Here is a 121,896-nt window from a genome sequence, read left to right as displayed (position 1 = left end):
ACCTCTCCTGCAGACCTCTTCACAATAAAAGCCCCAGACCACATGGAGTTATAAATAGCACAGCACCATGGTGGCTGGTGGAATAGAGGAGAACTTAGACGGATCATTCCCAGCAGGGTCCGACTCTGGAGATGTTCCGATACCAGCTTCACAAATCCCTCCTATACAGCTGGAGGTACAACCTGATACCACCTGTTTAAAGTAATTTAGATTCATCCGATAATACTGCCATTTTCTTTTCCCCGTCTTCTTCACCGCTCCAGAACGGCAGTTGTGCTGCGCTGCCACTGGCAAGTCTTGTTTTTAAGAGCGGCGGAGATGAAGGGATTTCTGGTAGTGTCGCTAAAATGTCAGCAATTTGGCAAAATGTCAGTCCCACAAGTGAAACGGCATCTGCACCGTCAGCAAGACCTCAGATCCCAGGGATTGGCACGACACTATCTCATAAAACAAAATCTAATAAAGATCTTTTATTTTTATAAACTGGGGCCGCACTCTCACATCTGTTTAAAGGAAGTGATTGTGGTGTTTTTCTACATTTATGTTCGTTTTCGACTGATAATAGAAGTTCTATGGTTTTCATTCCCTGTGTATTTGTTTTTGTTTGTTAGCATACAACTTTTAAAATACATTATATGAGTTGTTATTTATATCAAATGCACTGGTATCTGATCGCTACTCGGTATTATGGTATCGGAACATCTCCACTCAACAGCACTTAGATACAGAACAGCAGAGAGAGGGAAACGCTGGTCAGCAGATCTCACGTGTTCAGAGTTCTCACGTTTGACATACAGGACATTCAGGAGAAAGACGAGGCTGCCGTGATGGCTCGGTGCGTTCGGCTGCGTTCCGTTGCATTGTGGGTACATTTTGTTCTGGGATCAACATCTACAGCATCTTTCAATCTGCAGTTAAACCCGTGAGTTTAACCTAAAATCCAGCAGGAACACGTTGAAAGACTCAAACTCTGAAAATAACAGTGAGGTTTCCTTGAAGAACACAACTTATTTAATTACTGGCCACCGTGAAATCCGTTTTTGTGGCAACCCATCGCTGCTATGGCCCGTCCCCCCCCACCAATGAGAGACCGCTCCAACATACAAACCATAAATTGATATTATCATGACATAGCAAAAATAATAAACCTCTTCAGATGAAAGAAAGCTGGGACGATTCGCACGGCGAACCCAGTCACACACACGCGAGCCCGACCAGTTCGTGATGTTCCCAGTCCGGCCCTCTGGTGTTTTTCCTATGACTGGCCGGCGAGTTCACACAGTATTTACAGCAGCACTGAATAAAAAGGTCCGACCTGCCAGGCCAGGTTTGCTGGTAATCCACAGTCCAATGTTCACTTTTAAACGTTCTCTCTAAAAGACACGGAGCAGGACAAGTTGTGAATCAAAGCACCATGGAAACTGTAGCATGGTTCAAGGTTATAAACAATACCCCCCTCCCCCCATTTCCCACCCAAAATCATTCTATTTTTATACATGTGCGTTGCATTTTATTACGTGCAAACTACTTATCTTGATATGATTAAGCAGACAACGAGGAAAAGGACGATGCAGAACAGGAAGCGAATTACAAAGCATTAAAACAACTGGTGAAAATGGCAAAAAGCATAAGTAAGGTCCCAGTCTGTCAGAAATTGTGTGTGTGTGTGTGGCAGAGACGCAGAGTGTAATGTATGCCAAGTCGCATTCTCTCAAGTGCTCTCCATTTTTTTTACTTTTGACTCTAAACATGCAAGGGTTCACTCGACATTTAAGAATGAAGTTTGAATCCAGTTTGAGGTCACTGCATGCCAGGAAAATGGTTAAAAATAACCCCTAATGCTAGAAATGTGCATGTGTTTGTATGGTTTGAATGTAAAATAAACTCATGAAAAGAAAGTAGATGGTCTGACTGAAATAAAACTGAGCCCACAGAGAAAATGTGAATGGGGTCTGCAAAGAGGGTAATTCGCTTTCTGTTTTTGGTCACAGTTAAAGTACAGATCCTTTAGTTTGTGAAGCATTCAGCATGAAGATCCCAGCCCCCTTTCAGATGAAGATTAAACATGTTACTGCTGATAAATGCAGTTTGAAAGTTTCAAAAATTGTGATTCCAAAGCGACACATCCAGCTGTGGCGGTTCTGGGAGAAAGGCCTTCTCAATGTTGTGAGTCCTTCTTCCTCTGACGCTCTTCAAACCCTCTCTGGCACGCACAAAAAAATATATACTCTCCAGCCGTCCACCAGCATGCCAGCCTCTCCCTTGTCAAATTCTGGGATTACACTATAATACATCCAAGGCAAGGAGCAGAAGAGGATACGTGGGCTGGTGAGGCGACCTCCAAAACGCTGGACAGGCACAGGTCTTTCCATTTATGCCTCTTTGGGGACGGAGAAGGTTTCCGGATGGGAAGAGCCGCTCACATGACAGTGTGTGTGCTCTCAAGGTCAAATCCGTGGTTTGTTGCTCTTTATACGGCTGAAACTTTTTTTTTTGTCTTGTCTTTGCTCGTGATCAAAGCTGCAGATGTCGTCTGTGGGAGATGGTGGTAATAGGTGTAGCCGTTAGTTGATGGGAGAACCGGTGTTTGGCTCCGCTTTTGCCAGGGAGGGCTTAATGGAGTGCTGTTAAGGAAAAATACATAAAAAAGACCTTATTTAAACTTTTAGATTTTACCACAACTATTCATCTTCCTTCAAAACTATTTCCACAATTCCATAGCAATACTGCCAGAAGCAACAAGGTCATTTAGCAGTAATTAGGGAGGAAATAGACTCTGTTCAACTGGTATATTTCCACTTCAAATTATTACAGTTCGTTTACAGAGATCCTTTTGATTGGTGCATGAATAATTAAGTATATCTAAATTAGTATAAATTGAGCTTTTTCTTCAGGGAATTTCTAATTTTGCCTTATTACTACCGAATGGCATCATTTTAGGAGAATATTTAGTGATTACAGTCAATTATAGTGAAATATTACCATGGATTTCTCTCTATAGCTGATTTCAGCGGAACTTATAGGTCCTGTCCTGCCTGTAACATGTTCTCTGAAGTCTCCAGACATTTCCTATGAACTCGTCTGACCCTGAACCTACTGAGTTCATCATACTTGAAATACTTTGATCAGACTCAGGACATTTTCTGGAATTCACGTCTGAAAACAGCTTAGGTTTGCTGGGGGTCACTCTACTTTTCGAACTATAACGCTGCTGCACCAGGGAAGCCTCTTAGGAGAAGTGACATCATTATGATACGGGTAATTAACATTGGCTGCCTTTAATTGCTGAGTTTCAAGAGTCAGAGGAGAAGAGAAGAGAAGGAAAGAGAAATGAGACAAGAGACCAACCGACCTGTCCTCCTTCCTGCTGAAGTCCTGTTCAGACCCGGTCTATTGATATTCAGACGGACGATGGCTCCATGGTCGACTCCCTGCTCCGCTCCTCCCCTCTGCTTTGGCCACCGACCCTTGACCCCGACTGGACCACGGCTCCCCTCCTCTGGAGGAGGCTCCTGCTGTCTTGGCCACCCGGTCGTAAGAGCTCCCCAGGTGTTGCGGGTCGCCGCTGGGAGGGTTTCGTCTCCAGGAGGCCGGGCTGTGGCTGGAGTTCGGAGTGGGATCTACGCTATCAGCAGCCTGGAAGGGTTAGAAGAGAAAGAAAGTAGATGAAACCCTTGTTGTTAGCATTGGTTTGGTCAGAAACGCAAACAGAGCTCTTTCAATCCCATATCCTGGATCTATGTATGGGAGCTCCGGGGCATTTTGTTTGGATGGTTTGAGGCCGTGTTTGGACTTTTCTCTATTATGTGGGCATTAAGTACATGCTGTTTATGTTAACTGGTGTGTGACAAGGAAAGTCTGCCATGTGGTCTCCTGCCAGGGGAAAAAATCCCCGACCGAAAGCCCCAAACATGCCCCAAACTGAGAGATTTATAATTTGGTGGGCTGACTAGAAAACAAACCCCATGTTACTAGTCTGTGGTGACTACAACAGCACGTCCTCCTCTCACAACCTCAGTAACCCCGCGCTGAGAAAGTGAGAGTTAGATGACGCTGCAGTTCCTACAGCACCCTGCTCCTGTAATTTCAGCTTTAAAAAATAAAAAAAAGCACCATAATTAGTGACATTTGGTGGGTTGGAGTTGGCTTCGAATGCAGTTTTTACGAATGCATTTTCGCTAATTGGCTTTAATGGAGCCCTGCTGGACTGCCTTCCTCAGTCTCCTGGGGTAACAGACAGGAAATCAGTCACCGGCGAACACTGCCAAAGGGGCGTGTTCAGTGTGGTCACTTCCTGCTCACGTCACTGGGGGAGGAAATGGCAGAGTGGCATATTCTCCTTCTATGGTAAGCTGCTGCAAGAGCATGGGCTTTCAGAGGGAATGCCATATAACGCATTGGCAGTGCTCCTCTTACCCTCAAGAGGAGGCCTGTGCAGTCTATCAAACACATTGTAACAGACCTGATATAAGAAAAGTGAATAAAAATACTTAAGGAAATAAAAACTTGGAGGAAAAATACAACCACACAGCCTTTCACAGATTTGTGGCTCCACGAAAATGAAGAAATTTGCCGTGCGAAGAGAGAGAACTTTTCTTTGGAAGTGTTGAAAGTATTAGGACAAGATAAATGTCAGCTGTCAGAATGTAATACATGAGGAAAGGATGTGAAGTAACCTCATGTGTCACTGCAGAGGAAATCTGCCGGAAACATCGAGAGCCACAGTCATCACAGACGTGCTCCTGTTCACATGTTCAGCTTGACCAAAAAAAACACATTAATATGCCAGCGTCAGTAAATCATTTCTGGCAGCACAGAATGACCTGACAACATAAGAGAAAGGTAGAACTAAGAGAAGCAGCACTGTCAGGTACAGAACTTTTACATCATAAAAAAACAGAAGTCATGTTAAATTAATCTTTGGAATTAGACTGAGATAAGAAGATAAAAGATTATCACCTCTTGTACACTGAATATAAAGTATGAATATGAATCATGCAATTAGCTAAGCATTCACACTGGAAAGGAGGGAAAAAACATGCCTGCCTCTAAGGGAAGATACTGAATCTGAAACTAACAACTATGAAAGTTTGTTATAATTTTTTTATTTTATTTTTCATTTTTTTTAAAGTATACAATGTGCTTTCACAATTTATTCAATAATTTGTGGTTTTGCTCAAAGCTAACAAGAAATTAAACGTGCACATTACTGAATCGGAAATTGTACACGAATTTTGCACATTGGTAATTGGCCCCTCACTTGGTGTAAATTGTGGCCCCTTAACGGCCCCCAATTCAGAAAAGTCCTCGATCCGCCTCTGCCTCCATCTTATCTCCAAAGATAAAAAAAACTGCCGACCAGTACCGCTGGGTGTGTAATATTTACTGTACACACATTCAGTGTATCTGGTTTCGATCTTGTCATCTTTCTCTCAGAAAGAGAGCGAATAAGCTTCTTTTCCAAAATTGTCAAACCCTTCATGAAGGATGTTTTACTCTTTATGTGTAGATACTTAAATCCTTCATTCATTCAGCCCAAGCATTTAGGAGCTTTAAGACAAAAAAAACAACACAAAAGCTCTCATTTTAAGAATGACCAGCAAAAGTTTCCAATAATTCGCCTGGAAAACCAAAACAGAAACTGTGAGAGGACTCCATTTTACGATGCCGAACGAAGGCCAGCCAATTTGAGAAATAACACAAGTAGCATGTCAGGACAAATTATATCCCTGCTCTAAATCTGTCTGCCCTTGGTCTCACGCCCTACTTTCAGGATTCGTGTTGTCTTGCCAACCCCAGCTCTTAAATCTGCTCTCCAGCAAGACAGTGCCCTCGACGCTCCAGGTGAAACGTTTCAGAAAAGGTCAAATATGTGTGTGTGTGTGTGTCTATTGGTTATTATTTATAAAAGCCTTCTATTTATTGCCTTTCATATCGCACTGTTATTCCAGAGGTTTTCTTTTTTTCATGTCTGGGTCACATCAGGCGAATGGTGAACAGTAGAGTAACTCTGATCCCACACTTTACCTAACTGGTCTTTGATTCAACAAAGGATGTTTTGGTATCTTGCTCATCAGCCATATCGGCCCCGCTGTCGCCAGCCAAACATAAGTTCACAGCTCATTCATGTACGGGCTGAGGTTTCCTCCAGCTACAGCAGGGAGGAAGCACTACAATGCTGTTCTGTTCTGCACTCTGAGGTGTGGAGTGACCACTGCAGAAAGCAAGAAATCCCCGTTTTAACACCTCATTTCTGAATTTGGCCTCCAGTGTGTTTCTCTGCTACCAGTTCTATCAGAGTCTATGTATCTGTACCACAGACAATATAAAGATGGACGTGAAGCCAAATCATCTTGATTGTCTCATAGTTTCATTTGCCCTTGATCGCTCCAAACCACAATCGCTACAGCACAGACTAGCTCCAAAGGACTTCAAAACGAAAGATGGCGGCAACTGTACTTGGGGTTCCGTGGAATAACGGGAAGAAGTGAAGTATATGTACTCATTCACCTTCAAGTGCTGCTCAAATGCAAAAAGTTATTGGGGGAAAAAGTCACAAGGATCTATCAAAAGTGATCAACAGTCATTAGGATTCATCCTCTGGGGAACATGAACATCTAAACAAAATTGAATGGCAATCTAACTAATGCGTCTAACATGTCCAAAAATAAAGTCAAGGTTAAACAGCACCTATGGGTTCAGGCCATGATGACAAGAGCATGACCTTTAAATAGATACAAAAAAATCTCAGTCTCATAAAGTGTTGAATAAATGACATCCTGATAATTTAGACACTGGGTTAAAAAAGACGGATCAATCAATAAGCTAGTTTGCCCAGGCTGCTCCGGGGGACTTAAAGGAATTGGGAGTGTTGTCTCCTCCTTAAATACAATTGATCGATAGTGTGTCTTTCTGCTCGACAGTAAGCTGACTGCAGTCTTCTCTTCTTTCAGTGCCCTGGAGCGTTTGATGTGAAAGGTCAGGACAGCTCTTCGAACATTATTCCAAAAGTCTAACACAATAATTACATATCCTCAAAGCAGCCATTTAAATTCAAACAAACGTTGATATATTGTGATTCGGCCAAAGATAGGAGTACAGATACCTAGTGAAACAATGATCAGTGGGATGTTTGTTAATGATGATTGGCTCCGTTCCTCTCCCCATCATATTAAACGTTTCCATCTGTAAAACTTGTAATAATATAACTCTTTTCTCGCAACCTCTGACACTGCAATCACAAAGTAATCCCAACCTCCCACTGTCCAAACTGCAGCTGTATCCAAACCTCTTGAGGATGGACGCCGTTCAGACCACTGAAATGTTCTGACAGTCCAAACCAAAAAGATGATCGGCTCTGCTCCAAGGAATGCTTCAGAGCCCAATTACGATCTGAGGTATGTTTTTTTTTTTTTTTTTTGCCCTGTAGCAATTTTCGCTCATGATTTCTATCCGAGTAAAGCGGTTACTTCTTGCATCCAGCATCAGGATGAACAAGGTTTTACGGTACCACAGAGTCGACCAAGTGGGTTTAGGAAATCCCCATAATAAAGTACAAAAAAAGCGTGACTGACAAAAAACACTGAAGGAGCGACAAGAAACACAGAGTTCATCCGGCCACGGCTGATTTACCACATCAGCTTCAGGGCAGGGGTTGGTTTGATAGACTAGTTCCAGGGTAAGCAGGGATATAAGGGATGAGTCATGTGGAACAGGGTCAGGAAGAAGATATGATCACGTTTGATCGAGCCCATTGAGGCTACTGCGTGGGATGCAGTCATTTCAGCTGCATTCATTTCATACAGTGGCTCAGCTGACTGGAGATGGGAGAACTAAAGACATGGAGAAAGAAGGAGTGCGAAGGACAGATGTTTGTTTCAGCCTTGGCAAGCTGTCACAGTATGAAAGAGGAAAGTAGATCTGTCTAAAGGTCGACATATTTTTTATCTTAGTGTCATTTGTTATCTTTACCAAGATCTTAGTTAAACTAGAAGGGGACTAGGAGAGGACACAACTCTGCTAAGCCTGACTGGCCACTTGATCATACGTGTATTGACATCGGATACATTTGGATCGGATTAGCTTCCTACACATGCCTGATTTTTTTCATTAAGAGCTCTAATCTAGCTAAAAGACAAAAGGCCAATGAAAACAAAATATCCTTGGCTGAGGTTAAATCTAAAATAATAACATGTTTTCAACAAAAATTCTTAAATATTGACTGTAAGATGTCAGTTAATTCAAAACACCAGCAGCTGCAGGGATATCTGCATGAATCAAAGACTAAAACAGTGATTTAAAGCAGTGATATAAATTTGACCTGGAATTTGATGTCAGACTTTTGTACTTTGGGATAATTTTTAAGAACAAAAACAATGTTGAGGATTAATAGTCAGTATTGAGTTGGATAACAGTAAAGTCCTTGATGTTGACTCTCTAAAGGAATTCCTCCTCAGTAGCTTTACTGCCCTTGTGAGACCAAATATGATGGATGAGACCACAGTCACTTTGCATGCATGTGTGTGATGTGTATGTGTGTCTGTCTCCTGGGCAACATGCAGTTTATTTATAGGGGGATTTTACCCAAAGGCCTCCAGTCCCCTCTAGTTAGTCAAAGTGACAGACTGGCATGTTATTGTAGCCATGGAGTCGTCTTTGCCCATCTTACAATACATCATACGTCATTAGTAGCTTTCACCACATCTTTCTGAGGACCTGTGTAAACCTTCACACTCCATTAATTAAGTCCTACATATGTGCACACTCTCACATGTGAACACGCAACAGAAACAAAAAGAAAAAACAAACAGAAAACAAATATCTCCGGGGGAAATTGCGGAGCCACACACTTAGAAGACCCCGACAAAGATGTCCAGAGAGTTTGTGATGATAAGAGCTGACGCCAGTGTCCATGTGCTGTAAACAAAGTCATATGACTTTGGCCGCAGAATAAATACATTACTTCCTGCCTCTGCAAGACCCCTCACCTCAATCCTGCGGAGGATTTGTTGTTGTTGTGAACCCGTTTGAGCAGAGAAGCCCCCCCCCCACCACGCTGTGTTGCGCATGTATGAAAAGAAAACTGCAGAGAAAGTTCCTCCACAGGTCATGTCTAAAAACGGCTATAAACAATGATATGGGTTTGCCTGTAAGGCTCATAACTACAATAAGCCAATATTATCAATATTATCGGTCAGACTCTAGTTATAACGCAGCTTCACAATCAGAGTGTTGTATCAGGTTGTGTTTACGGTGTTGCCATGTTAGATGTGAAAAGAAAATGTCTGAGTTTAACTATTTGCAGATAAAAACATCAATTCAAAGCTCTTGGAAAGTGGTGGATTAACACGTGTGTGCAAAAGAGAGTCGTTTGTGGAACAGTAAACAAAACACATATACTAGTAAGTATTAAGTCCTCAGTAATGTTTGTGTTGAACAGAAATGCAGCCTGGCAGCGGCACAGACTATAATGTGGTTGCGCATTTTAAATACAAGAAAGCTATTTTCTTCTCCGTGAGGTTTTCCTAACCTTCTTTTCCCCCTGTTGAGGTCTTTTTCATTTCCATCCACCCTCTTCTGTTTTTTGTCCCACCCTTTTCTCTTTGTCCTTAGTGGGGCAGCAGGAGTGGGGCCTACAGAAGTGCTGTGCTAAGCTTGAAGTCGCAGAGCCTGGCGTCAGGGAAAAATACGAGCTGAGCTTGCATGCAAAGTGGACACACCAGGAGCTGAGGCCTGCGGCTGCACTTTCTGACCTTTTATCTTCAAGACAAAACTACTTGCAGACGGTTACACATCATAACCACCACCTGTACGGAAATCCTTATCTGGCAGAGACTTTTTTTTAAAAGCCACATATACAGTAATAGCTTGGGAGCATGTTTACCTTTGGCAAGACAGGTTTGAGAAGTTTACAATGAATGAGAAGGGCAAGACAATACTATCAGTGAATTGCACTTGCGTTCTAAATAAACAAAAGCCTAAAAAAGTTTCAGTCCTGCACAAGGAAACATTTGTCATAATAAAGACGTCAAACAGACAAACGTCTTTCTTTTCTAGTAGCTTCTGTTGGTGTTTTCTTAATGGGACCAGCTTTCCTTCCGATAGTCAAAACACAGAGCAATAAAAAAAAATGTTTTGACAGCTGTTTTCTGCTTTGCACAATTGTTTAGAATGTAATGTAAAGTTCGTAGACTGAGCGGGTGCTGTCACCTTTACTTCTAGTGAGAGCAGAAAAGAGCACAAACTCTCAGTTGGTTGTCTCACCGGTGGTTGTTGGGTGTATGATCGCCCCCAGGACTGAGAGGTGACCGGCGCGTGGGGCACAGTCTTCCCCATGCCGCCGGTTTCCAGAGCGGGAGACGGAGAACGCTTCCCTCTGCGCATGAGTTGTTCCTCTGATTCTTTAGTGCTTGGAACCACACTCTTGATTCTCCGCATGTAGACCTGTGATAAGGGGAAACATGAAGAGCAACATTGTGCATCAATGAAATAGAACATTCCTTTTCTTTTCGAATTTAATGTTGTCTCATAAATGTAATCTGTCTTTCACCTCTGCAGGAGTCGGCCTGGCTCCCTTCTGCGCCGCAGCATTCCCAACAGCACTGTGTAATGCTTCTTCCGTATCCAGTGTGGTAGTTGCCCGGTAAGCTCTCCATGTTGTTACAGCTTCAGCCTCGTCTTCAGATCCACCATCTGGCATCGTCCTCGTCGCCCCTCGACCCACCTCATCCACTGAGGCAGGGCTTCTGGTCCTCCAGGTGCTTCTCACAGTCACATTCTTCATATCTGGTCCACTCTCTTCTTGGCTCGGCCTCCAGTCAGCGGATGTGGGATCCGGTGACTGGAGGTTGAAGTTGCTGCGTTGGCAGCACAGATGACTGGTCTCCACTCTGGAGATGCTGTGGAGCTTGGACTTTGATGAGGAATCACTGTGCTCGTCCGACCCGTAGTCCGGGTCTTGGCACGGCCGCAGAGCGATCTCACTCTTGGGGATGGAGAACTCATATGGGACGGAAATGCTGCCACGGTGCTCACTGGCGGGACCTGGCAATTGTTAAAATATATTTAATATTTTCTCAGCAAAACATTTTACAGACAAAACAGTACTGTAATATCCTTCATAATACCACATTTTAGCCATGCCAGTGATGGGATTCTATATATGACTAAGTGAGTCAGTATTTTGTGCTCAATGATCCTGGAGTTAACAATTAATAACAACATAATAAGCAGTACTGAGCATATAAGCAAGCTGACATTAGTATTTTGTTCAATTACACCCTTGCCGAGCTGTGAGTTTTATATATTTGCAAGTTACAGTTTTTTAAAAATTTGCAATCTATTTGAATATAAATCACCATTTGGCACTTAAATGATCCCATATCATATAACATATAATTATACTTCTCCAGTTCAAAAAACTTCACGTTATGTGAACTGAAGTGCTGAATTATGGGATACTCAAAATACCAGGTCAGTATATCTGACATCAGGCTTCATACAGGTTGTACAGTATGTGTGTCAGGAAGTCTGGTGTTCGCTGAACCAACACTAGTTAATGAATCGTCAAAACATACCTATGAGGATGTTACTGGTGGAGGTGTGTCGCTCTTTGACAGGCATGGGTTCACTGCACACGCTGCTGCTGCGGCTGCTGGTTCTGGAAGAGCTTGGGTCATTGGGGTAGATGGTTATACTGCTGGTCATTTTACTAGACGTGGTCACAACTGGTTTGGTAGAGATCTTGGGTTTGCCGTTGGTAGACAAAGATTCCGAAATCATAATTTCCTTTCTATCGCTCTCAACAATAGCGGGCTTGATGACAGCTCTTGTCCTCAGCCCCTCACGTGGGCTGCACACTCGCTGGATCTCAATCCCTGACGGAGTATGCGTTGGCCCCTGGTGGCCCCCCTCTGCAAACTGTGCCCTGCTGTGGAGCTCCTCATCAAATGAACTCCTGGAGGAAGAGCCCTCTGAATTTGAGTCATGGACATGGGTGTATCTAGGAAATCTGGAGGTTGGAGTCCTACTGCTTAGGGTTGAAGCAGCTGTCTCAGTCACAGGCTCTGGTTCATATGGTCTTGAGCCCGTAGATTCTGTTTCCGAGGCAGAGGAATGACCCTCTGACCCATGGTCACTGGTCGGCAGAGGAGTGACTTGAGATCTGTAGGCTGTGAATGATCCGTTGGCTTTGGACAGCGTGGACGCAACAGAGGCAGATTCCTGAACCTGGTCGATTGATTCCTGGTCTGAGGCAGACGCTGTGTCCTTCTCTAGTGCAGAGAGACTGTTGATGTTACCGGAGCTTTCAGGCACTACGTCAGAGTTGTTTGATTCACTATCACTACCAACATACAACTTTGAAGGTTTTCCTACTCTGCTCTTTTTTGTCTCCCCATCAGTCTGCTTGTGAGTTGTCCTCAGTGGCTTCTGGGCATTAGCAGCTGGAGGGTAGCGACTAAGAACAGACATCTTTTTAATATCACTAGCAGGTGTGTTTACGGAGCTGAACGCGGATCCTCGCGACTTCTCCTCGGTTCCTCGTCCCGTGTCTCGTATCCCGTTATCGAATGACATTGCAGTAGTTAAGGGTTTGGGTGTCCTCCTGCTCTTGGAAGAAGGACTAAGGGCTCTCCTCCCAGACTTAGGAGAGCTTTCCTCAGAGTGGCTCAGCTCTTTGCTCCTCAGCTTAGTCTCTCTTTTATGCTGAGGAGAGAGCTCCCTGTTCCTGTGTTTAGGGGAGCTTGGTTCTGAGACAGCTGCAGCACTCCTATATTTAGGCTTCTCTTGTCTGAAACCACCCTTCACCATAATCTCTTCGGTCTCAGCTTTGCCATTCTCCAGGACGTTCGGGGGGCAGATGTTACTGCTTCCATTGCCATGTTTATCTATGTTACTGATTCCATTTCCTCCAATCCCAGCTTTCCCACACAGCTGTGTCCTGAGCTGTTCCACCTGCTCACTTAATTGGTGAGCCCGGTTTCGTTCCATCTGGAACTTCTCATGAAGGTCTCCATTTTTGGACTCTGAGCTTTTCAAATCATCCTCCACTATCTCCAGCTGTTTAAGGCGATTCTTCAGCCTCTCGACTTCCTGCGCCAACTCTTTCACCTTGTTGTCCTCTTCCTGCGACCCTTCAGTGCCGCTGTTCTTCTCATTTTCAGATTTGTTCATAAGACTGATGTTGTCAACTGGCAGCTTACAGTAGTCAAGGTTCTTCCTGTGACCACCCAGTTTACTTGAGAGCAGCCCTGTGGATGACAGCTCATCCTCAATTCGTGACCGCATGAAATCTGGCCGGCCAGTATCTGGAGACATGCTAAGGCGATTTTTCTGGTGCGCCAGTTTTTCTGTCAGCTTTAGAATGCTCTTCTCGTCCTCTCTCTGTTTCTCTAGTAGCCTCTTACGCTCATTCACAAAGGTCTGGGTGAATCCCTTGAGTTTTTCAAGCTCCACAGCTAAAGCCATCTCTGCTCTGTCAAGCTTTGTCTCAGACCCCTCCATCTCCTTTAAACGGGCTTTGAGAGTCTCCAACTCAGAAGAGAGCTTCTTGGTCAAGTTCTTCTCCTCGTTTAGACTGAGGCAGAGCTGGCTGCAGTCAGACTTGCTTTTCCCAAAGGCTTCTTCCAGTTTCTCCAGTTCGGCCATTCGCCGTTGTAGACGTTCAGTATCGGCCTTTAGCTCCTGTGTAAGACTTTCCTCCTCTTCCAGTTTCTCCCTGACAGTGCGACAGAGGTCCTCAGCTTTGCGTACCTCCTCATCTTTACCCTGGATCCTTAAGAGACGTTTCCTCAGGGCCTCCACATCAGAAAGCAGGGAGGAGTTGCTGCCCTCCGCCTGGATGATCTTGTCCTGTGCAGAGAGAAAGAGTCCAGTCAGTCATTAATCTATTCTTGCATTGCATTTCTGTTCTACCTCACTTAACTCAACGAACCACTACTGACCTGCAGGTCAAGAAGCTCATCTTCAGACTTCTGCAGATTGTTGGTGGCTTCTTCAAGTTCATCCAGTCTGCGGCCAAGACTCTGTAGCTTGTGCCGCAAGTGGCGATGTGTCATGTCTTTACAATCAGACATGGCGAGACAGTTGTATGTTTAATCAGTTAGATATATTTTGTTACTCAGACAATTTGATGACACCGTTTTGGATGGTCCACATTTGTGTGGTAGTGATAGCAAGTCCTTCAGGCTCTTGAAGAAAAGCTCTTTTCTCTTGATGGTCTGCCTTGTTTTCTTCCAGTGGCTGTCGCTTTAAAACTCTGAAGATCCCACAGGGTGGTGTTTAGAAGGTGAATCTGTCATCTGTAGGAGGGACAGAGGAAGCAACAGTTAGTCATCTCTAATTTGTCAATGACAGTCATTTGCATTCTCAAAATGTGGTTTCTTAAGTGAAGAATGGAGAGAGGTAGAGAAGACAGGGATTAGCAGACAGCACCGTGTAGCAGATAAGCGCAGTCAGCACCCTGTATGGTTCTACAGTTCCATCTTATTGCTATGACACATAGCATGAGACAAAATGAGGCCAAACACCAACGCATGGAGCATAAAAACTCACTTTAACACATACACAAACAAATCTTCTATGGCTCATTACAAAAAGGAAACACGGAATTGTTTTTCTCAAATACCATGAACTGCACCACTCTTCACCTTGTCGTCCTTTGAAGAACATGTGTGAGTGTGGGGGTTTACAAATGACTGCAGAGACACACACACACACGCTTTGTCATCTCGCCAATGTTAAATCCAGCATCGATTCCTTTATGCCTGCCCACTTCTGCTGAAAGCAGCAAATCTCAATAGCACCGGCCTCTTTCATGTATCCAATCTGCACACATACACGGCCGTCACCGTGGTAACCACATCACTATTAATGGTCCCTCAGGATGGATGAGATGATAAATGCTGAAAACGGTTTCACTTTGCAGGTCTATCAGCCCCTTTAGGCATACATAAATTAGCTTCAATACAAACTCAGTCCCATCTTTGCCACATATAAGAATATTGAGGCTTGCTAGTCAGTACAATTAGGCCTCAGAGGTTGGATCATATTTAGGTTTCTACAGCCAGCTCCCATCAGTGAACCCTGGATGTATGTAATGAGAACATAGATTATTAGCACACAGCAGTCTGCCTGTCAGCATGGCCTCCATAAATCAATGCAGATGCTTTTGTCTCATGTATAAGTCAGGAAGCAGGCGCTCATGGTCCTCCGCTCCCCCCCACCAAGTCATTCTTGGGAGCACTGATCAAGAGGGAAAATAATTGACCCATGGGGTTAGAACATAATCAACATCTGCACACATCATCACTTATCGACCGCCATGACGGCCAGCCAACACTATATGTCTCCTCTTTCTATTCCCATACAGCACCATGTTCAAAAGACTGCCTTCCTAAATGCTACAGACCAAGACACATAAAGACTACTGTAGTTTTCTCTCACATTAAATAACTTTAAACACTGTAAAAACATCAATCCCAGACGTAAATTTACCAACTCTTTTTATCTACATGAACTATGTGTGTACATGGTATATAACAAGGTATAACTGGCCATTATGGTTTACTCCGACGTAGCTTCATATATTTTCTACCGTTTCATTTGGTGCAGAAAGCCCAAACCACTCTTCCCATAATTTATTAAAGGTCTTGTTGAACATAAACCAAGGCAATAAGCTTTGATAGTCAATGTGGCGACGATAACTTTATGAAGAAGTACAATCTCAGCTCAAAGCGTTTAGCTGCAGGATTTTAATTATTCTTCACTTTCATGAGGTCTGGTGGTTTGGTGCAGTGCGAGACTGGAAATAAAGAACGTGGATTGAAGAGGGAGCCGGAGAAAAGACAAATGGGGAAGAATGTTGGAGAGAAGACGGCTAGCATAGCTGTCCACTTGCATGCCAGAACACCTTAGTCAATAAAGGGAATTTGTGCTGCATTTGCTCTGCCCAGCTGTGGCTTGTTAAGTGAGCTGTAGACCAATTCTTCTCTGTTGTCTTGAGGTGGTCGCTGTGATCCAAACCAGTGCTGATGGATGATCCTTTTCAAGAGGCGTAAAAATACCTCGAAATATTCTCATATAGTCCTTTAAAACCAAAAAATACTCGTTTGCAACAAATAAAATTCAATAGATACGGCTCAGACTGAACTCTGGATATGCTCCTGAAATTATTCTAATGTATGTGAGAATGCAAATTTTGGAATCAGTCCAGACAACTCTGACATTTCTTTTCCTGCCTGGTGAAAACTCTAGATAATGTCAAAGTGAGCCCATGTCAGAATACAGCAGGATATCCTCCAGGACACCAATCTGAACTGATGTCCTACTGTCCTGTCCCACATAATAATGAAATATCCTTTGAGTTAGATTTTTATAAATTTGGCTTTATATGCTTATTCATTGGGTTTTAATCCTCTACATATGATGATTTTTGAAGTTGGCCAACTCTCCTCCTGTTTAAGCACTGTGTTTCGTTAGCTCCGGCTACTCCTGTCTTGGCAGGCTGCCTACCCCTCCTCTCATTCTCCTTGTATTTCTTTGCCAGCTCTCTACCCCCTTTCCCTCCCTCATCTCTCCCTTCCATCTCTGTCTCCGACACGCACACCAGCAGGGCAAAGTGGCCGCTTTAACGGGGTGGCAGTGCGTGCAAAGCGACTCTGGCAAGGGCCTGCTTCTGCCCGACCAATCAACATACCTGATTCACTTATCACTGGGGCCTCATTAGCTACAGTCAGGACAGCACCAGAAGGAATTTGAACTATGGTGGGTGAGAAGGAAAAGATGACAGACAAAACCGGTAAAGGAAAAGGGGAGAGGTAAGAAATCCCAGTTGAAGAAATGAATGCTGTGAGTATTAGGTCGGCAAATTAATTCCATTTAGAATCCTGACCCACGTGAATAAGTGCTCATCAACCCTAATATTCCTGTTCTCCATCCTCATGTGGATATTCACAAATAAGTTTGACTGTAGCATGAAAAAAGCCGAATTTGTTTGACCAAGAATAAATTTGAAAACATGAAGAAGAGAGGGAGAGGGGGGGGGTATAAGGTACGAGGTGGGCTGTGGAGCTATTCTGAACTTGGGTCGTTACAAACACATGAGTTTCTTCCCCCTGTTCTGTGCTTTGTTTGACAATTGTGGAAAACCTGAAGGGGGGTCAGGGGCTGTGAGGCAGCGAAACTGGCCCCTTTTATGCCGACACATTCCTAATGACAGAATAACCAGGGCACTGCCAGTCCCTCGCTGTGCCTTGAATACTCTTAACCAGGCCACTGACGGAGACTCCTGGACCTTCTCTCTGCCCAAACTCATTCCAAACCAGGACACTGTCTGGGTTCGATGGGGAGGACACAGAGAAGATGTAAGAATGTTTCTAAGAGTTTGCTTTAGTTTGCTTTTAGCATTAGATGGATTCTTAGCTTTCAACACTTTCTCCTGTTTGTCTTTTGCATGAATCTTGTGATTTACCTGACCCACATCTGACTGCAGGTTGTCATCTGTATCTAAACTCTTATAACCTTATAAATTAAACACTGACAACAGCATCACCAAGCCGTGATTGGCTGCTCAACACTGAGCGACTCTGATGCGCTCCACTTCCTGAAACCTGCGTGGACAGGAAGTTTCCAGCTTGACCTTTCACTCCTTGAATTATTAAGTCTGCTGCTGCTACGAGACACAGGGCACCGAGGCACCGAGCTCACCGGTAGTCAATGGTTACACTTTAAAATTAATTAACATCAAATGTGTTGCTCACTGTATGCACAACTGAATCACATTAGAAACGCAAAAAGAAGGGGACCTGAAGAGAATGGCTGTGCTGTAACAACATTGAGGAAATTCTAGTTTCAAGGCCATTTCACTCATTTATTTTGTATTGTGAAAATATGTGAATGGGGGGCACTTACATAATAAATCTTTTCTTAATCACAACAAAGCAAAAATTTACTTGTGGGTTCCCTTCTGGTCTTATTTCTACAGTACACAAGGAGAGATTCAACCAGGTTGTGCTACGGAGCTGCGGTTTAGTTGAAACCTGTGGATACAAACTTTAACCGATTTGTGAATGAATGCTCATTTCCAATAATTTCTTATATTAGATTGTCTTGCTTTACAGTTGGTGTTGCTGATTTATATATTTTGTGTGTACGTTGTGTGAAATAAACAGACAGAGGACAACACAATGGTACCAATAAAAAGAGAGTTGGTCAAAGCTCAAGAGGAGGGGAAGCAGAGAGGGAGGAGGGACGAGCTTTAATGACCAATACCAACGGACTTGTAAGTGAAACTCTGTTGAAGAGGTTCATCCATTCTGCTTGTGTTCTCACACACACACACACACATGCATGCACGCACACACACACCAAGGTTACAATCATATACCATATCATTAGGGCTTTAGCCACTCTCTTCCTGCTGCCTGCTGCCTTTAGTACATTTTGTTCCCTCCATGAAAGAGAGAATGAAGGCAGGAAAGAAAATCCCCCCTTTTTTCTTTGCACTTCACGTTTCGGGTGTAAGTTGGAAGTTCTGGGTCCGAAGCTCTTCTGCCTCATGAACTGTAGTTAATAAAGGGCAGGAGTCCAATCAAAATGCCTCAACCACATCTTCATGTTGGGTTACTGCTAGTTTGAGTATGTGAATGTGTAACAAGTACTCTCTCTCTCTGTGAGTGTGTGTGTGTGTATGGATGACTGCAGAGGATGGATGCTGGCGCAGCAGTGGAAGCCACAAGATGGTGGAGACCTGATGCTTGGCCTAACTTTTTTCCCCCCTTTTTCCAAGAAAAAGAAAACCGGCATCCCATAATGTTCGGTTTGTCGTTTCCTGTGCTGTTATGTTACTTTTTTCCCAGTTTCTTTCACCCTTTTCCTTTTGCGCCACTTCTGGAAAACGGGTAAAGAAACGAAGGGCAGTGCTGCATTTCAGCAGAAGAGTGGATAAGGAACTATGGTTTAGTAACTATTTCATTAATGGGATGGGGATACCTACTAAACTGTGTTCTTCCAGTCATTTGTAAACAGTCAGAACTCATTATACTTTTAAGATGAAACAAGTGGCTCCTCGTGGTTTTCAGCTTTTACAGGAGGACAAACACACAAACTAAAAGAGAGAGAGAAAAGGTGAAAAAAAGACAACAGAGCAAGATGTTGATCGTTACGTACAAACAAGACTATATGTGAAGGCATGTTCACCTGTTTAATTAATATATTAATACTGTGAAATGTCAGGTTTAACTATCTGCGACACACAGACAACAAAACTTAATTTGCCAATTTAAATGACTGATGAAACCTGACACTTTGCAGACGAGCCAATGAGGTCAAGGTTACGATTGGGGAGGTGAATGATTCTCCTCATGATGAACGTTTATGTGAATATCATGGTAAGTTTCATGATGAAAATCTGGGCTGTTAAAATAACAAACCCTCCGTCTCCCGCCTGAGCCCAGTAACTCACAGCCTAGTCTAGGTCTCTCCTCACCACCCTGTCGCTCTACATCAAGAGCCCTGTTGCCGGGGCTTAAAGCACTCTGCTTGTACAAGAGGGCACGATAAGAAGCGAGAGGGAAATATGGGGGAGGGTGGGGTGAGAAATGCCAGAGACAGGAGGAAGGAAGGGTGAGACGGGCACGGCAGGATGAGAGAGAGAGAGAAGCAGAGAGAGAGAGAAGCAGAGAGAGAGAGAGAGAGAGAGAGAGAGAGAGAGAGAGAGAGAGAGAGAGAGAAAATCCAGAGGAGTTACAGTATCTGACCTGAACGTGGCTCGACGGATACACAAAATGTTTCGGCTTCTCCGTTTATGACCCGATTGCAGATGTGACTTTGAAGCCTGACTCGAAGCCAAATCCAAGCTTTGCAGCTCCGCTCCTGATCTTAGAGGCTGAATGGTAAATTAGAGCATGTTCTCCATCAGGGAACAGCACCACACAAACGCGCAGGGCGGTCACTGCTACTGCGATCGAGACCCGGAAGCACGGGAAAGATATTAGATGCTCTATTTAAAAACAGCAGCACCCGAAAATACCGGCCATCGGGCCAAGAGGAGATCTGGAGCGGGTTAGGTCCAGTCAGTTCAATGAAAACACAACATGTAAAATAACGCAGGCACGGAGGGATTCGGTATCTTCTTTGACGAAAATGAGCCAAGTGGATGCTCACCAGAGCAGAGAGAGGGTTGCAGGGCTCTCTACGTTCCCTCGTTCCAGCGGATATCTCCCCAGCACCTCTCTGTTTCAGCGCTCACCCGAAATGACACAAAAACCAGCTGAATCAATTATAGTGTGTTTGTAGTTATTGGCATGGCAGGTGATGGTGCAGATTAGAGGCCGTCCGGGGTCTCGTCCATGTCTAGTAACTTACACCAGTAATCATCTAAATTACAGAGAATTTAATCAGGTCAGGTAGGGCTAGACTGAAAAACTTGGACGGCGTGATGAATTGACCAATTTTGGCCAACTGCAGATATCCTGTATCATATCAGCATATGTCAGTTCATAAAAGAAACCGCAGTGTTTACACAGTGAAGATACCGAATGTTTGGAAGAAAGTGAGACACAGCAGCATCTGCATTACTCGGTTTTTGCTCCACAGAAAAATGGAATGAAAAAGGATTTTTGACTGTTATTTAGAGAATCCTCGTCAAAAACACGATCTTGTATAATTAGAATTACCGCACTGCCGTCGTATGTCTCCGCCAACCAGTGCCGTTTATGTATTTCTGACACCTTGACCTTTGGCTACCAAAATCGAATCAGTTCATCCACGAGTCCAAGTGAATATTTGGAAGTGAAATTCCATTTAGTCATTCTTGAGATATTGTCTTTACGAGGATGGGACAGGCAGATGGAAAACCGAAAACATAATGCCTCTGACCACTAGCTGTTCCCGGCGTGGATGCATTCAAAACTGTACAGGCGGTGAGAGGGCACAAACATCCACCAAGGCCCAACAGTGTCAATATAAAACCATATAAAATTCACTCAATCCTGATTTGGATCTGCACCAAACTGTGAACACTCACAAATACAGTATCAGTGCCCTAAACAAGATTCATAAATTAGTGTCTGAGAAATCTGTGCCAAAATAAACATCCTATCTGAAAATCTTAAAGAAAGTGTAAATAAGTTCCTTGATCTGGATCTTAGAAAATCACTGCTTTATCGATATATTGGAATTAGAAATTTCTAGCTGCTGAATATCGGCCGCCAAAAACACAAGTTTAGGCAATCCTCTTGTTGTCGATGTAAACACACAAATTTATGTCCAGTGTGACTTGCCCTGCTGCACTGCTGCCCTCTGTGTCCAGGGGTCAGAGGTCACTGACACTGTAAACATGTAAAACACTCCACCAGAGACACAGGAGCAAACAGGATGGAGGCCCTGATTAGGAGAACAGATTGTGTTGTTTTGTACTTGAGCTAAACCGAAACCGAGCTGAACTGAAATAGAATTCTGGGTTTTTGAATGTCATGGATACTTTAAATAATAAGTTACATATAGTTACTTAGGGAGTAAAATAGGACCGCAACATGCTCAGTAAGTAATGAATACAAGTCATGTGACCTTTAAAGCTTCGCACAAGCAGAGACAGAGAATAAAAACATGTTTCACATATTCTACACTTTTCTACACAAACATAAAACAAACTAAGAATAATACAATTATTTCAAGGCAATGAAATTTGAGTTTAAGAGTTTCACATTTGACGGGTTGGCAGACTCTATGGGTTTGTGAATGGGCGGATGTTCATGTGTCTGTTTGTCATTTGCTGTCTAACTGAAACCGCAGGAAGTCACCAGCTGTGAAGTGAGAGACAGGACGACTCCAGCAGGAGACATAACTGTCCCACCACGCTGACATGACATTAACATGAGCCATGATTAGGAAGTGTGACTATACATAACGTCCTCAAGAGCCCAGATGGTAATCTACGCCTTATTTATAACATTGATCAGATGATGAAGGGCAGCGCAATTACACACAGAAAAACATCAATAACAAGCTGATGACTAAATCGATAAATATTAATTTATATTAGACATATAAGTATTACTGTAGTATTATGTCTGTTTGTAAATAATAGCAAACTGTGGAACAGATATTTCAAAGACAGTTTTGGAAGTGATCTAGACACATGTCAAATATAAAACTCAGTCAATATCGTGGTTGAAAACGTATCTTTAAAAGTATGTTGTATAGAAATATAGGCTGATATCATTGATATTGAGATAAAATATGTAAAGTCGGTTCAAGATAAACTGATTTAGCCAATATGAAACTTTTGGGAGTATAAAAATGTAACATGAACATGAATCATTTAAATTTTTGATATTATTATCGTACGCAATGCCTTCAAAATTTGAAATAACCATGAGTAACTAATTAATTATAATAATTATCACTAGTTATTATCAGAAAGTCATTTTATAAATAGTTTTGTGCATCCTGTGATGTTAAAATTCAAACATTTGTGAAGATGAAATAGTCAAGAGGCTTTTTCCTCCTCGACTTCCTACTGACTCAGAAACGGACGGTGAGCAGACGTGTACAGACGCAAACACAAATCCCTGCTCCTGGCTACATGTCCGCTCGATAACCTCTGACTCACACTGACCCTGATCTGAACCCATGAAGAAAACAAACACATAATCTTCCACAGCTTGAGAGAGTGTGTGTTTGTGTGTGTGTGTGTGTGTGTGTGTGTGTGAGACAGAATCGGTCGGACATACTTAGTTTGATAATCGGATTGAGAATTTTAGATTTTTTTGTTGAGTTTTTAGATTATTCATCGATGAATGGAGAAAATAATCAGCTGGAAAAATTATTATCTAATGATACTTGATATGATAGTAAAACGGTCACAGGGGGCATATTATTTTGTCTTCATTACTTTCACTTTTAATACTATAGTACATTATTTACTTTAATCACTTTCAGTGTAGTATTAGTACTTTTACTTAAGTAAAGGATGTGAATACTTCCTCTACAACTGTCATGCTTTAGCTTTAGTTATAGGCTTTTTATAATTCTAATGTAAAAAACAGAGAAACCAGAGACATTAATCACACCGAGACGATCTCACACCATTGCCAAGCTTAACACCCGTTTAACACCATCTAATGGTGAAATAACGGGATCACCATGAAGAAATGTGTCGGGCGCTCAATCTGTCAACACTGAATCCAGAAAATACAAAGGGAAAAGCATCAAATCAAACACACTATCTCCAAGTTAAACAATTACAACTAAATCAGACTGAGGGGAAACTCTTTGCGTTTGTCAGGACCAACACCGACTCCCTCTTTAAAGCTGCACAGCTGTTCAGACACTCTCAGGTGTCAGCGGACGTCAGCTTAAAACCTGCTATGACTCAGTGAGAGAACACGGGTGTGTGAAGTGGTGCGGTGATGAAGTGCTCCAGAGGGACTGTGTGTACGTGTGTGTGTGTGTGTGTGTGTGTGTGTGTGTGTGTGTGTGTGTGTGTGTGTGTGTGTGTGTGAGCATTTAACGGTGATAAGAGAACATGAAAACATCAGAACACGATGACACTTATTAAACTAAACACTGAGTGACTGACAGTCTGAGTGTCTGTGTGAGTAAGTATGAGTCACACTGTGAGAGAACGAGACAAGAGAGACACGGAGAGATCTGAACACTGATAAACACAGAGAGTGACGGATGGATCGTTTAGCCTTTTACTCATTAATTACCTGAAACCAATGAGGTCACGTTTTCCATTCTGTTCTGTTTACCTTCGCCAAAGAAGTTGTGCTTTCATCTGCGTTTGTTTTCCGGTTTCTTAGTCAGCATGATTAAGCAAAAACTAATAAGCATGGCGCATGACCCCCAAGAAGAAACTATTACATTCTGAAGCGGATCCGGATAAACAGGTGGATCCAGAATTGTTTTTTTAACACGTTTGAATGGGCGTTGGCCTTGTTGTTTGTGTGCTTTCTCAGAGTGCCTTTCTAGTTTGCCTCGTTGTTAGTTTCAGTGTTAGTGAAATGTCTCGCACAAACATCTAAGATATAGAACAAATTATAAAGTTTTAGTGTCATCAGTTTCCAGGTATTAAAAAAAACGTTATAGAGTATTTGAGAAGATTTTCAATATTTTCTTAGGGACTAAAAATATGTCATTTAACCAGAGATTTTATAGTTACCATGGACTTATATACAGATTCTACAAGTCAATATGCAGTATCTGTAGACGAGGGACATGATTTTGACCAATCGCGTTTGAGGAGGCTTTGGTTGCCAGAACACATGGACCAAAATGCATCGGCTATCGGCTTTTCAATTGATCTGCATTCATGTGCAGATAGTCTTTAATGGAAATTAGCCAAAATGTCGTAGCTTAAACACAAACCAAAAGCATCACTGTTTGTGTTTTGTGTGTTATATGAAAACTAAACTATTCAGACTGAAAACAGTGTATGATAACGATGCCAGATTTTTGCTGTCTACACCAAATGCCCCATAATGTTGGCCTTTGCCCCCAAGGGGGAATTTGTAGTCGTCATACGAAGCTGATAGGCTCCAAAATTGCATTAGACATAAATATTTTAAACGTATTATTTTATTTTCTAACAAACTGTCTTTGTGTACTTTCTCTCAGTGGGTCTGTCCTTGCATGACACAGTCAATCCAAACATTAGACCATGTGTAAACACAGTGTAAAAACAAACATTAACAACCTGAAGGGAACAGAAGGACAGACAGTATCTGCAGCATCCGCAGAGTTATCACACGCCGAGTGAGTCGGAGAAATTCCAGTACGCACCAGGAGCCACAGAGCGCACAGAAGCATTAACAGGCTTATCAGAGTGGTGGGGGTGAGATTTATGATGAAAACTGGACCTCACATCCGTTATTCACATATTCACCCCACGCAGAGTGGGATGAGGAATGTTAAAGAGCTTGTTGCAATCAATGATGCTATAATAGTTATTGTTTGTGTGAAACTGAAGTGGAAGGTCGGTGATTATGTGTTGAGCCATTTCCTCCATCGAAGGTCACAACATCAGCACCACGTCACTATTCATCCAGCATCATCACCCGGACGCATTGTTAGATCCCCAGCAACCAAGGGAGGAGATGACACTCAACAACAACTGCCCACAAGTACTGTCATTCAGAGGAACATCAATGGCTCTTAACATACAGCCCTTCAACCTTCTGCCTGGCTCATTCACTAACAAACACCACACACACACACAGACACACACAGACACACACAGAGATAGAGAGAGAGAGAGAGAGACTTTGGCTGGCAGTGCTTCATCTGCCTGAGCCTTGGCATTAACTGCCTGCTGCGGCTGAATGGAGACCTCAGAAGCTCTCTGATGAAAAAGAAAGAGGAGGAGAGAGAGAGAGAGAGGGCAAGAGAGCGACGGGGCAGCAGCCGCCGAAAAGTGTAGACGAAGCAAAACATGTATAGCAAAATGTGCGTAATAATGTGAGGTAAGCAAAAGAAGATGGAGAGAAACACCGACACGGAGGGGGGGAGAGAGACCAAGAGAGAGAGAGTGGAGAGATGAGGGGAGTGACTCCACAGAATGCAGAGCAGGTAGTTGCCTGAGTGGATTACTGCAGCAGGAATGCAGCACTGGCTGCAGGATGGAGGGAGGGAAGAGGAGGTAAAATGATGACGTTGTATATTGGAGAAGAGATGCGGGCATCCTGAATCACATGGTTAGAGCAGATTATCTCGTTCAGTAAACAATGGGAATGTTAAGGAGAGAAACTGCTTTTTACATTTCACACCAAGCTTTTCAAAACTACGTTCTTCTTGTTTTTTCCAACATGTCTAAACGACAACAAGAAGTGTCACTCTGTCTGATGCATGCATGCTAAATATGAAGCTTCAGCCTCAAACAGCTAAAGGAAAATAAAATCTTTTCATTCTTGTGTCTGCATTATATAAAGTCACAAGCTCCTGATGATGAGAAACCTAAATATAGGATACATGTGCCTTTAGTGGCAGGTCACATAAGAAGCTTCGTTTTCTTGTTTCACTGTCGGGTTTCATGGTCATGGTAAGTTCCGGACTTTTAGCATCCGGAATAATAAATGCACCCAATGCACATCACATGCACAGAACACATGTAACACCCACAGAACACGCCTTGGCCACATATTGAACTTTGACAAGTGTGTGAGAAACGTAAACAGCCGGGGAGACACTGCAAGACAGGGATACATGTACTGTCTCTGCTGACTAACCTGGCTTAGAGCACGCGCACACGCACACACACGTTGAACGTAATATTTATATACATTAACCTATATGCTGCAGAGTACACACAATACAGTATATATACGTTTGTGTGCCACTCCTGTGTGACTACAGGCTACAGGGAAGGAAGTGCGGCGCCGGCGTTTGTGCCCAACAGGAAACAGACTCACAAAGAGCAGAGGAGGGGCGGAAGAGGCAAGGAGGAGGAGGAGGGGGGAGTAAGGGAGGGAAAGGTGGCTAAAGGAGGAGGATGAGGAGGAGGAGAAGAAGAGAAGTGGAGGAGGAAGGGCTGGAGTTGCAATTCAGAACATTATCGATGCTGTCTTCACTTAGAAGACTGCACCGAATCACCTTGCATCAAGCGAACAAAAAGGGAGTCGTGTTGATGCCACAGTTGTGATGCGTGTGATGATTAATCCATCGAGCATAACCACATTTGAAAAGTTGTGACAACACAGGAAGTTGGGCCTTCGTGTAGCTCTTATTGCTTTTAAATAAAAATTTGGTCTAACAAAAGCATTATCCTGTTAAAACTAGACACTAGAGCCCTAATTTTGCATTTTTGTATTTCTTTGTAGACTTCCAGTGACACTTTAGTTATGATCAGGAACAGATTATAGCACAAATAAATCCAAATTATCCAAAGAACATGAAGAAGTAACTTACATTTCACATGTAGCCGTATGTCTGCGGGCACATTAAGCTCCACTCTGGGAAGTCTCCATCCTGTGGTTAAAAACACACAAGCAGGGCATGAGGTTAATAAAAGTGGACTCACTGGTCGTCATAATATCAGGACACACACACTAATGCCATCTCTCTCCATTATTATGTTTGGCAGTTGGCGAGGCCCGGAGCCTGCGGCCGGGCCGACAATGCAGTCACTGTAGGGGAGATCGTTCGCAGTTAAGCTAACGGGCTAAGAATGAGCTAACTGCTCAGATATGGGACGCATTTGGAGGCTTTGCAGCAGACTCATGCATGAGCAGACAAGCAGTGTGTTTGGCCACGACAACAGAAGGCCCCATTCAGTTCTCAGGGGAGGCACTGGTACACACACAAACACACACGCACCATTATCATAATCATCATCATCCGAGGAGCTCTCATCTGCTCCACACACACACACAGTCACGCACACACACATCAGCCCAGACTTGGAGCATTCCACTGCAGTAGCATTCCATATGTTTGGTTAAGCACAGAGAATCCAGTTTTAAGACTTGAGTCTGGATTGAATTTAAAGGATGAGAGAGGGAAGTGGAGGGAGGGGGAGAACTGAAGAAGAGGAGGAGGGGAGGGGGCTTAGAGAAAGAGAGCGGGAACATTCCTGAGGACTAAAAGCAGCAACAGGACGTGCAGACCTGTGCATTGGAATAAAACAATTAAAATCTGTGTGATGTGCTTGAAAGCTCCGGAAAACAAGAGAGAACGGGGAACTTGAGGTGAAATTCCTTCTGAAAGTTTACAATAAAACTGACACAAAAGCAAATGAGCTTGTTGAGAACCAACAATGTCATCAGATATTATTTTAACAGAGCTGAACAAATGTAATGTATCAGTTGCAAATAACGGATCTTCTTGAATGCTCTTTCGCTATGTTCCCATTGTATTATGTTGCACTATTTTTCATCATCGTCTGGCATCAATATCAGGGAACTTACTGATTAGTATGTAAGTATATAAAGCAATTTGTTGTTCAAACTATAAATTATCAGAAAGTAGTGGAAAACGCAAGCAACATAAAATTTCCGAGCATGGATAGAAAATGTAATCTAAAAAATGTCTTTGATTGGATAATCAAAAGTGATTATTTGACTTTTCACTTTAGCTCTGAAAGAATATAGCAGATTCAAACCAGAGAGAAATGACTAAATTCTATACTGTGGATGCAAGTGATGTGCTTCCCGACACTTTGAGGGTGAAAGCACTTCCTGATTGACAGGGAGCCTCCGTCTTTCAGTCGCTCCTGCCACTCTCAGCTCGGCTCTGTGTCGTCCTCTCAGTTTGTTCCCACACATTCTTTCCTTCACAGGAAGGAGACGACCCTGCAGCCCTGCTCTCAGCTGCATCATGTTAGATTCATGAAGCCAGTGGCGTCACATCCCCACAAAGGGTTTTGCTGAATCATCCGACGCTCTCACACAAAACAACGATATTTCTACACTGCACGAAACCAAATGGTAGATCTGCTGAGTTTAAAAAAAACAGATTTCCTACCCAGAAGTCTTTTGTCTTTCTGTCTCTCTGTTCTCTGATTTTCTCAATATCCGCTCATCCAATTGACGTCAAGCTTGGCGGGTGTGCTGCTGAGGACCCTGGGAAGTCGAGTGGGACTGTGAAGTGTTTTGAAGTCTGAGACGCCAACTATAACCCCTGACTTATTCTAAACTGCACCTGCTGTGATGTGACTTTGATGATGTTTTAATTAAAGCTAGTGTCTAATGTTAATACCCAATGAAAATCGGCCTGGGAAAATGAAATACATTTACAGATTCACAATAGCTACATTGACGCACTGTGGTGGCCCTGTTATCGCACCCTGTCATCACCAGGTACCTCACAGGGACTGCTATATAAAGTGAATGGGGGAACCACTCATCCATTTCACGGTCCTCACTGCACTTCCCAAGACCTTAGGCAATAGCAACCAGCAAGTTGAATGGTGATTGGATGAGCGGGGAGTCATGACAAACAAGAACCTTTTCAGCATCGATTTAAAAGAACCAAGATTTTCAGCAGTCCTGATGTTCTCTCTGAGCTTGTTCCACAAATACGGAGCATCGAAACTGAACGCTGCCTCTCCATGAGCGGACCTGTGCCAGACGACCTGGGGGATCTGGACAGTTCATAACGTAGCAGTAGGTCAGAAATATATTTTGCTCCTCAACTATTCAGTCCTTTATAAACCAACAGCAGGAGTTGGAAGTCAATTCTTCCACAGACAGAGAGCCAGTGCAATGATCTCAGACCTGGATGCGATCAGACAGACGACAGACAAACGACAGACAGATGGATTTCTGTACTTATTAGCAGGAAGTGTAACTTAACAAATGACAGGATATGTCAAATATTCGTGAGACCAAAAAACATGTTTGTCTGTGTTTGTGTGTGTGTGTCTGTGTTTTGGGGGTGGGGGGGGGGTCGAAGCTATTAATTCAGACAGTTAGCCAACCCTTAACCAAGCAAAACTGAAAACAGCTGTCTTCCGACTCATCCCTCGCTCCCGCTCGCTTTTCCCTCACGCACACAGCATGTCAGGTTGGGAGAGATTTATTATGTTGCTCAGTAGAATTTACTGAAACCGTGTGAGGTGGCATTTCCTCCGGGGTCTGTCTCTGTTTCTGTACAACTAGTCATCACATCGGAAGTTCTTTTTCTCTGGAGCTAGTGCCATTAATTGTACACTGAACATCTGTGTTAATGCTACTTAGAATCGGCAAAACGTGGTAGGCTCTATATTTGAGATGGATGGACTGTTTATCAAGATATGATCAATGTCTGCAGAAATCACATAAAGCAAACAAACTGATGCTCGAAGCGATTGGGACCTAAGATCAAACCTCACGTGTGAATCGCATTTATTAACTACATCTGGCTTAAATTTAGGAAAACAGAATTAGTTGAATAGTACTTGAATGAAAAGTTCACGTGATCACAATAGGATTCCATTGAAAGAAATGTATTTACACTATTCATTCAGAAAGCCAACCCCAGCTTTCAGTCGGTTCTTAGTTGAAATCTGAATAGGTGCAAGATCTCTAGTAAAAACTAAATAAAGTGGCCATTATGTTAGATTTCATTATCAATCAATTGTTGTTGCTTTGTCAGAATAAAGACCTTAAAGAGATATTCTGTGGTTATTCAGTTTCATTAATCAGTAATGTTTTTTCCTTATCAAAACCAACACACTAGTTTGTTCTGCATTTCACTAAACCTCCGCATTCCTGTACAATCTGTACCTCGATATAACAACAGTTTCTTGTTAGTATCAAGCACTTCTTGTACGAACCATGATACACACGCGTCCAGTCAGGTTATTCCTATTTGAAAACCAAACAATAATCTTTATGTGACACAACAAACTGATGTGTCAAACAGAGAGGAAATGCTTGCTTTTAATTCGACATTTAATCGTGCAGCGTTTATCTTTGAGCAGTTTATCACACATAATGAAAACTGTTGATATGGTATCAGTGCATGCCTTTGTGTACTTGCCTGGGCTAACACTCTCCAAACACATAGAGAAGGTGAGGCCTCACCACACACACACACACACACACACACACACACACACACACACACACACACACACACACACACACACACACACACACACACACACACACACACACACACACACACACACACACACACACACACACACACACACACACACACACACATTCAGAGTCCAATTTGGCACAGAGTCTTGCGAGAGATGGTTGTTAATTTGTCCATTAGCTGGCATGATTGGCAAAGTTTCACAGCCAAAGAAGGGATGGGTTCAAATGTAGCGTGGAGAAAAGATGTGCCAAAAGAAAAAGGACACGGAGGAACCAGGGTGGGTAAAACAAGAGAGGAAACGAGAAAGAACGAAAGAAAGGGGGAAGAGAGTTCGTGTTCAATTTCCTCCACTGGAGAACTTCTCAAGGCCTGAAACTCCATCCTGGGTTCCACTGGCCAGGCGGGCCTCGTTTGCATGGGAGCCCATTTCCTGTGAGTGATTAGCAGAAGGGAGAGTATGTGAGTGAGTGTGTGTGTGTCTGTGTGTGCGCGCACACTAAGGGCTGAAGTTCAGAGAGGTCTGGGGTTGTTTTGTCTGCTTGGGGAGGAAAGGAATGCCCAAATCAAACAGAGTGAACAGGATGCCTAGCGAGGGGGGGGTAGACAGAGAGAGAGAGAGAGAGAGAGAGAGAGAGAGAGAGAGAGAGAGAGAGAGAGAGAGAGAGAGAGAGAGAGAGAGAGAGAGAGAGAGAGAGAGAGAGAACAAGGAAAAGAGACAGAAGCAGAGAGAACAAGCAGAAAGACAGAGGAGAACAACAGCGACAGGAAGCAGAGATCCAAAAAGTAGCAGACAGAAGGAGCTGACAAAAAAAAAGGCGGAGCGAGAACACCAGAGAGGAGCTGAGCAAGTGGCTGATTTTTCATTTGCTGTGAACAGCATTCCTCCTGCTGCGATTTGCATTCCAGCAGAGCGGCAAGGTGGAGTAAGAATGTATCATGGAAAACCATCGACCTCTTAAACACCACAGTGAACCTGCGGAACCTGTCCTAATATCTAATGACTTACAGCCCCGCAGCCGTCCCTGTTCCACAGAAAACATCTGAGGCTTTCACACGCTCCTGCTGACTATGCAGAGAGACGAGTGCGGACTATTATTCCTTTATACAATAAAAGCAAAACGATAACTGGCAATGTCACTATAAGGCTGCTTAGCTATATAGAAACCTCAACTGGGCAAAATGTGAAGAGTCTTTAAACGTCAAATCCAATCAACCAGAAAAAGTCCAGAGCGGATTTTTGGAACCGTGAAATCTGCTCTGGACTGAGATCATTCACATTTATTTCAAAGTATATATATCTTTCTGAACATTAAGTGTGTGGCAAGCCTCGTGGCAATTGCCTTGGGCCTCTCATTTATTTGTCTTTTACTTTTATTTATGTACACATATGTACGTTTATATTAACTTTGAATGTATCCAATCCCAAAGTGCATATTTTGTTTAGTAGATGATATAACTGTGTATGCACTGGGAGTGTGATATTCAGACATTGCTGCACCTGGAAAGGATTAAAAACGGGGTTGACATTAATAATTTTGTACTGAATACGAGGAAAACAAATGCTACCACTTCCCTGGTTACAGCTCAGTGCAGATGAGCACAGACTGTTACGTGTGCAGCTTGTTGCCTGTCTGGGACATCACATATAAGCTGGGTAGGATTGTTAGTTGCTGGTAATTATGTGTTTACCCACAAAGATGTTATGACCTTGTTGCTAATTGAAAGCCAAATTAATTTTATTTCACGAAATTTAATTATTTATTTATACAAGCTGTAAAGTCTCAAGTGTGATGGTGTCCCAGGTAAAGGTTGGTGTTTAAACCGGAAAAGGTCCCGAGGAGAAAATAGAACTGAGATATATTTCTCTTATATGTCTCTTTTCATTAAGTGAATGAAGAATTCAGTTCAAAAGCACAGCTGCTTGTGGAGAAAACCTTCAAACAGCTTTAAGACCTTCACGTCGGTAAATCAAAACTAAAGAAAATACAGTTAAGGTGTTAAATAAAAAACTAATAAAACAAATAATCTATATTTCTGATCAAACGTATCCTGAAATGGGTGTGGATGTCTTGTGGGGATTCACACTCAATGTACATTGGTATCTATAAAATGTGGTTGCAGTTAACGACATAAAAGACGAAAAAACTTTATTCTGGGTGTTCTCATTTCCCTGCAGTTTCAAAGTTCAGCTCCCAAACACACGTCCTTGTGCTGCGTGTGTGAGCCGGACTCTGCCCATGCGGGAGTGAGCCATTCCTTAACTGGCAGAGCAGAATTGATAGGCCGCTATTGTTTCCTTTTAAGGTCAATTGTGCCTCGAATGCCTGGCATGGCTGGGAGTGCAGAAACAGCTGGCTGGCAGGAGAGATAAAACACAAATTTAACTGCATTCCTCAGTGCGAGTCCACACCTAGAGAGAGAAAGTAGCAGGGAGGCAGACTGAGCGAGTGAGAGAGCGGGCGTGGGTCTTTAAATACAAGTGGGGAGAGAGAGACCAAGTGGGTGGGCGAGAGTTGATCTCCGCCACGGGCATGGAGCTCTGCTGTACCCTTGTTTGACCAGACAGTCAAAACAGTCATAACACATCATCACATGTGGTAGAGCTGTTTGTCAAGGACACAAGACGAGGGTATATACACACACATACAGTATATATACATACACCCCCGCCCACAATGAGACCTCAACTTTTCACAGGGTGACAACCCATACTGTGTAATTCATCCCACGGCCGCGGGTTCAAGTCTGCTTTCTCAGCCAATAGGTTTTCGCCTGGGCAGCTCACTCACTGTGTGTTACTCTGAGTGAAGGCATCAGCTAAATGTACAAAATGAAATGTTTTAAGTATTGTGCTCCATAGGGAAGAAGAAGGGAGGAGGGCATGGGGGGGGGGCGATGGCCAGACTGGCTTAGCTTCACAAATAAACCCAGACAGGGGGAGAGAGAGAGAGGGAGCCGGCTGAGGGTTGGATCATAAAATATGCCTGGTATTCCACAATGTTCCACAGTGCACAAATGAGCCACTCAGGGACTTAGGAGTGTTATGGGATTCTTGCGAGGCCCTTATGTTCTGAAATGTGTCCGCGTGTACTCACATGTACACACACGTACACAAACACACACACACAACCAAAGTGTGGTTGAGACAGACATTCAGGTAGAAGGGACAGTGATGAGATCACCACTGACTTTCAGGTACAATATGCAAGTTTCTAAATCAAAACAATAACGAAAGACTTTGTTTGTCGTCTTTAAAGAAAAATTGTTACATATTATATCTTTACTATATTCTTTACTATAAACACTTTAGTAACTAAAAGGTGTCTTTTGAATTGTAACCATGAAGTGGCGCAGATAGAGGAAGATTAAAGAAGGAAGGAAGAAGGGATGACTGTAGGGAAGCTGATGACTTGCTCATTGTCTCAGTCGCTGAGTCTCCACTCTAAGCAAACAGGGGAGTATGTGTGTAAGCAGAGCAATTAATTGTTCCAAGTCATTTATCAAGCAAAGGCCCAAACATTCTTTGGTTTTATGTGGAAATTTGTCTTCTTTTCTCTCTTTGATAACACCGTCTATTAAATATATTTGGTTTTGGACCATTTTTCAGACAAGGAAAGCAATTTAATGTAGAGTTGTAATGATCCGTCAGAAAATACATCTTTGAAGTTGGAGTCCAGAATAAACTTAAAATAAAAATGAATTGCTAACCGTGGTCTTACCGAAATCAAAATAATTACATCAGAATGAATAATAATGAAAAGAATGAATAATACCAGCTCTGATTCAAAGAAATCACATCAGACTGTGGACATGTCCAGGCATTTCTCAGTATTTTTAGACAACTCACTAATCAATTCAATTAAACATTACTGGGCCACTGGGAAAACTAAACAATTTCTGGCAACAACAGATGGGGACTCCAGTTGCACGTCTTCCCAACTCCTCTGCACTTCCCTGGTTTCCTGTCTGTCTTTAAATACCATGAGATGTCCAATAAAAGCGAGAAAAGCAAAAAAAGATTAGTTGCAGCTCTGCTCGGTTGATTTTTTTCTTCTTCTTCATTTGCTACTACTACATAAAACCTTGGACATAAAAGGGTTTCATGTCTCTTAAAAGTAGAATCTGTGCTCCAGCCAGAATGGTTTTATTGCCTTGCCCTGGCTCGCATCGTGCCGCTTCACTTCCCCTGGTCGAGACAGTTAGCACGAGAAGGAGCTCCAGAAAAGCAACGTTGGCATGGAGGGGAAAACCAGCCGACCCAGCCCTCAGCTGCCCTTTATAAAATGCAGCAGTGCAGAGATTTCCTCCACAATAAAAACCAAAGCAGAGAGAAGAGGGGGGAAAAAGTGGAGAGGAGGGGAAAGAGGCTGAAAATAGCCGAACAGTCGGGGGTCCGCATGCATCAGCACCACAATGATGAAAGCTCCTAAAAAGCAGACTTGCTAACACATGGATGGTCGGACAAATAGGAGGGATGTCTGTGGGCCGTGCACGCCAAAGTCGAGACAAGATGATTAAACTTTATTGCGTTACCAAAACTATTAGAATTTTTTCGGAAAAAAGGAACAAAACAGGAGAGTTGAGGAGAAGCAGAGCACAGAAGACAAAATACAGAGGATGATAGAAACAGTAGAGGAGGGGGGGAGCACTCGCGAGGTTGCCGTGGCGTCCGAACATTCCTCTCCATGAGAACATGTATATTTTCTGATCACAAGAAAAATAATCTGCAGGAGGAATTTTATTTTGAGAGCCGCCCCTGTAGATCCCAGGCTCAGAGCGGGACAGACCGGCGTGTGTGGGTGAGTTCTTCAGTCTGTGCGGAGCTTCTCATACAGTAGTGGTGGAAGTAGAAGAGCTACTCTCCTCCCTGTGCCAGGCACTTCATATGCCAAGGGGGAGCACGTGAGGATCCAAATCCGGAGTGTTCGAGAAGTCACACATGATCAAATGGACAAACATCCGCACCCACACACATAGAGTGCAACCACTTCTACACTGTGAAATAACGAATTTGGCTTCTGAACACCACTTGTTGTAAATGTTTGGTGAGTCTATCTTTTTTTAATCTTTCTCACCTTCTCAGTTTGTTCCTTCATTTTTTAAACTCAGCTTTCTTTCCTCACCTTGTTGAACCGAGAGAAAAAAGGAAATAACAAAGGAGGAGCTCGGTAATAAAGATGAAAGCGAGAGCTGCCCTGAGCCTACAAAGCCCGAATTACTTAAAGTCAGATTATGTGAAAAGATACTGATTTACCTCCCTCTTTGTATTCTCGCCCTTCTTCTTCTTCTCTCAATGAACACAACAGATACATCTCAGCTTGTGATCATTATAAAAGTCATGTTTTACAGGTGGCCTGCTGCTTCTCGTTCCCCCGCTCTCCCTCGGAGCATTTTACACTCCACCGTTTTCCACTCGGCTCTCTCTCTCTCACCCACTCACGACTTCAGAGCAGAGTCTTGCTGTTTGAGGAATCTGATATACAAATAGAGCCGCTATGGAAAAAGTTAAAGGGGACAGGGCAACATATGAATATTTCAAACAGGATTGTGAAGCATTCGGAAAATGGTAGGGGATGCGAAATGGAACAAAATGTTGAAGTACTACACTTCTAATAACACTAAACATGTTAAATATGCTTAATATGTAGCTAGAGCGGCACTGTCGCTTCACAACAAGAAGGTTCCTGGTTGGAATCTCAGCTTTGGGCCTTTCTGTGTGGAGTTTGCATGTTCTCCTTGTATCTGTGTGGGTTTTCTCCAGGTACTCCGGCTTCCTCCCACACTTCAAAGACTGTTTTTTGATGAATAGGAGACTATAATTTGACTGTATGTGTGAATGTTAATGTAAATGGTTCTTTCTCTCTGTATGTTGGCCGTGCAACACGCTACCTCAACCTGTCGAGGGTTTACCTGGGCTCTCAACGCCACCAGTGAAAGGATGAGTGGTATAAATAACAGATGAAGATCGAGCTCAAAGTTGTCACATACACGGGTGACAACATAACCGTGTTGGCAGACATCATGCAAGACAACAGGATTCAAAACAGGGAACAATGCCTGTGTCAGTTAGCTGTAAACAAATACATTGATTTCCACAGCACAATTGTAACATCAGGTCCCGCCTCCTGCTTGCTCTACCCAGGTGCCACCACTTGCTTGAATGTTACAGAAATTTCCTCTTTGTTGTGAATGCATCAGATCAACACTATTTCCAGCGAGTTCATGTCTGAAAACAGCATATAACACGTTCAGGGACAATGATTTAAATCTGGGCCTGTTAAATTGGCGACTGTACACTCTGCATCAAATGGGTGTTCGACACTGACACGACTGACCTCACGCTGAACCCCACCTCTGCTGAGCCCTGGACCGGTGCTGCCACACCGCACTTCTGCCAACAACAGACACATCAGTCAGTAGCCATCCGACTGCAAAGAGCTGTGACTAAAACATCATGAATTCCCGGGGAGAGAGCTGTAACTATAATGCCACAGACGAGGGCTTGAAAGAGACATATTACAGCTCTCAGCACATAAACACCCATCAAATTGCAGTGATGGTACCCAAAACACACAAACCCTGCTGCTGGGTGAAAGACTTTGGTTCAACGTTTAGCCTTTTAAGGATATTACTGAGGTTATAGACTTGGTGTGGAGGAGTTTGACATCTGTAGGTGGCATGAGGTGGTATTTTTTATATCTTTTTACCACCTGTTTTAGCGTCATCTTAGCTTTGGCTTGGTATGAGAAGTCTGCGCCATCTTCCACCACTGGCATCATGAGACTGATCGGAAGTAGAGCGGGATGTTCACCTTTCCTCCCCTCCCTTGATCACTGTCTGTCTGGCTGCTCAGCCACATCTCCAGGAGGAGGAGTGCATTTTGAACCAGACTGCAATGGCTCCTGAAATATGCCAAATATGCCCCTGACCCCCCTCCTCTCCAGAGGACGTAGGCCTGCTTGCTAACCCACCATCCTTCCTTTCTCCCCCCCACCCCCAGCCCACAGCATTCCTGCACTGTACACAGCACTGAACATACACATCTACTCATAATCGCAGATGACCCACTCGCATAGAAAATGTTAAGGTCATTAATAACACAAGTTTCCACCCAGATGACCCAGACATGCCTTTTAAGGGTAAGCGGTTCAGATTTCCCTTTTCAGAAACTTCCAAAAATACTCCTGGAGGAAGAGGAGGAGGAGGAGTGACGGGAACAAAAAAAGAGGAGGGGGACACCTCTTTAGCATGGCAAAAAGAGAGGGAGAGCGTGAGTGAGACAAGATAACAATCAGAGGGAGAGAGAGGGGGAAATATCGGGCGTTTGAGGAGGAGAACACCTACGAAAATAATAGTGTGGGTGAGGAATTTACAAGAAATGTTTTAACTTTAGCTCTCCCTTGTTAAAACGCCTTAGTTCCTTTCTCCTCTCCCTCCCACTCCCTCCCTCTCGCTGACTAGCTGTGCCTCCTACACGCGTTTGAAGTTATGTTTCCTTTGCACTTCTTTCCTCTCCTCTTCCAGGGTCGACGAGGCAGCCATTTTTTCAGGAGCATGAACAGTGCAGGAAACAAAACAGGCACACAAGGGAACTTCTGTAAAACAACTTGTTGGAACCTCACAGAAAATTCCACACAAGAGCCAGTTGGGAAAAACAGGGAAAACCAAAAAGTGGAAACTCTGAATCTGAAAGCATGCAAAACACAAACACAGTGGAAGAGTGACCTACATTATAAGTCAGCGTGGTCCAAACTCCCGCCATGTGGGGTGGCTGTCCTGGCCTGGCTGCAGCTTAAACATTACAGGACTTACTGCAGCTATCAGGATCAAACAGAGATGAACTCAAACTGGGCAGGAGGGTTTTGCTAAAAAAAAAAACTGGCACTCAGCACGGAGGGCAGGGAGTGTGAGAGAAAGAGACAACTTTAAGTAAAGATAGAAGTCCTGATTCCCAGGAGAGAACCTCAAAACACATAAAAGGCTGTCGTGATGAAGGTTTTTTTTTACGGTATTTGCACCTATTGCTTCAACTTAAGGATAATGTTATTGTTTGGAAGAGCAAGATTAAAAGACTCACATGAGATTTCAATGGATGACTCAGCCTGAAGACTAATCTTAAACTGCCTTCATGCATACACAAGTAAAAAACACTCCACGGCTGTCAAACAGGAAGACTAGCCTATATCTCCTGATGGAAAAGAGGTGCCAGGGACAATGTCAACTTGGAAAGACAAAGAAATTCTAGAGCTTTTGGTGATAAGGGCCGACGCCAGTGTCAAGGGGCTGTAAACAAAAACATGTGATTTCTGCAGGAGAATCTATACGTCATGCCCTGCCTCCTGTAAGCTCGCCCCAGATGCCATCGCTTGTCTGAACAAATCTAACTCGGACAATTTTCTTCTATGTGCTCAATATGTGAAAGTCCTCTATCAAAAGTACAGAAAATAATAAAGGAAATTCTGACATCTGCAGACTTGACGTCTTAAGCTCTTAGGTCTCTGTCTGTTCCCAAGTGATAAGGAAGTGGTGGACCGTTGGGACGCCTAAATGAAGACCAGATGACGACTTTTCTTTTCCTCTTCGGTTACATGCCACATGTGAAAGCCTTCACATGTTCAGCAGCAGGGTAGCTGCCTGGTTGTGGGGACTGCAGGGGAGCGATGGGTGTTCATAAATAAAAGATTCCTGAATTATGGCACTGGGAGGCGCTTTGGAAGTCTGGTACGAGTCAGCACAACAACCTGCGGATGATTCCTGGGGATCATTGAAGACACCTGTTTGTCAAAGACGATGACCATGATCAAGATGCTGCTCACGTCCCAGTGTTCTTTTAACCACAGCTGAATACATGATGCAAACATATCAGATAGCATAATAACAATGGTCCAGTGTTCAAAGGGTGAGGGGGGTCTAAAAGCCTCTGAAGCTTGTCCTCTTTGTTCATAGGCTGTGGATTTCAGGGGGATTTACAATCATAACAGCGACAGTACAATTATATCTCACCATTGAGCTGTGAGGATTTATTCATAATTACAAATGAAAGACAAAGTTCCTCTGCTGGTGGTTAGCTGCCTTATCACACCAATGACAATACAAGGAAATGGAGACGTGTCAGATTGCAGCAGGGAGCAGACGTCTGAGTAGAGTTTCTGTAAATGATTCTCAAACGTGATGGTTTATTGTTGTCAGGCGCTCGGTGGCAGAGCTGTGAAACGTACAGTAGAAATTATTAACCACGGATTTTACTTCTGTCTACGGGTTTGTGCGAAAGTTAATCATTCTGCAACAGCTTGATTTCCAAGGAAAATTCCATTTGATAACCATCTGTTTGCTTGATAATCACGAGTAATTCAATAATATCTATTACAGATCAGTAAATAGCAGACCTGTCAGTTTAGTTACTAAAAGTTAGATTTATACAATCTTTCTAAGATCCTAATCATTTTAAAACCAGTTACAAAGTACGAGCTAAAGCCAGAGAGGCTGTGAGGTGCACAAGAAATGTGGATGTTGTTGAAATGAAAGAAAATGAATTTGATTTAGCTAATTTGAGTTTTGGACAGAGAGGACATGTGCTGAATCAAACATGTGGAAAATAAGAAGTTTAAACACTTAGGCATACTACGAGAGCCAGCGACAAACAGACCATGAAGGGAATCCACTCACTCATTGACATTTTAATGTTTTTTAACAGCTATAACCTTATACAATACTACAACCATAAATATATGTCAAATATTGGTTTCGACACTGGCCACCAGATATCCACATCGGCCAATATCCAACACAGTACTTCACTTGTACCAATATCTTGCATATTGAAAAGAGTTAAACGATGACAATTGGAGGAAGTCATCATCTCAAGATTTTTCCTAATTTTTAAAAGTTAAATACCATGGGTATCTCCTGCAGGCTACTGGACACAACACAGTCACCTGCACTGGCAGCCTTTCCTTCGACTTCACCGTTGGTTCACAGAGAGTCACCTGCGGCCGCGGCAGGGCCGGAGCGGTGAGGCATCAGCGAGTGACCATGCCACCACGCCACCGCGGGACAGAGGGTCCACCAGAGCGGCTGGTAATGAGGAGGCCGTTTGGCACGCTTTGCCGGACTAATGAGGGGGATTCATTCACACTCACACACACACACGCAGGAGAGGTTGTATGAACAGAGTCCTTTCTTGCTGTGACATGGAATTCTTACAGAGCGAGAGCACATATCTGTCACTCTGCGTGTCAGTGTATGTGTTAATGAGAGCCCTAATGGGGCATGTGAACACTTGGAGCTGCGATGTGCTCCTGGCTACTAGTCGCTGAGTGACTGATACACTCAACCTCCAGTATCTGGTGACACATCTACACGGCTTGGGGGCAGCGGCGCCGAGATATGCGTGAAAACACACACATCACAAACCTGCGAGTACACACAAAGTTCAAGTAGTTTGAACTCCAGCTGAAATCACAGCGCTCTGCCCCGTCACTGGCCCAACGCTGATAAAGAAAGCTGGTAGGGGGGGGTTGACGGGATGAGGGCTGAGAAGAGAAGAGTGGAGGGACGACTGGGAATAAGGAGGAATATTGTCACTGATTCTCATGTGTAAATTGATTACAACACGCAGCAACTCTTCAAATCTGCCACGCTTGTTTTGCCCGATAAAGACAAGTTACCAAATGTTTAACAGAGTATAGATTAAATGTTGTTGGTCAATTTTCTGCTGATTGACTAATCACTTCTGCAAGTCAAAAACTGTGAAGATACACACTTGTACACAGCACACAAGCAGTGGACATTGTTGGGGCTGCGACTAAAATGCTTCGGAATGATTGATGACATTCTCGACTAATCAAATCACTCCTTCTTTAAAAGTACGGTCAAAAGCCCCAAACCCCAAAATGTTCCATTTACAACCAAAACCAAGAGAAGCCGATATTTTCTCAAAACGAGAAGCTGGAAATAGTAGTTTTGGAATTTGTGTTGAAAAAAACGGCACACACACACACTAAAGCATGTACAAGCGGAGTCCCACACAATCAACATTATGGCATTAACCCGTCTCCCTGCGAGCCTGCTTACACGCAGACGGCAACTCCAGCTGGCCTGAGTATTGTCAACAGCATTTGTCCCAGATACTGAGCCCATTATTACATTATATCGAAACACACACGTACACACAAAAACACACACTCGCAAAAGGACACACGCTCACAGAATGTGTGTGGGCTTTAATACGAGCCTCTTGGAGACCGTGATTCAGCGCTGCTATTTCAAGGAGGCCTCGGTTTCGTAACACCTGCAACATCACTCTTGCGTCCTGTGTGTGCATCCTCCGCCAAATCTGGTCCCAAGCAAGAGGGTTACCGAGGCTGAAACTGAGAGTCTACCACTAAGAATAACCAAAAGCAACACCATCCGGTCTAATTCTATCTGAGCTATCCGTTACAGCTCATTAGGATGTATAGGTCAGACTGTACAAGACACACGTGTGTTCATGTGGCTGCTGACTTTTCTGTACTAGTTTTTTCCTTTGGGAATGAAGTTGCTACATTGATGTTTTTAAATAGTTTTTTTTTGCTATGGTTACTTAAGCTGAAACAATTGGTTGATCAGATGATTTATAGAAAATAGCTCTGTAACTAATCTGTTTGCTGGATAGAGCTTCTCCAATGTGGAGATTTAATGGTTTTCCTTGGTCATACAAGATAGTAAATTGAATATATGTGGGCTCCGGACGTTTGCTCCTGTTTAACCAGCATTTTGCATCACCTTAGTCTCTGGGAAACTTCAATGGTGAGCTTATATTGTCTAACTATCATTTCACTGTGTTTCATTTTCTTATGGCTTTTCATAATAGTACAGGTTGATGGCTGGATTCTAAATATACCTTTAGGTCCAGCTGAGCAATAAAACGATCCATTATCTTTTGTGTGCACTCATGACAGATGACGTCAATAGTAACGTGTTGTAATTCCACACTGATGTGATAGAGCTGCACAAACAGGAGGGGCTGTGTGCATTAAACCATGATGTGTGAAGCGGCTGTACCACCACCGACCGGCCCGGTTGGACATTCCCGGCGGTTTGAATCTCCCAAGAAGAAAACCTCAATATTTTAATTTAATCCCCAGAGCCGTCATTTAGCCACTCCGTAATCCCCAGGTCCAGCGCTAAATCTGATAATTACCCTTATTGGACACCCATAATGATTAGTTTTGGGTTTCACCCAAAGCAGTACAGGCTGTTTCGTAAGGCGGTCGTGGCGGAGTGGAAAACCAACCATGCGAGGAATAGCCATGGTCATAAAGGAGGAAGAATAGCGTGTGATTATTACATTGCATGGCAGGCGACACCTCTTCAAGAGGACACAGTGAAACCTTGTCTCTGTGTAACTTTCGATTGTCGCCATCAGCATTGTTTAAAGATCATAAAACAGGTGGCACTCCCACTGTGTCAGCATACTAAGCAATCATGTTCAGGTACAGGGACGAAGGTCAAAGGGAGAATCTGCTGGAATCAGTGTCATAAGAGACAGTAACCAAACCAAACTCGGAACATAATCAAGACTGTAAATCCACTGATCAAGCAGTAATCAGGGAAAAAGTAGACAACTCACTCTTCGCTTTGCTGTGACTCTCGTTTGATTTTTCCCTTTGCAGCTCGCCCAACATTCCCTCCACATGCGGTGTAATAAGTAATCACCCCCCTACCCCCCCAAAAATACCAAAGGAAACCATTTTCACACGTCTACCTCCAGGACAAGCTGCCATGCGAGTTCCAGGAGCAAAGTGGATTCACAGCAGCACATGCTGGTCGGCTCAGCTGGTATAATCTACAGCTGGCTCGGAGGGTGAGCCTTACTGGAAAGTCATCAGCAGCTTTTTTTTGGTCTCCTTCATGTCTGAAACAGGTCAAGGCAGGTCCCCCCTCCATCTCCTTCCCTCCCCATGCTGCTCTTTACGAGCCCCACCTGGCAGATAAGTATTCCACCACTGCAGCTACCTTTTCTGCTGTTGACACATGTGCACACACTCTCCTCTGTTACTGTTCTGATGAGGCAGCACAGTGCGCACACTGTTCAGACCTTGGGCTCTACCACCTTGTTTTAATACATGTATGTGTGGAGCCTATGCCGAGCAACACATGCCATCACACGAGAAGGAAAACAGACACATACTCAAACAGAACAAGCGTGTTTATAGATTTAATAAGTCATCCAGTTAGGGCTGTGATGAACTGATGTTATAGTTAGTACCTCAGATCTCAAAAAGGTTATGTTTTAGCCCCTGTCCATTGTTTCTTTATTGTTTGTTTTCAGCAGGATTGCACAAAAACTACGGAATGGATTACCACGATGCGATGGGATGTGGGAAGAAAGAACCCAATAACATTTTGGTGCAGATCCGCACAAAGAGGCGGATCTAAGAATTGTTTTTCACTTGCTTTAACGTTGCGTAAATGGGCATGTTTTGACACGTTCACCTATTTCCCATTCATTGATCTTGATTGAAAAAATCTGGCACATTTAGGGGACTGATATCTGTGAGTGTGAGTGTTCGGCCTCGGCGGAGGAATGCGCTCTACTGAGTGACATTCTAGTTGTTTATGATTTCGATTTCATAACTTTCTGGGGTTGTAAAGTTCATCTACAAATTGCTTGTTTTGTCTGAGGAAAAGTCCAAAACCCAAAAATGTTGATATCCCAGAAAAAAGCTCAGAATCTCGACATTTGGAAAAGCTAGAAACTGAGTATTTGCCATTTCCCTTGATAGATTACTCAAACTATTAAAAGTCTTTTCTTTTCATATTCGGCCCATTGGCAACTCATTTTCAGTGCAGGTTTTTCACACTAACGTTCAGCACTACATCCAAGGCTGATTCAGCTCTTTTGCGATTGCACTATAGTTGTCCACCGTCCCAAAAACCTTGTCCAGTGAACACAGGAACATGTGCACAACTCATTTTGTCATCACGGGTCCACAATGTCGTCTGGCCGCTGTCAAACTGCCTTGAACTCATTCAACAGATGAAAGACCTAAGTACAGGTTGTGTTCAATATGCCTTCCTACTGTAAACTCACTGTACTGTGAAATTCATCCAGTTATTTCTGTAGATTCTCCACAGGTTGATGCACAAGTGAATTAAATAGAGTGACGTTAGTGCTCAATTATGATTTCATGGTGCTTAAATTGGGACTTTTTCCACGTCTCCTCCCTTCTTACTATGGCCTTTGCGAATGCCACCTTACGTGAACTGCACTATACACGTTTTCCACATACCATACAGCTTTTCCTTTCTTTAAACACACTATAAAGTGTAGGAGACATATATTAAAATATGTTCATGTGAATCGGTCAGTCCTCTTTTCCTGCTTTTTGTCCTCAGGGGAAAACACCGGCCTTGTAGTCTGGTACAAAGTCTAGAAATGCAGTAGCTTATCTGGCTGATAGTGAGTGTCAACAACATAAACTGAAACCTCACAAGAAAATACCCTAAAACTCCTGATGACTTAATACATGTAGGGGGGGGGGGGCAAAGTACAGGCAAGGTCCAACCAGCTCATAGGAAGATAACGTCCTGAACAAAACTTCAAAGTCTGCGACAGGTACAGGAAGTCTGCACTTTTTTGTCTGTTTTTGTCTCAACGATGTGTGTGATCTATAGCTTTCTATTCTGTTGTAGGGCAGGGCTATGAAACAATATCAATACATATTGTAGTATAATTTAACAATGAATAACAATAAAAAAGGTTTAATATACAGCGATACATTGCTAATTCAATAGGTACAGTGAGGAGGTTTAACATGAAATGTGTCTAATGTGTTCTCTGCCCATAAAGAAGAGTTTAAAACCACATCCTTCACTCAGGGTTAATAAACCGTGACATGTTTCTCACGGTTATGATCGTTATCAACTTTTGGCCAAATCGACCAGCCCCTAATATTCATATGTTCAAATAGCTCGAAAAGAGATTTTCATACACTTCAAATTGAATTCCCTCCCCAGAGATTTACACTATCATCTGAGCTTCTGAATCTTAAAAAAATGAATCACTACTTTGTAGGGATCAGCAATTAAACCATATCAATATCTATCCAGATAGAATTCAATCAATTGTCTTTCAACTTTAAGAGAAACAATTATGTGATATGGATCTAGATCATTATCGATATCGATGCTATATGAATAGTTTTGTCTCGATATACATTTTGGACAGTCCCATTCTGTGTAGCCTATGGGGGGGAGCGTGACGTTACAATGTGCGTAGACACAAGGTGAACGCAACAATGTAACACCGACACATGCGTGGAACCGTGACGCAAGTGTCTCCAATCAGACGCATTTTGAAAAGCACCTGGGGGTTTCGCCGCAGTCCTGGATGCTTCACTTGGGCAGAGGAGGAGGAAGAGGAGCAGGAGGAGGAAGAAGAGTAGAGGAGGAGGTTGAGGAGGAAGAAGAGCAGGAGAAGGAGGAAGAGGAGGAAGAAAAGCAGGAGAAGGAGGAAGAGGAAGAGGAGGAGGAGGAGGAGGAGGAGGAGGAGGAGGAGGAGGAGGAGGAGGAGGAGGAGGAAGAGCAGCAGGAGGAAGAGCAGCAGCAGGAGGAGGAGGAGGAGGAGGGTTGAAAAACTTGCCGCAGTTCAGACTTCTGCAGTCCCGACTCAGGAAGCCGCCGCACGGAGCCTGAAACTCGACCCCCAGTGTTCCCACTAACACCAGTAAAACACCAGTAAAACACCCGAAGTACAAGAAGCGAACTTTACCTTCGCGGCTCCAGCGCCCGGTCCCAGTAAAACACCCGCTCCGGTAAAATCCACACAACTTCCCAGGGTGCGAGCTCATGCGGCCGGCGGGACTCGCTGCTGCTGCTGCCTCTTCCCGGACGAGTTCACCCGGACAGACTCAGCCTCGGCCCGGACACTTGGCTCTGGCTTCCCGGTCACACCGGCTCCCGAGTGCCGCTTTCGTCTGATAGTTCCTCGGTCGCTGGCCCGCTGCTGGAGATCAAACCATCACATTCCACCACCGCGTCCGTAACAATGAAAAAAGGTGGGTTTTCCTTCTGTGCTGCCGGAGGACCCACCCCTCGGGATGACTCTGCCCGGTCTGACCGCAAAGAGAACGCCCTTCCCGGCTCCGAGGTCCCGCCTCTCTCCCCCACATCACCCGGGCAAAGGGTGGCCGGCGAGGAGGAAGGAAAACCAGGCTGAGGCTGCGAGGGGAGACCGAGTGATTCTGATCCACTCACAGTTAATGTCCCCCTTCTCTCTCTCTCTCTCTCTCTCTCTCTCTCTCTCTCTCTCTCTCTCTCTCTCTCTCTCTCTCTCTCTCTCTCTCTCTCTCTCTCTCTCTCTCACGCACATATACAATCATAAATGAAAACAACAATAAGAAGAAGATACCCCCTAATGGAATAAAGGAAATATAATATTATGATATTAATAAAACCATAACAATCTATACATTTCCAACAAGTACAAACTTACTGTAAAGTTTAATGTTGTGCACCACAATTATTCCCATGTCAAGAATAAGAGTTTATGACATAAACTACAAAAAGTAGAAATCATACAGTCACATGAACTCAATGGATAAAGCCAATTAACTTTACAGTTTAAATACATATCATGACACTGTAACAGTTTTTTGGCTGCCATAAGAATGGTGATTATTCTGCATATGACAATAAATGTGCAGATGTCAAAAATAGAGCTCCACAACTGTTGTGATGCCGATGATACATGCAACTGAGACCCTGGACCCAGATTACTGTCCCAAAAGCCCCTCGGGTTTGGTAAGTGTGTTTATCTAAACATTAGGCCTATACCAAAGCCATTAAGCTCTAATGCAATAAGTTTCTGTTCTCGTGCCAATGAGTCGAAAACAAGTTTATTTGAAGCCGGTTTATGGCTTGAAATACTTTGATCAGCTTTATGGTGGAAAAAAACATCTCTTTACAATTATTTCTTATTTGTAATCTAATTGCTCCTGTTTCTGATGTTTTATTTTGTAATCATTGTTTTTGTTTATCTCTTATGTTTCTCTCCATTGGTTTTGGATAAAGTATAATCACCTGTTGAGAAGTGCATGCGTCCAAAGAGTTTAATCCTGTCAAGTTTGTTCAATATACTATCATAGTTTTCCTCTGGACCTTTTAGATCCCAAGAACCTTGAATGTGTTTATAGAGATTGATTTTAGGCTGGTTGTTGTGGCACCAGTAACACCACAACCACCACTACTACTACTTTGTGTACTTTTCTGTGAGAATGGATAATGTTGTTGGGTTGTTCAACAGTTTAAACAGTTTTCTTGCCCTGAGTCCAAACCTAGAGCAGCTCAGATGGTTCGACCCTCACAAAGGACACATGGATCAGTCCGTCTCCCTGTAGCTGCACATGGACACACACACACTCCCTGGGTTCAACTGGTGCCACTGAGTGTGCTATCTTCAAGTGCACTGCAGTGATACAGCATAATAAGTGCAACTCACGTGTACTGTGCACTCTGTTATTACAGCGTGATTATGGCGGGGCAGTAAATTCTTCATCGTGCGTTTGTTATGTTTTACTTACGTACGCGTGGATAATAAAATACCTCCTAATTGTTGTGAATGTCAGGGACAGCCAGGCAAACCAGGTGAAGTCACAAGCACACACACAAGCAGACACACACTGGACCTACTTAGACACATTCTTGTGAAACACTCCTTAATTTGGGGGCAGAGGAGGTCATAAACACTGCTGTCATTTGAGCACTTTGCTCTATTATCAAAAACAAAATCTGTGCTGCCTTGGTTTCCATTCAAATGTAACATCCACGGGACACTGTGTCTGTCTCAGGAATTTACAGGACGTTCACGAACGTTCACGTCTATCTGGGACCTTGGCGGTGCCGGTGAGACGATTGCGAAATTAAAACCGTCCTTTGTCGAGATTCCCACGGTCAAATCCTTTGTTTCCGCCTCGTCGAACATGCCTTCAGTGATTATGCAACAACCATACTGCTCTAATCATGCCAGTTGACACAATGGGCAAGGTGAGGTAAATATGATGTCACAGGGATGATCTCTCCAGGTGGGGGAAAGGCCAAAAATACCAAATGTTATCAAAGTAAAAATTAAATCCTTTCAGAAGCTGCTGCATTAGCGGGCATGCCCGTGCAAACACCTGAGCTCCACAACAGGAAATCCAAGCAGGTGAATGTGAATATGTGACTGCCTAAATATCTCTAGTCCGATTAACCCTTCATCCATTGCATTTTTTAAAACCAGGTTGAACACTTTTTTATTCACAAGTACCCTTTACTAAGCTATTTCAACGTCATACATGGTTGTATTTTATTCTATTTTTAATGTATTATTTTTCACAGTTCTATGGATTTTATTTGTGAAATGTTTCTCTTTCAACATTTCAGATTCATCCTTTTTATTTATTTTACCTCTTTAAATCTTTTTTACCTGTTTTATGCTACACTTTTAAATATTTTATTTTGTAATGTTTTGAATCTAACACAGTTTGTGAAACATGCTTTTTTTTTTTTTTAAAGTTGCCTTGCCTTGTGTGTCCCTATATTTCTCATGCTAACGGTTCTTCAAAGACAAAGGCCCAGCGTGAGAGAGAATGTTGCCATAAAAAATGGGGTTTTCTCTTATTTTCCAGAGATACTGTGTTGATCTATGAAGAAGAAAAGTCCTAAACATCCGTCAGGGCTCTGGACGCAGTGAGATGAAATATAAGTAAAGAGGAGCGTGGAAAGAGCCTCTTTTTTATGTTCATCGGTCATGTTTCATCCGTCCCGAGAGGTTTGGCTCATGCCCAGACAGGCTCCTGTCGTTTGGGGAATTTGCCTTAATACGTCAAACGATGTAAATGCAAATGCATATGCGATCTAATGCATGCATAAGGACAAACTCTGAGGGAACCTAATCTCCTACATTAGATTTTCTGTGGGACACACTGGACAAGCTGATTCAGGAAGAGCCGTGTTATAGCCAACATCCTTCCTAATCACAAACATCCTTCACCAGCCTGAAACGTCAGCTTGTTTGTCCCAATAAGACTTTTAGCAAATAAACAGCACAAATTGCGATACATTTTTCAAACAGATAAAAAGTCTTAAGCCCACATGATTTTTTTTGTTTGCTGTTTGCTTTTCACATTGGGTATTTTATCTTATCCAGAGAGAGTTTGCGGAGGCTGAAACGGCAGACTAATCTCTAATAATCCTGTGCAGATCACCAAAATCACAAGCAGCCAATAGTACAGAGTGCAGGGATCGGGTCAATGGTCACCTGACAATATTATTTGGACAATCCAAAATGAGAACGTAGGAATAAAACGAGAACAAAGTAGGAGGATTTGACGCCACAATATGGCTCATACTGGAGCTTTCCTACTTTATGTCCTTTTTACAGCGATTATAAGGATTAATGTGCTTAATTCACTGTGCTCTCAGGGCGGGTTATGACCAGTATTTAAACAGATGTAACCCTGATGGATTAAAATGTGGGGCAGCTTGTCATTGTGTAGCCTTCCATGTCGTGTTTGCACGCTATGTGAGGGGAGAGCTGCTCTTTACAATCAACCTTACTTGTACATTCATGTCATATTAGTTCGATTGCATTAAATCTTGACACTCTTTCTTTCCCATAGCTGAGGTCTGATGTTTGAGGCTTTTATGTCCCTAATAGACAGAACGTCCCACGGGAGGACGAGAGCTTCAAATCCTTTGATAAGGTTGGAAAAAAGTCCCCGTCTTCCCGTCAGGTCTTATATCATCTTGAAGTACAGATGCCTCAGCCTGTCTCGCTCTGCCTCACGTGGCCTCTCTCTCTCTCTCTCTCTCTCTCTCTCTCTCTCTCTCTCTCTCTCTCTCTCTCTCTCTCTCTCTCTCTCTCTCTACTCACTGCAGGGGGACATTCCTCAAACCTCAGCCTCTGGCATGTAGCGACTTTGCCTGAGAGACCTGCACTCCCCACTTCCGAACCCACTGGCAGGCAAGATGTGCAGTCAAACACACTACACTCATTTATCAATTCTCCACCGTGGCGTCCTTGCCTTTCCCCTGAAGCGGCCTTGAACACCTACCTGTCTGCATCTAACTGGGACTTTTTTCATGTCTAACTGCCAGAGGCAACGAGCCATGCATCAAGATCAAGATGAAGGAGGGACTGTGAAAAGGTGTTAATGGGACGAGAAAAGGTCCACACAGGCTTCTCCCTCCCTTCCTGCCTCCCTGAGGAATGCATGACTCTGACTTCTGACTGTAGCATAGCTATCCCATAAAAAAAAAAAGAAAATCTGTTGAGGTCCTGGCAGCTTCCCCTCTCTTGTGTCTCTGCACACCTGGACTGAAAACCATATTCAAGAGAAGGAATCAAGTGGCATGCAGAGAGGAGCCAGGTGCAAGTGTAAAGCCCACAGACATATTTGTGAAGCATGAAACTACAGCCACCATGGCAAGTCTGCATTTGAATCCAAGAGTTATTTAACATTACACTGTAAAACACTGAAAGCTGCTCTGGTTCTACTTTGTAAAAAATACTTTCCCCAACTGAAACTGCTCAAAGTCATGTTATGAGTTGTGAAAATGCCAAAACAGCTGAAATCGAAACAAAAGCTCAATATACTTAGATTCACTGTTTTCGTTCACCTTCTGATCTGTGGCTTGTTTTTGGATGTGAAACAGTGAAGAAGTCAAATAAAAGTGGAAAGAATCAGCTATTTCCTCAAGGAGTCGATGAAGACCAAAACCTGGTCACTGTTGATGATGATGATGTTACTCCAATATCCAATGCTAAATTAGATATCCACTGTAATCAAGTCACCAAATAAGAACAATTGAAGAGCTATTTATTCCTTTGTCTCAATATTATGACTCAATGCATCATTAATTAATGAGTTAATTTAAAAGTGAAGGGGCTTTGGGACTGAAACAGACACTAATCTTCACCCTGGTTAAGCCCTGTTTCACTTGGAGACAGCTGTGACTTAGCTTAAAGCCTGGTACTACTCTCTACATTATAAAAACAAAGCCACGGCCAGCAGCTGTTTAGCTTAGCTTAACTTAGCTTAGCACAAATACGGAAAACTAGGGTAAACAACCAGACTGCAAGATTTTGTTATAGCCTATTTTATAGGGGCAGTAAAGCAGTTCCACGTTGAATCTTGCCTTTGCGCTAATTCATCATAACTGACTGTTAGCTTTTAATTCATATTTAGCATCCTCATGTGAGATTGGTGACGATATCCTCATTCGTGGCAGAAAAAGCAAACATTTCCTAAAAACGTCAAACTTTTCCATTTATCAAAAGAAAGAGTCTCTGGAGAAAAAATTCCAACTACAATTTTTAACTTGAAATATCTATTTGAACTCATGTATGGTGATGATAAGAGATGAGCTGTCTCAGTTGAATTGATGTTGTACAGTGTACAGCCTACGATACATTGAATATCTCATACCGAGCTTTTGAACCAAACCACATCCCTCATATGCTGCTCTCCATTTCATGACCAAAACAAATCTCAGCGTCTTGCTGTGGAATCTTTTGAATCCACACCCAAACCACGAGCAATAAGATGTATATGTGAGGCGTTCCTCTTTTTTTCAAACACTGTAGCCGTGTATACCAAGCAATGGCACAGCGTGTCTGGCAGTCATGCAGGGCACAACCACCAGAGAGCTCTTGCTGTCTTGTTCCGCTGCCAAACCATAATAACAGCCATAAGGTCGGGGAGGCTGGTTAACCTTAATCTAGGAATTATACTGTGGCACCAGGGAGAGGAGGACGTGTTGCGTTGTGCTTCTATATTGGAGCTGGAATCTAATTTTTACTTTGCAGGGGGGGAAGGGGTTGTTAAAACTACACACTCAGAGGAGAGGTTTGTGTAGCTGTGCTGTGTGTTGAATGCAGTCCCTCCACCACTGTGCACTGTGATAGAGAGAGGAGAAGTCTTCCCCTCTTTTTCACGAGCCTCTTCCTCCCCCACGTGGTTAAAATGCATAAGTACACATTTGCCTCGGCTGCTGATGAGCCGGAATCATGGGCCATAATAAGAAGAAGTTTAACCTCTTGTTACCATAACGTGCAATCAAGATAATGTTGATGATAGTGTGGTTTTATTGGCTGTAGGCCCCACACAAGAGATCTGTAGTGGGTAGGCAAATACAACATGAAACAGATGATTTAAAAACAGACTTTAATTTTTTTTTTTTCATCATAAATGTTTATTCATTTTTAAACCTGGCACTTTCTAAGTCTGGCGCCGAATCCCATCAAGAACTTATCAACCCTCAGGTCCCTGGACTCCCACTCCTATCTGTGAACGGATCTTTGAGGGCTTCTACCAAAATATATCAACTACTAAGGCTGACTTGTTAGAAACCTCAACCTCTGGAGCAGTTGACTCATTGAGATCAGATGGACAACAGCCTCAGTGTTTCTTCAATCCTTTCTTCATTTTCTTTTTATCGCAAAGCTTCTCTGTTTTGTAAACTGATTATCTTTCTCTTTTAGTAACATCTGCTGCTGTAATTATCATTTTTCTTTCTGTTAAACCTAACAGTTCTCTATTATCTTTGAGGATTACTAAAGCTCTTTCTTATACTATGTTATGTTATGTTATCTCATTTCATCTCATCTTATCGCTCCAGTAACCTCTGTTTAGAAAATAACTAAGGCTATCACAGCTATATAATCCCTGGAATTTGTGTAGTAAAAATTTGCATACTATATAGGTTACAGTAATGAGCTAGTATTACTTTGTACAAGAAGTACAAATTATAAACAAATTGCACACAAAATAAGGAATACGGGAAGTTAAAGAAGTTCGAATCTGGAGGATGGGAAATTATAATATCAGATAAATACTGTATATTGGAATGTATACATACTTGTGAAAAATTGACCATGTCAGTGAAGTAACAGATTCAACAGACTCAGGAGAGCACAGGCCTGTGTATGTATGGGTGGTAAAGAACATCATGTCTGGATGAACTGCACCACATTATTGGAGAAGTCGCTCAGAGAAAAACACCCAGAAAACACCCAGATTGCTCCATGATGAACATCTCTCTCTCATTTTGACGGACTGGAATCTGTGTTGCAACACAGAGGGTTTCCCCGTGAAGACTGATAGAAGCCCCCCCCCCCTCTTTCGTCTCCAGGCTGAAACACTCACACTCCTACTTATAGGGGGACACACCCAGTAATGACACAATAACTTCACTTACTCCTCAGAGCTCTGGAGGCGTTCACAGTGTTCACCGCCTGAGAGATATTAGAGGAGAAGAAACAGTCTGGTAAGTCCACTGCTTATTATTTACTCTTTTATTCTCTTTCTGTTAAGACATGACAACATATAAAATGTGTCTGTGGTTAGTGTAGTAAAAGAAGGAGTGAATAATGGCAGATATCAATTGTTGCCTTATAGTTACATGTTATCTCCTGTATATTTTTTCCTTCAATATAATAGCAAAATTAATTACCTTTTATCCTGTTGTACAAATGTAACAATTTTAAGATATGATACAAATCAAAGAACATTCTTATCAATAGCTCACCATTACCACAACTAGTAAATCATTGATCGAAAATCAGTAAAGTTATAGTTTATTATATCTTATAAAGGCGTGTCTCATTCGGGAATGGCACCGAAACAGTAACAAAGGTGAAGTGTCACTCTGTAGAATTTTATCAAGTGGTATGTTTACAGTCACCGGTGTCTTATAAACAAAGAATTTGAAAAAAATATATCAATATCCATTTGTTCTGACATCATACATCATGAAACCTTTAGTGGTTATTTGAAGGCAATCACAGCACCTTAGGTCAGGATGAGGAAAAGTACGGAAGAGGATTAGGGCCACTGTGGAAAAAATAAGTGAGTTCTGAGTTTAAAGTCAGAATTCTGACTTTTTTCTCAGAATTCTGACTTTAATCTCAGAATTCTGACTTTAAAGTCAGAATTCTGACTTTAATCTCAGAATTCTGACTTTAAAGTCAGAATCACTGACTTCAGACACAGTATATTTATGCATTTTTAACCCAAACATAATGTTTTCCTAAATCTTACCCAAACCACCTTGAATGTTTCAAACTACATGATATAACTCAGGATAGGTACAATATGTGTTAAAAGGGAGACCATAGTCATAATATGACTTTTTTTATTTTAATATTTTCTTTGTGCCAGAAGAAAGATGATCAAAATAACCAAACAAATGAATCAAACTCTAGATTTATTTAAGAGTGTGTTGGTTGGTAGTTGGTGGTGCTGGTTTTGCTTTGTTGTTCATTGTCAGTTTTTTGTTTTCATGGAGGCTTTCTGCGGAATTGTTTATCCAGATCCTTTAAAGGGAAGCACTAGTCATCCAGTGAGTCATCCGGTAAGCCAAAGTTCTGCCTCATTAGAAATGCAGTTATTGTCAGTGACACAAAAATCCTTAGAAAGGATATTGTCATCTAAAGCCCAATGTGGGAGCATGAATGCATAATTACGCATTTGCCTCAACTAATGATGAACCAGACTCATAGGCCATGAACCTCAGAAAGGAATAGTTCTGCAGAACTCTGACTGTTTTCTGCAGTAAAAGTAAACAAATGTGATGTTGAATGTTATGTTGATTCTAAAGATAGGGAGAGGAGATTTTCTGCAGAAGTCTTAGTGTCAACATGTGAAAACAGTGAGATTTCTGCGAAAAGGAAGATGCGGTTTAAGGATAAAGATGAATCGTTCCGTTTTGGATTTCCTCATCACATCCAGGTGTCAACATATAGAAAAGGATTCAGATAACATGGTTATTTATGTGCGACGCAGACTTTTGTTTGATCGCATGGTGAAATATTCACAACTACATTTTCCAAATCACTCAAAATGTTGAAATAGACTATTTTAAGACAAAACCACAGCGGAATATTAAAATGTATCTGCTCCGCGTGTGGTTTGGAAACGGAAGCGAAATACAACTGATCTCTAAAACAAATTGGACTGTAGATTTAGAAGAATTCTTCAGGGAATTCATTCACAGTGCGTTAAAGTCCAAAGATCAAGTCAAATTGAACTTCATGTTGTAATTCTGACAAGAGTCTCACTGTGACTCTGATTGCGATAACATCTTCTCATATGTTGAGTAAAGTTGGGTAAGATTTCCGATTCTATGGTTTTGAAATTGTTCATATGAAAGTCACATGACGTCGATAATAACTGCTTCTCTTTCAGCATCCGCCTCCGGACTCTGCACCTCAGCTTTTAAATCTTTATGATGCCGGTGGTGAATCGTAAATTGCACACAGGTTCTTTTTCTTAGTATTTGTCTTTGACTTTGTGGTGCGTTTACTTCCTGGATGAGAGGCTGTGGATCTAAATGAAGGGTAAAAAAGTGTTGGAAGATATTTCGAATTAACATTGTGCCCACTTTTGAAACTGGTGGTAGGATTTCTTTATGCTTCCACTAGTATATTTATATCTCATTTTTATCTCATTTGCTTTGACACTGTTATTGAAAATTCCACTGACCAGTGTCTAAGGTAGTGGAAATCCCCTGACTAGATGTCTCACTGCTGTGATACTGTCTACCTGACAGGATGGAACCCTTATTTGGTGATGTTTTTCTTCCAACTGGTACCGCGGACGGACGGACACAGCAGATACGACAGAGGATGATCTCACCTCTTTCATGTCTTCTTTTTTTCATATTATGTGTTATGTAACGCCTCAATGTATAAGTTCCGGCTTTTGTGAACTTGCGGCCAGTTGTTCCGTTTTGAGCACCCGTGCTTGTTGTATAAACTCTGCAGAGCTTATTATTATAAACACTCAAAAGCAACTCCAGTCTGAGAATTTCATTATTTCAAATCTCAAGATGAATTTCCATCACAACACGTCTATATTAGATGGTCGTTTTTCTTGTTCTTTTTTAAAATATTTTTTATGTGTTTACGTTGTAATTTTGTTGTGTACAAATACTCTACATCCAGATCTAAGTTGCACATAACTTGATATGTTCTGTCACTCACAGAAGGAAAATGGTGGCATCTACCCCTGAAGGAGCTGCCGTGACAGGAACCTCTGGTCTGGGCACTACAGCCAGGGATGTCTCAACCTTCCTGGACTCTAAGTTTCGTTACCGCCTCTTCCCCGTCGTCTATGGCATCATCTTCATCCTCGGCCTCTTCGCCAACATCTATGTGCTGTTTGTTGTGCGCCGCCTCCGCGTAGCCAAGTCCATGGGTGAAATCCGCATCTACATGACCAACTTGACCATTGCCGACCTTCTTTTCGTGGCCACCCTTCCCTTCTGGATTGGCTACTACAGTCGCGATGGTGACTGGTTGTACACAGACTACATGTGCCGGCTGGCGGGGTCGTTGTTCTTCATCAACACCTACTGCTCCATCTTCTTCCTCGGAGCCATCAGTGTCAACAGGTACTGGGCGGTCACCCGGCCTCTGGACGCAGCCTCCTCCGACCACAGGCGCCGTGGCATCATCGTGTGCATCGTCATCTGGGCATTGACCATAGGGGCGGCGATTCCTCAATTGAAGGATCCAGGAACCTACACTGACGAGAACAACTTCACTCGCTGCTTTGAGGGATATCAAAATGAGACTGATAAACAGAAGAAAAATGTGGCTGCCACTCATTTTGCGATAATTGGAATGTTCTGTGTCGTCTTTTTTCTTGTTGTGCTCTGCAATTGCCTTATCGCTCGTGCGTTACTGTATCAAAATCCTTCCCAGCCTGAATTAAGATCTGCATCAACTATGTCCAGAAAGTCCAAAAGGCCCAGGGGGGTGAAACGCAGGGCTCTCCAGATGTTGCTGGCAGTGGTGGGAGTGTTCTCTCTGTGTTTCCTGCCCCACCATATCATCCAAGGCCCCTGGACACTGGCGGTGTTGCAGATCAACCAGGGCTGGGGCCACGTGAACTGGGACCAGGGCACTCTCCAGGCGCTCAACGACGCCCATCAGATCACCTTGGTCCTCATGGGCCTCAACTGCATCCTGGATCCTGTCGTCTATTTTTTCGCCACAAGGAAGTTCAGAAGGTTCATCGTGTCTCACGTTAAAAGAATCGGAAGGGGAGAAGGGTGCTCGCACACGGCCACCTCTCAGATCTCTATGGACAGCAAAAATCCAAGCCAGAGACTTCATGGTGAGATCCAACAACCTGGCATGGATTGATTCAGACATTTGTAATAGTTGTATAAAAATGTAGATGTTTATTAAACGGGCACATGAGCCTGTCAGGAGGGTTTGTGCTTGGCATGTCAAAGTGTCCTTGGTGTGTTGTGCTGGGATGCATCGTGGGTGCAAGACCACGCCTCTCTTGTTGCGACTCGTTAAAAATTACACACCACACAGGAGTCTGTGAATATTCACATATGCTGTGAGAATTTATGTCTGAGTTGCACCAGTCATCCTGCTCTTCCTGTGTGAAGTGGAAGCTGAAAAGCAGAAGTTTTGCAAGCAGAAGTGATAAAACACAACTCATGTACCAAATGCACTTCATCAGTTTGTTAAATTAACTGAAGAGACACCAGACACAAAGTCAGCTATTTAAAACATATGGTGCCTTAGCTCCTATCTAGATTACACACACACAACATCTTAGTAAAATAAAGAAGTAATCAAAGAAATCTCATTTGACCGTTTTGTGACACTTGGTAGGATCAGTTGTAATCTGGATAGTAAAATGTGGATCACGTCTGTTTTCACAAATCCCTTCTCACATGACGCCTTTCCAGCATAGCAGGTTCGTGATGATGAAGGTGATCGCTACGTGTGGATAAGCACGCCTGGAAAAGTCCTATCTGGCATTGTGAAACCAGGGAACAGAGGTTATAACGCTTGAGTTGTGCTTCCCCTCTGCCATCCAATATTGTGAAATCCCATCTATGTTTCGTGGTGAAAGAAAAGAGCCCATGACTGACTGTGGGAAAGAAAGCTGTACATATCTGCTGTAACGCCAAAAAGGATTTTCTGATGCATTTGAGCAGCTGTGGTTGTCTTGTGCTCTATTCAAAAGGTGTGTGCAGTGTCCCGGAACATCTTCCAAAAGTACGATTTGTTTGTACTACCATAATCCTGTAATAACATTGTTATGTGTGGATTTCATTTGCTGTGACTGTGATGATTAATTTAAATTAAAAAGTAATAGAATGCATGTTTTCATCTGTGCGCATAAAAAAAGGAAAATAGAACTTGTGAGTTAAGACAATGACAACTGAACCAATTTACATGTTTTATTAGCATGTAGTAAAGGAAAGGTGTCTTAATGTGTGATAGGGATATGTTCACACAGCTAGAGCTCAGATGGATGAGTTTCCACCATGTTCCAATTGTGTTTATTAACTTTAAAGTACACACTGACGTCATATGGCAAGCCGTATCTATCAGGTCAAACAGAATGATGAGAGCTACATGCTGACAATAACTGGAAAAAACCCTTTGTGTCGTTCTTCCTCTTTTTATTGCACTTCTCACCTTCCCCTGACTGCTCATGACAAACTTGAGTACATACTGTCCCCTGTCATATTGACGGGGTCCAGATTACTGTAGTCTTGGTTGGTGTTTGTGTAATTCATGTACACATTTCCGTCGCCTTGAGTCGATGGGAGACCTCCCCTGGTGTGAAAAGAAAATGCAGTCAGTCTGTTAATAGTGGACCAAATTACAAACAATGATACAAACGTGAGTGTGTACTGACTTTTGTGCCTTTACGGGTGCAGGACAACCTTGAAGAAAACAAAGAATTTTTAATGAATCATTGAAGATATCTGCTTCAACAGTAAAACTGTGTTCTTTACCTTTAGCTGCCGTGTTCGAGGGGGGCTGTGTGCCACATAATCTTTCCCAGCCCAGCCAACACAGAACAGACAGACTGACGCTCAAGGCAAGGAGAGAAAGAACGAAGCCGGGCATCCCGAAATTCCCAGTCACGATCTCTTGTTGGGAAAACAGAATGGCAGGTTCAACTCGGACCACAGGCTGACAGTTCACAAACCCAGTGACTGCTACAGAACGCTGGCCGATTGTTTATTCAAATGTATTAATATTAATCATATTGTGTGTCCAAATCGCAGCAAAGTCAGCCCTGCACTTCCCCAGAGAGAGAACACCGAGCAATCGTACCAATCACTGTTTAGAGCACATTAAGTAATGGTTGTTGTTGCCTTCTTAACATCTCATAAGAAATGTCACAATGTGTCATTAATGTTCTGACAAATAAAACTAACAGTCATTAGCACTGAGAAAAAAACCTATACAACAACTTCCCAATGCTATGTAGGCAACAAATCAAAAGGGCCCACCAACCTGTTGGCTGCATGGGGATGATATAGACTCTGATGATATTGCTCGTACTCTCAGAATACCCGTTCTCAGCCCTGCAGCGGTACAGCCCGCTTTGGTTTGGCTCTGTGAGGCTCAGGTTCCTACTGTGGTCCACCTCTCGCCAGGTCTCACCCTCCAGATGCTGCCAGGACCAGCGGATGTAGGGCGGTATGGTGTTAGCATGGCAGTACAGTTCGACTGTTGGACCTGTTACAACTTGGTAGTCCGGTTTGACCCGCAGATACACAGGAGGTGCTGTTCCTGGGAAGGAGGAGATAAAAGATACAGAATGGAAGGTGGTGGAGGAAGAAAGGAAGCGAGAAACAGATTTTTAGCCACATCAGCTGTGTAGTTCTAGTTCTTTTGGTTTGTGGATCCACCAATCTGGTCCAAACTGAAATATCCCAGCAACTATGAGATGGATAACTGAGAAATAAGTTTTTTCAGGGATTGGCCTGAGGAAGAATCCTAAATACTCTGGTAATCCTTGATTACTTTGATTATGGTGCCGGGAGAACAGGTCTAAGGTTCCAGATACCCAATGATATATTTCTTCAGAATGGATTGGTGTAAAGTGTTTGTACAGACATTCGTGTGCCAATGTCTCTCAATGTTAAAGAAAGTGAAAAAACAATTCCTGGATCCCCTCCCCTGATCCGGGTCCAGCCCAAAATTGAATGGCTTCTTTCTTGACACATACTGCGACCTTCCAACAAGTTGTGTGGAAACCTGTCGAGTAGTTTTTGCGGAATCCTGCTAACTAACAGACAGACAACTAAACAAACACAGAGGTATTACCTTTCGCTGTAGTAGTAATGAACGGGGTGGTACTTTCAGGCAAGTTTGTTATCTGGGATTTTACTGCAACGACAACAAGAAGCACAAATAAAATGAATTTGAAACCAGTTATTTGGATTAGAAAGATAGACAGTGTCTCCTTACCTGTGCTCACAGAGGAGAAGAACAGCAGAAAAGTAGCAAGCAGCATGTTGAGTAGAGAAGACGTCAACCACTGACAAGAGCAAGAATAAACTAGTGGCTATAATCACTGCACAGGTGAGAATGAAGGAAGTATCGGGGAGGGGGAAAAAGAGAAGTTTCAAGTTCCCTTTTCCAAATATGAAACGTAACTTCAGCATAGAAATTTGTTAATAATAATCCACTATTTAAAAGGCAAGCAGCCAAATCCTGCGTGTCCACCTTCTGTGTGTTGTTGTTGAAATCTTGTCATGATATTAAAACAACAGGCGAGGTATGAAAAGGAAAAAACTATCAATCACTATACAGAGTTCAACAAAATTAAAGGATAATGAGAGTACCACACAAACAAATGCGCACAACCTGCAGCTTCAGGGGCGGGGCCATGTCATCACTGACATGTACGCTACAGTGAGGGCTCTTAAAACCAAGCTGCGCCTGTGGGAGACGCAGATGCTGCAGGAAAACTTGTCTTTCTCTTGCTACTACAGGACATTTGATTTTTCTTTGAAGTAAATTATTTTTGGCTGTTGTTTGCCTGTAGAAAATTTTTTCACTGGAAATACTGCAAATAGAGCCAGAAAGCAATAATGAAACTGATTTTATTACTTTTATATTTATTTATGTATTATGTATTATATGTATTTCATTTATTTCATAATAAATGTTGTTTTGTCGCCAATACTCTATAGGCCTTGTTAGTTCCAGGTTCAATATGTGCACTAAGGTTCTTTGAATAAGTTTTCAATAAACATTGAACCCTTCTGGCCCTCGACTTGAAGCCATTTTTAAATTTCGGCCCACTGTGTATTTGAGTTTGACACCCCTGCTCTAGATGGTGCCAGGACCAGGACCAGGACGAGGACCAGGACCAGGACCAGGACCATTCGATGGTGGGCTTTATGAGGTAAGCATGGCAGGACAGTTCGACTGTTCGATCTGTTACAACTTGGTAGTCCGGTTTGGCCAGCATGTACACAGGAGGTATTGTTCCTGGGAAGGAGGAGGTAAAAGATACAGAATGGAAGGTGGTGGAGGAAGAAAGGAGACGAGAAACAGATTTTTAGCCACATCAGCAGTGTAGTTCTAGTTCTTTAGGTTTGTGGATCCACCAATAGGGTTCAAACTGAAATATCCCAGCAGCTATGAGATGGATTACTGAGAAATAAGGTATAGATTTTCAGGGATTGGCCTGAGGAAGAATCCTCATTACTTTGGTGATCCTCGATTACTTTGATTATGGAGCCAGGAGAAACAGGTCTAAGGTTCCAGATACCCAATGATATATTTCTACTGAATGGATTGGTGTAAAGTGTTTGTACAGATATTCGTGTGCCAATGTCTCTCAATGTTAAAGAAAGTGAAGAAACAATTCCTGGATCCCCCCCCTGATCCGGATCCAGCCCATAATTGAATGGCTTCTTTCTTGACACATACTGCAACCTTCCAACAAGTTGTGTGGAAATCTTTCGAGCAGCTTTTGTGTAATCCTGGTAACTAACAGACAGACAACTAAACAAACACAGAGGTATTACCTTTCGCTGTAGTAGTAATGAACGGGGTGGTACTTTCAGGCAAGGTTGTTATCTGGGATTTTACTGCAACGACAAGAAGAAGCACATACCATGAAACAGGGAATTTGAAACCAGTATTCTGGATTAGAAAGATAGACAGTGTCTCCTTACCTGTGCTCACAGACGAGAAGAACAGCAGAAAAGTACCAAGCAGCATGTTGAGTAGAGAAGACGTCAACCACTGACAAGAGCAAGAATAAACCAGTGGCTATAATCACTGCACAGGTGAGAATGAAGGAAGTATCGGGGAGGGGAAAAAAAGAGAAGTTTCAAGTTCCCTTAATATGAAACGTAACTGCAGCATAGAAATTATTAATAACAATCCACTATTTAAAAAGCAAGCAGCCGAATCCTGTGTGTCCACCTCCTGTGTGTTGTTGTTGAAATCTTTGGCATGATATTAAAACAACAGGCGAGGTATGAAAAGGAAAGTAACACGGAAACAAATGCGCACGTTAGCATCAGGATATTTACAGTTGTACCTAAATCTAAACCACGAGAGCCTTCAATTTGTAAAAGTCTAAATGCTGCAGCAAAAACCAGAGTCCACAGAACTTTGAAAGTGTTTGAAACGTTTCATATCTCTGGCAGTGTTTACCTTCCGGCTCGGGCTGTGACGACTGGCTGCCAGAGCAGGTGGGAGGAAGCAAGTGGATTTCACATGGTTCAGTTAAAAGAATAAATGAAAAGTCAATATGCGCAAATAAAAAAAGGAGGAAACAGCACGCAGGGCGGACTTACCAATATCATTATTTTTATTATCTACATTAAAAACAACTAGATTATATATGTTTTTATTGGGATTGAGTTAGAGGTAATAGAGAAATGGTGAAGTATAAAGCAACAGAATGGAAAACAAACTTCTTATAAAAGTTACTTGAATCCTCCAGACACGACTCCTTTCATTAAACTCCCAACTGTGTGTCAGGAGCAGCTCTATTACCTGTTTGTCTGTAATAGTCTGTGATACATCCTGCATCAAAGCATCAACTCATCATGAGTCGTACGTTAGTTATGTGTTACTTAACCCTCTGATTTTGACTCTTATTTAAAAATTTCACAGCATGTACCCGACTAGGATCCACTAATAGCAGAATTAATCTGTTTTGATACTAGTCGTCTACACAGTGGCAATCAGGATATGGAGCTGTGGGGCTACACACGCTCAACCAGTAGTGAGTCAGTCTCTGCTGTCTCATAGCTATCTGCTTATGAATGCAGGTAAATGAAAAACCTGATGGCTGTATAACAGACTGGTTGCCTGCCTGCGACAAAGTCCTGCTCAGACGTGATCGGCCAAACTAGAAACAGAAAAGACCCCAAAACCTGAGAAGCAATGATTGTACAGCAGCATCGGGATGTGTGCCTCGATGGTTTCGAGTAATTGTGATATTTATCATTCGGAGGGCGACCTCGTGTTAATGTGGTCTGACCTTTCGGTGCAGCATTTCTTTTGCTCGTGTCATCTACACCCCTATTTGCCAGAAGTCTTTTGCTGCAGATGAGAGAAATGGTAAGAGTGAGATTCTCCACAGGCCCTGCAGCCATCTGTGACTCCTTCTTAATGAAGTTGTGTTCTCCAGAGGGGACAGAGGAACCTCTCTCTCTGTCCCTGAGAAGAAAAGATAAATGATGATACTGTATAATCATCTATGTCTGTCCCCACGTGTGCGTATGAGTGTGTGCGTACATGTGTGTTGCCCCCCCCCCCCCCAAGTCATTATTCTTCATTATCCTTCTATTATTCATTACTCCTTCATTATTCTGTGCGTACCGCTGGCTAAAGTCAGTCGTCGCTTCTCACCACAGACGCCACTGTGGCCCCCCTGCTAGTCATCAGACAGTGCAATAATGGGATGAAGTTTATGTGATGTGTGTGTGTGTGAAGTTAATCTTTGTCTTTACCTTCTTGGATAAGTGCGAAAAACATATTTCACACAGCAGTCAATTGACCCCCCTCTGTGAAGAGTAACTTTTGAGATCTCTAGGGGGCAGCATCGACCCAACAGTCGAGGAAGAGGATTTGTGGCCAGAAGAAGGAGACCTGGATTCCTCTGGACTGAGCAGCTCTGAGTCAGTATTTGACAGTTTCCTTATGATAAATAATGTCTAATCTTTACTTCCTCATACATGTGTTTTCTTACAAGCCCACTGAATAGGGCTCTACATAGAAGGCCCTGTATCGTAAAGTAGAGGTGAGTGAATGAGTGAGTGATTTAAGACACATCAGAAACTTAATGGATGATTGAACACAGGTGAAACACATGAGGACAGATACTGACGATCACCAGAGAGGTATCACAGGAAGTAAAGGGACCAATTACGAGACAGAAGTGGAACAGGGAGTGAGGTGAGTGTCAAAATAAAACAGGAACCAATACCAAGTACATGAGGGATCCAATGATGGGGAGGGCCAGCCCAGTCCTAACCCAGTCCTTCAGTATCTGAAGGAGAGGTATCGCTGGGTCATTACTTCCTGCAGCAGGGAGACTGTACAACCACATGCACCTTTAATGGACTCTTGCACTTTAACTCAGGTATCACTTTTGAACTGTGCAATATTGATTTCTGTATGAGAAATCCAAGGCTATATGCAATCCATTTCATACATGTTCACACTGAGCATATTCTCTTTACACTGTATATATTAGCTTTTACTCCATTTATATTTTGTCATTTTTTTTAAATAGCTCCTTACTTTATAAGTATTTCGTTATTATTATTTACTTATGTTTATTCCTGACTGCCCTCTTACTGCTGTAAAGTTTCACATTTCCCCAATAATAAAATGATTCATATTATAACATAATCTTTGTATAAGATAAAATAAACATGACAAAATCCATAAAGATAAATCTAAAACAAAATCAAAAAGACTCCTTCAAGTTTGAGTTCTTATACCTGTTCAGAATCTGGACAGTGTGTCCCCTAGGTCCTACTTCATCATGTAAAATACATGGTAAAACTGGATTTCCCATTTTCTTGAGCACTGACAGGCCTGAGTCGGTGTTTCCTCTCATTGGAGGCTTTAACTGAACAAACAACCAACCACTGGGTGGTGCTCAGTACCCATAGTTTCCAGCTCTTGCTACATGTTCATGCACCAAAGCCTCAGAATGCACAGTCGCTCTTTTGTGATCCCCAACCATCAGTCTGCAATTGAAGCTCCTTGATATGCAGTGACAACAGGTCATGTTCCTATAACTGCACCGTTAATGAGAAAACCATCAGGCAGGTTTTGCAGCAGATTGATTAAAAATAAATTGTTGATTATCAGAAATTCTTACCTCGCAGAAATATTTAGATATGTGCAGCTCAGCCAGCATTTCTGATTTTTAATCAAGACAAAGTGATGCTAATCCAGTTTTAGTCAGCTTGTTTGGTTAAGTGTAATAAAATCTCTACATTTTTGATGATTATGACTATTTTCTGCTTTACAGGTTAATTTCGTGATTAAAACACATCACGATTTGTCTCCAGCTAAAACCAGACACTTGCTTTCAGCGTCAGTGAGACAGACTGTGGCTCTGGGGCGTCTTTTTTTTTGTTTTGTCACACTTGAATTGCTGTTCCTTTCCTTCAGTGCTTTTCGTTTGTTTGTCTGCTTTGAACATTAGTCCTATGGGGGGTTACGCTCACTTCATTATGAGGAAAACACATTATTATGTCGCTTAGCGGAGAAAGCATCAGATTCAGTGAGAGATTTCCTCTCTGTTTTTGATGACCCAAATGAAATATGAAGTGTGTGTGTGTGTGTGTGTGTGTGTGTGAAATATGAAGCGTGTGTGTGTGTGTGTGTTTGTGTGTGTGTGCGGAAAGAAGACGAAGTGCACTCATCCCTGCATCACTTTTTGATGGATACGTTTCCTCCCTCCTCTTGTCACGCGTTGGTTGTCACGGTGATGACGAGTGGCTTCCTTCTGGTTTTCTGGCGGGCAGGATGTGACAGTTGTACGGGCAGCTGCCAGCAAGCCTCTCACTGCTCTTCCTCCTATAGACTCTATTACTGTCTCAGTTTAAATGACAAACTCCTCAGTTATTGCACCTTTTTACCAGTTCTCTCCTGAGACGCCGTCTTAAACCATGAATATTATTTCTTCTCCCTCCTCTCAGGTGACCTGCCTGGGCCCTAGGTGCTTCAGAAATAATAACGGCACTGAGAAACGGCAACAGCAGTGACAAGAGCTATAACAACGTCGCCCGACACAGCAACAGAGGACAGACAGCACTCCACTCCAGATGGGCGCTTCCTGTGCCAGGCAGGAAATGGCACTGAGCTCCCTCGCCATCATATTTCATTTTAGCAGGGAAGGGAGATGATCATCGCTTCATCTTCTGCACATCCATTCCTCCCAACGGGTGAGCTGTAAATTCATTTCAGTCGTTTTGTTCTCCTTGTCTGCATGGATCCCCTCTGGGGCTGTTGTCAACAGCGCTGAGAAATACCGGGCGTTTAATTCCCAATATTTAGCCCCAGAGCCTTTCCTCTCTACTTCGCTCTGGCACGACCCGTCTGACCGTGGACAGATGTGCATAAACATGTGTGCTCATGTGCAGAGGAACACTAATTTAAATGCACAATGACATAACCACAAAGCCCTGCAAGCAAAATAAACCATTTGAAATTATACTCATTAAATAGCCAGTGATTTTACAAATGAAGATGAATTCTGCAGCTGTAGAGAAGTTTTTATTTTTAAACCAAAATGTCAGTGTATTTATGCTGAGTGCTTCCCAGCCTGTGACAACGCTTGTTTAGTTTCTTCTGGCTCTGGAGGAGCTTTTAAAGTCCTAGAAAATAACAAATAATTATCTTGAGGAAAGCTTGAAATGTCTACGTGAAATCTGAGTCATAGTCTAGAGGCATGGGGGGGCTGGGGCCAATTCCAGCGGCCAGGTCATCATCAGCGTATCGCAGGACCAGCATATAGAGACCTAGCCCCCTTACTTTCACAAAAATGTGAATAAGCTGCATTATGATTTAGCTGTTTGCAATTTTGACTAGACTTGACTTGAATAATAGGAACGAAATGTTATGATACTAAGTTCTGAGTTTTAAAGTAGGAAATTGCTGGAGTTGTTTATATCATTTTCATCCCATTGGATCATTACATCCTTCAGATTTAGATGCAGACAACAAATGGCTTCAGGGTAAAAACAGAGACGGATTATAGGAAACAAAGGTTCCTGGCCTGAGTTGAACCCCGGGTGTTGAAATCATGGTATGTGTCTAAATCACTTTGGCATTTAAGGGAAAACTGGTAATATACATTCACAAAAACAGAGCTAGCAGTTCAGCTCTGATTAGTTTATATAAAATCACATCACAATCAATCTGTTAATCATCATGTTCACCATGTTCATCCTTCCACCTAGTTTCGTGGATATCCTTCCAGTAGTGTTTGTGTAATCTTTTTCACAATCACACAAAACCACAACAAATGGACAGGGGTTGTAACACAACCTACATACAACTGTGTACCTTACAAATATAAAATGTCTCTGTGTGTGTGTGTGTGCGTGTGTGTGTGTGTGTGTGTTGTGTGTGTTGTGCCGTGCAGAGGATGTGCTCAGTTCTGCTGGATCGGCCCTGTGTTGAACAGATGTCGCAGACACTGATACAGTCCCTGCGCTGAGCAGGAACAAATTACAGGCCGATACACACACAAGCATGTTGTAACACACACACACAAACGCCACAAATTTAACCTTCAGATTACAGATGGCCCCTATCAGAGACTACCGGCTGGATTTGCAAGATGTAAATACTGAAGGGGTAATCCAGCACAGGGCCGAGGGGGGGGGGGGGGGACGACATGAGGCAGGACGGGTACCAAAAGGCAGATGTCTATGTTTATGTGTGTGTGTGTAAGTGAGTGCTTGTGTGTGTCACTGACATCAGGATTACGTCTGTTTTTGCATCTCTGATGTTTTGTTCCCAACACAAAATGCAGGTGGATAAAAGCTCTCGAGAAACAGCCAAGCTTCATCTCCACCTCTTTCTTTACACTCTTGAAATTGCTTGCGAACTTCCATTATTAGTTAATGGAGACCTGCCCTCAGCCTGACCTTGAGGAGCACGGCGAGAGAAAGTGAGCGTCACTGCTTCGAGTTTCAACCTGGATTTCCCTTTGGTTGTGTTTGCTGATGTTGTGCAATAGGAGTAGACTTGACGTTGGCTAATTATTAATAATCATGAAATATGATTATTAAAATAATAAAATATTATTTATTAAAAATAATTAAAAAATTGATAAGGCCATAACTTATCGTAGAGGGGCACCACCCTGGTTACAGGGACCAACGAAATCAAGCTATAAATATCAGTCTCATATGATATGGGTTAAATTAATAATCTTAATAGTTAATACTAATGATTATTTAATAAACAGTGAAGGCTTCTAAGTTCAAGCACAGGCAATCATAATCCAGCTGTATTCACACACTTATGCACAAATAATCACAGACTACAGATACTTTAATTACAAAAGCATTTATTAAAAAGGGGAAATAAAGTTATGATGTTCTTCAATGATTCATCATTTTAACAAGCTCCAATATTTCAAAGATAAACACAGCAGCAGCACTTATCACAATTCAGAAAATACATGTAAAACCGGCGGTCTACCTATGTATGTCTGTCTCTATGTGTGTGTGTGTCTGTGTCAAAGTGTCTCTCTGTGTGTATGTGTCTATGTGTGTGTGTGTGAAATAAAGTTAGTGTTATTTAATGATTCATCATCTTAACAAACTCCCATATTTCAAAGATCACAACAGCAGCAGCATTTATCACAATTTAGAGAACACATGTATTCATCTATGTGTATCTGTGTGTGTGTGTATCTGTCTGTGTCTATCAAAGTGTGTGTGTGTGTGTGTGTGTGTGTGTGTGGGTGTGTGTGTGTGAGAGAGCGAGAGAGAGAGAGAGAGAAAAAAGAAGGGGGCGTGGCGATGACGCAGTAACGTCGTGACGTCACATCTAAGATGGAGGCAGACAATGACTCAAGGAGTCATTAGCTTAAAACTCTCAAAATGGCCGCTTTGGAAGTTAGATCCAGAATAGGAGGAGAGAGAGAGAGAAGGCGTGGCAATAATAGACTCTCAAGATGGTGGTTTAACTTAACGTTATCCAAAATGGAGAATACGTTAATGACCATGTGGCCTGAACTCACAATGGTGGTCGCCAGATGAATTACACCAAGGAAATTTCAGACAAAGAGAATTCTTATCTCTGCTTGGCTTTGGGGGCCGAATGGTTTCCAGATGTGTTCAGCCTCTCTAAGTATAGATTTAACTATGTGACATGAACTGTATTAGAAATACAGATCGGAACGTGTGTAACAGGTTCAGGAGAAGAGAGAGAGAGAGTGAAGAGAGAGAGAAAACATGCAAGGAGAGTTCAAAAAAGCTCTTAAAACTACCGCCAGGAACAAGTTACATTTACCTTATCACTCAGCACCCAAACGGCGTTGTGTGCTGAAGTTTGACCGGTAAAATCTCTGTAAAATTGCTTAGACGGGAACAGTGCAGCCGGAGACGTTTCGTCACAGCGCTTAAAAACTGTGGCACAAGGCCGTAACCGGAAACCGGAAGTGGCGGCTCGGAGTAGACGGCTTAAACAATGAGACACGGAGGTCCCGCAAACAAATACACTCAAATATTAAACAATACGCTACGTATTAAATTAACATCTGCCCAGACAGTTTAAGCCTCTCTTACTGTGACCGTGGTTTCATGGGGTGCGTGCGCGTTCCGCGCGGATATCCCGGAAGTCCAGTGAACAATGTCTTGGCCTCTCAGGCGGGCTCCCGTGAGCACCGCAGCTGGGCCGGACCGGAGCGGATCAGTCATGCTCCGTGACGGGATGAAGCTTGGTCTTCTTCTGCAGATGTGCGGCTGCGTGGAGCCGGTTGAAGATCGTGTGGAAAAAGAATAAAAAGTCCGTGTCTCACTCGTCCCGAGTGAGATTCCTGTTTTGTCTTTTCAAGTTAAAACAGCAAAAAGTATTTTCAAAATAAAACTTTGACTGAGATAAAAGAATTGAATTAAACAAACGTCTAATCGCCTCCTTAGTTACTGAGTCGTGTGTTTAGGCCCCTGGAGGGTCTGGATACGACCTGAGCATCTGAGGACAAAGAGAGTGTTAGTCGTCTCCTTTAGCGACTGGAACCTTGGGTCAGACCGGGAGAGGCCTAGCTGGAACGTCAGTGCTGGAGTGAAAAAGAGAAAGGTTTCTGGGAGCACAACGGTTTTGTAGTACCTGGGAGGTACAAGCCCCCTGGAGGCCTCAGTCCCAACACTGAGTAATATCAGACAGACAGGGAGGAAGAGAGGAAGAAACAAACTGTGAAAGACAGACAAAGAGACAGAGCGAGGACTCGTTTAATTCTGTGACTCACAGAGGTCACGAGCCAATCGAGCTGCCAAGCCGCGATATGATGTTCCATCCCGGGGAACATTTCCCACTTCCTCCTCTTCCTCTCCTCTCCTTCCTCTTCCTACCACGCGCCTTTTGTCCTTGCAAATTCATCTCTTTGCACGTCATTAGCAAGCTGGCGCCTAATGAATTTCTTATCTCTCCGAATTCAGTGGCTGTCGCGATAACATTTATTGTTTTCAGTTTTTACTATTCCCCGCACTGGAGGCAGGGGTGAGCGTGCGGCACAGAGGGGAAAAACTGAAAGAGTGAGACGGGCTGATATTTGAGATATTTCAACACACAGACAGAAGGAGAGAGAGAAAAAAACAGAGGTGTCAGCAGTGGTGTGAATATGACTGTATATTTAAGTTTAAAATGTGAACATAAATGAGGGTATTAGAACGCGAGTGCTGTAGAGGCGGATGGCAGCACACTGGGAGGGAAACGGTACATGGAGAGGCGTCGAGAAGAACAGGTGGCGGGAATGACAGAATGAGGAGACGAGGAAATAGTAAAAAAAGGGAAGAGAAACAAACGAGTGGATGAACCTTTTAGGAAAGAAAAAAAGAACCATATATAACTACAAAGATAGGTGCCACTGATTGTAAACTGCCAGGGGATGGAGGAGGAGAAGCTTAGAGATGATTAAACAAGAGGAGAGAAAAAGGTTCGGAGTCGAAGGACAGAGCAGTGGCAGATGGGAGTGTTCCGGTCTGTTACTAATGTTCCTCGGAAGAATTAGAGTCCAGGAAGAGCGTGTACACACACACACACACACACACACACACACACACACACACACACACACACACACACACACACACACACACACACACACACACACACACACACACACACACACACACACACACATACACATACACACACACACACACAACCTCGGCCAATTCAGTATAGGTGTCAGCGTGGACCCCTGTAAACATCAGCAACCCCCTGCTGGCTCTTCCTTAGCAGTACTTAGTGACTTACTGACCCATGCAACCCCTCACACAAACCGGCACCAGCCCCTGTGGTAGCGCATGGTTGGTCCAAAGTGTCACCTCGCTAAATAGTGGAACACACACACACACACACACACACACACACACACATTGACGCTGTAAGTGTTAAGCACACTCTTCTGACACCTTCCCTGATAACAGAATGCATGTGCGGTGTGATGTGAGGGGGCGAGGGAGGGATTGAGGTAGGAAACGAGGAAAAGGGAGGTCGGGTAGGGAGCTAATGGCAGTTGTGTAACAACAAGGCCTCAGTCGAGCACTTCAGTTGTGTTTAATGTACAAAGAGAAAAGTAGCACGATTGTGGCCTGTATTTCTGTAGAATAACACAATGATGAACGGATTTAAGACCTACATTTTACTTGGTGAATAGTTAAGAGCTGTAAATCCTTTTAAAGGTATATTACCTAAGAATTGTTCATTTAAATATCTTATAATGTTACCCTTACATTATCCAACAATGTTTTCAACAAACCCAGATAAATCCCTAATTTTATTCACACTGTGGTAATGAGAAATCTAAATAGTTCAGTGTGACTACTTTTAAATGAAACAATTATTTATTTTAGCGGATGCTCAGGAGAAAGAGGAGGGTCAGGAGGAGGAGGAAGAGGAAGATGATCCTCCCATTCCCATGAAGAGGGAGAGGAAGGCAGGTAACAAATGGCTTCACTCCACAGTGCAAAAAAATAAAAGTGGCATAGACAAAGAACAAGTTTAGTTCCTTTTCAGTAACTAAACCTGCTGTTTACTAATCTATTGGAATTTCTACTATTATTCAGATTTACATGCCACATGAAATACAAAATACTGAGGTGAAATAATCTGAACAGTGGAAAAAATATAAAAGGCTCTTCTAGAAAAAAATATAAATTACTTAAGAAATCATCACATCAGTTGAGGCATATGATTGTTAGTTGTAGCTTTAATAAATCAAGTCAAATATCTGCCCTCATCAAAATGAACAGGATTTTATTTATTCTTCTCCTTTCTCCAGGCGGTCAAGGTTTCGCTCACCGAGGATCTCCTGGTCAGCACCATGAACCTGAAGCTGGGGTCTGCACTCTGTGCCCACATCAACTCTCTGAACGATGCATGTTTCATGTCTGTGAACTCTTTTACTCTGGACTCTTTATTACTCTGGAATGTGGAATGTGTTCCCTTGTTTTTTCAGTTTTTCTCTTTTGTGTTTTTGGAGAACTGTGACCTTTTTGAATTTTGTTTTGTGAAGAACTCTGCCTCATTAAAAAGACACTTTTTGTTGAAACTTTTTTGTCTCTGCATCTTGGGTCCTCCTGCTTCAAGTAAACCTGACAGCATGAGCCTTTAACATTCCTACTCGCCAACAGTGAGTTTGTGTTTCTTGGGACCAGGACGAAGAACAATGTTTTTCCAGGCTCGTCCTCTGATTCCACCTGTTAAAAGATGGAGCAGATCACAAAATGATCTGAAATCCTGGACGCACAGACTTTCCTGAGACCACTGCCAAGGATTTCCCTCTTGACACCTTCAGCGGTTACCAGCTGTTTGTCAGATTGATGTCCACTCAAACAAGCTGAGCAGTTTGATTCTATTACCTCTGTTCATTCCATCATAATGATTGTAGCTCAACTTATCACTTATGGTTCCAACAAATATATGTATCATTTGTAAACAAGAGAACAACTTAAAATAGACATTGTTACACAAAAGATGCTGTGAAATCTTCACGATTTACAGAACAGATGCTTGCCTCATGTCGTGATTTTTACATTTATCAGCAAACGGTTAAACTAAATATGAAAACTAACTGATGGCAAGGTTATTAATTATTATTATTATTGTATTGTATAGTCAAATACTTATATTTATACCTCTACTATATATCATATCTTATTATATCATACTCTTTGTATATTCTTTGTATATATAAGTCTATATACACATATTTATACATGTGTACATGTTATTATTATTATTATTATATTTACTATTATTATATATACTGTTGCTGCCATTATTACTATATACTGCTATTATATTGGTATAATTACTATCATATATAAATATATATTATGTTATTTTATATACTATATATACTGTACTATTTTTATATACTGTTTAACAATAACATTACCATCATATCATCAGTACTATTACCATCATCTTGCCACTGCACCTTATCTACCTATTTATCTTGTGTTTCTGTTTTTATTCTTTCTAGCTCAATATTTTTTATTTTATTCTATTGTATTGTATTTTATTGTATTCAAATATACCGGCTGCTATGACGACTTAATTTCCCTTCAGGGATGAATAAGGTAATCTATCTATCTATCTATCTATCTATCTATCTATCTATCTATCTATCTATCTATCTATCTATCTATCTATCTATCTATCTATCTATCTATCTATCTATCTATCTATCTATCTATCTATCTATCTATCTATCTATCTATCTATCTATCTATCTATCTATCTATCTATCTATCTATCTATTTATATAGATTAGACCAATTGTAAAAAAGTTAAGAAACATAGTTTGTCTTCTGTTGCTGTGCTGTGTTGCTATGAATAGTAACAAACTAAATGAATCACACTGATTTTTTTCACTCCAACAATGTGTTAATTGATCAATGAATCCTGTATCTATATTCAGAAGGACAGAGGTAGATGTTACTGTACTAGTTATATTTATTTGCAAAATGTAACATATTTACAACATTTACATCATTAAATTATTTCAAATATGTACAAAGCGGGAACAGGGGAGGGGTTTGTTTTGAGGAGTAGGAAAAGGGTGAGGGAGGCGGGGGCAAGGAGGGAAAGAGTGGGTGTCAGCTCTGCCACAGCTTGTCTCAGGCTCCTGTTGCAGGCTCCTGGTGCCGACATGTGTCCATAATCTTAGCCTTGGCCCGACACTCAGTGAGCTCATCCATGCAGTCAATGTAGGCCTTGAAGCGAGCACGCTGTTTATTGATTTCCTTCGTTATGACACCATCTTTGTCAATCAACTGATGTCCCAGTTGCTCCACCTGCTCCTTCAGAGCCTGGATCTCCTTTTCCTTGTCCTTCTCCTTCTCCTTCTCCTTCTCCACCTCCACCTTGATGCTACAGCTTGTCTCAGGCTGAGATGGCTCCTGGTGCAGACTTGCTTCCATACTCTTAGTCTTGGCCTGACAGTCAGTGAGCTCAGCCATGCAGTCAAAGTAGGCCCTGAAGCGAGCACGCTGTTTATTGATCTTCTTCTTTATGACACCATCTTTGTCAATGAACTGATGTTCCAGTTGCTCCACCTGCTCCTTCAGAGCCTGGATCTCCTTCTCCTTCTCCTTCTCCTTCTCTTTCTCTCTCTCTTTCTCTTTCTCTTTCTCTTTCTCCTTCTCCTTCTCCTTCTCATTGTCCTTGTCCTTTTCCTTGTCCTTCTCCTTCTCCTTCTCCTTCTCCTTCTCCTTCTCCTTCTCCTTCTCCTTCTCCTTCTCCTTCTCCTTCTCCTTCTCCTTCTCCTTCTCCTTCTCCTTCTCCTTCTCCACCTCCACCTCCACCTCGATGCTACAGCTTGTCTCAGGCTGAGATGGCTCCTGGTGCAGAAGTGCCTCCATACTCTTAGCCTTGGCCTGACACTCAGTGAGCTCGACCATGCAGTCAATGTAGGCCCTGAAGCGAGCACGCTGTTCATTGATTTCCTTCGTTATGACACCATCTTTGTCAATCAACTGATGTTCCAGTTGCTCCACCTTCTTCTTCAGAGCCTGGATCACCTTCTCTTTCTCTTTCTCCTTCTCTTTCTCCTTGTCCACCTCACTGCTACAGCTTGTCTCAGGCTGAGGTGCCTCCTGGTGCCAACTTGCGTCCATAATCTTAGCCTTGGCCTGACACTCATTGAGCTCGACCATGCAGTCAATGTAGGCCGTGAAGCGAGCACGCTGTTTATTGATTTCCTTCGTTATGACACCATCTTTGTCAATCAACTGATGTTCCAGTTGCTCCACCTGCTCCTTCAGAGCCTGGATCTCCTTCTCCTTCTCCTTCTCCTTCTCCTTCTCCTTCTCCTTCTCCTTCTCCTTCTCCTTCTCCTTCTCCTTCTCCTTCTCCTTCTCCTTCTCCTTCTCCACCTTCACCTTCACCTCCACCTCGATGCTACAGCTTGTCTCAGGCTGAGATGGCTCCTGGTGCAGACGTGCTTTCAAACTCTTAGCCTTGGCCTGACACTCAGTGACCACGGCCATGCAATCAATGTAAGCCTTGAAGCAACCATGCCGTTTCTTGATCTTCTTCTTTATGACACCATCTTTGTCAATCAACTGATGTTCCAGTTGCTCCACCTGCTCCTTCAGAGCCTGGATCTCCTTCTCCTTCTCCTTCTCCTTCTCCACCTCCACCTCACTGCTACAGCTTGTCTCAGGCTGAGGTGGCTCCTGGTGCAGACGTGCCTCCGGACTCTTGGACTTGGCCTGACACTCAGTGAGCTCAGCCATGCAATCAAGATAGGCCCTGAAGCGACCACGCCGTTTCTTTATCTCCTTCTTTATAACATCATCTTTGTCTTTAAGCTGGTTTTCCAGCTGGTCCACCTGCTCCTTCAGAGACAAAGTTCCATTTTTAAGAGCCATATTCTCCGTGTTGGCTCGCAGGAGTTCGGCTCTGAGGCTCATCACAATATCTGGTTGCTGCATGGTTTACAACAGAGCAGATCTATTTGTTGATGAAGCTGTTGGAACAGTTGATGCTCTATTTTCAGAAGAAGTTTCTGTTCTTGTTTGAAGGTTCCGTTCTCGTTTGGATCTTGAAGTCAAATGACTTATGTCTGCAGGTGACAAGATAAAATAGTGTGTAAGATTCAGGTGAAATTGATCTATCAAACATACAATATAAAACAATTGACACAGATAAAGAGACACAGAGAGACACAGAGAGACACAGGCAGAGAGAAGGAGAGAGAGGGAGAGAGACAGACTGGCTGGTTTAAGCGAGAGAGAGAGACACACAGAGAGACCCAGAGACTGAGACATAAATATATATATATATATATAGAGAGAGAGAGAGAGAGAGAGAGAGAGAGAGAGACAGAGAGAGAGAGAGAGAGAGAGAGAGAGAGAGAGAGAGAGAGAGAGAGAGAGAGAGAGAGAGAGAGAGAGAGAGAGAGTGCATCTGGTTGCCACGGAAACTCAACTGACAGCACCTGTTCTCTCCCCACTGGGAAGAGACCAATCTAAACTCTGAGTGCAGCACTGAAACAACTGTAATTCAAAAACTATTAGTCCTATCTGTGAAATAAAGACACCGTGAGAATTCCAAGACTTTGCCGGACACACATATATATTTGAGATTTGTGAGAGTAAAGAAATGGGACCGTGGGAGCGAGTTATGCAAGTTGATGCTCTTTCCAGAAATGTTTTCTCTGAAATGACATTAGATCCAATGGAGTGGGATTGGCTTTTCCTTAAAGGAGCTACACACCTCATGTAATGATCTCCTAGCATTAGCTAAAGCTCCCATCAGCTTGTCCTTAAACACATTCAAACTCCACATTAACCAAAAAAAAATCACTAGTAATAAAAAAGTATTCTTTGAAATAAATGCCTTGGAAAGCTTCCCCACATCAATCACCATTGAAACCAGATGCTTTGATTTGAATTTGAATCTGAATTTGATTGGCAGTGATGGCAGTGGTGTTTTTTTACTTTGTCTTAAATACTAAAGTTAAACACCAGGGTTAATCTTCCCAATGTTTAAAATAATCACATCGTTTGGTAGAATAAGATGTGAAATGTGAAAATATCCTGGTGCTACAGGTGTTTTTTCCACAATGCCTCGCTCTGCCTGGCCTAGGCCACCTAACGCTACTCAGCATCACGTTATCACGTATCACTCATTAAGATAAGCAGCAGGAAACACAAAACAAGCCAGCAACAATGTTCCCACATTTGTCATAAAAGCAACAGAAAACAGCACATTATCAACATGTAACAGCAGCAGGTAACAGCAACTTCATATTATCCAGTGGTTTCATTTCAAACTTAAATTATGAGCCTGACTTGTATTGGTTAGCATGCTGGGTAAATACAGAGAGAGAGTGAAACATGACTTACCTAAGTCAAGGTCAGAGGGCAATAGCACCTGTCTTAAACTCTAACAGTATTTAAGGCAATCAACAGCCAATCAGAGGTCTCCAATCAAAACTGCCCAATCAGAGAGAGAGAGAGAGAGAGAGTGCATCTGGTTGCCACGGAAACTCAACTGACAGCACCTGTTCTCTCCCCACTGGGAAGAGACCAATCTAAACTCTGAGTGCAGCACTCAAACAACTGTAATTCAAAAACTATTAGTCCTATCTGTGAAATAAAGACACCGTGACAATTCCAAGACTTTGCCGGACACACATATATATTTGAGATTTGTGAGAGTAAAGAAATGGGACCGTGGGAGCGAGTTATGCAAGTTGATGCTCTTTCCAGAAATGTTTTCTCTGAAATGACATTAGATCCAATGGAGAGGGATTGGCTTTTCCTTAAAGGAGCTACACACCTCATGTAATGATCTCCTAGCATTAGCCAAAGCTCCCATCAGCTTGTCCTTAAACACATTCAAACTCCACATTAACCAAAAAAAAGCATTCTTTGAAATAAATGCCTGGGAAAACTTCCCTCATCAATCACCATTGAAACCAGATGCTTTGATTTGAATTTGATTGGCAGTGATGGCAGTTGTTGTTTTTTTTACTTAGTCTTAAATACTAAAGTTAACCACCGGGGTTAATCTTTCCAATGTTTAAAAAAACCACATCGTTTGGTAGAATAATATGTGAAATGTGAAAATATCCTGGTGCTACAGGTGTTTTTTCCACAATGCCTCGCTCTGCCTGGCCTAGGCCACCTAACGCTACTCAGCATCACGTTATCACGTATCACTCATTAAGATAAGCAGAAGGAAACACAAAACAAGCCAGCAACAATATTCCCCCATTTGTCATAAAAGCAACAGAAAACAGCACATTATCAACATGACACAGCAGCAGGTAACAGCAGAAACTTCATATTATCCAGTGGTTTCATTTCAAACTTAAATTATGAGCCTGACTTGTATCTGTTAGCATGCTGGGTAAATACAGACAGAGAGTGAAACATGACTTACCTCAGTCAAGGTCAGAGGGCAATAGCAACTGTCTTAAACTCTAACAGTATTTAAGGCAATCAACAGCCAATCAGAGGTCTCCAATCAAAACTGCCCAATCAGAGAGAGAGAGAGAGAGAGAGAGTGCATCTGGTTGCCACGGAAACTCAACTGAATGCACCTGTTCTCTCCCCACTGGGAAGAGACCAATCTAAACTCTGAGTGCAGCACTCAAACAACTGTAATTCAAAAACTATTAGTCCTATCTGGGAAATAAAGACACCGTGAGAATTCCAAGACTTTGCCAGACACACATATATATTTGAGATTTGTGAGAGTAAAAAAATGGGACCGTGGGAACGAGTTATGCAAGTTGATGCTCTTTCCAGAAATGTTTTCTCTGAAATGACATTAGATCCAATGGAGAGGGATTGGCTTTTCCTTAAAGGAACTACACACCTCATGTACTGATCTCCTAGCATTAGCCAAAGCTCCCATCAGCTTGTCCTTAAACACATTCAAACTCCACATTAACCAAAAAAAAAGCATTCTTTTAAATAAATGCCTGGGAAAACTTCTTCCCTCATCAATCACCATTGAAACCAAATGCTTTGATTTGAATTTGATTGGCAGTGATGGCAGTTGTTGTTTTTTTTACTTAGTCTTAAATACTAAAGTTAAACACCGGGGTTAATCTTTCCAATGTTTAAAAAAATCACATCGTTTGGTAGAATAAGATGTGAAATGTGAAAATATCCTGGTGCTACAGGTGTTTTTTCCACAATGCCTTGCTCTGCCTGGCCTAGGCGATAAATAATAATGTTATGAATAATAACTAAATATTATATAATGTTATTTAATGCTATTTAATTATCTTATTAAAACTCTTAAAAGCTCACTAACTGAATGCACCTGTTCTCTCCCCACTGGGAAGAGACCAATCTAAACACTCACACACACACACACACAAACACACACACATTGACGCTGTAAGTGTTAAGCACACTCTTCTGACACCTTCCCTGATAACAGAATGCATGTGCGGTGTGATGTGAGGAGGCGAGGGAGGGATTGAGGTAGGAAATGAGGAAAAGGGAGGTCGGGTAGGGAGCTTATGGCAGCTGTGTAACAACAAGGCCTCAGTCGAGCACGTCACTTGTATTTAATGTACAAAGAGAAAAGTAGCACGATTGTGGCGTGTATATTTCTGTAGAATAACACAATGATGAACGGATTTTAGACCTAAATTTTAGTTGATGAAGAGTTAAGAGCTGTAAATCCTTTTAAAGGTATATTACCTAAGAATTGTTCATTTAAATGTCTCATAATGTTACACTAACATTATCCAACAATGTTTTCAACAACCCCAGATAAATCCCTCATTTTATTCACACAGTGGTAATGAGAAATCTAAATAGTTCAGTGTGACTACTTTTAAATGAAACAATTATTTATTTTAGCGGATGCTCAGGAGAAAGAGGAGGGTCAGGAGGAGGAGGAAGAGGAAGATGATCCTCCCATTCCCATGAAGAGGGAGAGGAAGGCAGGTAACAAATGGCTTCACTCCACAGTGCAAAAAAAATAAAAGTAGCATAGACAAAGAACAAGTTTAGTTCCTTTTCAGTAACTAAACCTGCTGTTTACTAATCTATTGGAATTTCTACTATTATTCAGATTTACATGCCACATGAAATACAAAATACTGAGGTGAAATAATCTGAACAGTGGAAAAAATATAAAAGGCTCATCTAGAAAAAAATATAAATTACTTAAGAAATCATCACATCAGTTGAGGCATATGATTGTTAGTTGTAGCTTTAATAAATCAAGTCAAATATCGGCCCTCATCAAAATGAACAGGATTTTATTTATTCTTCTCCTTTCTCCAGGCGGTCAAGGTTTCGCTCACCGAGGATCTCCTGGTCAGCACCATGAACCTGAAGCTGGGGTCTGCACTCTGTGCCCACATCAACTCTCTGAACGATGCATGTTTCATGTCTGTGAACTCTTTTACTCTGGACTCTTTATTACTCTGGAATGTGGAATGTGTTCCCTTGTTTTTTCAGTTTTTCTCTTTTGTGTTTTTGGAGAACTGTGACCTTTTTGGATTTTGTTTTGTGAAGAACTCTGCCTCATTAAAAAGACACTTTTTGTTGAAACTTTTTTGTCTCTGCATCTTGGGTCCTCCTGCTTCAAGTAAACCTGACAGCATGAGCCTTTAACATTCCTACTCGCCAACAGTGAGTTTGTGTTTCTTGGGACCAGGACGAAGAACAATGTTTTTCCAGGCTCGTCCTCTGATTCCACCTGTTAAAAGATGGAGCAGATCACAAAATGATCTGAAATCCTGGACGCACAGATTTTCCTGAGACCACTGCCAAGGATTTCCCTCTTGACACCTTCAGCGGTTACCAGCTGTTTGTCAGATTGATGTCCACTCAAACAAGCTGAGCAGTTTGATTCTATTACCTTTGTTCATTCCATCATAATGATTGTAGCTCAACTTATCACTTATGGTTCCAACAAATATATGTATCATTTGTAAACAAGAGAATGACTTAAAATATACATTGTTACACAAAAGATGCTGTACAATCTTCAAGATTTACAGAACAGATGCTTGCCTCATGTCGTGATTTTTACATTTATCAGCAAACGGTTAAACTAAATATGAAAACTAACTGATGGCAAGGTTATTAATTATTATTATTATTGTATTGTGTAGTCAAATACTTATATTTATACCTCTACTATATATCATATCTTATTATATCATACTCTTTGTATATTCTTTGTATATATAAGTCTATATACACATATTTATACATGTGTACATGTTATTATTATTATTATTATATTTACTATTATTATATATACTGTTGCTGCCATTATTACTATATACTGCTATTATATTGGTATAATTACTATCATATATAAATATATATTATGTTATTTTATATACTATATATACTGTACTATTTTTATATACTGTTTAACAATAACATTACCATCATATCATCAGTACTATTACCATCATCTTGCCACTGCACCTTATCTACCTATTTATCTTGTGTTTCTGTTTTTATTCTTTCTAGCTCAATATTTTTTATTTTATTCTATTGTATTGTATTTTATTGTATTCAAATATACCGGCTGCTATGACGACTTAATTTCCCTTCAGGGATGAATAAGGTAATCTATCTATCTATCTATCTATCTATCTATCTATCTATCTATCTATCTATCTATCTATCTATCTATCTATCTATCTATCTATCTATCTATCTATCTATCTATCTATCTATCTATCTATCTATCTATCTATCTATCTATCTATCTATCTATCTATCTATCTATCTATCTATCTATCTATCTATCTATCTATCTATCTATCTATCTATCTATCTATCTATCTATCTATCTATCTATCTATCTATCTATCTATCTATCTATCTATCTATCTATCTATCTATCTATCTATCTATCTATCTATCTATCTATCTATCTATCTATCTATCTATCTATCTATCTATCTATCTATCTATCTATCTATCTATCTATCTATCTATCTATCTATCTATCTATCTATCTATCTATCTATCTATCTATCTATCTATCTATCTATCTATCTATCTATCTATCTATCTATCTATCTATCTATCTATCTATCTATCTATCTATCTATCTATCTATCTATCTATCTATCTATTTATATAGATTAGACCAATTGTAAAAAAGTTAAGAAACATAGTTTGTCTTCTGTTGCTGTGCTGTGTTGCTATGAATAGTAACAAACTAAATGAATCACACTGATTTTTTTCACTCCAACACTGTGTTAATTGATCAATGAATCCTGTATCTATATTCAGAAGGACAGAGGTAGATGTTACTGTACTAGTTATATTTATTTGCAAAATGTAACATATTTACAACATTTACATCATTAAATTATTTCAAATATGTACAAAGGGGGAACAGGGGAGGGGTTTGTTTTGAGGAGTAGGAAAAGGGTGAGGGAGGCGGGGGCAAGGAGGGAAAGAGTGGGTGTCAGCTCTGCCACAGCTTGTCTCAGGCTCCTGTTGCAGGCTCCTGGTGCCGACATGTGTCCATAATCTTAGCCTTGGCCCGACACTCAGTGAGCTCATCCATGCAGTCAATGTAGGCCTTGAAGCGAGCACGCTGTTTATTGATTTCCTTCGTTATGACACCATCTTTGTCAATCAACTGATGTCCCAGTTGCTCCACCTGCTCCTTCAGAGCCTGGATCTCCTTCTCCTTCTCCTTGTCCTTCTCCTTCTCCACCTCCACCTTGATGCTACAGCTTGTCTCAGGCTGAGATGGCTCCTGGTGCAGACTTGCTTCCATACTCTTAGCCTTGGCCTGACACTCAGTGAGCTCAGCCATGCAGTCAAAGTAGGCCATGAAGCGAGCACGCTGTTTATTGATTTCCTTCTTTATGACACCATCTTTGTCAATGAACTGATGTTCCAGTTGCTCCACATGCTCCTTCAGAGCCTGGATCTCCTTCTCCTTCTCTTTCTCTCTCTCTTTCTCTGTCTCTTTCTCTTTCTCTTTCTCTTTCTCTGTCTCTTTCTCTTTCTCCTTCTCCTTCTCCTTCTTCTTCTCCTTCTCCACCTCCACCTCCACCTCGATGCTACAGCTTGTCTCAGGCTGAGATGGCTCCTGGTGCAGAAGTGCCTCCATACTCTTAGCCTTGGCCTGACACTCAGTGAGCTCGACCATGCAGTCAATGTAGGCCCTGAAGCGAGCACGCTGTTCATTGATTTCCTTCGTTATGACACCATCTTTGTCAATCAACTGATGTTCCAGTTGCTCCACCTTCTTCTTCAGAGCCTGGATCACCTTCTCTTTCTCTTTCTCCTTCTCCTTCTCCTTGTCCACCTCACTGCTACAGCTTGTCTCAGGCTGAGGTGGCTCCTGGTGCCAACTTGCGTCCATAAACTTAGCCTTGGCCTGACACTCATTGAGCTCGACCATGCAGTCAATGTAGGCCCTGAAGCGAGCACGCTGTTCATTGATTTCCTTCGTTATGACACCATCTTTGTCAATCAACTGATGTTCCAGTTGCTCCACCTGCTCCTTCAGAGCCTGGATCTCCTTGTCCTTCTTCTTCTCCTTCTCCTTCTCCTTCTCCTTCTGATCCTCTTTGTCCTTCTCCTTCTCCTTCTCCTTCTCCACCTTCACCTTCACCTTCACCTTCACCTCCACCTCGATGCTACAGCTTGTCTCAGGCTGAGATGGCTCCTGGTGCAGACGTGCTTTCAAACTCTTAGCCTTGGCCTGACACTCAGTGACCACGGCCATGCAATCAATGTAAGCCTTGAAGCAACCATGCCGTTTCTTGATCTTCTTCTTTATGACACCATCTTTGTCAATCAACTGATGTTCCAGTTGCTCCACCTGCTCCTTCAGAGCCTGGATCTCCTTCTCCTTCTCCTTCTCCACCTCCACCTCCACCTCACTGCTACAGCTTGTCTCAGGCTGAGGTGGCTCCTGGTGCAGACGTGCCTCCGGACTCTTGGACTTGGCCTGACACTCAGTGAGCTCAGCCATGCAATCAAGATAGGCCCTGAAGCGACCACGCCGTTTCTTTATCTCCTTCTTTATAACATCATCTTTGTCTTTAAGCTGGTTTTCCAGCTGGTCCACCTGCTCCTTCAGAGACAAAGTTCCATTTTTAAGAGCCATATTCTCCGTGTTGGCTCGCAGGAGTTCGGCTCTGAGGCTCATCACGATATCTGGTTGCTGCATGGTTTACAACAGAGTAGATCTATTTGTTGATGAAGCTGTTGGAACAGTTGATGCTCTATTTTCAGAAGAAGTTTCTGTTCTTGTTTGAAGGTTCCGTTCTCGTTTGGATCTTGAAGTCAAAGGACTTATGTCTGCAGGTGACAAGATAAAATAGTGTGTAAGATTCAGGTGAAATTGATCTATCAAACATACAATATAAAACAATTGACACAGATAAAGAGACACAGAGAGACACAGAGAGACACAGGCAGAGAGAAGGAGAGAGAGGGAGAGAGACAGACTGGCTGGTTTAAGCGAGAGAGAGAGACACACAGAGAGACCCAGAGACTGAGACATAAATATATATATATTATATATTATATATATATATAGAGAGAGTGAGAGAGGCAGAGAGAGAGAGAGAGAGAGAGAGAGAGAGAGAGAGAGAGAGAGAGAGAGTGCATCTGGTTGCCACGGAAACTCAACTGACAGCACCTGTTCTCTCCACACTGGGAAGAGACCAATCTAAACTCTGAGTGCAGCACTCAAACAACTGTAATTCAAAAACTATTAGTCCTATCTGTGAAATAAAGACACCGTGAGAATTCCAAGACTTTGCCGGACACAAATATATATTTGAGATTTGTGAGAGTAAAGAAATGGGACCGTGGGAGCGAGTTATGCAAGTTGATGCTCTTTCCAGAAATGTTTTCTCTGAAATGACATTAGATCCAATGGAGAGGGATTGGCTTTTCCTGAAAGGAGCTACACACCTCATGTAATGATCTCCTAGCATTAGCCAAAGCTCCCATCAGCTTGTCCTTAAACACATTCAAACTCCACATTAACCAAAAAAAAGCATTCTTTGAAATAAATGCCTGGGAAAACTTCCCTCATCAATCACCATTGAAACCAGATGCTTTGATTTGAATTTGATTGGCAGTGATGGCAGTTGTTGTTTTTTTTACTTAGTCTTAAATACTAAAGTTAAACACCAGGGTTAATCTTTCCAATGTTTAAAAAAACCACACTGTTGGTAGAATAATATGTGAAATGTGAAAATATCCTGGTGCTACAGGTGTTTTTTCCACAATGCCTCGCTCTGCCTGGCCTAGGCCACCTAAAGCTACTTAACATCACGTTATCATGTATCACTAATTAAGATAAGCAGCAGGAAACACAAAACAAGCCAGCAACAATATTCCCCCATTTGTCATAAAAGCAACAGAAAACAGCACATTATCAACATGACACAGCAGCAGGTAACAGCAACTTCATATTATCCAGTGGTTTCATTTCAAACTTAAATTATGAGCCTGACTTGTATTGGTTAGCATGCTGGGTAAATACAGACAGAGAGTGAAACATGACTTACCTCAGTCAAGGTCAGAGGGCAATAGCAACTGTCTTAAACTCTAACAGTATTTAAGTCAATCAACAGCCAATCAGAGGTCTCCAATCAAAACTGCCCAATCAGAGAGAGAGAGAGAGAGAGTGCATCTGGTTGCCACGGAAACTCAACTGAATGCACCTGTTCTCTCCCCACTGGGAAGAGACCAATCTAAACTCTGAGTGCAGCACTCAAACAACTGTAATTCAAAAACTATTAGTCCTATCTGTGAAATAAAGACACCGTGAGAATTCCAAGACTTTGCCGGATACACTTATATATTTGAGATTTGTGAGAGTAAAGAAATGGGACCGTGGGAGCGAGTTATGCAAGTTGATGCTCTTTCCAGAAATGTTTTCTCTGAAATGACATTAGATCCAATGGAGAGGGATTGGCTTTTCCTTAAAGGAACTACACACCTCATGTTATGATCTCCTAGCATTAGCCAAAGCTCCCATCAGCTTGTCCTTAAACACATTCAAACTCCACATTAACCAAAAAAAAGCATTCTTTGAAATAAATGCCTGGGAAAACTTCCCTCATCAATCACCATTGAAACCAGATGCTTTGATTTGAATTTGATTGGCAGTGATGGCAGTTGTTGTTTTTTTTACTTAGTCTTAAATACTAAAGTTAAACACAGGGGTTAATCTTTCCAATGTTTAAAAAAACCACATCGTTTGGTAGAATAAGATGTGAAATGTGAAAATATCCTGGTGCTACAGGTGTTTTTTCCACAATGCCTCTCTCTGCCTGGCCTAGGCGACCTAAAGCTACTCAGCATCACGTTTTCATGTATCACTCATTAAGATAAGCAGCAGGAAACACAAAACAAGCCAGCAACAATATTCCCCCATTTGTCATAAAAGCAACAGAAAACAGCACATTATCAACATGACACAGCAGCAGGTAACAGCAGAAACTTCATATTATCCAGTGGTTTCATTTAAAACTTAAATTATGAGCCTGACTTGTATTGGTTAGCATGCTGGGTAAATACAGAGACAGAGTGAGACATGACTTACCTCAGTCAAGGTCAGAGGGCAATAGCAACTGTTTTAAACCTTAACAGTATTTAAGGCAATCAACAGCCAATCAGAGGTCTCCTATCAAAATCATCCAATCAGATTCATCCTGTTCATCACAACATCAAAGGAGCTATTGAGAGAGTGTCCCTGTCAATCAAAATAATCTTCTATTTCAAATCTTAGCATCTGGTTGCTATGGTGATAGAACCACCTACTGATGAGGAAGTTTTGCGATCATTTATTTCAGTAAATAAAAACAGGACATTTCATTTTAGTGGACTTTTAATTGCGTAGTACTTGCAGTTTCTGATCTTTAAAAAAGAGAGGTGCCCTACATCCCTCACGACACCCTGACAGCAGTGTGATGTTACTCTCCAGCTTATTGTATCTAACAGACAACACTGCAGAGGTCATTGGACACAATATCAGCGCCTTATTTAGAGTGTAAAACGCATTAACCTGCTCTGTGCTCTGACCCGTTTCAAGGGAAGAAAGAAAGAAAACATAATTCCGAGATCGATAAGTTGAAGGACAAGCGGCAATGAGTGTGAAGGGATGTGGAAGATACACACACACACACACACACACAAACACACACACACACATTCACACACACACACACACAAACACACACACACCATGGGCCGTATATGAAGACAGATGACATGGCGGCTCCCCAACAGTAAAGCCAAAGCATCTCTATCACCTGACAGATGGGACACGGACCGAACTAACAAGTCCACATCAAATAAACTTTTCTCATAGATGGTTTCTGCCATTTGAGGTTGTTCTTATCACACTGATGTACTGTGTGTTCAAGTGTAGTATAATTAGTTATTCGATGCTATAAAACGTGTCTGAATTGCAATTGGTTGATCGTTAATATTGTCCTCCGTATGTCAATATCCCGGTGCCCCCCCGATCACTTTGAGACCAATTGCGCAAGATGAGGACATTCATATCTCAGATATGTTGGCTTCATTTCTGGATCGTGGGAAGAAGTCTACGACACACATAAAAATCTCTTCCAAATAAAATTTATTTTTATGAGGAAAGTATTCATTTGTAATTCATTGGTAATTGTACACGAACGACTCAATAATCCCAGCAACACAGGCTTTGCTAGCCAGCTTGTATGAAAACTTTTATGACCTATCGCCGATGTCCTGCACCAGCAACTCCGACAGCCATTGTACACGGAGCAGCGCAACTATACAAGGACCCAGAAGCTTCATTACACTCCCAGTCTCAGTCCACCCAGCCAGAAAGCAGCCACCATGTCGCTCAGCGCGGCTGTGCCTGCCAACTGTCCACATGTCCTGGGCATGGCTGGAGTGGGCACCGGCTACAGAGAGACACTTAACCGCCTCAGCAGGAACATCAGGAGCACAATTCTGCTGGCTGTCCCCGCGCATATGGCGCTGTTTTTCATTTTTAGGTGTATGCAGCGCAAATGAGAAGAGAGAGAGAGAGAGAGAGAGACAACGAGATGTGTCGAGGCGAGGAATGGATGAGGAGAAAGCGAGGGAAAGACAGAAGCAAGATGGAGGGTTTGGTGGAAAGAGAGCGATGGCCAAAGTGAGAAAGACTGAGAGACAGAGATGGAAAGCCGGAGTGGCAAGAAATGAGTAATTGAGGGAGATAGAGAGAAAAGGGTTGAGAGGGTGTGAAATGCGAGAAGAGAGTTTAATTTGTTTTCTGGCAGTGTCGTGCCGTCACAGAAATGTGTTTACCAGCCCCTACTTTGCCATTAGTGACACTCGGGCGCTCCTGTAGAAGAAACCAAATAGGTTCATATCTGCCTCATGTATCCTCCAAATGTCCCCATAGCTCTCCGTCTGTTGGACTGTGTCCGTCCGTATGTCTCCTTTCCTCTCGTCATCCATCCCCCTCTCTGTCTCCCTCTGTCTTCCATCTCTCTCTTTTGCGTCTGTTTGAGTTTTTTTCTGTTCCTGTCTGTTCCCTCCTTGTATTCGGCCTTTCTCCAGGTTTGAACCGCTGCCTGTGTCGTGATGGGAGGCTGACCCAGAAGTGCCACAGTGCAATGGAGGGCGGAGGAGTTGAGAACATGCAGATGAGAGACAGCAGGACGCATGCAGATGCTGTGTCCCATTTGAGGGACTGCCTCCTCTGACAGATGTTGCCTACCAGGGTGTAGCCTCACAGAACGAGACGACCTGTGGAAGATTCATCACAGCATCATGAGTGTCCTCTCACAGACTTGTCCGTGGCAGCTTGCAAAAATTATGTTACCAAAGAAATGAACAGGAATTACCATCCGGATAAGAGAGTGACGTTACCATATAGAGCCATTGCTAAAATTAAAATAAAAACTCAACATTCCTATATTTTACTCTTTTCCTGTGTTTCCTTTGAAGTTTTAATATCTTTAAGGCGATATATTTTTGGTTTTATGTACCAAAACTATCTCAGTGTAGTTTTACACCCTCTCTCATGCTCTCTGGAGCTCTACAAGGCGTTTTGTGTTGGTCGGCCAATCAGAAGTGAGGCTTAGACAAAGCTGTGAAGCAGCTTATCCCTTTTTTTTCGGGGCTCCAACTCCCAGCAGTGGATATCATCCCTTAACTGTGAGTAAGCAAGTTTGCAGCTCACACAGTACGGCTGGGGTATTTGAATGTAACTTATGAAACAACATCAATGATAAAATGTGATGCTTCAAACAAAGACAAAGTAAAAAGATGGAGCAACAGCATTAGAAAAGGTTAAAAGTCGTTGGAGAGGCCAAACACAACATGAATTACAGTCTATAATAAAGATCATATTAAAAGAGATTCTAATCCTGTGAGGTTGGACAGTGGGCCTTGCTTGGACGCGGTGTCTGATTCATAGTGACATGACAAGGCCTTTTAAAGACACAGTTTCAGGTTGCGAGCCATGTCACTGTTGATCGAACATCTTGATACTTAAACAGTATTTTCTAAAGCACCTAGACCTGCTTCATGATTAAAAAAGACATGGAAACATTGCTTTCTACAATAAAGGATATCTGAGCAAGGCAAGAAATAATCAGCATAAGTAAAACTCTGGGGCAGCGTTTTAGTCTGGAGGAGCAGAAACTGAGATGTTTGGAAAACGATGACGTGGACAGTGACACTCACAATCACTTGATGATTGGATCTTTTTATAACGTGACGCCCCTCAGGAAAAGAAAAACAGGCTATATTTAGTTTAAAAACACAGAAGCCATAGTCTTACGTTCACCACTGTGAACCGTCCTGTCAGAAGCAGCCTGGAGAGGAGAGGTGTGACCACACTTACACTGCGGCTGTTACTAAACTCTTAAAAGGTGTTAACTTTCGCTCATAATCTGGTGTCAGATCTGTCACCGAGCGCCACTCAAAGAGCAACACAGAAAATACCCTCTGTTAATGTTTTAACAGCTCAAACAGCTGGAGATAAGGTGAAGTGACAAATACAGGTAAGCCAAAGTGAATCCATGGGTCAACACAGGAGAGGAGAGTGGAGCCAGAGAGTGGAACTCCAAGGTCTTTTTTGAGTCAACATTCTGCATCGGCAGTGTTGACTTAAAGCTGTTGACTCAAGAGATGGAGATGAAATGAAGGAAGACAGAGGAGAGTGTAAAAAAGTATGAAATATGGTGTAAACTTGTTCATAAAAATGTACTGTGGTGGTGTGTGGCCATCTGCATCACTGCATGCATGTGAGTTTGCTCATGTGCCTCGGCGTACATATGTGTGTGTGTGTGTGTGTGTGTATCCGTCTGTTTGTGTGTGTGTGTGTGTGTGCTGAGCAGCTTGTGAATGGGAGGATTTAAGGAGGAAAAGTTGGAGCAGAAAGCTGCCGGAGGTAATCTTGTGGCCTACAGCTGATAACAGCTTTCCACCTGGAGCCTCTTAACAAAACGCCTGGACCACCATCAATCAGCCAAATGTCCTTCAGAGGGAGGGGGAGGGAGGGAGAGAGGGAGGGAGGGACACAAAAAAATGGCTGAAGTTTAGAGAAAAGAATTGTGATGTGGACATTGAAGTAATACTGCATGTATATGACAATATTTAGTGATGGGGGGAAAATGTGTTAACATACTTGGGGAACAACTTAACATGTTTAAAGCTGCATGCGGATGGTTTCAATTTCCCAGGATGCTCTGCACAGCATGTTAGAATATATGGGGAAGTTTGTGAGTTGTCCCCAAGGGACTTTTATCAAGTCTAAGAAAATGACTCAAGTGACTCCCTGGCTTCCCTTTAGGTATCTCAGCTTGGGCTCGTGTGTAGAATATAGTAACCTCTCAAAACACACAACCTGATAATAACCTAGTGATTGATCAGGTGACCAGATTAGAAATAAAACTTACCAGAACTGAGCCCAATGCTCCTACCTTAAAAAAGATTAAGCAACATGGATTTTGCACGGATAATGATCTTGTTTTTGCTGACCTCCATTGGTTAAACCTCTCACTTTGCTGCAGTGATGTAGAAGTGTGTCAGGAAATTGTTGGTGGTGGTACAGGTTCATCACAGGTCATTCTGGGTTAGGTAGAAAACGACCAAACATGAGACTATACTGCTGCAGAGTTCTAACTCTGGTTGTCTGCTACAACATTTAAAATGCAAAAACAAAAATATTTTGGCTGCAAAAGTTTATTTGAATGCATGTCGTGAAACATCTAATGGCATAACTCTGTCTGTGTTAGGTTGTGTTTGTGTGTGTGTGTGTGTGTGTATGTGTGTGTGTGTGTGAGCATCTGTCCATCTATCTGGCCCTGGCCTAATGGGCCTTCAGCCTTTTCATAGCTGACGGGAAATCAATGACCCACTGGGTAGGCCCAATACTGGTGCCTCTGTGCATAGAGAGCGGGAGAGAGGGGGGGGTTGACCCACTGTGAAAATTGCAGATTCATGTCCGTGCCGAATGAGAAAGTCGTCACTCATCTCTGTTCGCTAAACGTTGATTTCAATTGTGTGCTCTAATCTTCCTGGGCGCTCTTGCTCGCACACAACCGCACGGTCAACGCACAGATTAGTGCACCACACGCACAATGCCATTTGTGTTACTGGAAAGCATCGGGCCGGAGACTTGACTCTCCACAATGGGGTCAGGTTAACCAGCTTACGCACAACTTCAGAGAGTCATTAGAGGACTGTCAGGCGACGGAGATGGAAATGAAAAGAAGGGATCAACAGAATGAAAGTGCAGATTGGGCACAAGCTCACTCTGGCAGTCACACGTGGTTCTTTCTGAATCTGAAACAAGGAACGTGGGAGCCGTGTGAAAGTCGGCAGTGAAGGTGTGAGCACACAAGTTAAATCTGAATTTTAGGTTCAGGGAAAAAAAGATGCAACTTTAATGATCCCTCTGGGGGAACGAGTTTGGTGCAAAGTAGCAAAAGTAATGATTCAACAGCAAAACTGGCTGAACAGAACATATGAAATAAGCAATAAAATAGCAGAGAAAATTGAAAAGAAAAAAGCAGGACTTTTATTACTTCTAGTTTTCATATAGACAGCAAGTACCTTTTAAGTAAAGTAGATTATGAAATCAGAAATATAATGAGAGAGATTATTCAGGTTTAATGTTTTCAGTCGTGTCCAATCATCTTCAACAGCAAAAGGAATAAACCATGGAAATTTAATAGAATAAAGTTAGATCAGTCCCTTTAGACCTCACAAACAGTATTTTTGCCAAAAAAACTCGACTCAAGGTCAATTTACTAACTTTCACTTCAGCCAACTCCATCTGCTGAGGATCAGTGTGAGAGTGTGGGTCTGTTGTCCTTCCAAGAAAAAACGTCTTTATCAATCAAATGCCTCCAAACAAGTTGTTTACTTTGATGTGGAAAAGATCTTTAGAAACCAGGGAAAGCTACAGATTTATAGAGCCACAAAATGTCTTGGCCTTTGACATGTTGGCCTGATGTGTGCTTCCTGTTCTTCAATGACAATCAGCACCAGTTTCTTGTAACAGCAGATTTGATGCCAGCATATCACAGGGACAACATACAGGGACTGAAACAACCATTCACACCTACGCTCATTCTAAAGTCCAGACTCAACCTAGCTCCAATCTGTATCTTGTGCTTTGCTGCCACAGTCCAATGGTCAAAACCCACAAAGACGTGGGGAGAAAATCCAAACTCCACACAGAGCGGCTCCGGTCGATCCAGGATTCCAACCGAGAACCTTCTTCCCGTGGGGCGGCCGTGCTGCTGCTCCCCTGACAGGAGTCCAGCAGTCAGGTAATCAGTTCACAAGCTGTTATCTACCTGACGCTTTCTTGGCCAGGAGCATAACATGTCACATTTTACACACTGGTTGCCCGGTGACACGTTTATCTACCAAACCAACAGCTAAATACTCCAGGACAATTATCATTATTATTTTCACATTTCACATATTGTAGGCTATATTTTAGATTAAAAAAAGATATAGGAAAGTTATTTACTGATCTTAAGAGGTGATGGTGGGTGGATTTTATAAACCTGGACAGAGCCATGCCTCCTCGTGAAGCCGTGTTTATTTGGCTCTCGTTGAATATTTACTGTATTGACACGAGAGTGGCATTGAATAATTGGCCAATTAATTTCCTTTTTTTTTTTGCTGTGGTGATTTGTCAGGATTTTGAAGGCACTGAGAAATTGTACATTCCTCCTGAAAACTGATATTAAGCACAATTAGAATGAACTGAATTTGGTTAGTGATTAATGGAACTAAACTTGATAAAGGAGGAGAAGTGATAATAAAATGCAGATAACATAAAACACAGCAACGGAATAGAATGAATGAAATGAACCCAACACATGTCCAGCGCCCAGCAGGGCTGGAATCAAACAGACGGCGTTCGGGAGGTCAGTGGATTCCCTCTGGTCGCGCTGCCTCGCACTGCTGCGTGGATTTCGATGTGAGATGCTGGATCACATGTTAATCTCAGTTTAATACACAAATCCCCAACCGCAATCCAATCAAACCTAATACCTCCAGTGGGCCGCCAGACAGCATGAGGCCCGACCGCTCTCCATCCGCATCCCGTCCACATCGTGTCATCCAACGCCACCAACGCCAAACTTTAACAAGCGTTGAAACCACCTTGTCAACGGTTGTGTAGAAGGATCTGTTTAACACACACAAGAGAGAGAGAGAAGCGTGTAAAACAACAAGATTAGTTTGTAAATGATTCACCCTTCAAAATAACCTTTTTATTGAGAGGTCTGGGTGAGATGGGTGTGAACATTCAATACGGCAACAACGAGATCACGAGACAAACGCAGAACCAGAATTTAGAGATTTATTTTCATTCGGGCAAATAATGTGCAGGCAGAGAAATCATGTAATCTTTCAAACACACACGCACACACACAAAGGAAGAGAACTACAGAGGGAGAGATTGTGTGTGTGTGTGTGTGTGTGTGTGTGTGTGTGTGTGTGTGTGTGTGTGTGTGTGTGTGTGTGTCTGTGTAAGTGTAATACCCAGCTGGCGCTGGTTAATGCTGTCCCAGAGGGTTTTAATCCAGATTATCAGGAGTATAAAGTCACTGAGTCTCTCTCTCTGCTCGGCCTTGTCTACCCCTTTAGTCCACACATACACACACACACACACACACATACACACACACACACATGCACAAACACACACACACACACACACAGGTTTTCTCTCATCCTCTAGGGGGTGCTGTGTATCCAGACAGAGAATTTCGTCCAGTTGGTGTATTGGTGTGTTTTTTTTGTCTCACATCAGACACAGTCGCCTCACGGCTGCACCCCCCCCCCCCCACTGGGTAAAGACCTCACATCAGATGCACTCAGTTTGACCTATTTCAACGTATTTACAACGTTACTGTTGCCTCATTTGACATTTACATGACGCCCTCTCCCTCCTTTGTCTTACAGCGTATGAACACTTGACGCTGTGATGTGCAATCATTGCAGACATCTATATCTGCAAAATCTCTGTCGACAACCATTTCAGACAAAAGAAAACCCCCCACCACACATACATACACACACACACACACACACACACACATACACACACACACAGCTGAGTTCCCATCTCAGAGACGGCTGCGCCATCTTTCACACACAGCAGTGTGATCTGCATGTTGCCCAGATGGTCTGGATTAATTTCAGCGTGTTAAATCTGATGGTGGAGATTGATGCTTGCAGCATGGTAGGCTGGTCTGTGTGCGTTTTCTCATATTTGCTCGCTCACTCACATGTCCCAGTGACAGGCCGTCTGATTGGATCACAACTGGTCGTTTTTCACTCAAACAGTCGACGAATGAGACGTCTGTGCCACGTGCAGAGGTGCAGCCAGGTCAGAATCCAGGAGGATCTGTGGCCTGTCCCCTGCTTTCTCCTCACATCTGCTAAAAAAAACATCTATTTTATTTCTATCCCTCTGTCCCTCATCTTTTTTTGCTCTGATCTCTCTTCCTCCCCTGCGATCACACACCACCTCTGCCTCCTCTCTCTCTCTCTCTCTCTCCCTCTTTTGCATTCTCCCCGCATGCATGTTTCCCGGTGCTCTGTAAATTAGGCCGAAAATGGAAGATTAACCTCTGGAGATGAGAAGCTTCCTTAATGCGCTCGGTTCCTTCTGCTCCTGTTCTCTTTTCAGTAAACCACTGCAATGTAATGTTATTTAATGGGAGCATCTAATTGGAATCAGCTGGAAAGCACTAGAACTGGGTGGGCAAACCTTTCACTAGGCTGCAGGATTCAAACACGGGGGATTATGTTCATTAACAGACCGCGGCGCACCAGCTATTACGTCTCCAAATGCTTTGTATTTGTGTTAAGAAGGACAACTGTGTTTCCTGTGGAGGAGGGACTCACTGTGGGCGTCCTTTGTGTTCAAGTAAGTCTTTCTGGGAGTTTGATAACCATAAAAAAGATCATATCAACCAATAATATGATGAATTTCTAACCAACGGCAGCGGCATCAGTGTATCCTCATTTTATGATCCTGTATTTCCTATTTCCGCCCACGTCAGTGAATTTGTCGAATGCTGAAATGAGGCCTTGCCAGTTAACTGGTTGGGGTTTACTGGCACACCGGCCTCATCATGGTTTCCATTTACAGGATGAGTAAAATGCGGCTCGGCCACGTTTGCTTTAAACGAGTGTTTTTAGCAGATGTGCGTGGCCCCTGCTGTTTCTTTTTCTATTTTTTTCCTTTCAACATTTCATCGCATTTCCACAGTAAATGTTTCGGTGCTTTAAACCTTCCTTTGTGACCCTGTCTTTTTTCTCTCCATTGTAATTTTTCACTAAAAGGCAGTACAGTGATTCACAAACATGAAAAGGACATGGTTAAGTAATGTTGCTCCTCTGCATTGGCTCCTGTAAAATCCAGAATAGAATATACATGTAGAATAGAATACAAAGTCCTCTCCCTCCTCACGCACAAGGCTCTTAATGGTCTGTTGTAACTTAAAGAGCTCATAGCACCTTATTACTCAAACGTTTAAAATTCAAGGTTACTTTAAACTTCTCTCTGTGATAAATCTTGTTACTTGATACCTTATGGTTTCCTTTTATGGTTTTAGGTGAAACATCTCAACAATCGTTGAATTAATTATGTGGTGGACATTCATCTCCCCCTCATTTTTTCTTTTTTTTTTACCACATCTACCACATCAAAGTTTCCGTTTAAAAGAGCAAATGTTAACATGCTAACTTGCTAAGCTAAGATGCTAAGCATGTCAATATTTCAATTAAGAATAAGTTGGCACCTTGTAAATAATGATGGAGGATGCAGACTGTAAATAAAGATGGAGGATGTATCTCCACTTCCTCAAAATGAAAGATAGAGAGTACTGGTTCTGCCGTCACTCTAGTCAGTCTTGTGTTTAGCTCTAAACGCCTGTTGGATATGAAAGTACAACAATATTTAAGCCTTTGCTTTAACAGTGACATTTCAAAAAAAGGTGCTTGTTCAATTAAATATTATGTTATGTCCCATCAACTTATCGTACTGTACGTGCAGAAGCAAACCTTTGGGTATCAACACACAAACATCCTCACACACTCACACACTCACGCACTGCTCTCAGGTTATTACGGGCTGTCATTGTTTAATTCTTGCTCATTAAATGCTCCAGACAATGACAAAGCGCCTCGGTCTCTGACAGCCTCTTTGTTAACCCTCTCCCTCTTATCTCTTTCCGCCTACCGTTCTCGCCCCTCTCTACTCCGCTTTGTGTCTATTGTATGACACTCAAGGACGATTTGACGGCGTCCCGAGCCACCACTTAAACATCCCTATTCATCTCAAACTAAAACCTGCGAGAGGGAGAGTGAGAGGGAGAGAAATACCAACTCAAAAACCGCCGAGAGAACAATTTGCAAAAGCCTTGGAATGTCAGATAGCACTTGCCACTTACTGGTAATATAAAACGTGCTCTGATGGAGCCGGTGCTGATGGCATTGGCGGCAGCGACAGTGGTGATATAAGATGTCATAACCTTGCGTCCTTGCGCCGAACGTTTGAGAACCATCAATCGCTTTGACCTTTTTTCAGGAATGGCGCCCATCACGGACTCAGATCTTTTCTCTCTATTTCTTTCGCTCTCTCCAGACCTGCCCTGACAATTATTTCAGTGTGTGTGTGTGTGTGTGTGTGTGTGTGTGTGTGTGTGTGTGTGTGTGTGTGTGTGTGTGTGTGGCTAAGGAAGATGGAGAGACAGAAAGAGGCTGCCCCTGAGTGCATCCACGTAAGAGCCGGGGCCACCTGAGAGCAACGGAGCACAGAATAGTGAAGATGAGAGAAAATGAAGAGACAAAAGCACTTCCCTGGTGTAATTATGCTTTCATTTCATGGTTAAGTATCTTCATGATGTGCCCTGCATGCAGAGGCGCCCATTAGAGATATTGCACATCAGAAAATATAACTGGCAGCTGTCTGTACACGGCACGAGCGAATGCAATGTGAGGTGAAAACTGCAAAAAACACTTGAGTTCACAGGGGAACTGTGAAGTTCACAGGTCTTTCACCTTTTTTAGAAACAAGAAAACACAATTAGCAGATGTTTCGGAACCAATAAAACCAATGTGTTAATGATAATGATACTTTGATGATTCCCTTTATACCTGCAGTTGTTTCGTTTGAAAAAAAAAACCTCTCAGGGAGTTAATATCTCATCTTTCAGATCAGAACAGTCGCCCCTGTGATGCTCATGAAAGAAAAACACGGCAGCAAACAAACAAAACAAAAAAAACATTCTCAAAGCATCACCTCAAATAAAAGCAAAGCTCAGAGCGAATCCGCACAATAACCAAAGTACTTTGGTGCACAATTCCCTCTGCATCCCCTCTGCCAGTAAAGCAGCAGCATCCTGATGCTTTGGATCAATGTTGCAACAAATAAGTGTAACACGTCTGACTGTGAGCGCTGTCAGGCCCTACCTGCCGCACTGTGGAGGAGGGATGGGATGCTAATGTAGTTAAATCTGCACACTCATTACTGCAGCAGGGACTCACCTCATTAACAGTCCCCTGCTAATGTGCCACTTTACTTTTTGAGTTCTTTTTATGCGCTTGTGTGTGTGTATGTGTGTGTGTGTGTGTTTGCCACTTTTCCATTAAGTTTTCTATTAAGACATTAAGGCAGAGACAGAGAGATGATTTGTGATTGTGCGTGCGTGAATAAATGTTTTTCTGATGTGCAAGTGTTTAATGCAGACTTTAAGGGGCTCCTTGATATTTTTCAACCTGGGCTATATCTTTAGAAATGTGGATGTGTAAATGAATGCAAAACCTTTTGGTATCAGTCCTGCAGATCGCTCCCACTAGCAACATGGCAACAGTGGCTACAATGTAATCCTATGGGGCAACTGTGACAGTCCATGAAAAGTTAACTAATACTGTGTTTTGTTTTTTTTACCAATAAAAGACCCAAAGTCTTATCCTGAGTCTTTGCTCAGAGTCTGGAAGCATTACACACGTCTTCCTCAATGAGAACTTGATTGAAAAGTTCCCTTGTTGCATTACATATTAATAATTTCTTTGGCTTTCCTTTCGGCTTCTACAGTATCATATGATATCGTTTTACAATCTTGTAGTTTGTTCGAATCTTTACCTACAGAACCACGCTGTTGAACTCTTGCACAAAAAAGCACAGCAGGATAACGGCATTAAACCCAATTAGCAAGTAGTAAGTGGACTAATGACTAATGACCATTAAACATCAATGACTAATTGCTCCTTCGGATCAGACCTGAGAGTGAGACATCTCGCTGAGTGAGAAATGGCTAATGATAGCAGAGTCTTAGCAAAGACCCACAACAACAATTTGAGACATTCATTGGGATTTCTTGGACCGTCACAGTTGCCCATAGAATTACATTGTCCCCACTGTTGACTTGCAGAGCGGCTGCTGGTGGAGGTGATCCAAGAATTTTCTAAGAACTATTTCATTACACACCCACATTTATAAACAGGTTGGAAAATACCAGAATTCCCCTTTAAGATGAGGCACGGTGCACTCACACGTGGGCAGGTGAATTAACTTGATGTAGAAAAACATAAAACTCCCTGAAACTGATCAATCCACATTCCAACTCTCTCACAATTTGAAAAATCCTCCTCTAACCTCTCCCGGTCTATGACTCATGGAGATAAAATAAGGAGAATTGATGAGGAATAATTACCTGAATTCATCTCATCAATTTACTTTATGGAAAGACCACGGGTGGGTACTATTTCGTACACGCTGTATCTAGGGTCTGTGTGGAATTTCTTTTCCTCAGCGAAGCCCCAGAGTGAATTTTTTACAGCACATGGAGGAGGTTTACTACCAGTGACACATCCTGGGTGTAGAGCTTCTGTGCCTCGACTTCCTCCCTCAATACACTGCTGCTACTGGCAAACACACACACACACACACACACACACACACACACACACACACACACACACACACACACACACACACACACACACACACACACACACACACACACACACACACACACACACACACACACACACCTCACCAGTGTCTGAGATTTCAGCAATTAATGGGGCGGTAAATGAGATTGTTACTGATGTGTGGTAGCGAGGTGAGCGGAGGTGTGGGGGTGATGGAGGGAGACAGGGGGGAGACAGAGGAGAGCCAGAGGGAGGCAGAACGCTGTGAAGATGTTGTGATGCAAATTAGGAAACTTTTGCATGATTTAAATTTGGGTTAAAGTCCTGAAAATAGACTTTTGATTTAACTTCCTCATCCCGGAAAAAAGAAAGAAAATGAAAACAGGTTTGAAGTTAAAAATACTTGCAGAGAGCAGCAACATTAACGCTTTGAAAGTGGGAAACAGTTTTGTGTACATCAGCTCTTCCTGGTCTGTACTTTTCAACCAAAAAATCACCAAAAATACTTTTGCATGAGATGTGTAATTCTTGCTGATGTTTTGTGTGTGTGTGTGTGTGTGTAAGATTTAAGATGCGTATCATTCATCCGTGATGTTAAAGGCTTATCATAAATAATTTGTCTGGTTTCCTGCTGGATCCACTTTCCCTCAGCTGCTGAATTCTGCTCCAGTTAGTGATTTCCTAAAACATCTTTGGGTTCGACATGTACAGGCTGCAGAACGTGTTATGCGGACGTTTTCTTTCCACTGAAGTGAACTCAGAACGCGAGAAGCGATTCATTTTATGTTTCTAGAGGAGAAATCAGTGTCTTCTGTCGTGGTTTGCTTCATGAGGGGAAAGATTTTACTGTTAAATCAACACGTTTAAACTGCTGGTGCGAAGATCCTCTCATGATGTCATTACAGCATGAAGACAGTTTACAAATAAAATACACCAATGAAGGAAAAATATACTTTATTCCCATAACCTGACACATAGACCTGAATCTGTTTACACAGTCACATTATGTTAGTCACATGTTAAAGGTTAGCTTTAGTTAGTTGTTTTTGTGTTGATTTACTTGTGTCTTCATATTGTTTAAGAAATCATTTGTAATATGTGTCTTCCATACGCTTTGTGCCTTGTTTTTATGTCATACAGTTTTGTCAATAATGCATGAATTATTTATCTCAAGCATGTGTGTGTACCTCTGTGTGTTTTCTATGTGTCTACATGTTATTTGTATGTTGTTTTACAAACAACCTGTCAGGGACTGCAAATGAAAACTGGCCTAAATCTGGACCATTTACTTGTTGCACTTAAAGTCAACAATATGAAGCTTTTACTGAGCTACAGCGTCACATCTGGAGAAAAAAGTGGTCACTGATTCTTTTGAGCTTCCTGTCCGAGCATTAAATTGTTTTTATTTGTTCTCTACTTTCATGTTAAGCAGAAAACAAAGGATATCAATGTGTTGACCCGAGCTCTGACTGTGTAGTCCCACTTCCTGAATACAACACAACTGAACGATGGCTATTTCCCGGGATCCTCAGCTTAATGAAACAGAAGAGCTGCCTCTATAACAAGTACACCAAACTCTGTTCAGGATTCTTGATATTTTAAAAGTTTCTTCGCTAAATATACAGTTTTTAATGACTTCTAACTCTTTTTTACTGATCTAGAGTTCGGGCCCGAGTCTGACAGTTGAAGCTGCGTCAGTCACTCACTTCTCACATGAGATCATACCAACTCACAAAAGTGACATGGAGCAGGAACAGATATTCAGGGCGAGGAGTGAGAATGAAAGCAACAACTTTCTCCCTGATCTACGTCACTGAAACTAATGTTGAAGCTGCTGTTTAAAGGTAAAAATAGTAGCTTTAAATATGCATGTTAATGAATGTGTTTGTTCCCTTTTAAATAAACTAACTACCTAAACTTCCTCACTGGGAGGTTTTCTATTAGTCCCTCTTGGTGGAACATCCTATTGTCCCTTTACACAGAAACATATTATGACCTACATCCTCTGACAGCGAGACTGATCTGAATCGCTGATTGCCTCCTCGTCTCCATTTGTCTCCTCTTCCTCGTTGCTGATCCTCTGCGACGGCCTCGGAATCCCATGCTCCAGAGGGGGAGATAATAAGGAGGGGTTTTGCCCTGTGGGGGGGGGGGGGGGGGTGGGCTATTTTTCCTGCAGGTGGATAGTGCATCAGGAGGAAACAATCCATCTATATCACTTAATCCAGAGGACATGCTATTAGAGCTGGAGACGTGGGAGGTAAACACACACGTATGTGCCCGGGCATTGACAGCAGAACACACACAGAGACACAAACACACACCACACGCGTGTTCCCATACGTGAACGCACATGCATATGCATACAAGCTTAGGCGCAGTATACGTGGACCTGTCACGGACGGCTCAGTCTCGTAAGTCCTATTAATGCACGCGTGTGAATCGGTGTGTACGTTAATGCAGTGCGGACGTGCAATTTTCCCGTCATTAGTCGAGGTGCTGATTTGCATAATCTGCCTCGGCTCCGTCCTTTCACAGCTTTGCCAAACTTTGAACATATTTTATGTATCTGTGTCATCTGTGGAGCAGTTCTACTCCCTTTTATTCCAAAGGCGGCTAGGAGTTTTAAAAAAAAAAAAACACATTCATCAGCCTTTATGGTGCGAAAACGTGTTTTTATTACATTTAGCACGATGCTGTGTTTGAACGTGTTGGCGGTGGTGTAATAATGTATAATGTGTAGTTGAATGTGTGATTTACATTGAGTGTCGGAAAGCGTTTTGTTTGATACGTCCGTCTGAATCTGCAACATGTGCTCGGCACGTGAGACGTTTCATTTCTCTATCATGACAGTGCAGCAGAATACAACCCCCTCCCCCTTTCTCCCCCATGCAGATCTGGCCGCGCTGTTCCCTTTTTCTGTCACTGTGTGTCTCAGTAAGATGTGGGGACTGCACACAACAAATGTCTTCAATCTGCTGTCTAATCACGGCTCAAACCCGGGGAACAATAACATGCTGACTTCATCCAGCAGATTACGGGCGAATCTGTTCTGTTTTCACAGGGCTCCGGCGAATCTGTTCCACCGCCGCTACTGTTGACTCACTGGAGGGCAGAGGATAAAATAGAACAGGATTAAAACAAGAAAGAATTCTCAGGTCTTTTTTTTCCCCCTTTTTTGCAGCCTCTTAAAACTAGTTTTTCATGTTGACTTGAAAAACCTTAACTGTCGAACGCATCGACAGAAATGAAGCAACTTTTTGCGAAACCGCAGCTTCATATCTCACAAAGAGCTTTTATAATTAGCCGGGTCTCATTCCAGCGACGCCATTTAGGATGAAAAACAGCCACAAAAACCGAGCCTCGAAGTAATTTTCACCCACTGCTTTTGTCATCGCTCCCAGAGAGTTGTGCGTTTGACGTTCCATTTACAACCGGCCCCCGCTGTGGCCGAGGATGCAGTTAATTTACATGCACTTATCAAACTTGAACACGCTCAGAATGAATGAGAGCCGTCCATGCATAATACATTTAATATTTAAAATGACTGCAACCATATTTTATCTATATGACCACGCCTTCAGCTCATAACAACCTTTCCAATCTGTAGCCTGGAGGACGCCAGCTGTCACTCAAACCGTGTTATTGCAGCCTCCCTTCAAAAATATCAAGCTCTGCTGTGTGATTCAATTGGAAGCGGTGGATATGGTAATAATATAATCAATATGCACCATGCTCTGTGTTTTAGAAATGACATTTAATCAGACTAATGACTATTCTTTAAAGTGAGTAAGTGAAGCACGATGACACATTTCAAATGCAACGCTTGCCCCCCCCCCCCCCCCCCTCATTCGGGTCTGGCTTGTGCGTAGAATTAAATCTCTTCAACTGAACAAATTGACTGTATGCAGCGAGCGAGGCGGCACTGTGACCTTTTCCCCAAAAACCCGCTCCACAGTGCCGCGGCGCTCCGGTCTGATATCTACTGTGTACAATTGAAAAAGATACCGGTTGAATAGGCAGCCCATTCCTCTGACTCCGCCGCAAGTAAATCTCTACGTCCTCTCCCCTTGCCCCTCTCACGCCTTCCCAGAATCCACTCGTTGGAGACCCCCCGACCAATAAAACCTGATCTTCATAAGTCTTGAGGGGGGGGAGTCGGGCTAAGTTTGGGGAAATTGCTGCATGGGAAAAAAAAAAGCAATATATGGCTTAAAGATAAGAGAGAGCAGAGAGACTGGCTGAGGATATTGCCTGCTTAAGGCTCTGATTTACACTCGGGGAACAGAGGCAGGAGTGACGGAGGAGAGGCCCTGACCTAAATGGCTGTTGGCTGCAGACGTCGGGATATGGGTTTGTGATTAAAAAAATCTCCATATGGTAATGACGTATTGGTAAGATTAAAGATAGCTGACTGATTGTGTCTCGAATTATCTTAAAACATAACGACAGCTCACTTAAAAAATTAGAGTTACCAGGCAGACAAGCCTTGAAGGTATCATTTCTTTACGTGTCAGTTTCTTCTCCTCCTCCTCTATCTCCATCCACCTGTCCATATCTCCTTCATCACCACCACCCCCCACCCCCCCCAGGTTGGAGCTGCTGTCCCCGTCCGCCTTCCAAGACGGAGCGGAATTCGAAGTGACATCCAGTGACGAGAAAAATGAAAAGAAACGAGGAACCAAATGGTTTTGTGCTCTGGTGCCGAGGCCTAAACGCTGGTTTGGTGAGGTGTCATATTTGGTTCTTCAGCCCTCAACATATTTCTCACCATCTCCTTTCCTCCCCCGTGGTCATATGGGATAATAAATGACATGACATTCAATCGGGATCTTTCTACATCCCCACGATGTGTGCATGTGTGTGTGTGCATGTGTGTGTGTGCATGTGTGTGTGTGCATGTGTTCCCTACGTCCGTGTACATATATGTTGCAAAGTTGAGTGATGGATGGATGATGACAGGGCTGTCATGCAAGAGTTGTCATGCACATTTTCATATTTGTCTGCCCAGAAAATGATGCAAGCCTCAAAGTCGACCCTTCTCTCTCTATCACACACACACACACACACACACACACACACACACACACACACACACGCACACACACACACACACACACACACAACCCACTAACTGTTTTGTGGCTGTTGCTGTCAGGCTGGGAGATGTGCTGGAGCTCAGTGTTATCTCTCAGGGGCGGACAGAGCTCGTCCATGAGGCCAGAGACTCAACCCGGGCAGGAGAGAGCAGACGACAGAGTGATGGAGAGAGAGAAGGAGAAAGGGATGGTTCACAGAAAGAAGGAGAGGAAGGGGAAATGGCAGATGCATCGACAGCAGAGCAGCAGACACTGAAAATGAATAAAAGGAATTGTAAAAGGGATGCTACAGAGAATAAAGCATTGGTTTATTCTTGAGTTTGAACACACTCCCAAGGACTGTGTGTGTTTGACTGAGGGTGACTGTGGCTGAGGGGTAGATGTTGTCCTTCAACCTGAAGGTCGGCGGTTCGATCCCCAGTCTGACCCATCTACATGCCGAAGTGTCCTTGGGCAAGATGCTGAACTCTGAATTGCCCCCATAGAATAACAAAGTGCTCCGAATAGATGCACTGAATGAATGTGTGTGTGAATGGGTGAATAGAAAACTGTACTGTGAAGCGCTTTGAGTGGTCATCACGACTAGAAAAGCGCTATATAAATACAAAACCATTTACCAAACCATTTTGAATTTTGCACATGAGGAATCAGCTTTTTTCAAATATCCTGGGGTCTTGTTCACGAGAGAGGGGACGATGGAAGGCAAGATGTAGGCAAGTCAGTGCAGTTCAACAGTATAGCAGCCATTGTACTGGACCATTGTGTCGAAGGAGCGAAGCAACAAGGCAAAGCTTTCACTTTACCAGTTGATACATCTCGACCCTCACCTACGGTCACGAGCTATGGGGGGTGCTGACCCGAAATAATGAGATCATGAATGAAAGTGGCCGAAATGAGTTTCCTCGGTCGGAGGCTCAGCCTCCGGTGAGATAGGGTGAAGAGTTCGGAGTATAACCACTGCTCCTTCACCTAGCAGGCTACGGCTGAGGTGGCTCAGCATCTCATCACAGATCCTACTGCAGGCGCCTTCCATTGGAGGTTTATTGGATACACCAAACTGGGAAGAGACTCAGTGGTAGACCCAGACATGGAGGGACTGCATCTCCCATCAGGCCTAGGGACGCCTCAGAATCCCACCCCTGAAACTGGAAGACAATGGATGGATGGATGGAAAATGTCTGTATAGAATTTCAACGATTACTCATTGAAAAAGTCACATCCCCCCATAGAACCTGCATTAAAGGTTTGATTAAGTGAGTTAGGAATCCACCTCAATAAAAATGGTTCTACTTGTGAGGGATTTATTAAAGAATGTAGCCGTGACCGACTTTGATCCCCTGGTGCAAAAACATGAAATCCTACAATTCCCAAAATGCACTTCTGTAGCTTCTTACCTTAAAAGCAAATGTCCAAATCATATTGCTCATAACCGCTTTGTAACACCAACCTACTGATTGCTCCTCTCAGAACCCAACAGGACATTATAAAACAGTTTTAGAGGGTGAGTAGTATTTGTTGTGATGAGCACATTTATCTCCATGTGTTAAAATGCCAGACTGTCCCTTTAGTAAGAATGAAGAAACAAATCCTAAGGAGAAGCTTCTGGGTTATCTCTGGAGCCGACAGGTAAACACAGCGGCCAATCACAGCCTCGCTCAACGCAAGCACATCACTGCGAAGCAATCTGGCTCGGCTCAGCGCGGTCAGGAGGTGTGTGTGCGTCTGGGCATCGTGCTCAGAGAACTGTGAGCTCTACGCTGCGTATCGCCCAAAAACACATCAGCATCCCAGACACCTCATTACGAGTCTCTCTCTCTCACTCTCTCACTCTCTCTCTGCTCCTCTTGGAACACACACACAGATACAAACACACACACACGAATCGACTGCTCATTACAGCCATCCTCATTGTCCAGGAAGTGGAAGCGATAGCTTTTTTCCTTCCTATTTCCATCGGCCCTCTTCCTTGCCAGCTCGTGGCCTCCTCTAAGATAATACCCATTTATCCCCCAGGGTGTTTACACAAGCGATCCAGGTTAAGTGACTTGCCGAGAGAATAGACAGACAGCGGCTTTGCTTTATTTAAGGAAAATTGGATTTATCAAGCACTGCTTAATGGTTTGCATTCAAGCTTTTGACTCCTCGCCACCTGACACATAAGTAGGCGTTTGTGGTCGATTTATCCACGTGCTTCCCTCTCATATATGCTCAAATAAATACCTAAACCTTATGATCTCAATAAGCAGAACTGTCTTTACAAAAGGATGCTATTGGTTTTTTGGCTATCTGTGTTGAACAACCATAAAGCCTTCACATCCCTGTGCCTTGTTAAAATCCCTCTCCCAGTTCTCCATCATAAACTAGAGTAATAAACAGGCCCATTTCCACGATGCTAATATGCAGCCTTTTGTGCATGTTTCCAACTATTTGCATGATTTTTATGTATTTAAAAGGGGCAGCAGCAGAACTCGAGGTCATTGAAAAGCATATTTTAATGTTGCTGCTCTTTAAATTGCTGCAGCGTACTTGTGTCCTCGGCTCATTTTTAATTGACTCCAATTCATTTCTTTCCTTTCCTCTCTCTCGCTGCTTCCTTTGCCTTGGAGAGAATTGCATTAGACCTATTGTTGCCTTTCTGGTCCTGATAAATCACATATGAAATGCCCCATTTATTTTTTCAAATAACCTGCGATTTAAAAAACAGAAGGCAAGGTTAAGTACATTTTTAAGAGTCCAATATTGGTCTATTAAATTTGTGGTTAATTGACAGGAAACAAAGACATAATATGAGCCAAGTGCACCCAGGTGACACGAGTGAAGCACTGAGGGAATAAAACACTCTTACAGAGGTTTCACTGAGTGACTTTTTTAACCTCTGAAGCTTTCGTACAAACATCCAACCACACAAACGGCAGATTACACTAAATGTTAATGATGTTAAAACGACAGGCAGATAACGACCAATCAGAACGCACGTACCTCCACCAAGGCTGATTGACCATTTTATCACCATACTGCATTTACATGTATTGAAATCAGATACAAATACCATGTACACAGACATTTTCTGCAAACTGTTACATGAAGGCAAAATATCTATTCGCTGATATAGTTGAGTGTATAAAGCAAAAGATAAGATCATCAAGATAGTTTAATTATCGCAAAATGTCAGTTGAAAATCAAACATGAATCAACATCACACACTTAAAAAGGGAAATTTATGCGTAGTGCAAATAGTTTCCGAGCTTGATGAGTAACTGTAAAAATCAACCCACTAAAAATAAAAAATTTGATTCACAGAATCAGCATCATATCTGGATCTGCACCAAATATCATCTGAGTACTGTAGATATGCCTGATTCTTTGTCATAAAGAGCTCTGCATTATTTCCTGTAAAAAAAAAACAAAAAAAAAAACACACCTTGCAATGTAAACGAAAGTGAAAGAAAAATCCTTGAATTTAGTATTTTTTGTGTACTTCTCCTAATCATAACCTCCTTGGAAGAGGTAATAATTCCAAGAGATGAATTCTAAACAATCGCTTTATAAACAACATTTTCATTTTGAGTAACATTGAGGTGAATATTACAATGACACTTTAAAACATAGGCATTTCTTTGTCAGAGTATTGAAACTGTCCACAGTCTTTATGCACAGGGTAGAAAACAAAAAAAAAGAAAGAAAAGTGGTGATAGTGTTAATTCTCCGTGGGTCCAGCAGCACCAGAGACCTTCTCAAATTAGACTCAGCGTTACAGTGACTTAGCAATAGAAATATTACTTCACAGAACTTTAAAGATCAGATCCAGGGAGATTTGTTGAGTCTCCTTCAGCCTCATTTTAAAGAGAAAACAACTTTCACTTTGATTCACTTTTTTTTACCTTAAGAAATATGCTGTTCATAGTTATTTTCTATTATCAGACAGATAAATGGCCTGTTTCTGTGTGGAATCTCTCTGGCTTTAACTCCAGACATTGAGATTAATCTTGAACTTGGACGAACTCAGCGAAACGTAGATTCACACGGGGGCAAGCAGCTGAAAACCCAACAAACAGTTTAAGTTTCTCCAAACAGCCTGTGCAGCATTATCCAGGAGCATTGTTGTGTTGCAGACAGTTGCATTCAGGGTCCAGAAACTCCAATATTTGCTTTTGTGTTGGCTGTTTTGAAACCTGCCCGGTCAGCGTGGAAAATACGGTTGAAGATAATGAATTGTGGACCCACACCTCAATAGTTTTTTGTTCATACCTCAATAGATGGATGTTTGATTCTTTTAGCAGGATGGGGAAAAATCTTGGTGAACACGGAGGAAGGTGCTATTGTGTTTGGACATCGTACAAGTTGCAAATAAATGTTGGGGCGGACTTGCAACTTACATCTCATGAATAGGTAATACCGATTTCACACTAGACTGAACTCTAGAGAAGAAATGTGATTAAAGGGAATTTAAAGGATTCTATATAGGATCATAATGAGAAAGCTGAATCCCTCTGCCGTCTTCTCCATATGCTTTCAATAACCTGCCCACCTATCTGTCGGGTGTTGGATGGCGAACTCTTTTATTCTGGTTTGTTTCAGCGGCAGGAAAGGGCTCTCTCATTGTAATTAGTTTCTGTGGGACAACAAAGCGTCAGAAGTGTGTGCCTTGTTTCTGATTTATGAAGCATTTAAAAGGTTGCGGGGGGGGTGGGGTGGGCACACAAAAGGCTCCAGACGAAATAAAGCGGGCCTCCGCCAAGCTCTTAAAGCCCATGTCTGGAAGAGAGAGGAGAGGAGAGGAGAGGAGAGGAGAGGAGAGGAGAGGAGAGGAGAGGAGAGGAGAGGAGAGGAGAGGAGAGGAGAGGAGAGGAGAGGAGAGGAGAGGAGAGGAGAGGAGAGGAGAGGAGAGGAGAGGAGAGGAGAGGAGAGGAGAGGAGAGGAGAGGAGAGGAGAGGAGAGGGAGAAAGTGACAGAGAGAGAGAGAGAGAGAGAGGATTCGTGATTAACTTTCATTTCCTATGCCTTATTATTCTTCCCCCAAATGAAATTTCAGAGGAGGAGATAAATCTTCCGGCAGTGCCCGGTTCTGTGCACCTAACGTCCAGGAATAGCTTCTGCTCGCCACTCGCTCAGCTTATCACTTTAAATTCACAGCAAACTAGCTGTCGAGCTTTCCCCGGCAATATGAAGGCCTGCGTTACCTCAGTGTGTGTGTGTTTGTGTGTGTGTGTGTGTGTGTGGTCTGTGTGTGTGTGTTTGCGTGGCAGGGGGTTAAGGGTGTGAGGGAGAGGAAATAAGGTCGTCACTCAGTCTACCTCAGGCTGATATTTATAGATATGGATGGCACATTAATGTGTGTGTGTTTTTCAGTGGTCGCTGCCCTTTGTGTGTGTCCATGTTTCTGTGTTATCTGCCCTGTGTGTGTGTGTGTGTGTGTGTGTCCATAAGTGATACATGTTTGTGTGTTTCTGTGTCCGCTGCTCTGTGTGTGTGTTTCTGTGTCCACTGCCTTGTGTGTGTGTGTGTGTTTCTTTGTCCGTTGCATTGTGAGTGTGTGTGTCCATATGTAATGCGTGTGTGTGTTTTTGTGTCCACTGCCCTTTATGTGTGAGTCCATATATGATACATGTGTGTGTGTGTGAGTGAGTCTCCAGTAATGGCTCGTATGAGGAGATCAATAGAATTGAAAGCATGAATCACGCAGCCTTTTAATCACATTCCTCTCGGCCGATTTCCAGATGGACACATGGATAAGTAGATATTGATGTCATGGCTCAACCATCCATCCTGCTCATAATTCTATTGTGGAGGAAAGGCCGAACGTCCACCGACTCCACAGCTATCGGCTCTCGTCACCTCTGCAGCCAACAGGTAACGACCACTTTCCTATTTCTCATTTATTCCAACCAAAGAGCCCAGCTTCTGATTCACTGACAGCAGGTCTGCAGCCGGTAAAGTCATTAATGCTTTTCCATTAGATTTGCTCGATGAGCACATTGAATATATATGATATTGCAAATGTGGTTTTAAGCGATCAATTTTAAATTCAACTTTAATCAAAGAGAAGTTTCTCTTCACCTCTCTCCAGCCGGCCCACGAGAGCGAAGTCAGAAGAAAGTCCGCAGATAATCCAAAGGCTCTCACTCAGTTCAGGGTGTGAAAGCAGCTGTCGTTGATGTGTGTTATTTGTGCGGCTTGTTTGAATTTAACGGGATTGTTGCTCGCTCTACTAAAGATTCTAGTTTCCGTCACCAAGGGGGTTATGTTTTCATCTGTGTTTTTCAGTCAGTTAGCACGATAATGCAAAAACTACCGGACAGATTTCACGAAACTTGGTGGAAGGATGGGTCATGGAAGAACTCAATAAACTTTGGTGCAAATCCAGAAATGTCTTTCTTCACTTTACCGAACATTGTGAGATAGAAACAGTGTTTTTAAACATCTTTGTTGATTTCTCAATGAATAATTCATGATCTCGTTTCGGGGGATGATATTTAAGAGTCTGTTGAATTTGGTGCAGATCCAAATAAAGTTCTGAATCTAGTGAATTCAAATTGTGGTTTCTTGAAAGGAGTGTTGGGCCTTGGACCTACTCTCCTTAGAGCCATTCTAGTTTTTTATCTCACTTTAATGTAAACATACATTACGTCATTTGCTGAGGACAGTTTTTACCTATAGCCCCCGTATGATTGAATATCTTGGTCTTAATGGAAGTGTCGTGGAGATCTTGTGAAAATACTACATCAAACATCATTATTAAACATCAATATATCAGTGTCAAATTAATGATGATACATTGGTGCAACTGTTGCAGGAATAGAACTGTGGCCCGGATGATTGATGAGCTTGATTTGGCAGCAAAATCCGAATGAACTCAACGTTTTGTTTTCACCACACAGGCTGTTCGTCCGTTCTGATGCCACTGAAGAGGGTAAACACTCTCCAGCACGACCGTGTCACTTATTCTGCCATCATGGGAAACCCCTCGACGAATCAACGATTTACCGACTAATTCCACAAACATCTGTCTGTGTGTGTGTTTGTGAAAAGCATATCTTGCAATCGGTAATAAAGCAAATTCAGTTTCATTTGAGGAAAAACGATCTCTATAAAATCTCCACCACAGATAAACCAGGTAGGATGAGCACCATGCACTCTGTACCCAACATCCAGCAAACAATTAAAAAAGTGACAGTAGATTTTAGAACTGTTTGAGGAGGACTCACTATTGACAAGGTATAATTCTGAACTAGACTCTGGAGCATTAACTCAGTCTGAACAAACAGTCACTTGTCTGAACAAAGACTCAAACTGATACTTCACTGTATTGGTTGAGATTGCCAACAATAACTTAATTGGTTAAATCACGACCCTAATCAATGTTCTAGCTTCTATTTTCTTCCTTTGCGACGGTAATCAGCTGAATTCTGATGTGTGACATTGTGCAGCTGGTATATTTTTAAGCCGCCGTGTCGTTAAGAATAATACTACTATACCGATACAACGCGATTCATTCTTGAAGTCAGCATGGTGCTGATTAGGTCTCAATAAGTCTATTGTAAACGGTGTGAAAAAAATAATCACGGCGCCGTGACGATTGAAACGCGACAGTCATCACAAGCACTAGGAAATTCCTCTGTGGTCTGAAAGTGCTGGAGATTTGTTCGTCCAGTCGCTGCTTCGCCAGGACTGCCGTGTTCCTCTATCTTTCATTGATATTCATGATGCCGGAGACTGAGCCATTTGCTCACTTTCTGTGCCAACCGCCGTCCACCCACCAGTTATGAAAATGTATGGGTATGTTTGGAGACCACGGAGGCTCATTACAATATCAAGGAGAACCAGTGGGGCTGCTGTACGTCACTGGGCTGTTTGTTCCTCTCACCGTGTGCATATATATAATTTGTGTGTGGGCGCATGCATTTAACATATGGGCCCAGTCAGACTGTGGGCAGTGGACACACAGTGGGTCCCTGTGGCTCGGTGCATGTGTTGTACTCTGTGCGACTGCGTGCCGTCCCTCCACTCTGATGCTAATTATGCTCCCAGTAATGCCACTTCAAATTCAACCACATTTGCAAACACTTTCAGAGCTTCCCTCTGTTTGAATTAGCGATTCAAACATGCACGCTAAAGCCATGTGTGCTAACGCGCAGTTCCGGGACATGGAGAGCACTTTATGGACGTGCTGGCAGCGTCTCTGTGAGCGAGTAATTGTCCTCAGACTTGGATGAAACAAATCTGCAGATTCTGGGAAGATGAACTTGTTGACGGCGTACGTGTGCTGGCGGCCGCCGGCTCATCCGAGAGTGGATTTGAAACTCAGCCTAAAGTGGGCAGAAGAGATAAGTGGAGCGCAGAAAATGCCTTCAAGGCGCAGTGTTCTCAGGCCATTAGGCTTTTGTCTAGTTCCTTTCTTTTGTCTTCTGCTTCTTGGTTCCTGTTGGTGGCACGGTCAATAGTTAATTAAAGACGGCTACAGAAGAAGGGCCTTCATACCGCTGCAGAGTGGAACAGGTCTTCTCTGGTTTATTTCATTTAAAAAAACTATTCTCTTCTCTTCTCTTCTCTTCTCTTCTCTTCTCTTCTCTTCTCTTCTCTTCTCTTCTCTTCTCTTCTCTTCTCTTCTCTTCTCAACCCTGTCTGTTAGTTTGCTTGTTTGTTTGTAAGCAAGATTATGCAAAAACTACAAGACGGATTTTCATGAAACTTTGTGGAATGTGTTATGGATGAGGAAAGAAATCATAACATTTCAGATCGCATCAAGGAGCTTTTATTCACTTCCCTTAACTTTGTGAAAAAGGGCATTTTGACATTTTCCTTGATTTCCCAGGGAATCGTTCATGTATCTTGATGAAAAAACATATTTATTGGACAGATTTCAGTTTTATTCAATTTAAAGAGACTACAAAGCCTTGGCGATGGTATACACTTTACTGAATGATATTCTAGTTTTTGTTTGGAGCAGCATCCCTCCCGACATTCCTGCTGGAAATAATCACATTGTACTTCCCGAGTTAATTGGCCCACTTACTCAATTAACAGCCATAGATGATGATTCCTCACCTCATAATTCACGTCAAATGCCAACATTTAGTGCCGGTGCAGGAAGCAGAAATCAGCCAGGTAGAAAGTAAGGTGGTAGAGGTTTGTCTGACTTTCATGCAGCAGACCAGAATTTGAGTTCTATCACAGATGTTCAATTAATGTTTTATTAAGCATAACCACGATCTTCCCCAAAGTGTTTTAGTTGTCAAACTCCCGCCACATCATATTAATAGTTTATCTGCCATAACCACAATCTTCCCCTAATGTTAACTAAACTGCAGCTGTCGTATCTGAGGAAGAAAACTTTGACGCTCGATCACAATAGCGTTGTCATTTCTTGTAGCGCTCATCGTTTCTGCAGAACTGTACAGAATTAATGTTCCCGTCGTTAATTACAACAGCAGACATTTTGACTTGTCATAGCAGGAGAAGAACAGGTGTAAATAATGAGTCTTACATTGGCTCTGCTCCATATGCGTGTCCCAGTAAAACACACCAATGAGCCGGCACGCTCAACAGCCCGAAACTGGAACACCCGGATAAAATCAGCCGTCATTAATGTCATTAATTGTACCTGTGCTTTTTCTGCCATGACAAATCGAAGTGTCTTGAAAATGGCCTATTAAATGTACTTCTCCTGCGCGCTGTGAGTTTTCTCTGAGCCGACGCTCCTTCTCCTCTGTGATCAGGTTTATTTATCTTAGAAGAACGCGGGGGAACCTCATGGGAAATAAATGCAATTAGGCCTCTGGCTGTCAGATCCTTTGATATTTACTTTTGATGATCTGCCCCCCTATATGTACTTTGTTTGATCAGCTCACAGCCGGCTGGCCGCCGCGTTGCGCTGGAAATTAAACCATTGTTTGCCTCGTTCAAATCGACAGGAAAACAGTAATGGCATTTCCGTGCCAGTTCATCCTCTGCCGGCCTCGTTCCTGATGAATATCTCAGCGCTCAGTGACCACAGAGCAATCTGCGGGTGCCCTCTTGTTTGCCTGCCCGCACCACGCCAGTTCCCCTCCGACGGGGGGGGGGGCAAACATCCTTCAACTAATGATCTATTTTACATTTGTTTTAATTAGGTGTATTTAAATAGCTCCGAGCAATAATTAACTAGCTGAAGCATCGAAGTGGGAGCGAGCGAGTGAGTCTTCTCTGTGGTTGTGTGTTGTTGTTTTTTCCTTCTGCAGCTACTCCCATCAGTCAGGGCACTGTGCCAGAGCTGCATTAAAGAAAAGCTTGTTCAGTCGCCCCCTCTTCTTCTCCGCTGAACATCTCCAGAGGGAAGAGGGTTTACCTCTGCTTGCCACACATTGCCTGCGAGATAACAAACAACCCGCAATGACAGGTGCAGGATGAAAGGGCGTAGGGTTGTGCGATACGAGCGTGTGTGTTGTATTTGTTATCAAACTCAATGACTCCGACCAACCACGACAAAATAAGAAACTTGTACCTGAAAGAGCGGCTACTTCCGTCGTATGGATGTGGTTTCAGTATTGTCCTGGACCACAAAGCTGTTCAGGCCGGTTCCCACAATACACTCAAAAGCGAAGAACCTTTTAAGCCATCTATGTAAGAATCACGTCAATCATTTCATAGTATACATAGAGAGTGTATTGTTTCGAACAACAAAGGATTTTGCATGCGAATGTACCACATGGAAAAGAATCACAGCAATAGGAGATAATAGCTGCTGTTGCATCTTAAATCAAAGACATGGCCTCAATTCACACTGTAAATTTCACATTCAATTTTCCTGAAAATGGACCGTCTTAGAAACAATTGGAAACACACAACTCAATAAAGTTCTTTCAAATGAAAGGTACCAACGTTGTCATCTTAATGAACAGATTCTGCATGGGCTTATGGAGAATGGACAAGGACATGAATCTGGTGCTGGAACTCTTCTGGTTTCAGTTTCAAGTTTAAACAAAAGGAGGGACTGAAATGTATTGGCTGTGTTGCTTTTAAGCATTCAAACAAACGTGATCTTTCAACTCCAACTTCATTATTTGTGTCTCATGTTGCTGGTCAGACTGTGAACAGCTATGGCAAACAGTCGAGAGTCTTGGCACAGAAATCCTCTGTATCTACCGGAAGCCCCAAAAAACTGGCTGTTGTGTGTTACCAAATCATGTATCTTTTTAAGTTGGCCCAACAATTTTCTTTTGTCCATGTTGTCTGGGTATGAACTTAGCTAATCAGGATATAAAACTGATGAAAGTCCTATAAGAGATGAAGGTTTGTTCTATGGACTGATGCAAATGCCATCGTGAAGAGACAGGAAAAGCCGAAGGAAAAATGGAGGGAGGGGAGAGAGGAGTGTGGGTGAAAGTGGGTGGTTGCTTCCAGGGCACGACTCAAGATGGTGTTTGAAGTGCTCCGGGGGTCTTTTCCCTTTATTGTCTCTCTTAATGAGCTTTTGATGTTCTTGTGTTTCTACACACCATCCGATAGTGGCTGCACGCCTCCTTCGTGGCCTCCTGACGGATCTGTTCTTTTCCATCCGGCTATCCACTACTGCATGTAAATTTAATTATAAGCATCTGGTTAGTGAATAAGAGTAATTACCGGAGAGGGGCTGGAACATCAGGTCAGAGGCTCTCCCCTCTCTCCCGCCCCCCCCCCCCCCCCCCCATGTCCTCACCCTCTCCCCTCCATTCCTCGGGCAGAGATTATGCCTTATGTCCTCTTTTGGAGTGTTCATGCTTCTGGTTTTCAGTTCTTCCAGGACAGAACGATTTCTGCAAGAAAAGCTAAGTAAAGTTAGGATGATTGAGAAGTATTTTTAAAACAGAACTAGAACTTATGTGTCAGGAAACCAAGATGGATCACAAGAGGAAAACAAGCAGCCGGTAACTGGAGGAAAGTTGTGAATCCCATGACCTGTTAAGGGGGTTATGCAGAAAAAAAGGAGGTTTCTGGAACTCCAAAAAAACCCCCACTTATGTTTGCTTTCAAAGATTCTGTGTGATATAAAACACGGTACGCTCTGAGCCAGGAGCTGCTCCCTGGGCATGTTTTCCACCCAAATATTGTCTATAATGATGCAGCCTGCGGGTTGTAGAGGTATCCCTGCAGACTTTAAAATGAAGGCCTCTGTCTTCACTCTGAGAACTCAGAAAACTTAAAAGAAACCCTCCATCAGCGAGATACGCCTGTTCAGTTAGCCTTTAGATAGTGGATTCAGCAACAGTTTCCCATTTTTTGTGTAAGATCTTAGCCAAGGTTATTTGTCTTTCCTAAAGTGGCAAAGACTGCTTGACTGTGAAAGTGAGAGATTGATTCATTCATTTGCTCAATGGTATTTAAAAGCTCAGAGGAAGAACAAATGTGCTCTGGGTTTCTCTGGTCCGTGAAACCATCTGACAGCTGATGTTTAAATGCTGATGCTGTTACTCGGTCTTAGTCGTGTGATGGAAAGCTTCTATTTGCCCCATTTCCACAATCATCACAGCGTAAAGCAGCAGGTTCGAACTTAACTTGTCTTTTGATGTTTTAATACCAGTTCCTCTTGGTGTCTTTTACCTGCGTTTAACCTGTGTTCTATTTTTTTGGCCTACGAGCCGAAGACAACCAGCAGAATTTAGAATTTGGTGGTCAAAGGTCAAAGTTTAGGGTCACTGCTTCCTTATAAAATGTTTTTGGTTCTGTGAATGCAACATCTCAGGAAGACCTTCAAGGAATTTTCCAAAATTTGGTAGAAATGTTCACTTTGACTCAAAGATGGACTGATTACATGTTGGTGGTTGAAGGTCAAAGATCAAGGCAAAGGTCACTGTGAACTCACGTTCTTGTGAATGTGGCCTTTAAAAACTAATTTTTGCCTCATGAATCTTAAGTTCGACTCAAGAGAATCCTTTCAAATTCTGCAGAAATGTTCACAGAGGATCACGCATTAACTGATACGATTTGGGCAGTCAAAGGTCAAGGTCACAAAACATATTTATGGCCATTTGAACATGATATTTCAAGTAAACTGCACTGGTTGGTGAAGGCACAGAACCGCAGTGTAATATTTAGGCATAAAACTAGCCATGAACATTAAGCCCTGTCTCTCCTCTCTGGCTCAGGGAGGAGATGAAAGTCATAGCATTGGTCAACCAATAACAACCCGCTGCACAATATGTCACCAAATGGACGTGATGTCTCAAAGAGCCAAAGTGGGACATCCTCGTCAAACAGATGGAAGGATGTGCTCTCTTACCTTGGAGGAAGACAGGAGTGGTTTAATTGTGCTGTAATGGAGGTCAGCGCTCACGTGCTCTCCTGGCAGTCAGCAACCCTTCGCTCCCCCGGCCGGCCCGGCAGTCTCCGAGGCTCCGTGGCCAAGTGTCTGATGTCTGTAAACGAGATGAAGAGTGATGGTGAAGGAGGATGAAACGGAAGACAACATGGAGGACCTCTAAGGCCTTGTTTCATTTAGTCCGCTGGTCACAGGGGGGGAGTGGTGACTGACAGTAGAGGTGACTCGCCTGTCTACTCAGCTGATTGCCGCACTGACTGACTCTCCCTCTCTCCCGCTGTCTTTCTCATTCCATCTACCTCCGTTGCAGTCACAGACTTTTCTCCCCCTTTATCTCCCTCTTTCGCTTCTTCCTTCTTCTTTTCCTCCCTCTCGCTCTCTCTCTCTCTCTCTCTCCTGTGTATATCTGTCATCTGAAAGGTTTAGTTTGGGAATAAACATGATAATAGGGTGGGATGAAGCAATGAGAAAATGGCAGACAAGTTAAAAAAGGAGGTACAGTCTCTTGTCTTTTCTGTGACGACGGCAGGTCAGAGCAGTGTCTTAACAATTTCATTTCTTTGCACGAAAGCAACAAACAGTTGGGTATTTATTTTGGCAGGTGGCAGCTCTTCAGAGGTAGATATCCTTCCCTGGCAACTGTGGTCTATTTTAGCTTTGAGAGCGATAAGATTTTTTTTTAACTAAACTTATGCTGGAAGGTTACTTGGTTCAGCAGCAATCTGTAGTTTGATCATGTGGAACAACCAAAGCATTTTGCTATTTTCAAACTGCTGTAAGGCTGTAATGTAATGGTTAAAAACGGGGTAAAAATGTGAAGACATAACAGTGTTTTTCATGACTGTTGTGGTTACATGACTGACCGCTAACCTTAGCCATGCATCTGTGCCCATATATAAAGATGAATAACACACACTTCGCCTACTTTCTATAAATGAAGCCAAAACAATGTATATAGGAATGCTGCCATCATGGTGTTATTTGGAGGTCTGGTGTCCAGCAGGAGCAATCTGTGGATGCCACAAATCCTCAACCAATCATGAGTCAGTCTCAACTGTCAATCAGGAGTTTTTATAGCTAGTTAAAATAATATATGATACACTTTGTTGTGTAGCATCTTTCAAGCTTCCAAATGAAAAGAAAGAAAATCCGAAACCTAAGAAATCCGCCTTGTAGGATGAACAAATTAAATACTTAGACTTTTTTGTTTGATCCATGTCCCATATGCTAACATGGAGGATCTGTACCATCTACACTGCATGTAGTCACTTTTGGAGAGCTGTCATGTCAACCATCTTTATATTCAGTCTATGATTGTAACCATGATATCATAGGTCCTTTAACAATTAACAAATCAGTCATTTTGACTAAACAGCATGTTACCAGAACTTAAACAAGTTGTTTTTGTGCCTCAATCCAAAGAACCTTGAACACTAACACATCATTGAAATGTTACTTGTAAGTTTTGCACAAACTGTGGTAGATTCATCAAGTGACAGAACAACATCTACACATCTCTACAGGAACAACACTTTCATCCTAATAATAACTTCCACATTTGCCAGAAAAAGGGAAAACTTAACACAACACATCTCTTTGGACAAGATGGAGGTGACGAAAAGTTTAACAGGAAGAAAAGAAACTCAAGTTACCCGGTTTTTAAAGGGTTTGTCCTCATAAAAGAGATGATTAAAATGTTTTTGTGCAATGGGATGTAACATTGGTGGGGCCGTGAAACTTTGATATAGTCAAAGCAACCCACCGTAGCTCAGAGCTTATCTTCTAAATAGCTATTAAAAGAAGTGTTTGTGGAGTTAATGTTTTATTTGGTGTAAAGAGAAGGAATTGTGTGACATTAACCTTTTTTTTCCCGCTGGTAAACACAACAGAAGCGCGGAGGCCTCCAACTGGAGAAGAGAGGAAAGAATGAGAAGAGGAAAACGGGGGGAGACGCATAAACAAGCTGGGTCTGGCTGAGTGAGCAAGCTAATTAACTTGAAAAACTATAAAAATGTAAATTGCAATTTGCTACCGTGGGCATCTAATTAAAGCCACTGGAATGTTAAGGACCAAATTGAATTTGCTTAAGAATAGGACAAATATATGATTTCGCCATATTGTCAGGTATCGATCGCCTACAGTGGCCCTTCCCCGCGGCCACACGCAGACAAGCAGAGAGAGGGTGGTGGTGGTGGGGATGTGAAGGGGAGGCAAAGAAAGAGGGAGAGATGACGCCGGAGAGACGAAGCGTCGCCGTTAGAGCGAAACACTTTGGCAGAGAGAACGTGGCAACACAACACAAAGCCCGCCTGAGACCGAGAGCGTAATCAGAGCCAAACGGCGCTCCTAATACTCCACAGGTGCACAGCACAGACGGTGACATGATACCTAGGAAGGAATGAAATGAAATGAGGATTGACTGGGAGCCTGCTACAAATCCTCGTAAGGTTCCCCGAGCCGCCGAGATTCTCCACGGCCCCCGGAGTTAATTGCGTTAGCTTAATTGGTGCGGTGTACGTCTGATATTTCGGTGTAATTATTGAGCGTGCGGAATCGCTGCGGTTTATCTCGTTACATCGCGTCTTGTGGGTGTGCGACCGGTGTGATTGGAAACTTGCTGCCGGTGCTTTTAAATGTCGGCTCATTTCTCAATCCAACACTGGAGGTGTGTGAACTAAACAAAAAACAAAAAACACCAACCCAGTGAGAAAGCTCGCCAGCTACAACACACTTATTTTTACTCTTTCTGTTTTTACTTTACGGTTGCACAGCTCTGAATATTTAAGCTGTCATTATACCAGATGGGCACAGCAAGGCTGAGGATTGCATGGCTTTTATTGGAGTAATAAACAATAATCACGAGCTCCGCCAACAAACAGAGCATCTCTGATTGAACGCTTCGGCTTTCTCCGTCCTGATGTTATATTCATAAAGCTATAATGCGACGGGAAGGTTAGCGCTTTTGTATCTTTCATAAATTCTCATCTCTTTTCCTCTGTTTCCTCTCACTTAACCCTCCTCGTTCTCGAGCCCACTGGCAACAGGATCCATCCACTAATGAAAGGTGTTTAGGAGGTCGGAAAGCACATAATTTCTTTTATTTCCTCTCCTCTCCCAGAAATAAAACGGCTTTTCACTTTGAGTTGAACGTTCCGGGTTTGACGGATGGAATTGATCTTGTTTGGAGCCGAGACAGGCTCATTGTGGAGAGGAGAGAGCAAAGGTAGCTGATAAGAAAGACAGCTCTGATGGACAAATTTACAAGCAGCCATAAATCCCTCCCTCACTCCTCTCCTGCCGTTTCCTCCGTCCCCTCCCCGGCCGACCCACCTCCCTGTCGACGGGTGCAGTTTGTTAGCCCAGTTAAAGTTTTTTTTATGGGCAGAAGAGAGGAATAGTCTGTCTCTGGCTGGCATGAGTTACGGGCTGCAGTAAACAAACTTGAAAAAGGCAATAAATAGACAGAATCAGGATGGCAGCTCCAACAACGCATTAACAGGAGTTGCTCGGCTGCTCAAGATGCTACTGTGGGAGTACAGTGTTGTGTGATGTGTGCATGTGCCT

General features: G+C 42.6%; 3 protein-coding genes across 3 annotated transcripts; 1 reads left to right on the top strand and 2 right to left on the bottom strand.

Annotated features, from left to right (window-relative positions):
• Window positions 1-1,479: 1,479 nt before the first annotated feature.
• luzp1 (leucine zipper protein 1) lies at window positions 1,480-46,673 on the bottom strand. Its single transcript, XM_061082595.1, has 8 exons — window positions 46,283-46,673; window positions 26,908-26,967; window positions 13,944-14,300; window positions 11,577-13,851; window positions 10,550-11,043; window positions 10,264-10,443; window positions 3,353-3,636; window positions 1,480-2,624 (listed from the first exon to the last, which is right to left on the bottom strand). Exons 3-7 carry the CDS (start codon window positions 14,073-14,075, stop codon window positions 3,391-3,393), a joined length of 3,327 nt encoding a protein of 1,108 aa, XP_060938578.1. The 5' UTR covers window positions 14,076-14,300; window positions 26,908-26,967; window positions 46,283-46,673; the 3' UTR covers window positions 1,480-2,624; window positions 3,353-3,390.
• Window positions 46,674-53,769: 7,096 nt separating this feature from the next.
• ptafr (platelet-activating factor receptor) lies at window positions 53,770-58,665 on the top strand. Its single transcript, XM_061083118.1, has 2 exons — window positions 53,770-53,820; window positions 56,539-58,665. The coding sequence occupies exon 2, from the start codon at window positions 56,546-56,548 to the stop codon at window positions 57,701-57,703; it is 1,158 nt and encodes a 385-aa protein (XP_060939101.1). The 5' UTR covers window positions 53,770-53,820; window positions 56,539-56,545; the 3' UTR covers window positions 57,704-58,665.
• A 187-nt stretch (window positions 58,666-58,852) lies between these two features.
• LOC133014934 (uncharacterized) lies at window positions 58,853-60,842 on the bottom strand. Its single transcript, XM_061082148.1, has 6 exons — window positions 60,797-60,842; window positions 60,653-60,715; window positions 59,837-60,115; window positions 59,329-59,466; window positions 59,229-59,256; window positions 58,853-59,146 (listed from the first exon to the last, which is right to left on the bottom strand). Exons 1-6 carry the CDS (start codon window positions 60,840-60,842, stop codon window positions 59,020-59,022), a joined length of 681 nt encoding a protein of 226 aa, XP_060938131.1. The 3' UTR covers window positions 58,853-59,019.
• Window positions 60,843-121,896: the final 61,054 nt, after the last annotated feature.

Source organism: Limanda limanda, chromosome 12, assembly GCF_963576545.1.
Source record: "Limanda limanda chromosome 12, fLimLim1.1, whole genome shotgun sequence".
In the NCBI taxonomy this organism is placed as follows: Eukaryota; Metazoa; Chordata; class Actinopteri; order Pleuronectiformes; family Pleuronectidae; genus Limanda; species Limanda limanda.
Note: the sequence above shows the minus strand (reverse complement) of the source record. Positions and strands in the feature narration are given on the sequence as shown.

Excerpts from the sequence above, each read along its gene's own strand:
- luzp1 (XM_061082595.1), bottom strand. The coding sequence starts at position 14,075 with ATGTCTGATTGTAAAGACATGACACATCGCCACTTGCGGCACAAGCTA. Across the intron at positions 13,852-13,943 it reads ATGAGCTTCTTGACCTGCAG|GACAAGATCATCCAGGCGGA; the intron begins GTCAGTAGTGGT and ends CTCTCTGCACAG. Across the intron at positions 10,444-10,549 it reads CCAGGCCGACTCCTGCAGAG|GTCTACATGCGGAGAATCAA; the intron begins GTGAAAGACAGA and ends CCCTTATCACAG.
- ptafr (XM_061083118.1), top strand. The coding sequence starts at position 56,546 with ATGGTGGCATCTACCCCTGAAGGAGCTGCCGTGACAGGAACCTCTGGT.
- LOC133014934 (XM_061082148.1), bottom strand. The coding sequence starts at position 60,842 with ATGCTGCTTGCTACTTTTCTGCTGTTCTTCTCCTCTGTGAGCACAG. Across the intron at positions 59,257-59,328 it reads CTCGAACACGGCAGCTAAAG|GTTGTCCTGCACCCGTAAAG; the intron begins GTAAAGAACACA and ends GTTTTCTTCAAG. Across the intron at positions 59,147-59,228 it reads GCACCCGTAAAGGCACAAAA|GGGAGGTCTCCCATCGACTC; the intron begins GTCAGTACACAC and ends TTTTCACACCAG.